The following is a 144,179-nucleotide window of genomic DNA, read 5'->3' as shown; positions in this document are numbered from 1 at the left end:
GTTTTAATGTCTCAGCCGAGAGAGCAGAGGCGACTAAAGACAGGCCAGATACTGCATCCGCCCACCAAGAAATACGTGCTTTATGAATGGTGGCCTCGATGTCCCGCTGCACACGTAAAGGGTTTTATTCATTTCGTGACGTCATATTTTAGGGCTCGAAAAAGACAGCTGTTCCGGAGCTAATATCGGTGAAGCAAATCAGTCAGTTTTAACTCGCGATTTCTCAGTAGCGCGAATATCTTTTAATAAGTCACATTAATTATCTGTTTTAGGAGACATTTCCCTCTGCTTTGACACCTTTTTTAATATGATTTTCTTGATTTTGATGTCTCGTTCACCATAGTTTAATCTTTACCAAACCGTGCTGGCTGTGCGATCAATGGGACAAAAAACTGGAAGTTAACCACCAGAGGAACAACAATGAAAGGATTATTAGATTAAACTGAAATAAAGCATGCCTCATTAGCACATTCTGTCCATAATCAATGCCAACTTTCAAAGTAGTAGCACTATCCTTTCAAAAGTTATTAGATTTGAAAGTGAAGAGTATGGACAAGGTTTTTCAGAAATGAAAAAGGGATTCTAAAGACACACCTAATCACACTATTCTACCAAGAATGTTCGAGATGAACTGCTATTTAAAAAAATACACTTTCCTGCCCGTTTTATGATACCAAATTTTAGCATAATGTAAAAGAAGACCCGCTATTTCAGAAAATATGAAAAAGTCAAGTTCGGCTAGGTTGACCCATTTCACTTATTTTCAGTCCTCACGCAAAATCAGTGTGTGCGACTTTATGTTCGTTTTGAGGTGCACAGTCACATTTATGTAATATGTTTTTATATATAAAAACATATTACATAAAAACATAAATTCTGTCTAATATTGATAATGTCTCAACCCTCTAATTCAATCTCAGATTTCTATATGACACTTCAACAATCCTATTTGTTGTTACTCTATAAATATTTTCCGAGTAAATCTGAAAACAGTGGGGCGAAGTATTGCACTTTTAGTAACACTCATAGAAGAAGATGTGAGTCTCCTGGTACTGTCACAAAGTGTAGGTGAGTCAAAGTATATTCCTGTACATAAATTCATTTTGTTGTATTCTTTCTGACAGGGTTCTACATAGTCCACGTAGCCCTGCAGTTGTGCGAAGAAATCCACGTCTACGGTTTCTGGCCCTTCCCTCTGCGGCTGGACGCGGGGTTCGAGCGGGTACCTTACCATTATTTCGACGACATTCTGCTGAATAAGAAACACGGAATGAGCAGCGAGTTCTCAACCCTCCTACAATACCACGAACTTGGACTCTTACGACTGCACACGGGGAAATGTCGAGGGGGATAGCGACAAGCTGCTGGGGTAACGCCCAGCTGTTAGCTGGTTTTCAGCAAGAACTTGAACATTTATACATAGCCGTATGTTTATAAACAAAGTTTGGGATGAATCAAATGCAATCAGAATGTGCATGATATTATAATAATAATATATAATAAATAATTGAGTGCAGAAATCAAGATCAACATGAAAGGTGTATAAATGTACCAGAGAAATAAGATGAGAACTGAAGAAAAGAATTATATACAGAAGTATACGAAGATTAGGAAAACTGAACAATCAGGTCTCACTCAGTCTTTCAAGATTCAAGATTCAATTTTATTTTTTTCACTTCCATCAAATAAACAAAGAAATTATATACAATGTATATGCACAGGATATTTGTAATAATTGCAGAATGTGATTTAACAAAGTAGGCCTACATATGAAAATGAGTAGCAGATGACACAAAAAAAAAAACACACAATTTTATCTTTGTTGATATGAACATAAGGCGTATAATACAAGTTCACTAAGGATGGGATTGAAATGGAGGGTCCCACTAAGAAGCAAAGCTTGTACGATATGGGACCCTCAGAAAAATACACAATAATACACGATAAAATAATGTGATATCATTGATTGTCCTATAAGGCTTGTAGAGAGATTGTTAAAGAGCTTAGAAGCTGAGTATAAAGCACTGTTTAGACATCAGTCGTACTGAGAAACAATACTAATATGAGCGGCGAGTCAAAGAAATGTGTTGCTGACGAAATTGCACAGTTAAGTGCTGACAGTCATTTGATTGATTGCGTTGTAATCATGATGGGAGTAACGAGGATAACAATGGATCATGATGATGAATATCCTGCAAACTGGAAGCTTTTTGGAGAACGATGTTGTTCAAGGGGCTAAAGCTCTTTGCTGAGGTAAACATAATGAGAAAGTCAAGTCACTGCGAAAACTACTTTACAACGAAAGTGCCCAGAGTCAAACCTCGTCAATAGATCTTTACAGAGTTTATAACTGCGGGAACGAATGATAGAGTAGTAGTTATTGCTCTCCTCCAGTTCAATTGAAATTTATATCCATTTTCGGCGAACAGGGGAGATAACATACATTTCTTTTTCTTCTTTTTTTTATCGACAGAGAAATAACGTAAACAAGACAGCATGAATTGAATAGAGTAAACAACAATAATGAAACTTTATAGTAACAATAGGGAGGATGATTTTGGATCAAAAAATTATTCTGTATACAGTGATTGGCTGAAAGACCTTCACGTGATTATATAGGTTTTTTTTTTTTTTCAGCTATGTCAGAATGCTGGAATGTTGCTAGACACTCCATGATGGCGTACTATTTACAAAATGACGTCCCTTTTATGACGACATTTTCCAAAGAGTGAAATAATACTAAATGTGAAATGATGTCACAAATCAATTGTGACATCACAAAGCAATTGTGACATCGCGCACTGCTTCGTACCGTCACTCTGTGAAATTGAACAATTTCCAACAAAACAACTGTAACATTATTACAAAGCAGCTCTGATATTGTGCCCTGCTTCGTAAGGTCAGTGATGTAGAATTTATCCACAACTTCGCATCAACCACTGTACACAACTTCTCCCCCGACAGATTTTCCTCCTTTTCTTTATTTTTTTTTATATAAAATAAAAAAAATGCCTAATTTCGAGTTTCTGGTTAAAACTATAGGCCTATGTGCCTCCAAAAGTACTATTCACATCGGGGCTGCGCCTCAAGTTGAATAGCACTATTCTGGAGTCACCTCTGCCAACAGTTTAACCCGTAACACTCAAGGCAAAGCATATTTGTGTACTATAAAGTAATTGACCTGAAGTAAACAATATGCATTGTGTGGAAAATGGAGGGACCCACTGAAAAGACTGCCTGTGGAATGTGGGTCCCTCTTGGAAGAAAAAAAAAAAGACGAAAGCAGCCGAGACTATAAAGCAGCAAGACAACAGAACAGACAAGAAAATAAAAAAAAAAGAGACGGAGGCCTCTGGAAGTTTGTCGAAAAATAAGATATAGTGTGACACCTTTGGAAGAGAAGGAAAATAAAGGAATAATTGGGAAATAGGCTTGAAGGCATTCTAATCCTAACCCTAACTGAATTCAGGCAATAGTGGTGATGATAAAGGTTTGATTTGATTTGATTTGATTTGATTTGATTTGATTTGATTTGATTTGATTTATTCTCTGTATGCCTTTTTTTTAATACAATGTACATAAATTTTCTGCAATTTCATTAACATTGTACAAAATTTTCATTTCATTTCAATTTATTTTCATATTTCTCACATGTATCACAATATGAATACGAAAATTATACAAAATATTAATTAGATGTGACTTCATCGGAATGTACAAAAGTTTGTTTTGGTATAAGTACAAGGTTTGTATACATGCGAATTGAACTGAGGTCATATGATGCGAAAAATATGATGGGGCCTGCTTAAAAGCATTGGCTTGAACAGCCGCAGGTCCCGTGATGCAGATTAGGGGAAGTTTAAAATACAGATATTTTTAAGACCATACTATAATAATGAGGGAACCGATTAAAACAAACAAAAAATCCGATTAAAACAAACAATCAAAAAATCCGATCAAATAAGTAAAGTGATACTAAATAGAATACAGAGAGGTCACATGCTGCAACAATATCATAACCTACTACAAGTAAGGACATTGATAACAAAATAACAGTAGTATGACTATTTTCAACAATTATCATCATTGTCATCAATTATCAATTATCAGTGTCATCATTTTAATTATACAATACATCTGTAATATTATATGAGTTACATCTTAATTTGCATACAGAACGACTGCCAAGAATAAGCACACGGCTTGATTGTTTGCAACCGATAACGAAAAGGTGGCAATGCAGATTCCCTTATAGGGAGTAACAAATTAATACGCATATAATATAGGCTAGTCCGATCCTGAGAAATCATTATGAAATCGTTAAAAAAAAGCCCCAAAAAACTTCGATCTCCTTCTAAATGAACATATAGAAGGAGCAGTTTTTATATCGATGATTCATTGAATTCCAGTAATTTGAACCAAAAACGCTCAAAGAAGTTGTAAGTGAAACTCGAGTATAGGATATTTATGGAATGATTGATTTCTTTAAGAACAAAGAATCAAAAATAGAGTGGAGTAAATTGTTATTTCACGTGTTCATAGATCTACTGACAAGTAGATTCACTATGATTTGATAAAGATTCTTAATCCAAAAAAACAAATGAACCATTTCCTCCCCCTTGTGGTTATCATCAACAAGAGAAAAATATATTTTTTTCCAATGGTACTGCACTTGATATATATATATATATATGTATATATGTATATGATAGATAGATAGATAGATAGATAGATAGATATTGGTTTATTTCATCAAAAGGAAGATACATAGCAGCCCAGAGGCTGAATTGCGTGTTCTTGATGTAAATATACAAACGAAACAAAACAATACAATACGATAGTCATTCACATTAAACAATCTATTCAAAACAAATAAGCCTTATTTCATATTCGTTACTACAAATACAATTCTCTTTCAAAATACAATATTCCATCAACAACTGATTACACATAAATCATTACAGCAGAGAAAAAGAAACAATTGATTTAGAGTATGAAAAGACACACACAAAAAAACAACCTGCGGTTGTATGTACACATGTGTATATATAATAACATAACATAATGTGCCCCATCAACAATAATAACAACTCTTACCAAATTTTAAATCAAATATTCAAATACTACATAAATTAACAATATATTTATCTACCTTTTACATTACTATCAACTTACAGTTGGCAACTTTTTTTACCAAAGAAAAAAAAAAGAAAGAAAAGAAAAAAGAGAGAAACTATAAACTATACAAATCTCCTACACTAACCTTTAAATATATAAACTGCTCAAAATTGTCGGGGGTAATCAGCCAAATCAGATATCGTTTTCTCAATAGAAAAAACGACCACAATATCATATGATAAGCATATAAATATCAAAACTCAAATCAAATTCTCAAACTCTTAGAGACCCAGATCTATCCCCAAATTCCTAGCCACAAACTTATAACCAAAAAAACATTATACAATCCATATCTGTTCCCCCCTTATAAAAAATATTACAATCTTAACAACACACAGTCAATGCCTGACAGATGAAATATAAATATCCAAATATCACAGCGCTCACATACCTTTCAAGTATGAAAACTCTAAAAAAAAAAAACTCACACACAAAACAAACATTGATAGGTGATTAAACACTATCATTGCCATCATCGCCAACTTCATCCAAGATGACGACTACAAAAAACACCTACAATTATTTTCGTGCATAATGTACACCTCCCTTGCTCTACTCCAACAATACAAAAATTATTTCACAGATTACTATTTAAAAGTCTTGTAATATATGGAAGAGAGCTGTTGCGGTACCTGCTTGTTCTGCACTTAAATTCACTGAACAAGTTTTTACTACGTAGATTGCGTCCATGTGCTTCCAATCTAGTGGGTGGGAGCCAATCAGCAAATCGTGATCGTGGGCAATTCAACTGAACTGCAAATTTCTGACACAATTTTAGACGGCGTTGACATAACCGTGGTAAATCACAAACAGTCAAAGCATTTGTGTAATTTACAAATGAGGGGCCAAGCATGAGACGACATGCACGTTTTTGTATTTTCTCAATTTCTTCACTTTGTTTCTTTGTCAATCCTGAGTTCCAAACAATGGTGCAGTATTCTAGGACTGGCCTGACGTATGCTGTGTAAACCTTGACTAAGTCCGCTGTAGGCAGGTTAAAGCCCTTCAATATCCTGAGCATGTGGAGTCTCATGTTTGCCTGTTTTAACATTTTTTCAACTTGAGCTGACCATTTAAGGTCATGTTGGATCATAACACCAAGAAGTTTAACTGATTCATGATTGACAAGATTTTCGCCATTTATCTGAACAGGTGAAATAGCAGGTGGATTACGGACAACAGAGACATTCATAGTGATACATTTCCGAGGGTTCAGTTTCATTCCATTTGTCTGGGCCCATTTCACAAGATCATTTATAACAAGCTGAATACGACTATTTGACTCGATGGTCCTACATTCAGCGAGAGTCAAATCGTCCACGTATTTCCAATATGGGATATCTGATTGTTGGCAGGCATCATTAATAACAGCAAGAAATAATATCGGGCCTAGTCGGGTACCCTGAGGAGCGCCTGATTGCACGTCCAACCATGGAGACCTCGCATTACGATAACGGACACACTGAACACGACATGTGAGGAAATTACAGATCCAGGCAACAACGCTTTCGCGTACATTCATGCGAAGTAATTTAGTTATAGCGATATTATGACTTATTCTGTCGAACGCTTTACTGAAATCAGTTGCTACAATGGTTGCCAGGGATCTTGGGTTATCGACATTCTTTTGTATCTCATGTAGTAAACTAACCAGGTGGTGAGCAGTTGACACATGCTTTTGGTTTCCATACTGAGAGGGATCAATAAATGGGAGCATGTCATCCATAGCCCATTTTGTAATGAATTTTTCTGCTATTTTGACAAAGTGATCAGTTAAGGACACGGGTCTCAGATCTTTCACTGACACTGGGGACGATTTGGGGACTGGAACAACCACCGCTTTTTTCCATACATCAGGGATAACTGCCTGCTGGTAAGATGCATTGAAGATATCTGTGAGGGGGACACTCAATTCGTAGGCAAACTCCTTGATCAGTCTCGCCGAAATACCATCGGGCCCGGGAGCTTTATTACTTTTTAGAAGCTTTAGCTCCCGATGGACTTGCCAGGGATGTACAACAGGACAAGGCTTCCTAGCTGGGAGATAAGCTGGTAAGGTTGTGGTGTCAAGTCTTGGGATGTCAGCTGTGACCTCGACGAATGCTTCATTTATTGCCGAAGCCGTAGATGTCAGGTCCGTTGCAGAAATTCCATCTATTCTGATGAGTGGGGTTGTTTTCTGTCTCCCGCTCATAGCCTGGATATGCTGGTGCCAAGAGGAAGGATTGGTCATCTGCATCTTTTTAACTTTGTTTATAAGTGGTCGTGTTTAGCTGTGGCAATGCTTCTCTGTACACGGTTTTCGAAGCCGTCGCCATTCAGCATGGTTTCCTTCTGCGTATGCTATTTGTCTTTGGTTTATCAAATCTTTGATAGCTGGTGTCATCCACACTTTGTCTTTGTTGAACAATGTGACAGTTCGAGCTGGGAAATGCTTGTCGATTAGAGGATTGAGCACTGAATATAGAATGTTACATTTTTCATTCACATCCTCAGCCTGAAACAGATCTGTCCAGTCATAATTGAGCAACCTCCTGCCAAACTGTCTGATATCACTATATAATATATGTATATATATATATATATATATATATAGATAGATTATATACAAGAAAGTTCTTTACAGATGTAGTAATTACCCAAATTATCGATTGTATTTTATCACTTCCTATGTTTTACCAGCAGGACTCTGGTTAAATCTCATATCTTTTAAAGGATATATTTGTTGTTGTTTTATTTACACTTCCATATAACAAACGTACGTTTGTGCAGTGCATTTTATATAAATGCACCGATAAGATGAAATATTGTCAATAACGTGAAAAAAAGAGTGTTTTACAATATAGATATTCGAGATGTTCTGTTTTTCCTGAATGTAAGCGTGATGCGGTTGTGGTGTTGTGGTGACCAATTATATCAATATTATGAAAGGATGTGTATATTTATATGAAACTATGATATGAAATCTACGAAACTTTATCTTTATCTATGAAATCCTATCCTTCCTGCGTGTAATAGATTATGTAGATAGATACGTTTTTCTCATGATAATTCAACTTTCAGCTTGTCCTATGTAACAATGTAATTTCGCTAAATCCGATCCAGTTGTTGAGTACTATATAATAAGCACTGGCTGGTGTGGAAGATTAATATTAAGACTGCAACAATTTTCCTGGAACGCAGCTAATATCTCTGTTCATCAATGACCATAATGTTGAGTTTCATAATACTGAAACAGGTAAAGTCATTTGTTACTGCCGATTTTATAAACTGTTGTTTCTACCTCTTTGTGTCTTAAAATAATGTTTATCCCTTTTGATTGAAATGTTATCTGATTGTCATGATGACCGCATTTAATGCCATGCAAAGAAATAGATATTTTCTCAAAATACCAAATAATTATTCAGTCAAATGAATGAACGTGTATCAAAACTGGTTAAGCGTCATTTTTATCACCTTCAAGTAAGTCCATCATTTAAATAGAGAGACCAAAATCTTTCTGATGGTCCCTCACTGGTTGCATAAGAAAGGAATTTTCGTAGAGTTATGATCAAGATATCCCATATTTTTTTCATTACTGTTTTTTTTTTTTTTAAGCAGGTCTAATCGCATGTATCTCAAATTGACAACAATGGAGTTAATTCATTTTGCAATGAAATTCTTCATTAATTGTACAGGGTTCGAAATTAGCGGTGATGGCCTAATCGGGCAACTAAAATTGAAAAAAAAAAAAAAAAACCTCACTTGTCTTTTTCCTGTTATGTTGAGCCAATGAATTTTCCATCAGGCCTCCGATTTATGGATTCAAAGATTTTATTGCCTCGCCAGAGAGAGAGAGAGAGAGAACAAGGAAAATTATGTCGAATCCTGATGTGTGCGTTATATATATATACATAATAATAATATATATATATATATATATATATGTGAATTAAGAGTTTGTTTACAAAAACCGATAGTCCATTTTTAAAGATTTTGAAGTACGCTTTCTGTCATAAAGTACAAAATAATACCTTTTACATGATATATTGGTCACTACATATAAAGGTACATTTTTGAAGTTATGGTCAAAAGAAGCAAAAATTTTCTTATTCTTCTCTTTATTTTTCTTGACCTTTAATCGCAAATATCTCCATTTGGCAAATATAGACTTATCGGTTTTTGCAAACAAACTCTTCATATATATATATATAATATTTATACATAATTTATATATTATATATATATATACATACAATCAACATGTACGTACTAAACATAATTTATTAGTATTATGGATTATAGAGAAAGAAAGAAAAATCACCAAAATATATTAAAATGGTATGTCATGAAGCATGCATGATAAGCAAACATAAATTTAATATAAAATTGTAGATTACGTTTGAAAAATAACGAAAGACAAACTTGAAAATATTGAAAACTGTATTCTACACATGTCATGTATATTACATAAAAATGTAAATACGTGCTCATATAGATTAGATAAAAGTGTCCTACTTTTTAAGATTCAATTCATAAAATGAGTACATATTGGCAACATTAAAACAATCTCACAATTCAAATACCCTAATGCATGCATGGAAATGTTGCTTTAGATAATGAATTTCTTTATTATAGTCCAATATTATTAGAAAAAATAAATTTAAGCAATATAATAAACGGGTCAGGTTGAATTGTGTGACTAAACTTTAATAGTATTAAAGTGGAGTCAAGGCGATCAATAATCTTTTTCATTCCTCATTTTAAGTTGACAGTAATATATGAATGAAAACAAGCAAAAATACAGGCAAAAGTAGTTTCATACTGTAGAGACGGACAATGAGAAAGTTATGGGATTTTCTGTAAGCACACAATATACTGTCGCAGCAACAAGTTGCCGCAACAATATCATTATTGTGTCGCAGTATAGTGTACATTGATATTTGCGATCATGGCATCGCCTAACCTACGATACACACACAAACACACCAAATCTCCACATAAATGCACAAACAACGGGATACATTGAACTACTTCATTAATTCATTTCCAACGCAAAAATATAGGTCCTATAAACGCTAGTGGCCCTATAAGTGTTCAAAATACCTCATTGAAAATGAAATATAAATGTTCATAATTATGCTTCAGATCGGTACCGCAATATAACATAAACGCAATTCCTTGTGAAGCCATCAAGATGCATGATATTTACTAAAATGTTGAAAATTTGGGTATCGACATTAAAAAGCAGAGCCTGTAATATGCATTCCCCTCAAAACCATTAGCCCTAATTAATAAGGTGCATTATCCTTCCAGAAAAAAAAAAGAAAACCTCCATCGTTGACATTAAAGGGTGTGTACAGTTCTGGTCGAGGTGAGGATTTAGCTTATAACGTTTTGCCGCGAGATAAATTCAGAAACCACTCTATGTGATGTCAAAGAGCATGCTAAGGGGTATCAAAAGTTTATTTGATGAAAATCGGTTTTGAAGTGGCTGAGATATCCAAAAACAAGGTGAAACAAAGAGATCGTAATAAAGTTGTGGCATCTAGTCTTTTATTACTATCATTTTTTTTTTTTGGATATCTCAGCCATTTGAAAACCAATTTTCATCAAATAAACATTGAATCCTTCTTAAAATTACATGCTCTTTCATAAGAGGTTTCTCATTAACTCACTTAGGAATGTAAAAAACATGCAGAGACTCCAACTCTCCCGTTTTCGACTGGAGATCTCCCGCCGAAAACCCATTTTTGCAAAATCTCCCGTTCTCCCGTTTAAGATTTAATTTCTCCCGCCCTGGCTCTGTGTCTCCCGTTGGAAAGGATTTCTTACGTATTGCTATTGTATGTTGAAAAAATAAGCCTTAGATAGCACCAGAGAGCATCTAGAACCCTAGGAACTTTGCACTTCGCACACAGCAACTTGGAGTCTCCCGTTTGCTAGGGGTTTCAGGCGGGAGAATCTCCAGATCAGAAGGTGCTTTGGGTTGGAGTCTCTGAACATGAATCCCCACCTCAACCAGTACTGTACAGCCCCTTTAAACAGTATGCATAGTCCTACTGCGCAATTTACTATTATAGCACAGTCATGTGGATGCGTTACCAAGATCTACCAAGAACTGAAACTGGACTATAAATGAAATAACTGCAGACTGCAGTGTCAATAATGTATCCAGGGCTGCTACCAAAAACGTCATTTTGTCTGCGACGTGAAGATAATGAAGATCGTTTTTGTAATATGTATTTTTACATAAACATACGGGGATGAGTAGGCTTATGCATTACTGTGTATTATTTTTGTAGTGTATAGGCCTAATGGCTACAAATTAAGAGTTTGTTCGCAAAAACCGATGTCCATTTTTGAAGATTTTGAAGTATGATCTCTGTCATAAAGTATACAAAATAATACCTTTCAAAATTTGGTCACGAAGGTATATTATTGAAGTTATGGTCAAAAGAAGCAAAGATTTTCTTATTATTCTCTTTATTTTCCTTTATTTTCCAAATATCTCCACTTGGCAAATATGGACTTATCGGTTTTTGCAAACAAACTCCTCAAAATAAAAATAATATGTCGCATTGACAGTCCCACATTAGTTTGTAATATTTTGTAATATGTTTGAAATGTAACATAACTAGCAAACAATAACTAAATGGATAATGGACTCAACGGACTCTCGTTTATACATAGCTGAACCTCAGCCCTTTATATCAAAGCTAACTTGAAAATCTTTAAAATCCAACACCCAATTACAATGTAGTAAGCCTAATGTATATTGTAGGCCCTTCATAAAATAGGTTTTGTTCACTCATTATCAATTTCTTGATTCCATTATTTGATAATTACAGCGCGGGAATGAGTAACAGTAAATACTGTTATACAACATGTATGAATGCATTTTTTTTTCAGTTCAATTCAATTTACTGAAAGCCAAACATAATCACAGTAGAAAATGAACATGGGCAAAATTTTTTTGAGTCCCCAAGAAGCAGAGCTTGTGAGTGGGGCCCCATTATGAATAAATTTCTCGATCCCAGCTGATGAGCGAAGAGACCTATACAACACATAAACACGTAATTATTTTTTTTTTAATCCAATCACTCCTATTATTTTTGTAGTGTATAATAGTTACAAATTTGGCACAATGAAAGTCCAAAGAATTTTTGTAATATAAGGGCTAGTATGTTTTGAAATCTCACGCAGCAGTCAGTAAACAATAACACTGGATGTAAGGATTGATAAGCGCACTTTTTTAAAAATCCTTGTTTGGAACGGGAACAGGGGGAAAAAAGACAAAGTAAATCTGCTGCCCTCTATTGGTACAGTATTAGAGAGCTAGCTTTGCTTGGAGGCAATACAGTCAAACTCGGATACCTCGAATTCGTCGGGACTGAAGAAAATGGTTCGACGTACGCGAATTTCGAGGTACGCGTACGTCGAATTTTCTTCGACTTATCCAATGTTTATCGATGTTCGACGTTTATCGATGTTCAACATGGTGTCTGTTATAGTGCCTATTGATTATTTGCATGCTTGTCAATTTGAATTGAATCAACTTTTATATGAATGAATTGAGTGAAAATCGGAAATGAAATCAAAATTTCAGAAATAAAGATTTTGGTGGCCCGATCGCGCCACCAAAAAAAAGAAAAAAAAGTCGGATGTTTGCCTTGACTTTTGAAAATGAACAGCGGTAACAATCGGCTACGTAAGATGCTAAAATAAAGGTCAGAGGTTTGCGTTTAATTGTGGAAATGAATGACGGTAATATTCGACTCGGTATGATACTAAAATAAATGTCGGATGTTTGCTCATACGTTTGGAAATGAATAACGATAAGACTCAGCTCCGTATGATGCTAAAACTAATGTTAGATATTTGGTTTTGCGTTCGGAAATGAATAAGGATAACATTCGGCTCCGGAAGACGCTGAAATAAATGTCGAATTTTTGCTATGACGTTCGGAAATGACAAACAATAACATTCAACTCCGAACGATGGTTAAGTAAATGTCGGATGTTTCTTCCTTTCGAAAGTAAATAGCAATAGCATTCGGCTCCGGAAGATGCTAAAATAGATGTCAGATGATCGTTGTTATGTTCGGAAGAAAATAGCAGTAATATTCTGCTCCATCATGTCCATATGATGCTAAAATAACTGTATGATGTTTGCTTTTAAATTCGAAATAAATAACAGTAACATTCAGCTGCGTTTAATGGTAAAATCAATGTTTGATGTTTGCTTTGACGTTCGGAAAAGAATAACAATAATATTCAACTCCTGACAATGATGAAATAAATGCTGGATGTTTGCTTTTACGCTCGAAACTAAATTGCAATAACATTTAGCTCCGGAAGATGCTAAAATAAATGTTGAATGTTTGCTTTGATGTTCTGAAGTGAATAACAATAATATTCAACTCCGTACGCTGATAAAATAAATGCCGGATGTGTGCTTTTACGTTCGAAAGTAAATGTCAATAGCATTCAGCTCAGGAAGATGCTAAAATACATGTCGAATGATTGCTTTTACGTTTGGCATATTTGGAAGTGAACTGCAGTAACATTCTGCCCCATATGATGATAAAAAAATATTGGATATTTGCTACGGTACATTTTCGAAATAAATATCACTAACATTCAGCTATACGTTTCATGGTCCAAAATGTCTGATGTCTGCCTTGACGTTCAAAAATGAAAAACAGTAACATTCGGCTCCGTGCGATGATAAAATAATTGTCAGATGATTCATTTCACTTTCGGAAGTGGACAGCAGTAACATTCGGCTCCGTTCGATAATGAAATAAATGTCGGATGTTTGAAATGAATAACGGTAATATTCTGCTCCGTACGATGCAAAAATAAATAACAGATTGTTGCTTTATCATTTGGAAATGATTAATGGTATTAATCCGCTCAGTTAGATGCTACAACAAATAGCGGATGTTTGCTTTCACGTTTGGAAATGGATTAGGATAGTATTCAGCTCCGTAAGATTCTAAAATGAATGTCGGTAGTTTGCTTTTACATTTAAAAATGAATAACGGTAACTTTCGGCTTTTTACAATGCTAAAACAAATGTCGGATGCTAACAAATGTCAGCAAATCCTCCAATTTTCTCATTTCAAACGTAAGTTTTGACCTCCTCAATATATGGGCATCAACTTTTATAATAATCTCTACACCTATTTGTCAAATCTTTAAACACAGAGTAAGATGATTGAATTTTCTATTCATTTGTTTTAGACATGGGCATCTGTATCACTTCAATAATGCTTAATATTAATTTGTCTATATTTAGTAGGACCGATTTAGTTTTTCTGTTTTTCCTGATTTTTTTTTTGTCACCAGATTTTACTTTCGACCACCTGAAAATAAAAATCAATGATATTGGTGGCCCGATAAAACTTAGTGCGGAGCCCTGTGTATTCTATTCTTCATTGTGATCGGCCTATACTTCCAGATTTTCATAATCGCATTGCTAAAAAAAAAAAAAGTTTCAGTGCTTGCGTTCTCGGGGAAGTAAACTTCGTGAAAGGCAAAAAAAAAATAGTTTAAGAAAAGGCACTACGAGGGAGATTGATGTTTTGACAGTGGAGCGTGATTAATGGCAAAGATATAACTGTCAACGTAAGCAGGTGCGCCCCGACGGTTGGGAAATCTACGCGCACGGTATGACTGTCTCGATCAAAAATCAAAACACAGTGGTTAAAGAAAAGCAAATGATGAGGCAGCGCGTAGTGCTATCGTAAAGCACTCCATTGGCACGGGTGCAATGTGCATACCATGTACGTGTGTTGGTAGGTGTTGGGGATTTTCCTTGTCAGCTGTGTATCGGGTATTTCTTCTTGGGCGCGCGATTGTTCTGGTCTCAGAATATTTACAATCGAGTGTGAAAACATTTGGACATGTCTTCGCTGTCCACGCGCGCTCAATCGGAGATGCTGAGTGATGTTTGCAATTTCGATTCGAGCAACATGCTGGGAAAAACAATAAGTTAATTAAGATCGGGACATTAGATTTCCCTTCGAGGTAACCGAACTTCGAGTTATCTTTTTCGAGCTACGCGAATTTTAATACACGGAAACTCCATAGGAACAATCGGGACTTTCATTTTGCCCCCGAGGTAGGTGATATTCGGCTTATCCGACGTCGAGGTATCCGAGTTTGACTGTAGATTACTTTTTGTAAAGGTCTACATCGTTGAGTCAACTCAAAGATAGACAACTAGGAATTTATCTCTAAAATGCAACACCCAACTACAAGTCATGGCGAAAATCCTGTTATCACGACGAACCACGATTTCAGTCAAGTTGGAGTCACTTTCCTTGGTCATTCCATGGACCAACAGCCGCCGCAATCTGCTCGGAATGCGAGTTCGTCCGCCGCCACGAACCTCGTCAGTGCATACAGCATGTCGCCGATGATGAGTGCCACCGGAACTCCCCGCATGAGCTTTGCTGGGAATATGGTCGGTGCTAACACTTCTGCCGCAGCTGCGGCCCCTCCAACGGCTGGCTTACGACTGCCGCTCTCGATGTCATCTGGCCCTGTCGGTCTGCACGGCTTACCTCCGGGTCCAAGAACTCCAGACGGACAGCCGTTGGTAAATTAATATAGTGATTTTTAATGTGAAAGGAAGTTATTCTGGCAACTTTTTCCGCTGTACTGAAATCTTTGTGTGCCATTTTTCTAATTCTATCATATAGACTCCGATAGAGTTCTATAACCCGTTACGTAGGAGTCCTGACCTAACATTACTCGCCTAAACCTCCAAAATTTACCCTTCTAAAGTTATAATAAATAATTCCATTCAGTAGAAACTTGAAACAGACTTTACTGACAAGTTATGATAATCACTGACATTTGTATGATTTGAAGTCATTGATGCTTCATATCCCATTCCAACATTCAAGAGATGCCTAACGTTAAGTATTAAACTGTCTTTAGAGTGCAGCGGCAGCTACTCTCTGGCTATGAATAGTACCGGTATGATTATGAATTGCTGCAAGGCCAGGCCAAGGGCCAGAGGTTCCAATACTACTAGTTAGTAAACTTACATGTCTGTAGCGAATGCTGTTTGCCAGACAACCATCCAGATTGTTGTGTTTGTTGTTTCAATTTTACTGCTGAATTTTTGCTCTCATTAAATATACAATTTTCCATGTAATAAATGCAGGGCAGTCGTCAGGGAGATGTCATTTAGCACATCACAGCAATAGGAGTCATATGCTAAAATTTTTGCACAGCATCTTTTAAAAAATCATATTCTAAGGATTGTGAATAGACATTGTTATGCTGACAATTTAAGAAGAATTTTGCCAATGAGTCATACAATGTGTATGTACACTGTTCTGTACAGCTGTAGATTTACTGCAAACATACTTAAGAGAAGACAAAGTCTGCAAAAGGTTTGTCCTTGTACTTCAGTCTCGTCAATGAGAGTTCTTATACCATGATGGACGACGACATCTCAAACAATCAGGATATTTCTACCCTGGAAAAAATACAGAAGACTCTTACTAAAATTTCCCCTTTTGGGAAGAAAGAGGAAAAAGGTGAAGAAGTATCTTTGACTTCGGATAAAACGGATTCTTCATCGGGAGGAACAAGCACCCGTACCAGAGCCTCAAGTTCATCAATAAGATCAGTCAAACGATCGCTTGACAAATCGGAGGAAAACACCCGAAAAGGAGGAAGGAAGACAAGTGCAAAGTCAAAAAAACAGGAATCTACAGACTCCAAACAGGATAAGGGAGAATTCACATGTGAGTACTGTAAGAAAAATAACATCAAACTGATGGTAGAATGTGAAGCATGCATGAGATGGGCCTGTTTACAATGTCAGCACGTAACTGATGAAATGTACAGTGTACTGTGCATTTCCCCGAGTCTACACTGGTTCTGTAAAGAATGTGAGTCTAGTGCTGTGGCAGCAGCAAAGCATGCATGTAAGCCTGGTGTCAGCAGAAATGATGCCGGTGATGCTGATGGGGAAATTAAACCCTTATCTACCAGAATTGAGCGCATGATTGCAGATGTGAGGAAAGAGATTGGTGAAATGAAAAATGACATACAATGCATGAAAGATGTTAAATCTTATGCACATGTTGCTAGTGATGCTGGTAGGGGACCATACTCATCTGTTATGGACAAAACCCCACAACAACCTGGATCTGGAGCAATACCTCCTGTTCCTGAGAGTGTCAATGTGATGGAAGAAATCATTGACAGAGATTGACGCAAAAGTAATCTCATCATATATAACCTATCAGAACCTGTGTCAGCCACCTCCCCTGACCGTGAAAAGGAGGATTTCAATGCTGTAAAAGGAATTTTCAATTTCTTGAACATCTCTGGTATCAAAGTGGAAAGGGTGACAAGACTTGGTGGTCGTCATCAGAATAGTAACAAACCAAGAGTTTTACTTGTAAAACTTCAGGATGACCTGCGCAAGGGTGAAATTTTTTCATCTGCTAGGAAACTACGTGACTCCGATAAGTGGCGCAACACTTACATCTCGCCAGACTTGACCAAGATTCAACGAAGAGAACGCAATGATCTATGGAAAGAACTAAAAAGGTGCCGAGATGATCTTGGAGAAACTGATCTTTTCATCAAAAATGGAAAGATTGTGTCAAAGAAACGCACAAAAACAGAACTCAAGCTTGGAGACTTCATTCCACAGTCACGGGATGGGCCCCCCATTGAGAGAAGACAGTCTCGAGACATATGTGATGACGATGTGGTGTCCAGTGATGGCGAAAGCAGTCAAAAGGATGTCACCCCACCCTCAAATGCTGACGGTGGAGGAGCCCCGTCAGGTCTTTGACTACGAAATCTTGGGACTGTGAACAACACAAACGGTCATAGGAAGAAAGGTAATCGTTCTCGTGGTCTTCATGTACTGTACACAAACTGTGATTCATTGATTAATAAGTTCTCAGAACTTGAACTGCTTGTTTCTATACAACGGCCTGACTGTATTGTAATAACTGAAGCCTGTGCTAAAAACTCACTTTTTCCACTTCTTCCTCAATCAGTCAATATTGATGGATATGATATTATTTGCAATCTTGAAAAACCTGGAGTACGTGGAATTATTCTTTACATCAAGCAGTCACTTTCAGCATCGATATCGGAAGTCCTGTTTGCTACAGACTTTACTGAATCTGTGTGGTGTTCTGTAACTTTTTCCAAAGATGTATCAATCCTGATCGGATGCATTTATCGTAGCCCCTCCTCTTCTGACTCAAACAATGAACATCTGTGTAAATTGATAAGAGACATTTCTTCAAGGAAGGAACATCATGTACTTTTAATTGGAGATTTTAATTACCCAGATATTGACTGGTCAAACTGTGGAAAATTTGATGATAATCATCCGGTACAACAGTTTTTGACGGCAACGCAGGATGCTTTCCTCATCCAGCATATCCTTCAGCCAACGAGACATAGAGAAGGCCAGCAAGCAAATGTTCTTGATCTTGTATTTACTGATGACATTGATATAATCAATAATATTGAATACCTTCCGCCACTTGGCAAAAGTGATCACGTCTGTCTTAGAATCGATTTAACTCTTGTGTATGAACATGAAGTGGAGGAGAGACAGTCTACCTTTGATTTCAACAAGGGAAACTATGATAATATGAGACATGATTTTGAAAACCAAAATTGGCCGGAATTATTTGCCAACAAAACATGTGCTGAAGCATGGGAAATAATGGCAGAAAAATTAAAGAAATCAATGGATGACAATATTTCCAGGAAGGTGTTAAAAAAAGACAGGAGAAAGAAAATTTATGTAACACATAGAGTTGTTACACTTTCTAAGAAGAAACAAAGATTATGGAAGAGATATTTGAGCACAAACAGCATCTGGCACTATGTTACGTATGCTCATGAAAGGGATAAATTGCGACAAATGACAAGAGATCTGTGCAGTGATTTTGAGACTCGTATTGCTTCAGAGGTTAAAACAAACCCCAAGGCTTTCTGGAGGTATGTGAACAGTAAGACTAAAAGCAGATCAAAGATCGCAAACCTCTTAAAGCCTGATGGAACTTCAGCCACTTCTGCTCAAGAAAAAGCCAATCTCTTAAACTGCAAGTTCAGTGAAGTCTTCACAGATGAAAATGTAAGATGTTCCTGAAGCATCTAAATCTTATGAGGGTCAAAATATAGATTTTGTACTTTTTACACCAGATGTTGTCAGAAAGAAACTCATAGCCTTGAAGAATTCTAAATCGGCAGGACCGGATCTTTTTCATCCTCGTGTTCTCAAAGAACTTGCGGACCAGATTTGTACTCCATTATCAATCATCTTTTCATTATCACTGGATGAAGGTTTTCTGCCAGATGATTGGAGATGTGCTAATATTACTGCTATATAAAAAGGGCAGCAGGAAAGATCCCAGTAATTATCGACCGATCAGTCTCACTTCAGTGGTGGTGAAAGTTATGGAGTCTATTATTCGAGATGCTGTCGTAAATCATATGAGTCAGAATCATCTTTTTTGTGAGGCTCAACATGGCTTCGTCCCTGGCAGATCATGTACGACTCAGCTTTTATGTCAACTGGAGGACTGGACCAGTTATATAGATCAGGGAGATTCCATTGATGTAATTTATTTGGATTTTAAAAGAGCTTTTGACTCTGTACCTCATAGGCGATTATTACAGAAAGTAGCATCATACGGAATTAGTGGTCATCTTCTTTCTTGGATACAAGCCTTCCTGTCACAAAGAGTGCAGCGAGTCGTGGTGGATGGATGTAATTCCGAGTGGACTAATGTGACAAGCGGCATCCCCCAAGGAAGTGTGCTGGGCCCTACTCTCTTCGTTATGTTTATCAATGACCTGCCGGATGTAATCTCAATTTGCCATGCTCAGTTATATGCTGATGATACCAAACTTTATGCACCAATAACGAGCCAATTTTCCTGCCAGCAACTCCAAGAAGACTTAGATTGTATCTCAAATTGGTCAAGTACTTGGCAGTTACCATTAAACACACAAAAGTGCAAAACCCTCCATCTTGGAAACAATAACCCAAACTGGACATACGTTATGGATGACGGACTGCTAGAAAATGTCACGAATGAAAAAGACTTGGGAGTTATCATTGATGGAGAACTTTCTTTCCGGAAACATATTGCAGCCGCAATACACAAAGCAAACCAGATGCTTGGGCTTATCAAGCGCACTTTCAGTAATGTCAACTCAGAAACATTTATACCATTGTACAAAACTTTGGTGCGCCCCCATCTTGAATATTGTAATGTGTCATGGAGTCCCAGATTTGTAACTGATGACCGTAAGATTGAGGCTTTGCAGCGAAGAGCGACAAAGTTGATCCCTGGTATGAGTTCCTTGCCATATTCAGAGCGACTACGACATCTTAATTTGTTTTCCCTCCATTATCGTCGAGAGAGGGGCGACATGATCCAAGTTTATAAGATTCTCCATGGCATGGATAGATTAAACCCTGAACATTTCTTCAAGAGAGCAGAGTATCAGCATACCCGTGGTCATTCTATGAAACTCTTCAGCACTCGTTGCAGACTTAATCTTAGAAGCAGTTTTTTCAGCAAACGTACCATCAATTCTTGGAATAGTTTACCGGAACAATTGGTCACTGCTTCAAGTTTGAATATCTTCAAAAATGGTATTGACAAATTTTGGGCAAATAAGCAATTCAGTTGTGTCTAACACCCACGCACGCTGCACATAATGTTAAAGTCTACTGTATCGAAGACGTTTTTCGACCGGGAGAATCTACAGGACATCCTCAACTCCCGTACAACGAAGGTGAAAGGTGAAAGGTGAAATTAGATTCTAGTGCTAAATTATACAGTCAAATCATCAAAATATAAGGCAAAGATGGCACCAGAGACCATCTTGAGTCCTAGAGCCCTCAAAACTAGTATGCCAGGTATCTTGAAGACACTACACAAATGTGTTGCACACTCTGGAACAATACTGTCCATTTATGTAAAAAATCAAGATTTATATAGATCTATTCAATGTAACATGCTTGATATTTCAAGTGAAAGTGGATATCTCCTGACTTTGTGATGAATATTATTACATACTTTGTGGTCCATCATAGCATTTCTCATTTTACACTCAGCTGTCCCCCATGGGCCATTCTCCGTTCGGTGGCTTTGCCTACCCGCCGGCCATGACGGCACTGGAGTCCCCCACTAACCTTCTCCAGGCTAGACTCCAGCACTCCCCGGGGTTCCCCTTCCCGCAGCACACAGCCATGCACCCATCTCAGGTCTTCTTCCCGAGGTGAGTTTGTTGAGTAACCAATTACAATATTGTATAACACAATTTGGCAGGATTTCATTGAGCAAAAGCCAATTTAAATCCTTTACTAGCTATTACCTTACGGAGTGGATGGAATGGATTCAACTTTGAGACTAGCTCTTTTTTCTTTCCTAATTTTGTTGTGTGAATGCTAGCAGTCCTGCTAAATTGTTGCTTTATCTTGTGATCATTTCAGTTGCTTCAGCATTTGGTAGTACTAAAAGCCAATATTAGTTATGGCTTGATAGCTTAGGGCCACCAAAATTTATGTTTGGCCACCAAATTTCCAGAAGGTTACCCTTTTGTGGCCTGATCAGGCAGGTAAAATTCTTAATGACAATTTATGTTTCCTTTCTTTTTGGACCATTTCATTCATTTTAGGGCCACCAAAATTTCAGATTCAGTGATTTTAGTGGCCTGAACATAACACCAGTGGAAAAATATTAGTGGCAAGCTCTGCATCATTTTTGTGCTTGTTTCTATGCTTTTTTGTTGGTTATTTGTTCTGTTTTTATATTTTTTTAAACTTTTAGTGCATTTGATGTCCAGGGTAATGGAGTGAGGGGACCCCCAATAGACAAGATGTCCTGGTTGGATGCTGCTGAGGTGGGTATATTATTGTAAACACGAACAAACACACACATACATGTGTATATTCTTTTATGCCGTTTCAGGCAAATAAGCTTCAACGTATCACCCACCTTTAATCAAGATCCTCGCCCCTATTGTAAAAGAGAAATGTCACATTATGAACACTGAATTGCAACATAAAGACAGCATGTCTTGTCCTGTAAAATAGAGTCTTTACTAATTATGTCTGATATCATTCTACCTTTTAATAATGAGATGGAATGTCACAATATCGAGCCCTGCCCTCCCATTTATCTGTTTTGGTCCAGATTGTGCTCGGAGAGGCCCAGGAGCCACTGGCCCTGAAGGACATCAAGCAGCGGATAGTGGCCCAGGGCCTGGTCGGACCCAACGCCCGCTCCAGCCTGGAGACCCTGATGCACAGGGACATCCAGAAGGGCAGCAAGCGCTTCAAGCGGCTGGACGCCCAGCTGGACGTCTTCAGCCTCATGGTGAGTGACGATGGCATATGACCTCTCTGACCCTTGGACACTCTGCAAATTCTAATGTTGATATGTTCACGTACAGATATTTTCATGAATAAGGAGGTCACGGACATTTCGCGAGATGTTGTTTTCGCGATTTGACACTATTACCCTAGCGTATGGCAACATTTTTGCGTGTTATTGAATTTGCGGTCCAACTGTGATTCACAAAATTAGTGAAAATTAAACCGTCGTGAAAATAACACCTTCTAAATGCAGTATATTCTGCCATACTATCAGTCATCTTATAATACAATACACTCCCACTGTAAGAAAGTATTCGGGACTGGCAGTTCTCGCTAATAGAATTATTGATATTCCACTATATCTGAACAGTAAAGTATATAAAGATATATGCAAATGATAACTTTGGGGATCTGAATTTTACCTAATTAAGGGAGAATTTTGTTATACTATGTTTCTTAGAACAGGTATGCACTGTAGTCGCAAAGTTACTTTATTATACCAGCAATACATTGTTTCTGTTTGGCGATAGGTACGTGATTCCATATCAATTGCACATGACTTTGCAGAATTTACTCATTGTTTACATGTAGTCCTCACTCGTCTTCGCCCTGTGGAAAATGCTACCATTTGACATTCATGTTACTTTGAGAGGCATGCCATATTTTATGATTTATTCTATTAAGCATAACCGGTGCTGTCTTTTCCACTGTATGAATGTGAATGGGACTTGAAAGATCTTTGCAAGTGTGTCCTGTTTTCCCATTATTCATTACATGTTTGTGTGATTTGTTTGGGCTCTTCCAGACCCCCGAAGAGCGGAAGGCAGCAAAGAAGTCGAGCAAGAAGTCCTCCTCCTCCTCTGCCGCCTCATCTGCCACCAAGACAACTGCAGCAGCAACTACAACAGCCAAGACGTCCACCACCACGAAGGCTTCAACCACTGCCAAGACCGCCTCGGCAGCCAAGAGCGCTTCATCGTCGACATCATCGTCGAAGTCTGCATCGTCAAAACCGGCCCCCGGCAGCGCAGCTGCGATGCTCCTGGCCAAACGGGAAAAGTTCCGGAGAAAGAGTCAGAACCTTCGGAGACTCATCAAGGCCCTAGTCTTTGTAAGTCATCCTTCGTCCTTATACTAGACAACATCCAAATGCATTCTTGTACATTGTTTTCACAGGGTGTAATGAGCTAGTTCACAGTTACCTCTTTGTACACCACAAAGTAAAACACTTGTGTGCCACATTATTCTGAGACTGCAACGTAATCATGCTTGGGGGACACAGTCTGTATTTCAGATCCATGTAACTTTCTACAGATTTTTGTTATGTTGGACATACAATGAGCAAAATCGTGGAGAAAATGCCAAGCTTTGCTTTGATGTAAATTTTATTACAGGAATATGATTATTTTTCTTTCAAATGACCAGTAGCTAAATTGTTCGAGCACGACTTTTGCTCACAAAACTGTGCCAGAAGCTTAGAATTTACTCACAAATCTGATAGGAAAGACTGGTTGATATTCAATCACCATGTAATGCAAGCTACATTCGACAGGAATGGAATAGCAAGTGAAGCTTTTATTGTACCTCAGCATTTGGCAGTTTATTGATCGGTTTGGGCGGGTTTGAACATTTTTGAGCAAAATATGCGAACTTGCACGACCGCGTCAGGCGTGCGAATTTGGCACATAAAGAGTTTACAGTGGTCTGCAGTGGCCTTGAGAAACACAAGCCTTTTGAAACATGTATTAATATTCAAATTAGGAGAGCAGTTGAAAAAAACAAAGCCAAGCAGAAAGTGGTAACATGTATTGTAAGTGCTGCACGAATGGCTTTTGTCGATTTGGTTGAAAAGAATACCCATCCATCTGCACATACCAATATGCACCTAGGTTCATGCATGAATATCATACCATTGTTTTCATGAAAATCTATCTAGTTTTTCAAACATCTCAGTTAAAAGTCTATTTCAAGAGAAGGTCGGCAATGACTTTTTTTTTCTGCATGTGCTCAAATTGTAACTGAGAACTAGCTTCTGATGTATATATGTATATGTTATATGCCATACATTTGGTGAATTAGTTTCTTGAACTGGAATTTGCAGAGAATTCTGTGGGTAGTTCAATCCGTAACTTAGAACTACAGTGACAGAATGAGAAATAAGTTACATCCTTTTTTTTTGTTAAAGAGAACTGGTTGTGATATCCCACCTTTGACACAAGAATCATTGCATTTCTGTTGGGGGAGCAGCCGTTCTTTGCTAGTATCAGACGACAGGTAAATTCTCAAAAATAACAATGAAATGAAACGTATGGAATAGGCACTGATTATTACGGAGTCTTCATAAACCTTTTTTAAGAACCATTTTATTCTTTCCCAATGTGAAAGGATAAAAAAAAAAGAGATATAAAACATGAGTTCACTCTACAATTATTGGAACTTTTCTGTCTGAAACTTTGTTTGTGTATGGTGAGATTGAGAATTTGCAAGAACTACACCTATGCTCTACTTTGGCCAAAAAAAAAAAGAAAAAAAGAAAAAAAGAAAGGAAGTGACCAGTCATCAACTCCTGAGTAATCCATATTTTGAGAGAAGTATAAGACTAAGCATTTCCTTATCTAGGATGCAAGCCGTATGTAGAAACACCTTTCCCACTGAATGATATCAATGTCAAAGCATTGTAATATCACACTTTTTATGTCAGTGTTTTGGAAAGATATACTTTGCGTATTCATGAGAAATAGCTCATTTGTTACTTACGCCCTTTGCCAGAGTGAAACACTCTATTTGTGGTCATCCTGACCATAACTGTTTTCTTTTCTTGCCGTTACATCTTTGGAGTGCTCTTTTGCCGTTAATACTTTGATCAAACATCAACTATGCTTTTACCAAACATGACTTATTTTTACCGACATCAGGAAAATGCAGCGCTGTGCGACGAAGTTGCCAGAACCGAGGCAAAGCTCCCAAGAGCCCGGGCAGAACGACGATTCCTCCTCCTCCGCCTCCTCCACTACCAAGCCTTGACCGGTCAGTCCATCGTGGAGAGTGACCGGCAGACCGCCAGGAAGGAGGCAGCACTGAAGGAGAAGGAGGCGGAGAAGAAGACGAAAGAGAAGAACGAGAAGGTGGCCAAGAAGGAGAAGGAGAAGGAAAAAGAAAAGGAAAAGAAGAAGGATAAGAATCGACACAAGCACAAGAAAAACAAGAAGGCTGCTAAAGGTGAGTTATTACCTGCGCCAGGGAAGGGGGATGTAAGTGACCATCAACATTGGTTTGTCATTTGCAAAAAAGCTCAAAATGTTGTCAACAGATTTACCCCATTCCATACGGGAACCTGGTGGCCTGCATATTCAGTCTGTGGGCATTTCAGAATTTCAGTCTGGAATGGTTTAAATCAAATTGCAGGAAAAGTCGATAATGACGCAAGGAACAGATGATTAAATGTTCATAGTGATCCAGGAATTTTATGGATTTTTGAAGATTTGTTTAATTCTTTGGCAATTTAAGGTCAATGAACTTGGGACTTCTAGCTGCGCATACTGGAGGTTTACATATGCGCACTAAAGTGCATGCTCTGCTCGGGCAAGGCTCCGCGTAGCTGCAAGCTGATGACGTAAACAAAAGGCTTCTATATGGGGAAGTTGCATGCGTGCTTGGATGAAAATAAGATACTGGCTTGGTGGAGGTCTCCGCTCTCTGAGTGCTTTTCTAGTTAAAACCATAAGTGATGCCAAGTCAAATTGTGATGCACCGAGGTAAAGTAACATTCATATCATGTTATGGCCTTTTCCCTGTAGAGTTGGATCTAAATTTACTTCAGTCACAGTTGTAACATTGCTTATAAATACAAAATCTCCCCCAAATTGTAGTTTATCATTGAATTAGTGGAAGTCAGAGTTTAGCTTGGTGATAGTTCACATTTTCCAACCTTACAGACTTTCTTTAATACAAATATATGCTTATGCAACTTGCCATGACTTGTCTGTTCAATTCGCATGTCCCACTGCACATTAAGTTTGTTGATTAATTATTTTTTCATGTTGAAATTCAATTTTACTTATTGAAAAGTATTATTTAATGGGTTCTTTAGATCAACAAAAATACTTTGAATTCCTTTCTTCTCGATTGGAATGTGTTTATTTTGTCTGTTTTCAATAGTGGAGATGGAATCATGGAATGCCTTGCTCTTTTGTGTAACATTGTTTTTGATGAGGGACAAATTGCCCTTCATGCTACAAAAGGGTTTTGTTTTGTTGGGTTTTTTGTCGATATATGGGGAAACGCAGTTTCTTTCAATGATCTTTCTTTGATACTGGTGTAGTAGACACTTCATGAAGTTCATGTGGCATGAAGAAATGATGAAAGCTGACCTGTGATGGTGCAATATTTGTTTTATAAAAACCCCACAGAGGCTGAGAAGAAACAGGAGATGAATGTGGTGAAGAAGAAGAAACCCAGCAGCAGCCTCAAGAGACACATTCTTCCCATTCCACTGGATGCTGCAGGTGGGCGTCTCATTCTAAACTTGTCACTCATAATCAGAACATTTTATACTAAGGGGGAATCATTTCAGTGTTCAAGCTTGCCATTTAAGGGAAACTTTCACACAAAGATATTCTGGATTTTTCAAAAATTCATTTCTTGAGAAGTTTAAAAAAGCAATTGACCTGGCTCTTCTTAGAAGGCATGGAAGAAAATAATTTCATTATTTTCATTATTTAATCATTTTCTCCAAATACACTTTAGAAACAAGTCATAAGAGGAAAACTTTAGAGACAGGTCATAAGGGGAAAAAAAAACCTGTGAACTTTTTTTGTAGTTTTGTTTACATTATTCTGCTATTTGACATCACAAACAGTCTAGGCTACCATGTGGAATTAAAAGACTCAGAACTTTTCAAAAAGGTGAACTGATTTTCTTAAAATTCCTATGAATTGTTTCATTAATCTTTTTTGATATACGAAATCCATTTACTGTAAAAGTTGATATTTTCACGTGACTAATTTTTTTTCCGCTTGGCCATGTAAACAGTCTTTCGCATGTTTTTAATTCCATGGAATCAAGACATCAAGTACTGGAACATGTGGCGTGCAAAAATATTTGTGTGCTTTTATTTTCACGCTAGCTTCTTGGTTGCGCGAAATTGTGCGAAAATTTCAACACCGCAAAAATTTCCACTTTCATAGTATCAGTTTAGGAAACTTTCGGCTATTAATAATAGGTATTGTGCCTTGTTTCGTGTTAAATTATGCATCTTGGTACATATATGGAGGATTTTTTTTTTTTGAAAATGAGTAAGAAAACCCAAATCGAATCAAATCAAAATCAGTACGCCACACTCATTTACACCCCCCCCCCCCCCCCCCCCAGGTCAGCCAATCTTCCCCATTGTGCTAGGGAGTCTGACGGTGCACAGCCTGGGGGAGGTGTTACCAGAGAAGTCCACTTTCCACTCGGACCGCTACATCTACCCGGCTGGCTTCCACAGCACGCGGGTCTACGGCAGCAGGACGGATCCCCGCAAGCGCTGCGTCTACACCTGCAAGATTCTCAACTCGGACGGCGAAGCCCTGGTGAGCTCTACTGGGCCTTCTTTAACCTGTCAAGTCGTGGTATAAGTTCACTGCAGAAATAATGAATATTTTGTCCTCATCATATTGACAGTTCTGAATATTACCACCTACTGTATATGGTCTTATTTTTGTGTGTAGATACTTTCGTTGATGTGGAGGTCACAGACATTTTTGCGAGGTGTTGTTTTCAGGATTTTGACACCGAGGCTATCATAAGTGCAGTAGTACCTGTCATTTCGGGGGTTTTTCACACTGATTTGTGAAAATTCATGAAAATTAAACCCTTGCAAAAATAACAGCCTATACAGTATCTTATGTCACAGAGAGATTAAAAGACACTGTCCTGGTTAAGTTCATTAAAACTGCAAAAGCAAGTTTGAGAAAAGCTGATTTGAAAGATAAACAGGAGCTTTAATCCTTTGATGTGTGTCACTAATTCTAAGAGTCATTCAAACAGGGAAACCCTGCTATAACATGGTTGCCGGGCCCACTGATAGTCACCTTAATTAATGTTATAATCTGTACCTTGTTTTAAATTTCATTTTTTTTTTTAAATGATCAGCTAAGCGCAGTTAATAAAGAATGGGAACAAATGCAGAATTCACCTTGTTCAAAGCATTATCTTGTTGCAAGCGAGCTTGTTATATCAGGGTCACAATTTCCCTGTAGCTTCAATTCGTTAGATCACTTTCATTTTAATTTTTTTTTTTTTTTTGTCATTTCCTGGGTCCATTAACGAGAAATAATGTGCTGCCTGTACTCTAATTATCATCATATTTCCTACGCTGACAATGTCCACTTTTTCCTGTCAGGAAATTTGCCATCAACATCCTGAAGAATGTTCACAGAGCAATGATTTCTGGTGTCATGCCTTTGCTTACTCAGTTTGAAATAACAGACGACAGCGATCCTCCGGTCACCTTCTCAGCAAACTCCGCGTCAAGATGTCACAAGAAACTACTGCAGGCCATCAACAAAGCATTGTGAGTGTGATGGCTGCATGTCTTTCCACCACTTTCTTGTAAGACTCGCTCACTCTCTCCCCCTCCCCTGTTTTTCTCTCTTTGCTTTTTCTTTGCCAAGTAGCAAAAACCCTTTTTTCCCTGTTGATACAGTAGTTGTACCTTTCTGAGATCTTCCAGTATTCTTTTGAAGCCATGTTGGTTCCACCTCCATTTCTTTCTCCCCTTGTTTTCCTCTTTCTCTTTCCTTCTTGTTTCTGCTCCCTCTCTCTCTCTCTCTCTGTCTATTATTTTTTGTTATACCTGGATACAGCAATCTCTTTTTCTCGAGTGGTAATAGCTTTCTAAGCATATTTTCCAATCTCTTGCAAATACATTAATGCATCACAAATAAAGGAATTTATCTATATACCTATTGTCGACACAATGCATTGAATGCCAGTGACAATTTGTGAAAGTTTCGTGCTGCTAAAAGGCCCATCATCTCCAATTCACAAAAGCTTCATGCCACTATAGTTTCTTGTTTTACAGTGGCTTATCGTCGCTGGGGTGACAAGACCTTGTATCTGCAATTTCGGTGAAAATGACTTTTTGGGAGTAATGGTCAAATAATGGGTTAAGTGATGTCCTGTCCAAATCCCAACTGTCTTACTCCAAAAATGAAGCCACCACGGCATGTCAAAGGAAAGGTTATCCCATTCGCCACAGTGCTTTGGCCGCCATGTTTTTTGGCTCTCCTGAACATTTGACATTTTGTAGATACGAGGTCTTGTCGCCCCAGCGACGTTATGTCTTTTTTTTTTTCTTTGTTTTACTGGATGTTTTTGTTATTGTTGTTGTTCGTCTCCAATCCCATTCTCCAGCGGGGAAGACATCGTGAACGAGTCGCGGGACCGCGCCATGGAGTTCTTCGGCTTCTCGCACCCAACCATCCAGAACCTGATCCAGGGGCTGGTGGGGGCCAGCCGCTGCGCCTCCTACCGCTGGCTGCGCTTTGAGGAATGCAAGCCTGAGGAGCGGGAGAAAATTGCACACTGGTATGAGAGTGACCCCACGGTATGCTTCCAGGCTCTGGCCAAGGCCTACAAAAAGAGAATGGGTGAGTGGTTAAACATTTCTTGGCTGTGTATATTTTTCCTTCACCTTTCCTACTTTTCAAATAGACTTGCATCTACCTGCGTATGTGATGCGTCACCACAAAGGCCATATTATGTCGGGGGAAATAATTTGGGGGGTTTTGGGCAGATGTGAATTTGTCAGATGCTAAGCTTTATATCGATATATAGAATTTGCCCTCCTTCATGACAAGGATTTTTTTTTTCAAGAATTAAAAGTTAGAAAACTGTAAAGGTTACATTGCCAAAGTCAGCTTTATGTGCATTTTGCTACCTTTTATGAGCTGTGACTTCATACAGGTAACATAATGACCCGTGACTTCATACAGGTAACATAATGACCCACTACCACATATATAGGGGAACCAGGTTATAACGAACTGCTTGGGACCACTGAAATTTCCTCGTTATCTTGTTATATCACAGATAAAAGCAGAAAGCAAATACAGTGTGAAGGGAACCGAATGTTACCTGCAAAATTACTTCCTTTTTATGATGTATCACGCTATTTCCATTCTTGTTTTAGGGAAGTTCTGCTGTGTAATGAATTGTGGTTTTCCCCCTGTTTCTGTGTACACTACACCAGTGTTTACCTGTTTATGTCGACTAGGACCTTGTCCACATCGCTTGGGGTTTTCCAAAAACCATGCTGCTCTTCTATTGATTCATTGGTGGTACTCGTATAATGTATTCCTGTCCTTGTGTTCATCAAACAAGCAGATAGCTTGACTAAAAATGCAAAGCCCTCTGTGTACAATCTTTCCTGATTATAAACGGAGAATCTCGCAATGAGATATACAGTACCATTTGTTTTGTGTTCGATCTTTTTCTCTTTCTTTCTCTCTCTCTCTCTCTCACTGTCAATTTTTTGGGGTGATGGGGTAGAGGGGTCTAGGGCAACTACTCCTGGGTAATTACCCAGACCCTCCCCCTGATAATAACCCTTATCCTATTCCTGAATTTAATCAAAATCCTAACCCAAACTCTAACCTTGAAGCTAACCCTAGCCCTAATCTTTACTCTAACCTTATCACTACCATTATTTAGGCGGGGGTAATTGTTCTCAGGGGTATTTGCCCTGATGATGTGCGTGGAAATATTTGATACAGTGCACTCCCTTTATAACGAAATGCTCGGGACCGGCAGTTTTCTTTCGTTATAACGAAATTTCGTTATAACCGAACAAATACAATATATAACGAACACAAGGAACCACGTATATATATCATATTATGTTTGCTGAATACTTGTCATACACTGGAAAGCTATGTGAAATGTGATGGGATATCTGTATTACAATAATAAACGCAAGTTCCCCTCAGAAACTGTGCGTGACACAAGGAGCGAACACACAGTGGTGTGAAGCATTCACCCATGCAGAGACGCTATAAATGCTTGTTCCGCTACGTATTTTCGAAAGCAATTCCCATTTCGTTATAACGAAGCACATTTCTTTTATTTCTCTTTGTCTGTGGCGCTGGGAAAAGACTTCGTTATAACGGAAATTTCGCTATAACCGTGTTCGTTATAAGCGAATTTTGTACCATAGACTTTAATGGTGATAATTTTGGGACCAGAAGATTTACTTCGTTATAACGAAATTTCGTTATAACCGTGTTCGTTGTAACGGGAGTGCACTGTATGTGCTGTAGAATTGTCGGCTAATTCATCTTCAGCAGCACATTTCCAGTGATCAGTCATCTGTATGTTGTCTCCCACAGACGAGAAGCAGAGTGCTGCCACCACGCCTGCCACAGAGGCCCACACATCCTCCTCCTCACCCACTACCTCCACAACTACCACGGCAGCGGCATCATTGTCATCTGTTGCAGCCACCGCTGCTACCAGCAGCCTTCCGTCGACGGCGCCCGTCCACTCCGACAGTCACAATCTGCGATCTCTGCTCACGGCAGCGCCAATCCTGACCCCGACGTCGATGACATCATTGGTTGCCAAGGGACCGATGAGCTAGCATCATCTGACGATCTCCCGCAGAGACACTTACATCTCTGAAGATGCGTTACTTCCTCCCGTAGACAGAACAGTTTTGCATTTTGTGGCATTTTTATCGGATGACGATTTGTCATCTATGTGTAGTTGTGTTTTTAAATGAGCAGCGCTCATGTACTTGTTTGTTTCTAGTTTCAGAAAGTCTTTGCACTTTTTGCTATTTAAAGCAAATTTTGCTTTGGATTTGAAATCCTCTGGAGTTTGTTGTGAGCACAGCATCCTTCCTGTAATCTTCTCTAAAAACTCTCCCCCATCTTGTCCATGGCCTACCTCTCAGGCCAGGACAAGAATGCATGTGACCCTGCATCACAAAACCAACAAAAAGTCGCCAGACATAAATTTTAGTGTAGGGCAGATTGTGTACGTTCTGATTTATCCAGGTAACGATCAATAAGTCCAGATGATTTGATTTAATGTTGTACCTTTATTGTAGGGCAGATTATGAAAGTGCAGACTCTATAACTCAATTCAAATGGAATCTCCTAACCTACCTAAATATTGTAAAGAAAGCTTGCTCTCTGAAAAAGTGTGATGTGAGGAAAGAGGTGCTGAAGTACTGGGTCTATTCAAGCACTAAGTCTTTACAATGAAGGGAGATTATCAGATAAGCTGAAATTGAGTGTGCTGTATTAACATATTCTGCCCATGATTAATGCCAACCTTCAAAGCAGTAGCATTATCCTTTCAAAAGTTATACGAGTTGAAAGTAAAGGGTGTGTATTAAAGATTTTTAGGAAATAAAAAGGAGCCTATTAGATGTACTTAATCACACTATTCTATAAAAAAAGGGGGGGGTTGTACACTAACTGCTGAAAACACACTTTCCCATTCATCTTATAATCCCCAAATTAGAATAATGTAGAAGAATAGCTCTTTCATAAAATGTAAAAAACTCAACATTGACTTTGTTGACCTGCTTCACCTTTTTTGGGTCCTCACATAAAATCAATTGGTGTGACCTTTTGTTGGTTTTGTGATGCAGGGTCACATATATAGAGAGTCGAACAGAAGGGTGACTTGCATTCAGTTCAGTGTTTTCTGCAGTTTATAACAAAAGATGAGTCGAGTTCATCACAGTGAAAAGTCAAGTTCTTTGAGGAGTTTAATATTCATATTTCTACCTCAGCAGTTAAAATTCTGGAGGACAAGTCATCTCATCGTCAAGGTACTCCAAGAACCTCAGGGCATTGTGAGAGGATTTCCCATGTACAAGCAAAAGATCTTTGTTTTGAAACTTGTCCAGAGGCACATCTCATGCTCATCGGGCTATTTCTGTAAGTCAGAATGCAGCAAACTCAAGCAGATGCCTTCCGAACTTGCTTCTCAAAGTCATGTACATGTATGTCCAGTCTTGGTTAGGAAAGACTCTCAACTCACACTTTGAACATTCGAAAGCTCGGAAACATCAGTCACAAACACAATTACTTGGTTTTTTTTTCAAGTTCTAACATCCCATAATTTTTCTTCAACTTTCTTAAAATTCATTCATAATCAATCCAACATCTTTTTTTTTTTGTTGTTGTTGTTATTTGAATTGTATTCAAGATCTTTCCATGTCATATCATAATGATCTTTTTCTAGTCAAATGGGTAGTTCTGTCCATGCCAAGCAATTATAGCTTGTTTTGACCATCTGCACAGATTTCTCTCTTCAGCTTGTGCATACATGTGGACATGTACCTCAGCCTTGTCAAAAAAGCCTGTTAATAAATCACAGTCAGTACTTGACTTCTTTGCAATGTCAAAATGTGTTATGAATCTTTGTCTCACATATTCAGGTTCTATTGAGGTGAATAGGATGCACTTGGAAAGTTGATCGCAAAACAAACATCGTTTAATTTGAGATATTTGCAACTAAGGCTGCTAAAATACAAAGAAAATCAGTATAAAAGTGTGGGATTTTTTAAAATAAAAATTTCAAGAATATTTGTTTTGAAACAAGTAATGTATCACTGGAAATGTCTCGTTTTGCTCTGTATGGTGATGGTCTTACTTTAAAATGTTTGAAAATGGCACTTGACCCGTTTTGCAATCGAACTCTTCACTGTACGCCATTGTAATACCCATGTTGCAGTACCATTGGTTCAAGTTCAGAAGATGAACTCTTTGTGTTTCAAGGTGTAAACTCCCACGTGCCACATCATTCTGTGACTGTAACAGCATAAAGTGCTTTTTGTAAATCTTTTGTTTTTTAAAGCCATATGGATTTTTTATGGAAGTGTTTATGCAAGAAATGTAGAACAGCAAAGTTGGAGAGAAAATTGCAAGCTTTACTAGGTGTGATATAAATTTCACAACTCGGCTATGGCTATTTATCTTTGCTTTATTCAAAACATCACTTTAACAGGCTGCAAATTGGGGCCTCGGTCACAGTTACACATATGGATAGGTAAGGGAGGCATGACTTCCTGAAGACACAATTTGACAGAAAATCAGATTTACTCAAAAAATCCCTATGGAATACTGCTTTTCATTCAACATGCAATGCAAGCGATTTGCAAGTTTCTGATCGGTTTGTGCACAGTTGTGCATTCAAGCAAAGTACGTATGTAAAGATGGCAAGGCACCAACAGGAGTTGGGCACGCGAGTGTGCTGTATACACAGAGTCAAGGACGGACACCAAGACGTACATGTAATTCTGGCTGTAACAGTTCACAAACAACACACATCAGTCGAGCATTCTCCACAGGTTTTTGTGTTTGTTTGTGTGTGTGCATGCATTGTGTTCACATTTGTCTACATGCATACATGTGCATGTAAATATATGGCAATAGGTACAGTGTATAGCATTAGTTTTTGTTTGTGTCTGCATGCGTTTTGTGCTTATTTGTATGTACATACTATGTTCACATGTGGGTAATTCCATGAAGTTGGGGCAGTGTCCATGTAGCATCGTGATATTTGAAAAATACATTTCAGCATAACTCAATATTAATTATGCTATACATTTATTGTTAGTAGGCTTTACATTTGCATTGAGGCCACACATTTTCTTGGAAACTTTGTGCCATTCAGACTCAATTTTGATGAAGTTATTAAACAATATGTAACGGTGTCCTGTAGCATCGTGACGTGTCCATGTAGCATCGTGATATTTTAAAATTTGGTCTTCAGAGACAAATTATGGCAATCAGCTTGACCAAAATTTGATGTAATATGCATATTTACTAGATTAGTCAGGTAGCTAAATATCTCAAATTTCCTGTACAGAGTTTTCATTTTAAAAGAAAATTACAAAATGTATCACGATGCTGTGCGGTGTCCTTTTTTGTTACATTTGGTGGACACCGCGTAGCATAGTGACATTTTTTGTAATTTTCTTGTAAAAGTAAGACTGTTGAATGGAGAGTAAAGATATTTAGCTATCTGACTAATTGAGTAATTATGCATATTATATCAAATTTTTGTCAAGCTAATTGCATTAATTTGTCTTTTAGGACCAGATTTTAACTATCACGATGCTACATGGACACGTCACGATGCTACAGGACACTGTTACATTTTTTAAAAATAACTTCATCAAAATTGAGTCTGAATGGCACAAAATTTCCAAGAAAATGTGTGGCCTCAATGCAAATGTAAAGCCTACTAACAGGTTTCCAACTTTTTTGTGAGGTAAATGAGAGACCTCTTAATATGAAATATGAAAGAACATACAAAGACGAATTCAGATTTTGATTAAAATTGGTTTTGAAGTGGCTGAGATACCCAAAAACAAAGAGGTCCTAATAAAAGGTGCGACCCACCATTAATTAGGACCACTTTGTTTTACTTTGTTGTCGAGCCCACCGGAGGTGCGGAAAGACTAAGGGATCGCCTGCAGCGTCTGTCTGTCGTCCGTCTGTCCGTTCATTCGTAACACTACAAAAACTTGAATAACTCTTTACTGAGACTTTAATTTCAATCAAACTTGGAGGGAAGAGTGGTTATACAAAGTGACACATTTTACCAAACATGAAGGTCACCTCAAGGTCAAAGGTCACAGGCAGGGGTCAACGAACTTTAGGGCCCAATGTTACGTTTTTATGATGCGTTTCGATTTATGGCTCATAACTTTTGATCCATATGTCCATTTGTGACCAAACTTGGCTGGTAAATGTCCCTTGGAGGTTGAAGGTCACAAGGTCAAAGGTCACAGGCGGGGTCAATGAACTTCAGGGAGTTTTAAAACATTAATTTCTTCCATGCGAATGGGCGAGACACATTTTGGCACTTCCCTTGTTTTGGATAAATCAGCTGTTTCAAAACCGATTTTCATCAAATACGTAAACTTTGAATTTCTCTCAGAATTGTATGCTCTTTAATATTCCATAAGTGGTTTCTAATCATCCCACAAAATTCTGAATCCCACTTCAATCAAAACAATACCATCCCTTCAAGCACTAACATAAGTATGTTACATGTATTTTTATGTGCACATGTGTAAGTTTATATGCAGTAGATTTATAGCACGTAGATATTTTCATAACAGTGTATACATACAATAGAGATGGATCTAAAGATGGGCAGATATACATTGTAAAAAAAAAAAAAAAAAAAAAAATTACAACGGGACCCTCCGCATCAATAACTTTTAAAACAGTGAATCAATCTAAATATAGTTGCAGGGAATCAAACTACAGTGTATAACCTATTACCTACATCTTACAGAAAACCGCATCCGATTTGCTTCAACGGTCAAAGAGAAAGGAGGATCAGCAGAGCATGTCAGGAATCCCTTCCCTCCAAGTTCTGCCAATTGTGTTCACATCGCACACTCGCACACTCTTGATTTTCTGTCTTCGTACAAGTGGCTTAATTTCTTTATTTTTCATCATTTCATTAACGTAGTCGAAGCACTATATTTGCATAAAGCCGTTGCTGTACCCTTGCTGGTTCATCTGGATCACTTTCGATTCTTGGAAATGGCTTCCAGGAGTAGTGGCAGAGGCACCAAAAAGAAGGGTAAAAACGCTGAAGACAACAACGTTGTCCTGGCTTCAGACCATGGGCAAACTCTCCCGACACGAAGTGACGATGAAGGTATGGACAGCTCGGCTGGTCACTCAAGCGGCGGTCACTCGGAACCTACAATGGACGATCTCAATGACACTCTACAACAACGCATTGTTAAAGCTCTGTGCACCCCTGCTGTGGTAGAGGTCATAACAAAAGCCGTCACAGAAGCAATCATGGATTCCGTCACTCAACGCGTCTATGAGTCACTCGACCATGACCTCCAGTCAAAGCTGAGAGTACTTCATGACCTTGAACGGACCATAGGCAATCTTGAGCATAAATTGTCCAAAGTCGCAGAAGATCTCAAAGAGCAGGAACTCTACAGCCGTCGCAACTGTTTGAGAATAGTTGGGCTTCCTGAAACCCCGAACGAGGACACCGACGAGATGGTCATCGATCTGGCAAAAGAGAAACTCGGCGTCGAACTCGGCCCCAGTGACATCGACCGGTCCCACCGTCTTCAAGCCAGGCACTCTGAGGGAACACACGGTCCGCACCCCCTCCTCGTCAAATTCACCCGATACACAGCGAGAGACGAAGTCTACCGAGCACGCTGCAAACTGCGCGGTTCGAAGATATTCATCAACGAACACCTCACGAAAGATCGGCAGATCCTGTTCAACAAAGTCCGCAGCAACCGAGGTGTAAGGAAAGCATGGACAAGAGATTTCAAGATCACAGCACTTACCACTGACAACAAAAAGGTGAGAATCAACTCAGAGCGTGACCTGGAAAGACTTTGATACTCAACGTCTGTGTTTCTATCGTGATGATCCATGTAAAAAATGGTAGTTAACTATCCATGCACGTGCTGTAAAACATCTGTGAAGAAAAATCAATCAGCTTTATGCTGTACCATGTGCAACCAGTGGACGCACATTATATGTGCGAGAGTTACTAAGAAACTGTATAACTCTAATGAAAAGTTTACGAATTGGCAATGCCCCAACTGTTTAATGCGAGAACTCCCATTCTATGACGACTCAAATATATGTGAAAATAATGCTGATACTTACCTTTCTTTGAGATCTTCTGATGTAAATAATGAAGATACATTTACTTTCCCGACTTGTAAGGGACTTAAATTGAGTCATCTTAACATCAGAAGCTTAAATAATAAAAAGGAAGCAGTAGAAGTGTTTTTAAAAATGTACCCATATGACATGCTCTCACTGTCTGAAACATGGCTCGACGATAGATCATCTGCTTCATTGTTCGAAATACCAAATTATAATCTTGAAAGAAGCGATAGAAAATCTACTGGTGGTGGAGTGGCTTGCTACATCAAAGAGGGTATCAAATATATTAGGCGATTTGATCTGGAAAATGAGCTCATAGAATGTCTATGGATAGAATTAATACAACCAAACCATTCACCATATCTTATTGGAATATTTTACAGAAGACCAAATGATAGTTCAGATGTTTTGAATGTATTAGAAGAAAGGTTAGAACAAGTGTTCTCTATATCGAATAATGTTATTGTTATGGGAGACTTCAATTGTAATATGTTAACCCACAATATACATTCAAAAAGGATCAATGAACTCTGTAGTCTGTTTCAGATGTCTCAAGTAATAACGTCTCCCACCCGTGTGACTCCGCACAGCAGTACACTTATTGATTTGATTTTAGTTTCTGATTCATGTGGCGACCTACCCTCCGGTGTACAATCAGTGGGACTCAGTGACCATTCTTTGATTTATGTTATTCTTAAAGCCATTACAGCAAAATCATGTCCGAAAGCATGCACATATAGATCATTTAAGACTTTCCAAGAGGAAAGATTTCTTGAAGACCTAAATAGCATTGAATGGAGTGTGTTGTATTCAAAAGATGTTGACCAAATGTGGAATGAATTTAAAAAGTTATTCTTAGATATATGTGATAAGCATGCTCCTTTTGTGAAAGTCAGAAGGAAAGTTAAAGGTGCACCCTGGATTACAAAAGAATATCTACAATTGGCAAAGGAACGTGATTTCCACAAAAACCAGTTTGATAAGCTTTCAACTGCAAAGCGGAAAACTACTCAGTATTGTGAGACTGATGATTCCGAGAGAAACAGACACTGGAATTTATTTAAACATTATAGAAATCAAGCTAATAATTTGAATAAGAAATTGAAGAAAAAGCATTATAATAACATTTTAAATGTATGTAATAATGATATGAGGAAAACTTGGAAAGTGCTGAAGGAATTATTGCCTAACAATGAAAAAGGAAATCAGTTTAGCAATCTCATTGATGGTGAGTTACTGAAAAATGAAAAAGATTTGGCAGATACATTCAATGAAATTTTCAATGAAGTGTGTAATATAAATGATGATGTAGATATTCGTACTGATGAAATGACTCACTGTTCATATATTGATGATGTAACGCATACATGTTTTGAATTTTCTGAAATAGATTCTGAATATGTCAGAAAGGAATTGAAAAATATAGATTCTAGTAAATCTATGGGAATTCTAGGTATGCATCCAAGACTACTGAAATTAGCAGCTGATCACATTTGTAAACCACTGTCTGTTCTGTTTAACAAATCTCTCGCCACAGCGATAATACCAGCTGATTTTAAAACTGCTAAAATTGTTCCTATTTATAAAAGTAAATGTAAAACTGATTTGAATAATTACAGACCAATATCGCTATTGCCTGTTGTAGCCAAGATATTCGAAAAAGCTATCCATAATCAATTGTATACATATTTCATAGATCACTCACTGTTAAATCAATTCCAATCTGGTTTCAGAAAATTCCATTCAACTTCAACAACATTATGTGACATCAACGAATACCTATTAGAAAATCGATGTACTGGTTACTGCACTTGAAGTTTATTTTTGGATTTACGAAAAGCCTTTGACCTGGTCCCACATGATTTTTTTATTCATAAACTTGAAAAATATGGCGTATTTTCCAAAGAACTACAGTGGTTCACAAATTATCTAAACAATAGACAACAGTGTGTTTCTATAAATGGTGTTCTCAGTGAATGCCTAACGGTCAAATCTGGAGTACCCCAGGGTTCAACACTGGGTCCATTGTTGTTTTGTATTTATATAAACGACCTGTGTAATATAGATGTATCATTGAACGTTAAACTGTCTCTTTATGCAGATGATACAGTGATATTTTGTAGAAATAAGAATATCCAGTTATTACAAGAGGAAATGCAACTGCAGCTTGATAAAATTTCTCAGTGGATGAAAGTAAACAAGATGATGTTAAATGTAACGAAGACCAAAGTAATGGTGTTTGGTTCAAGAAAGAAATTGCAAAATTGTAAAATTTCTGTAATGTACGATGGTCAATATATTGAACAGGTAAATGAATTTAAGTATTTAGGAGTTATTCTTGAACCTACTTCAAACTGGTCGAAACATGTTGATGCTATTTGCATTAAAATTGCTCGTGCAATTGGAAGTGTACGAAGAGTGAAATGTTTTCTATCACGTAAAACGATTATCAATTTGTATTACTCATTAGTTTTACCCCACATAGATTATTGTTCCACCAGCTGGGGTTCATGTTCCAAATCACATATTAAGAAATTACAAATAATGCAAAATAGATATATTCGTATGATTTTTAATATAAAGCAACATGAATCTGTATCACTGTATATTCCAACACTACATTGGCAAAATATTGCAGACAGGATAAAATACCAGCATTGTCTCATGGTCTTTAAAATTTTGAACAGGTTTGCACCGCCTTACTTGAATCGCCTGATCACACAGCGACCCGTTTATTATGTAACACGGTATGCTACCAACAGTCCACTGTTTGTTCCTCAGGTTAACACTGAGTACAAAAAACGTAGCTTTTCTTATTATGGTCCAATGCTCTTTAATAAGTTACCCCTTCCCGTCCAGACGCTGAGTTCATTGCCTCTTTTCAAGAAACACTGCCGACCATTGCTACATACTATATGATCTTAGGTTGTGAAGCATGGTAGAAAATAATGTTTGTTTGTCTTTTGCTCATTTGATTATATATTGAGTTGAGTTGATATATGTACCACATGACTATTGTTGTTGTAATACACTGGTACCCCTCTGTACCATTTGTGAATGTACTTGTAAATACTGTATATAATTCGTTTGTTTGTTTGTTTTTGTGTAGGTCACCTTGTGTTTGTTTTTACCTGAAAGTTTATGTATGCATTTGTATCATTGTATACAGGGCTTCCTTGAAAAGCAGGTCTGCTGGCTGTCAGCAGAACTGAACGGAATGTCCCTGTTAAAAGATGTTGTGAATAAATAAATAAATAAATAAACATTATTATTTTATGCGGTTCCAAGAGCATCCAAGTGTTAAAGATGGAAGAAACAGTCCCATGACAATGCTTTGCAATATTCCACGTTTCTCTGTGACCACATAACCAAGTTGAATGGGGTTTCCTGCAAAATGTAGGGAAGACGTTATATTTTTAGACCCTGAAATAGCAGACAGTTATATCATATTAAAAGTTATCAATGGGGAAATCCAATTGTAATTTTTTGGGGGATATACTGTATACATGTTTATGGCACAGTGAATAGATAAATGGAAGGAAGGTAGATAGGTGCATGTACAAACAATTCTGCAATATTCAAAGTCAACTAGGACTCGTTACAAGCTTCTTTGAATGCACCTGGCCAATGTTGGAGTAGACATGATAATTATACTTTATGAGCATCCCCCATATTTTCATCTAAGAACATACAACTGTACATTGTACCTTGACATGGCCACAAGTTCAAAAGTACCAGGGTACATGTAATCCCATTTGACTTCGGCAGAATTTATTGTACATGTACATGCAGTATTAGAGAGGAATGGGGGCACAACATTTTTTAATCACAAGCTGATCACATTCCATTTGTTGTGTCTCACATTCTTCAACTGTAATATAATTCTTTGTTTTTGTTTTTTGTTCTCTCTTTCCCTTTATTCTCTCCTTCCAACAAAAGCGTGTCACATGTACTCGGCACCACCACATGACAAGAATTGATACACCCGGAAGAAGCTTCTTGTACAAAAAAAAAGAACAACAAGAAATCGACTTTAATGACACTGTGCCTGGCATGTACAACGTATCAACAATGCATCATGAAAAATTAATAGCAGTTTTCAGCAGGAACCGGTAGAAAAGTCCAGGTACATGTACATGTACATACCGGCAGAGAGTAACTTTTCATTTCTCCCAACAGTTATGACACAATATCAGTATATTACATCAAATGTAATTTACATACAATACTCCCTACACTGTACATCTAGCGAGTCTTAACTTTTTGTAATCAGGACTACCCAACAATTTCGCGAGTGGTTAAATTCGCGAACGGGGAACATCGTCATGACTGGAGAATGTACGAGTGCACGTCACATCCATGTCAGGATCAGAGTTTATATTTTCATGTGTTGTTAAATTCCAGAATAGCACCCGACTTCATGAAATTTGCGAAAATAAAAACCTTGTAACATATATGGCACATACAGTATTCTTTCACATCTGTATTGGAAGGTCATATGTCTTTCGTGACACAAATACAACGCCAATATGTATTTCAACACAGCTGGCTTGCATAAAAATGCCATCATTTTTCAACAATAATGCTGAAATTCAACATGCATGACTCTGTTGAATCTCGCTGCATGCACTGGAAGTTCTCTATAGGCAAGTTTACTAATGTATTCAAATTCATGCACATTTTCCCCTATTTAAGGCCCAACTAACAAGCTACTCCATTGACATGTACTTGATGCATGTCAAAAACGTGGAATGCATTTTTTTCTTTTTGTTGGTTTTTTTTTTTTTTTTTTTCGTCAGCTGTTGCAAACCTTTGCTAAGCTTTTCATTTGTCTGAGACAAAATCTTTGTCACATACATGTAAGTTTGCAAAAAATTAGACCCAAAGATCAGTTTGTATTTTTCGTCAAGGATATGTTCATGGAGACTACATCTGGCTTCACAGAATTTGGGGAGAACCATCAAGTCAAAAAAATGTTATGAAACTCCTCCAAATGCACACATTTTTTTCTTTTCTTTCTAGCATCAAATTTGAATACAAAGTATATTAAAACCTTTACAGATGGTTATGATGGATTGCCGAGTGTTGAAACGTACCGACATCAAACTTCTAATCCCAGTCAGAGAGGAAACTCTCAAACTCGCAAGCACCTTCACCAGTTTTACGATCGCCACAACTTTGACCACTACTACCGCCAACAACAAAAATCTGATGTACAGTATGCATACAAATTGAGGGGTATCGACTAGTGGTTGCTTGTGGTGACAAGTCTATTTGAAGCCACATACTGCCCTACTTTGGCAAAAGGAAGCAAGTGACAAAAGTGACATTTCTCGTAAAAGAGCAAAATGTGTCTGTCATTTACACTGACGTCAATGGACTAACATGATGTCTAATCTAACATATCTCTTAGTAGGATGAGTGTTTCTGCATGAAATTTGGCCTGGATGAAGAGCTAATAATGTGAATTATGAAAACATCAATAACTCAAATTTGGATAGTATGTCACTTGCTTCCTTTTGCCAAAGTAGGGCAGCATACGATGTAGGTCGGACATGTTCTACAAATCACTTATTGCATTCTTTCTCTAACTGTTGGTGTAAGTACCATGCACAAAGAAAGAAAAAAAAAAAGTTATCTGCATGCTAACCGACTTGGAAACCTTCTGATCACTGATGCATAGGCCCAACAATTAACTCGAATAAAAATCCATAGCGCCAACTAGAAAAACGCTTCAGTCACAGTTCCAACTGTGTGTGCCAATTTTTCCCAGGGCGACTCCTATTCTGACAATTTAAATGAGGACCTCCAACTGAAAACTGTTTTTCACATGAAGCTTGTGTTGCAAGCACCTTCCTGGAACATTTCTGTTTTAAAAGCAACAATACTCATCTTATTTATGATGGGTGCAGTCAAGCAAAGATGCAAGAGATATCCCCTGCTGATTACACGATTACATTTTGCACAGATGAAAAATATTAACTTGATTTTCGCCAACGGCGACTCTTATTCTGACAACTGAAATGAGGACCTCCAATTGAAAACTATTTTACGTGAAGCTTATGTTGCAAGCACCTTCCTGGAACACTTCTATAAAGCAGCAATACTCCTTTTACTTGTGGTGGGTAACAGTCAAGGAAAGGGGTAAGAGATATCCCCTGCTGATTATACATTTTGCAGAGATGTAAAATATCAATTTGATTTATCCTACTTACTAAAATTAGCCATTGGCAGTAGCAGTAAAAAAACCTGAGACAAATGCATTTACTTTCAACGATGCTCCTCCAAACTCTGGAAAAACCTCTCACAACAGAGGAGCTCTACAGATTCCATGTAGTGCTCTTGGAGCATCGCTTGTTTTTTTAAAAAAACAACTATTTGGTCCATGAGGGGCAAGGGTTATCACTGTGCTGTGGCTCAGAATGGGCCAGCCACCTACATGTGTATTGCGTCTGAACACGATTTAAGAGTGATATTCTGAGGGCTTCAATTTCCATCCCTTTGAAGTACCCTTTATTGTTATCTCCAAATCTCCTTTGGTATCCATTAACAGCATACAGGGGAGTCTTGGAATTCAAAACAAGGACCAAACCATGACAATACCTTATTATATCAGCCTTTTCACTATAATAGTCTTGGTACTTACAATGTAAACAAACATATAAATATACATAAATTATACATAGAGAGAGTTGGGACCTGCAAAACCACACAGGTTCTAGGAGGGTTTTGTCATATCTAACCTCTTCATAATGATGTTCAAATGTACTTTTTGTGTGTGCGTGTGTGTGCGTGTGTATTTGGGGTGGGGGGGGGGGGGGGTGGGGAGGGGTCAGATGGAAGACATAACATTCCCCCCAGATAGTAAAAACTTTCATTGCATGCAGTGGTGTCCAAATGCCTCACACGAGGCTCCCTTGTCATTTTATACTGGCCTTAAAAAACAGGATGAATGACCACCGACTCAAAGTCTGCTGACTACAAATGCCACTGACCCTCCCCCCCCCCCCCCTTTGAAAGAGCCATCGGAGCTATGAGTTGTCTCGTCCAATGGAGTGAATGACCTAAAATCTGTTTAATGGATGCACTCCCATTATCATGATCATCATCACCATCACCTATATATCAGCATTACAATCATGATTATCATCATCATCACAGTAATCTCAATCATAATCTTCTTCATGATTACAAAGAAAAAGTAACAGCACCAATAACCAAAAAGGGAGAGAGAGAAAAATACCCTGGCAACTCGTACAGAATTCGTACACGTAGGCTGCTCATGACTTGGCTTATACCGGGAGGGGGGTGGGGGGGGGGGGGGGGGGGTTCCCCTACCATTTTGGTCACATAACGGCAAGTTCTTTGAGATGACCCTTTGCATTTCACATCACAAAAGAGCACAAAACTCAGTTATACCGCGCTTTATACAAGCACCGCGGCAAAAAGTCCATGTGACACTACCAGCAACTCAAAAGGATGCCTCTCAAAAGGGGACAAGGTTTTCCGCTGACGACGTGTCCTTTATAGACTAAACAGAAGATATGGAATTCATGGTCTTGACAGTACTCTTAACAGTTAGTCTTATCACTGACTCTTGACCACTGACCAGTCCTGAGTGGTCATTCACACAAATCTCCTCCATTCTTTGTGCAAAACACCCAGTCGAGTCTGCGTCCCATTTCATTATAAAGAAAAAAAAGATGTTACAATAGCAATTCCTGCGAGAATGGCGACTTCCCACAGCAACAGCCAATCAGGAAGTAGGATTCTTGTTGTTACCTTGACGCTCGCCATGACAGCAAGAGCTGCTATCATAGCAACTTTTAGTGAAATGGAGCCTAGGTGTGTCTTGTAAACTCTCCGACATTAGATAATCACCCTTTCACACACATAGAATCACAAAATGAAGATTTAGCGTTAAACTCCTCATAAGGTGTTACGAAAGTATCAAATACATTCAATATGAATCAATTACTTGCGTACTTGACGAAGCATATTGCATAGCTTGAGCTCACAATACTGGGGAAAACCTTTGGAACTAATCTATTGCTTCTTGTGAAAAGGTAACAATCGCTTTACTCCTATGCTTTCCTTTCACACCATTCAAACTACAACGTCCGAATGCTGGTTCGTCAAAGAATGCTACCTGGTGAGAAACAAAACATTTTCAAGGAAATCCTGTCAAAAGAATACTGAATACCAGAAGGGAGTAAAAGGTAACAAGATAAAATGGCACGCTTGGGAGAGGACAGGGAAAAAAAAAAACAACAAATCAGCGAATATTAAAGTCATTAAGAGGTGAAAAACACGTCAGTAGAACACACAGTGAAAATATCGAAAGACGAGAAAGGAGAAAAACAAAAACAAAAACTGTCAATAAAATCTTGAAAGATGTGCTGTATTAAACTGTTATATTAGAACTTGGAGTATGCCACAAAGAGAAACAAGTGAAAATCATAAGATGAGGCATAGGATAAATAAAATAAATTTAAACAAAATTTTGAGGGAGAGAAGGAGGGGAAATAGGGAAAGTGGGAAGTGAAAATGAGATAGGGCAACAAAAAAATGCAAATTTTTAGCACATGGTTTCGTTCGTAAATATATCCACCTGCAACTTCAATAACAACAATGACACACACTGACACAAAAGATTTAAACATTGGCATGATAAACTCACACACTCAGAAACTATAAAAAATGCAATTTACAACAAAATTTGATGAACTGAGGCCAACAGTACCGTCCAAACGACAGTGTCAAAACAGAACATCTTTGCACGAAGAACTTCCCATCGTCAATCCAAAGGGTTGACTCGATTGTGCACTGGGGACTACTATCAGACACATAAACACATCATTAACTCTCCACATTCACCAAAATTAACTAAAGTCCAACATTAAAATTGAAGACTTCAACATGATGATTTACGGCACACATGCACCACATTTTCTTGCTCTTGGATGCTCGCCATTTGAACCTTGCAACACTCACACTTGCCTTTGGGTGCTACAGTGTTTGTTCCAGTTTTGATACTCAACAATTTAACAAACATTCTCATCAAATACCAAATACATAATACAATGTGACTGAACTGTCAATACTTGCATAATTCTGAATTTTCATGTCAACAGATTAAAAAAATAACAACAAAAGCATCCTTGGCAAGGAACTGAGATATTCTAAACATGGCATTTGTAGTTGATTGTTACGCCATAATTCAGGTTGAATACAAGCATGCAAAATATTATAAATGCCAGTCATTTCGAAGTTTATAACAAGAAGTTTAACATTACTCAATAAGGAAATACGTAATGCAATTCAATATGGATCAACACGTAAAAAACACCTGTCAGAACGCCACATTAAGTTCGAACAACTTGTGTTGCTGGGTCACGAAATTGCTTGAAAAATGCTCATCGATTGCCTATTACAAAATCTGCACCCGTGCAGACAAACACTCAACACATTAAACACAGTGCGCCCTCTATTAACATAAACAAGGAAGTTGGAAGGCTGTTGTCGCCAAAAGAGTACTCGCCAATTATCTCGCGGAAGATGTCTCTTGCAAATTGCACACAATTCATCCCATATGCATATCCCCCTTTTAATACTTTGCGAAAGATTCTGTCATATGAAAGTTGGGGTAACACAACAGAAGTACGCACTAAAATGTACTCCAAGACAGTCAAACACTTACATTGTATACAAACATTTCCATGTTACAAAGTCGACTACCAAGAGAAAACAACCTTGTGTGTCACCGTTCACTGACCACACGCATCTCAGAACTTGAACAAAATAATGCACTCAGCCTTGAATGGAGACTAGAAGTGTGGACACAAGGTTGTCTATCCCTTGGCATACACATTGAGGCTGAATGTAAAATGCCACAGACTTGAACAACAACAACAGTCTAAATTCCTTACCACCTCTTCTTCTGCATGGGAGAAGGCAGACAGTGGAGCAGAAATGGGGGGGGGGGGGGCAATGAAAGTAGAAATTACAGGAGGAGGAGGAGGAGGAGGGAAGGAGAAAGAGGATGTGGATGACGATTCAGATGTGATGGACGGACGCTAGATGCTGCTGGCACTCCTCTTGGCTGACAAAGAGCTTATCGCAAGGTGCACACTCAAAGTTGCCCAAGTGGCCCAGATGCTTGGCCTTCATGTGTATGAGGAGGGCTACTCGGGTGTGGTACCCCATCCCGCACACCTTGCAGGAGACTATCGCCCGGTAGCGGGTCGACCGGGTCCCTCCCGCGTGCCCCCCATCCTCCTCCTCTCTCCTCCTCTCCGCATCATCTGGGCTGGTCCCCTTCCCGGCGTCGGCGTCGTTGCCACCGCCGCTGCTGCTTGAGGTCCGGCGGGACTTCTTCACACACGTAGGGCAGTGGGTTGACAGCTGGATACCAGCTGCCTTGCTGTCTGCTGTCTTTTTGCAAGACGCAACAATGAAGTCCTGCCCGCACAACTCGCACTGGTGAATCAGGAAACGACCTTTGAAGACAAAAGGCACAATGTACTGGCATATCAACTAAGAGCTTAAATTACTTTTGACAAGCGCAAATCTGGAAAGATCTCACACTCGTACAAAGTCAGATACGACTTTTCATTACCTCCTCACAGCTTGCATGAAGAGATGCAAAGTTCTCTTGAAAATCAACTACAAGTGTGAACTTCCTCCACAACATCATGAGCATAAGGGCCATTCTTCAACTGGCAGGCAGCCAGAAGCTGATTTTTAATCCAGTTTCCTGATTCATCAAAATTTGGAGGTTCTCTTCAAAATAGTGAACTTAATATCAGCCTTTGCCATCTCAGCATGACAGGCACTGCCATTAGTAACAGACCACTGACACTTTAAGAGAAAAATGGTCAAGTATCACCTGACACATAAAATTGGCCTCCTTGGTCACATGAACATGCAATGAACATGTCATGGCACATAAAATTCCTCTTCTGCTGTGTTAACGAGACGATCCCTATACCGTTACACAATATATACATTATACAAACATTTTGCCAGTACGATATTGCACATAATGAGTCTTGTATGACAATTTTGACAATTTCCCAAGTGGTTGCATTTGCCATTGAGAACTACCAGGATAGACTACAATAATAAGTATTCTCCCTTCTCAGAAGAACAGTAAATATTTCACACCATGGACATTATATTCCACACCATGGAAATGATATTTTACACCATGGAAATTATATTTTACACCATGGATATGATATTTTACGCTACAGAGATGATATTTTATACCACAGATATATTCTACACGACGGAGATGATACATGTACACCATGGAGATAATATTCCACACCAAGAAGATAATACGTGACCCTGCATCACAAAACCCACAAAAAGTCGCCAAACATGGCTTTTTAGTTGAGGGCAGATTCTTACAGAGCAGACTCTAAGCTTTAAAATGATGTATACATTAATTCAAATGGATTCCCCTAACCTACCTAAATACTGGAAAGAAAGCACACACTCAGGAAAATAGTGAACTGAGAAAGGAGGCTCTGAAGTACAGGGTCTATTCAAGCACTTAATCTTTCACCAAGCCGTGCTAGCTACGTGATGGAAAGGGACAAAACACAGGATGTCAACCACCAGAGCAACAAAAATGAAGGGATTATCAGATTAAGCTGAAATTGAGCATGTTCTATCAACACATTTTGTCCATGATTAATGCCAACTTTCAAAGCAGTAGCATTATCATTTGAACAAGTTATTAGACTTGAAAGTTAAGAGTGTACATAAGGATGTCAGGAAATGAAAAGGGGCCTGTTAACACATACCTGATCATTCTACTCTCCCACAAAAAGGGGTTGTAGAAAAACTGATGAAAACAAAATTTCCCATTCGTGCTATGATCCCAAACTGAAGAATAATGTAGAAGAAAGATAACTCTTTCAGGAAATATGAAAAACTCAAGATTGACCTAGGTGACCCATTTCACCTGTTTGAAATCCTCACACAAAACCAAGGGGTGCGACTTTTTATTTATTTTGTGATGCACGGTCACATATTTTACACCATGGAGGTAATATCTAACACCAAGGAGATAATATCTTACACCAAGGAGATAATATCTTACACCATGGAAATAATATTTTACACCAAGGAGACAATATATACAGCTCATTAGTGTTACAGGAGGAAATTTTGCAAAACTCTGTCTCAACTCACCAACTTCGCAAAAATTAAACCACTTCGAATTACACTGCACACACTGCGTGTGCAGCTCGAGTCAGGTGCGGATACTTTTTTTGTTGCTATCCTGATGGAAATCGCTGAGGGTGGCGCCCAAAACTTTACAAGTAAAATTGAAAAAAAATGAATGATGTTACAAATCTGTCAAATATCGGTCATTTGTGAGAGGACTGACTTTCAAAGCAGTAGCATCATACTTTCAAAAGTTATTAAAGTGAAAAGTGAAGAGTGTGTAAAGGATTTTTAAGAAATGAAAAGGAACCTCTGAAACAAATCCATTTCAACATTCTGCAAAAAAGTGTTCTAAAAAAACTGCTAGAAACATTCGACATTTCCCATTTGTTTTATGATTATAAACTATAAAATAATGTAGAAGAAGAATAGCTCTTTCAGAAATTTGAAAAACTCAAGACTGACTTGATTAAAGACCCATTTCACCTACACGTATTTTGAGTCTTCGGGTAAAATCAGGGTGTGCGACTTTTTCACGGTTTCGTGAAGCACGGCCACATATACCCAGCCATGGGAATAGAATCAGGGAGGTGTGGCAGCTCTGACCCCCCTGGGAGATCTCATCTTCAGCCCCACACTCCTGGCCTGGACCACTCACCACTGATATCCTCTTCTTCCTCCTCCTCCTCCTCCTTCTTCTTCTTCTCCTGATCCTCCTCCTCCTCCTCACCCCTGGAAGGCAGGTCAGTCTCCGCCTCCGTGAAGGTATCGGACGGCTCCATCGATGTCTTGGCTTCGTTTTCTGACTCTGACAGAACAGAGAGATTAACAGAACAAAAAAAAAAAAAAAATCAGTCCTCGAGAAATTGACCCTTACTTCCAACTTCCAATGTATGTGCAAAGAATTGTATATATATATATATATCGTCACTTGGGTGACTGAAGACCTTGTGTCTGCAATTTTGGTGAAAATGACTTTTTTTAATCAGTGGTCAAATAATGGGTTAAGTGATGTCCTGTCCAAATCCCAACTGTCTTACTCCAAAAATGAAGCCACCACGGCATGTCAAAGGAAAGGCTATCCCATTCGCCACAGTGCTTTGGCCGCCATGTTTTTGGCTCTCCTGAACATTTGACATTTTGTAGATACGAGGTCTTGTCGCCCCAGCGACGATGTATATAAAACAAAGAAAATACAGCTGTATACACCAAATATTTCGAGACGTTTTTATTTTCGTGAATTTCGCAAGTTGGGTGCTATTTGCAAATTTAGAAAAATGAAAATCTCAACTATGATCCCGACATGAACGTCACGGGCACGCATATAGTTCTCCATTTAGTACTGTACTCACCAATTGCGAATTTAACCACTTGCGAAATTGCCGGGAAGTCCCGATTCCCAAAAAATTTAACTTGCTATTAAAGTATACGGCCTATACAGCAATTCAAATATATGTGTGATAATATTGATATCATCAAAAATGTTTCATAATGTAATGAGTGCAGTATCATTGAAGAAATTTTACTTTTCTCTATTTGATGACCTCGCTTTAGAAACTTTTAAAAAAGGCATTTATCCATTCTTTACTTCAAACTCTCCATTTGTAAAATAAAGAACACACTTCCGCTCCAACGCAAAGGGAGGAAAAATTTTTAAAGAGGAAAAACAAAATCAATGAAAAATATGAAAGGATGTAATAAGGTACAGAGTAACAAAAAGTTTTGCAATTCTTCTGTTCTTCAGCTCCTGTTCATGAAGTAGAATTTGAAAGTGAACAGAAGTAAAAATGACAGATATAAGATCACATTTTTTTGTTACTAAAATTATATTGATGGCTCACTTACACTTGAATATTCACAATTACATCATAAATACATATTTGGATGACAAGGAAAAATGGTTAACCTAGTGTAAAACAACATTTTGGAAAAGATTCCCCTCAAATAAATCTGAAAAGTTCATCAAAACTTACAGCTCATGAAAAACATGTATTCCCATGTCAGTTTGGGATTGTGCACATGTATTTCATTTCTTCACTCGGGTTGATCCCATAAACCCACATTCATTGCCTAGCCAGCTTTATTGTGCCCATTTTAAAGTTCCTATCCCTAGACAGAGGCATACCTGTAGCAGCCTTTGTGCTGCACTCTCCTCCTGATCCCTGTGCACCATCGCTGCATGCTTTGTCTCCCGGCGCAGTGGCTGATTCATCGACTTGCGCGACACTCTTTGCTGATTTGCCACTCGTCCTACCATACATGTGGTCCCGTTCAATAACACTGTTGCACGCCACGCCCTGTTCAGCCTTGGTAGATTCGGTGGACGGAGAGATTTTCCTCTTCCGTCGCTGCCAGAGTCTCGACTCCCCGTACCCTGTGAGAATCTCATCACTGTCGTAGTACCCATCGTCAAACTGCGACCCGTCTTCGAAGTCCAGATCGATCTTTTTATGCCGCTTCCTCCTCGAGCGTTTGCTCCTGGTCAAGTCCGCATCAGACGACCCACCCTTGGGTTCATCATTAAAGTCCTCCTCCTCAACCTCGTCTTCTCGGTACGACATTACGCTTTGTCCTCTCGCTTGCACAGTCCTTCTGGTGATCTGTCTCCCGCCAGCCCACTCCTCGCTGCTGCCATCGGCAGCCGAGCCCTCCGATTCGCTGCCGCTGCCGCTGCCACTGCTGCTGCCGCCCTCACTGCCGCTCCAGTCATCGTCTTCGGTCTTGCCGGCGGCGTCCGCCTCATTTTCACTGTCTGGGTTCTCCCCATAGATGGAGAAGCGGATCGGTCGGTATCTCCGCCGCCGCCGCACATACGGACTTGAGTTTGCCTCTGGATGTTGACAAAACCGCAAGTGGAAAAAAAAAAGGACATTCTATAGGTAATACATACTTTTTTGCAAAAAGTAAGCATACTGCACATGTATATTTGAATCAAAGGGTACGTTTGAGCGCTCTAAAGCAAACCAAAGCGAACTGAACTACAGCGTACTGTACCGTACCATGCCAATTTTGGAGCATTCGAGCGCTCTGTTGGGAAAGCGTACCTCAGGAGTTATTCTTAAAAAAGTTCAAGCATTTTTGTAGCAAGAATGTCATTCACCTGGTGCTTGAATTACTTACAGCTGTCCCGAACAAAGAGAATGATGTCTTTGCATTGCGACGTATGCGCATGATACGTACATGCTTTAGAGCGAACTTTTGGTACACTTTCGGTAGGCTTTTGGAGCACATCGGAGTGGTCCACTTTTGCCTTGGTACAGTACGGTACAGTACACTTTAGGAGCATTTGCACGCTCCTCTGGCGTGGGTACGGTACGGTACCCTTTAGAAGAGCGCTCGAACGCACCCAATGAAAGAAGTTTATTTTTCATTACAAAATCATATTTTCCTTCCTGCATAAAGAAAAAAACAAAAACAAAGTAAGTAAAAAATGGTAAATGCATACTGGTTTGATGCTCCATAATCAATAGAATTTGGATTAATGTCTACATTGTGTCTGACTTACTATGTACAACATAGTACTATGATCTGTACTTTTCCACAGCACCATCATGGAGTACAAAGAAAGAAAAATGATGATGTAAATCCTTGATTTGGACACCCTCTCTTACACCACATAGGGTCACACAAAACATTACATTTGAGATTAGCTTAAACAGCATATCAGTATGAAGTATCTTTTATGCCCCTGCCCTCTCCCACTCCTTGTTCCAACACTTTTTGATACGGCATTTCTGATGTCAAGCTGGCGGACCGCCCCGCTACGAGAACCATACCTTTAGAGCTATCTCGGCACAGCATACACAGCCACTCGGAATCGGGGGCGCTGGTGACGTCCACGCACTTGAAGTGGTACCACTCGACGGAGCAGTCCTTGCCGTCGCAGGCGATCATGCGGTCCCAAGAGTTGGGCTGGCCGCAGGGACACAGCCCTTCCTCCTCCGCCTCCTTAGCCTTGTTCCTGGTCCCAGCCTCCGCCAGCTTCTTCCTGCGAGCCTCCGCCTCTTTCTTCCTCCGCCGCTTCTCTCGACGCTTCTCGTTCTTCCTACGCAGTACTTCTGCAGCCTCTGCCAAGAGACGGTTTTGGGAGAAAAGTTCATCAAACAAGGGCTAGACTACAGGAACATCGTCCTCAATGTTAGCCAGATTTTGATGGGTTGTAATTTAATCTTTCTAGATTTATGGGACTTGTTTTTACTGGGTGCGTTAAAGTGCTCTCCTAAAGTGAACCCAGCCTTACCGAATCTGTGTCAGAGGAGCGCTCAAATGCTACTACAGAGTATTGCACTTAAAGAGTACCGCAGCCAAAAGTGGACCACTTCCCAATGTGCTCCAAAAGGGTACCAAAAGCATACCAAAAGTTCACATGGAAAGAATGCATGTATCATGCACATACATCATAATGCATCAAGTTCATTCTCTTTGTTTGGGACATCTGTATAAAAGTTGTCTAGATTCTTAGCTCCACTAAACTACAATAGCATAAAAAAATGACAATATTTTTGGACATGAAAGTTATGTACAAGCAATCCCTCATACACAAAATATGAAATGTTCGCTGCTATGTGACTCATACTGAACACTGCAAAATCAGCCATTCTTTTCAGTACAAGGCACTCACATTCCCTGCTCATGAATACTTTTGGAAAAACCAGCAAGACATCTTCCTTGCAAAGCTAAAATAAGCCAATATGGGACCAAGACAATCCCTTCCCCATCCTTTTTTACACAGCAAACCCCACCCAAATGTTTGAAATACCTTCGGAGCAGAACGGACAAAACCACTCGTCTTTCGGCACCTTGGTGACCCCGACACACGTGAAGTGGTACCACTCCACCGTGCACCGCGGGTTGTCGCAGGCGATCATGGCGTCGTAGCTGTTGGCACGGCCGCACGGACAAATCCCAAGCCGTCGCTCCCTCTCAACGACGTTGAAGAAGCAGCCCTGCTCGGCAGCTGTAAGAAGCAAAGCACAGACGAAGCAAAAGTCACACACACCAACACACAAGACATGTATACAAACAAACACACAGGCACACACAAAAGAGAAAGCAAGTGAAAACAAGAAAGAGAAGAAACAAATAATTAACCATCAAACACAGAACTCAGATGCCATCAAAATCCAGTAGCAATTAGTACAGAACTGAGAAATAATTTGGTTACATCTGAACAACCCAGCTTGCTCCTTGATGAAGATCTGCATTCCCCTCCCAAATATCGCTTGAACCTATCGTGCCATTCAGACTCGTTTGGTATACTGTAAAAGTGGATATTTTTCACACGAGTAATTTTTCATGCTCGTCAGGGTATTCTCAGATGAATTTCACAAGTTTTGAATCTCACCAAATCAGGACATTGATTACCGGAACATTTGGCATGCAAAAATTTTCTCATGATTTTATTTTCGCGCTAGCTTCTGGTTGCGCAAGATGCACAAAAATGTCCACTTTTACAATAGACTAGTTGCTCCTGGGAAAAACTTGGGGTTACTTGCAATGCCCTAAGTGATTGCAGGGCGCCCTCTGTCGGCAGTTGGCCAGACTCTCTGTACGTACGGCACTGGTGATAGGCATGGTAAATTTCCTCACACAAGTGATTCCACACTTATGGTGACACTCTTGCTTTGAAAAATGACATACATGTCCAAAGAAAATCAGTTGTACAAGTGCTAATGTTTCCATAAATTGTCTTGGAAAAATCTAGGGGGACTGGGTAATACGTGTACTTGCATGCCACATTGCTACATGGCAATATTGACGAGTAATCTTGTAACACACACCAGATTATGCAATGAAATCTAATGATAACTTTGCCGTGTACATTAGTCACAGTATCAAAAATCATTAAGCAGCATATTTTCTTCACTCTAGAATCAGACTACCATCCTGTAATGTATGATGAACGTCATCTCCGCTTCTTGGCTATCATTCTCTGCCCCCCCCCCCCCCCCCAATTAATGCCATGTATTAACATGATGTTACAGCACAGGAGTACATGTATTCCCAATACCCAAATATTCTTACGGAGTGTTAGATGTGCCAAATATGAACCGTCACTTTGCACCATTCATTCATTCATTCATTCAAGAATATGACACAAAGTGCCTGGTTGATACCATTTACGGACTACTGCTCGAACCACGAGGGGTGGGCCATCATTAGCTAATTCTTATTGTATGGGTGGGTAGGGGGATCACTTCACCGGGATAGCACCGTGCTCTCTGCGATGAATGAATGAAGTGGGATCTTTTATGTGTATGAGTCGGGATCTCTTTATGTGTACGAGTTGTGGCTAACTCACACATGAGACCTCCATTTGCTGTCCTATCAGAGGGACAGAGTGTTTTTGCCTCTTACTAGAGGGGATAGAATGCGTACACACAACATTGCTCAGATAGACTCGGAAATCAAGCAAAATACCCTTTGATCTGGAGGGAGACTTACTACCGAGTGAGCTAAATCACCGCCCTGCTTTGTACTGTGACAAGACTGTAAACTAAAAGTGACATTTTACTCACACGACAAGTAGTGTAGGACAAATGAACAGCAACTGAACGCAAAGTGTGACTAATAATACGGGACATTTTTCTTGTTAACGACAATGAGAAACTGCAGCAACATCCTGGTTTGATCATGGCCTAAAAAGGCATGGAAGGTGGATAAACTACAATGTACGCTGTAGGTGTTGAAACAATTGATTCTTGTTATCACAGTGAAAGTGCACGTGTGCAAAAGTACCACGTACTGTATGTGTACCTTTGTGTATGAGTGTCAATTGAGTGCATGTGTGTGTGTGTGTGTGTGTGCATTAGTCTACACTGTACAGTGTATGTGTACATGCGAGACAAACACTACATATGTATACACAGTCATGATGTGCTCACTGCTGTTTTGCTGCAAAATCTGGTGGAACTACGAAAAGTGCCCTAAGTCGTTTCAGCTTGTAATGCACAAACATACATACCTGACATAAGAGTTTTTGCCTTTCTCATGAACAAATAAACATCAATGGATGATGGCACAGAGAGATTTTGGAGCAATCAAAAGCCTGGAAAACTCCCATTTTGCAACTACCCCCTATCATAATAACAAATATTCAACTGAGTTTGCAAATTTCATCCATATTGGTAGCAATAATGACGATGATGATATTATTTCATTTTATAAGAAAGGATTGCTCTGGTCTAAACTACCTCTAGTGACCACATCCATGTTAGCACTACCCTCTCTGGGTGCCCTGCCTTTTAATAAATTTAACCCTGTCATTTTCTGGTGACCATTTTTATGCCAGAGGAAAGAGAGACATTGTGGGTGTATCAATTGATTGTTAATGGATGTGTGCATTGGGTAGAATTCACACGCAATGTCTGTCTTGTTCTTAGGAATCTAGAGCTTCATCTACATAGTTACAAAGTGCACATTGTACAAACAAGAGCTCTATTAACCTTCCTTGTATGGACTCTTTTACCTTAACAATAATTCCTATCATTTGGCACTTCTGTTTTTTATCAATTTTTGAAGTCATTTTCTGCCAAAACGTGTATTCCATCTGTAAAACCACATATCTTTTAGACTTGTGCAAAATATTATAGAATTATGGAATGCACAGCTACAGAATTCAAATTATGATAATTATTGTTAGTAAAAGAGTGCTAAAAGGTTAAAAAAAAAAATGTACACTGGTCATGATCTGTGAACATCTTTTACAGTGAAGTCGTTTCACACCTAGGTGCATTGGTATCATAAATCAAATCTGAACCAAAACATGTTGATTTGATGAGTGCTAATATTGCCACAGATGAAAATTTAGTACATGAAAGAAACCACTACAAGTCTGAAAATGGTATCGCACAAGTCAACACTGCCGCATTGAAGTTGGTGTAAAGGAGAGAATCAATATTACAGTGTAGTATCAATACAGCAACACTTTGAACACACAATCCCCAAAACATCCCTGGACACCTAAAACACAGAAGAAAACAAGGCAACACTAAATCAAGTTAGTGTGTTAGTATCTCCCCATATGAAAGAAAAAATAATTTCCAATTACAAAAAGGACATCAATACATAAAACAAAAAATTTTTGTTTAGCAAACATATGAAAGAAAAATGAAGTTGGTTCCATTTAAAATTTAATACATAGTGTACATTACATTTACGATCACTTAAGGAATGCAGTTTAGCAGAGATGCCTAAAATTCATGACACTGAAAAAAAAAAAATAATTCATTTTTACTTTCTTCTGACTTGGGTTGCATGGTTTGGTCAAACAGATTTTGCTAAAAATTTGCTAAAAATACTTACAATGAAAGTGCATACACCAAAGTACACTTCAAATACCAAAGTTTGCATGAACTGGCGCAAACGTTTTCACTTTTGGTTAGTTTTGAAAAAAAAAAATGAATAACACTAAAAATGTGGAATACTTTCAATCTTTGACTGTTTGACAACCCACCTGAACTGCGCCCTCTACGGGCAGGGCCGGGACAGTTCTCTGGGCCTCTTTCTGGGAAAGGAATTGAATCAGATCATTTGACATGTTTTGGACAGTGGGCACGCAAAGTTCATATTCACTCATTTTTTTTTTTTTTTTTCTTGGTGTATTCTGGTAAAACTTTGCGCATTTTCGGTGCATTCTTCGAAATAAATCTCTGATTGTAAAGTTACTAGGATACTTAAGGATTAATTAAAGCCAAGTCTAAAATATGGTGAATAATGACTTTATATCTAATCATGATTATTTGAAACACAAACAACCAATCCCAATTAACAGTGTACAAGCTCTGATGGCTGTTCTTGAAAGATTATAAGATGCCCTTTCAGAATATTTACACCCTATGTCAGTACTACCTTAGTGACCAACTGCCAAGACACTTGGCAAAAATAGCTGAAAATAAATGTAAATATCTGTTTAGGCCATCGGTGCAATTAAGCAACACAGGATTTCAACTTGGTGCATATGTACACAACATTGTTGTTGTTTTTATTAATCCCGAAGACACAATGACTATTTGGTTAATCAAATGTAAATCAATTATTAAAATGATTTCAAGCATCATGATAGACAAGTGAATGGGTAAAAAAAAATCAGCAGACACACACAGAGAGATCACAGCAAACACACTATCAAAGTTCAAAGAATCATTTCTAGCTAATGGATGCTATCGAGAATAAATAAGAATGGAATCTACAGGGAGCTTTAAGTGTACTTGGAGGGAAAGGTTCGCAGAAACTAGCAAAGCTAATTCATAAAACAATCCATGTATGTCTGATGAAGTATGTCTCCAGGAAATGTTGAACAATAAATCTAAATCAATAACAATTTTGAAAGGAGCACTAGAAACCATAGTACAACTAAAAGTGGTTAGAATTATCACCGCAACGTGTTGGTATGATGACATACAGAACCAATTGTTATTTCATAATAGTGGTATTCATTACTTTTATTTTATCATTATTATCATTATCATTATAATTATCATCATTGTTATTGTCATTATTATTACCATTATCATTATAATTATCATCATTGTTGTTGTCATTATTATTATTATCATTACTATTATTATTATTATCATTACCACCATTACCATTATCATCATCATTATCAGCTCTTCAGAAACTAGCAGTCCTGAGTTTTGGCAGGTCTTCTCTCCCCATCTGCCTAATTTCATCGAAACATGCTGTTTAGTATCAAAATATCATCACCAACATATATTTCAGACGTTCCGATTTCAACTGCAACCGGTGACGATAAAGTGTTCACTTGCACTGCATCTGATTCGCTTTAAACTTTGCAAACATCTTCAAGTACTCGTCTAGGAAGAGAGACAAGAGGAACTGGAACTGTTGCACAGTGTAGTGTGATATCAAAGTCTGTACCATTTTAAACAGCTTGATGAGCACAGCATACTTTGGTTCAGATTGGACACTCACCCTCACTCCTCCCTCTCCCCTTCTCTTCCCCTCCCCTCCCAATATGACACCATAAACCCAAGGACTGTTCCCTCTAAGACACTGAACTTATCCATCCCCCTCCCCAATTTATCATTGCTTTACCTCCTCACCGAAAGTCAATTTTGGGGGCTACCTACCAGCTCGGTAGAGGTCTTCGCGAGTCTTGTTTATCCTGACGACAGCGTCAATCTTCTCGCACTTGATCTTGAGGAGATTGGAGCAGGGACTGGAGGCGGCTTTCCTTTTCAGCGACGACAAGACTGGAGCAGGGGTGGTAAGAGCAAAAGTGAAGTGACGCCATTTCGAAACTAGCCAATGGGATACTGCCATAGATACTCTTTAGTCTGAAGTGAGACTGTGCCAATCATGTTCTTACAAACACTTTGTCCAAAAAAAAAAATCTTTCATGATATGGTTTTTATACATGTAGCTAAGTACTGTAACTTTATACATGTAGCTATTCAGGAACAGTGAGATTCACAATCAAGTGAAAGTTTGCCTTTAAAGTCCTCATCTTTTCAAGCAAACCATATATACGATTTGGATGTGGCAATCAATGAAGGCAGTTACAACCAAATCAAGTTGTTTGCCTTACATGCAGTCAAACCTTTACTCCATAGAGTGACAACTGTGTCTTGAGAATTTCAGGGAAGTCCATTGTCATATTTCACCAAAGCAACACATATTATTCATCATTACAGCATTCCCTCTTTAGGGCGTGATTTCACGGAGCATGCGAACGATTTGCGAAGGACGCGAATGGCAAAATCCAGCATTCATATTTTAGTCTGCAAAAGATCGCCAAACCAACGTGAGGGATCGAAAGCATCGTCAATTGTTCGCGAATGTCGTTTTTACTTCGGCAAGAATTTCAAAAAAGTTTGAAATTTTTTGTGAACCTTTTCCACACACTTGGTCGTGATTTGCTCGTGAATTGTTCTCGAAAGTGTCTTTAGAGCCTCGTCATTTATATGCACAAGACCTTCACAAGACATGCGCGATGTTCGCAAAATGTTCGTGAAACCCCAAACAGACTCCAAAAATTTAAAGAATGTCTCACGTATGTTACACGAAATCTGAACATCAAACAATTATTAACAACTATAGTAACACAAGAAATTAAAGACTAGCAAAGAGAAAGAATTATTTAATGTTTGATATACAAAAAAAAAATCGCAGAATACACTTAAAATTAATCTAAAGCATGTAAAATTTCATTTGAACTATAGAGATTATGTGTTGGAGGAACTGCAAAAAAAATCAAATGCTTTACTAGTGGAGATAGGTCCTAGGAAAAACAAATGTAGGCAAGCACATGATAGAGAAATGAGAGAAAAAGAAAGGAGAAATAGAGGAAAGAAAAAAAATTCATCTCAAGACAGCTTCCACCTCTCCTTGGGTACATTTTCTATCGTGATTATTGAAAATTTTTCGTTTTTTGCATTTCCGTCACGTGTTCTTCGGGTACGTAACATGCTGTACTTTAGCAATGATACACACGACATTTGCACATATGTTGTGGAAACTTCGCACAAATTGCGCAAGAATAGTTTTCGGCTTCATTGTCGGAACACATTAGGAGAAAAACTTTTCCGAATGTTGGATTTTGTCATTCGCGTCCTTCGCAAATCGTTTGCGTGCTCCGTGAAATCCCACCCTTAGATCAAGACAAACTAGGCAAACACATAAACACATTGATTGGACTACAACCACAGTATCAGTACTTACAATAGTTGAGCCATCTTTCACGCCCCTTGAAACAATATGCCTGAGATAAATGAGATAATGTCTATGTCCCCCCCCCCCCTTCCAACACAGTTTGTTACCATAATAACCGAGTGGTGTCATGTAGAACAATATAGCAGGACTTATGAAATATCTTTACTGCTGATAGCCAACTGTTTAAAAGTTGAGTGAAGATTGTGAGGGAAAAATGTACACATGGCTTCTCATCATTTTCTAAACATATCTCTACCAAGCTTAGACTCCATCATGATCCACAAAAACACACAAGCAATGGTAGATTACAAGATTCTCAGAACTGGCGCCGACAAGGAATTGCATTTTACCTTCCTGGACCTCTTCATTTATGCTCGAGTCTTTGGGGATCTTTGGAATGACATTTTCATCCTTTGGTTTTTCATCATCAACAACAATCAGGTCATCTTCGTCATCTTCTGCTCTTTGGTTGGCCCCTTGCTCGGGTTTAGCACCGGGGGTGTCTCCGTCCACCCTTGGAGAATCTGCACAAGAGGTCTGCCCACTGTTCTTGCACCCTTTGTCAAGGTTATTCACAGGTTTCACAGGTTCTTTTGCTGGCAGTTCACTCGGGCTTTGCGCTGCTGGTGACTGCAGCTTCCGCAAGGGTGGTATGGAGGCGATAGGCTTCTCTGCAGCAGGGTGGGGTGGGGTGAGGATTTGCGGAGACATGGAGCTAAGGAGATGGACTGTCGGTGACTGGGTCTGGGGGCGAGCCGCCGGAGAGCCGTGAGCGGGACTCATGGAAAGTACTTGAGGACTGGACGGTAGAATCACTTGGAGTCGCGCTGCTGGAATCACTTGGGCCACTGGGGAGGCAGCCAGGGGAGGTCGTACGGCCGGGGATGAGGGACGAGGAAGCAGAGCCAAGGGGGGCCTAACCAAAGGGGACCTAGCCAAAGGGGGCCTAGTCAAGGGCGGCCTGGCAAGAGGTGCAGTTGGGCGGGGCGGTGTAGCCACCAGCAGTGGCACGGCTTGAGGAGATGCATTGACTGGAGGGAATGCACTGGCAGGAGGTGGAGTTGTTGTGAGAGATGACGTCAGAGCAAGGGAGACCATAGGTGGCACCGGCACCGGCTCATTTGGAGGAGTGGGCGGCAGGACAGTTCCAAGGCTTGCTTTCGGAGGTGTGCTGACTCCCACAGGAGGGCTGCTCTGCACCTTCTGCACAACTATCATGGAGGAGGACCTTACACCTGGCAGGATGGGTGTCTTCGGCGATGGCGGCGTGGTCACCAGCAGCGGCCGCTTTGGCAGTTGCCCTTCGATGATCACGCCCGCTTTCTTCTCCCCGCTGATGGGGGCCAGCGGGACGACTCTGGGTGGAGTCTTCCCTTCTGGGGGCTTCTGAGTGTTGAGCGGGGTCCTAGAGATTTTGACCTGCTTCGGGGTCGCATCCTTATGGGCCGGCGATCTCTTGCTGTCACTTTTCCTCGCATGAGCAAGTTTGATCACTTTCTCCAGCCTTCCCTGAGACTTCCTCGATTGACTGACAGATTTGGACGAGGAGTTCTCTGGTGACGCTGTGAGTTTGATAACTGTGAGACAGAGAGAAAAAGGTGGTTTTGAGTTTTGAGTTTTACTTTCCACAGTCAATATTCAAGAATATGATTTAAAGAAAGTAACTACCAGATACATCCCCTTATCTTCAATCTCTTCAAATGTCATGGACCTGAGAGATTTTGTGTAAAATCCTACATCTCTCGTGAATCTCTTTTCTGGGTGCTACATGACTTTAATTGGCATTTAAACTGTCTACATTTTCTTTTTTCCTGTATCACATTTAATAGTTGTACATCTTTTCTCTTTTTATTTTGACCTTCTTCTACCGTTTCTACAACTCCACTCAAGATAAGTTTCCTCCTGACATAAAGCTTCCATGAACTCACACAAGCAAATCTTAAAGGATCAAGGCAGCTAAGGAAAAGACAAATGTATACCCTCCATCAACGTTGACATTTGGCTTTGTTTTCATGTTTTCTTTGAAATCGTTCTGATTACTTGTCAATAAGACAATCAAATGCAGACACGAGAACATGTGGAACATGCTCAGTTATTAGTTACACAATGTACTGTAAAAGTGGAAATTTCTGTGGTGTGGCAATTTGTGCACATTTTGCGCAACATGAAACTACGGCAAAAACAAAAGCACACATTTTTTGCTTATTTCATAAAATACTATTTCATATTCTAATTCAGTAGAAGTTAAAACACAAACCAGAATGCGAAACATTACTGAGAAAAAACAAAATAGTACTTGGCATTGATCATTAGTTTCTATACAATTACCAACAACAATATTGCCCTGGAGCCTGAGGAGGTTTATGACTTTTGCGTTATTTACAAAAGTACAGATTGTTTGTCACCGGAAACACTTTCAGAATTTCTCTCTTCCCTGCAAAGTTCGCACACAAGTATAGTCCCACCTGGCAATTCCTCGTCATCTTCGTCTTCCTCCGGCGACTCCTCCTTATCAAATGACAGCTCCTTGAATGCGAAGCTGAAGTGCTCCTCTGGAACAGGGAAAGCACAGAAAAGAGAACTAAGCAAATATTTTCTAATGCTGTACATTCCAAGCAAAACAATAACAGTTAAAATCAAAAACAGGGAGCAGACAAATTGGTCTGAACAGAAGAATATGAAGTATGTGTGTGTGTACCTCACTGTCACACTCATGTATCCTGACTTTACGGGCTCTACTTTACCACGAATCAGAAAGCGTACATTACGGAAACTTCGCAAGGATTTGTGCTGATTTGATTTGAAAAAAAAAAAATCAGCTTTACTCAGTTAACATGCACATTGATTATACTGGTGAACATTTTCACATTGGTTGTTTCCATCCCTAACTCACATTTTATAACTATTTTGCAGCACTAAAGCTGGGTTTTTGTTTCACCTGCGAATGGTATTAAATAATGCCTTTAAGTACAAAATGTACGGAAAACATTTTGTATGTCACTCTGCTATGTGTCACTGAAAGTACATGTAGTTAATGTTTAAAAAAAAATGTATATTGTGCAATGTCAAATTTGTTATCAAAGAGTTAGAAAGGTGAATGGCAGTTGCAAATCGAGTGCACATTTCAGGTTTGAATTATGAGAACTGCCTCGCTGCTAATTTTAGTTACTACATAAATCAGAAGAGACTGTGGGAAGATTTAGATCACATCATAACAAAACGTCATCATGACATGACCACATGAGTGGGACACAGCCCCCCCCCCCCCCCCTTCCCCAGGTGCAATTCAAGGACCCTTTTCAGACCTTTTATTTTTTTCTCTTTTTTTAAAGGACCAGTTGAACATCTTTTAGCATTTAAGACACTGTACAGCTTGGGTTAAATCACACACACACACACACACACACTTATACACAAAATTTATTATCTAAAAAGAAAAAAAAAAGGAAAAATAAAATTCTGCACAGTTAATCATGTGTGGAAATTCAGTGTCAAATATTAAAAGGTGCATATTAATAACACTATTTACAAATAGCAAAGAGGACAAAAACTTTGAAAACACCATTCTTCAGTATATTTTACCAATGTCTGAAAAGAAATATCTGCAATTTCTTTCAAAGAAGTTGATACTTCACTGAGAATAGTGCTGCTTTTTCTTCGTTTTTTTTTTTTTTTTTTTTTGCCGTGTATCTTTTTTATAACCTTATATTCCATTGTCAAATCTTAATGCCCCCAAAAGACACGACACTTCTGATGAATAATAGAGTGCCTTTTTTTTTTTTTTTTTCAAATTGGTGTGGGCAAAAATTGCCTATTTAGAGAGATGGTATAGATTCACAAATAAGGACACACTGAATAATACTAATAGAAAAAGATAGGGAAAAGAAAAAGAAATCAAGAAACATACGTGGAAAACAATTAAACGTGACATCTTGGCCCAACTTCACTGATATTTCAGGCCAGGAATGCCGCAGCTTTGGCCGTCCATTCACTGAAGCCCCATCTATTGAGAAAAGCGTAAGTATTGAGATGATGACGTCAGAACCGTGTTATAATGAAATCATGTATGTATTAGTTCATGAAAAACAGCAAAAACAATAAATACAGAGTCCCTGTTCACATCAAACAATAACATCCACTCGGTGTAAAACAAGAAAGTTCTAATTGACAGATCTGGGGGAAAGAACAGACCCTGTTCACATGGACATTCACAACAGACACTTCTGGGTCCCACTTCATAAAAGATGTTAGGATAGCAACTCTTGCTGGAGTGGCAACTTCCAATAGCAACAGCCAATCATAAAGCTGGATCCTTGTTGTTACCATGCCAACTGACATTCCAGCAAAGAGTTGTTATCACATCAACTTTTTATGAAATGGGTCCTTGGTGTCATCAATTTGGCATCAAACTGTTTTACTTTATGGTTATAGTTGTTGTTGTTCTTCTTGCTGTGTGTGTGTGTGTGTGTGTGTGTGTGTTTGTGTGTTTGTTTTGTCTCGTTAGGAGAGCACATGATGGCAAAGTTTTTACAGAAAGCGGACATACAACAGTGTAGCTTTCACATAGTGCTTTGCCTCGTTTTTGTTCTGCGTTGCTTTAAGAATGGCAATGACTGGATGGGCTGTTACAAATGTAAGTACCCATGGGCAGCTACATTTTGTGGTTTCAGATTTTGTAAAAGCAAGTTATGAATTTCTACAGATAATCTGATTTTGATTTTCTTCTTTTATTACTGGAGGTGGAGAAGCCCAGCTTTACATGAAAGCATTATAAAGATTAATCCCAAATCTGTGTATTCCTATCAATACAGAGCATGATAACTGTCACGAGACCCCAATCTCCTCTCAAACTTACCTCTCTCTATTCTGCAAGTACTGCAAAATAACTTTTGAAAAGGAAGCACATAAGAGGAAAAAAAAATGAAGGCAGTTCTCACATTTACAAAACAAAAATATGTAAGATATGTGACCATGGTTAGAATTACATGTATGGCTTAGCATAAACAAGCAGTTTCTTACTCGATTTGACGTCATCATTTGCACCTGTTTGGGCCAACAATGATGGCTGCGACTTTGTTGATTGGCTGGAGTTTGCTCCCGGCTCGTGGTCATCTACAATGGAAAGAGAAAAGCATCAAGGAAAACAAAATCAGTCTGGTCATACAACAGCCTCAATCTGTTTCACCTGCATTACATAAATTGGCAACAAATTTGTAGCAGCCAAAAGTCCATTTCATACAAATATACTGTAAAACCAGACATTTTTCGGCATGCATGAAATCTGCATGAAATTTTCATGAATTTCGCAAGAAGCCACAATTTGTGAACATTAGATGCATGCAAAAGTTTTTGTCTACTGTTGTGTAATGATACCCAAAATTGTTACTACCCCCTTCCGTTCCACTATAATGACCGGATATATCTCTCTTCACCTCCCGCCAGTCAATGACCTCCAACAATACTCTCCACCTCCAGTGAGTCACCGACCTCCATCATCCCTGAGTATACCACCAGAATGTTAGAGGGATCCCAGTGTTTCTTCACTGTATCAAGCAACATCTATTCCCATTTCTCCATCAATAATGTAAGACCAAGTACAATCAAGCCACAATTTACGACCAGGTTGAGTCAACCCAAGACATCCTGTCCTAGCTACCCCCATTCATTACTTGGAATTGATGTTGAATCTAATCCTCCTATAAAACCCACAGAAATCCTACCTCCATGCCAAGACTAGTCCCACCTTTGTTTCCTGAACAACTTAACCCATTCCATACTAAATTCTGAAACGCCCAAATATTTAATACACAGGCCACCAGGTTCCTGTACGGAACAGGATTAAGTTTTGCCCAATTGAAAACCTTTCTTTAATAACCCGTTGTAAGACTAGTCCCAAGTATCCTCGCGCAGGTGTCTATGGGAAATGCGTGTTATAGCAAAATCAGCCCAGCACCCCCATTCGCCCCATGATTGTATGTTAACCATTTACAGTGTGTATGTACTGTATCATTCAATGTATGAAATTAATTGTACATTGCAAGATGCAAGTGGACTTGGAATTTGATGCTCGAAGTGAAAGGACATACAAAAGACCTCTCAAATAAAATACACCATGAAATACATTCACTGTGTGTCACAAGCTATTTATTCACGATGAATTCAGTCTATGGCTGGAAGGAAATTATTAAAACTTTGCTTGATGAGCTACGTGAAGATGTTCAGTAGTATCTATCTACAACCGTAGGCCTATATCTTGGTTTTATTTCAGCCTCTCCAGCTTCCTGCGCACATCTTTTTTAAAGATTATCTCACCCTGGTTCACCCTTCCTGGCAACCCTCAAATATACAGGTAGGCCAGCCTACAGTGTGTGCATGTCCCTCCCCTTGATGACACTGTCAACCAATCAGATAGGTGGACATTGGTCATGTGATGAATAATCATGCCCTGGTTACTCACCATGACAATGTCTGCACATGCAGAACAAACTGTCACATATAAAGGACCCAACTCAGTAAAGCCTACTTCCCCACACACCATGTGGTATCTACTTAAGGGGAACACAAACCCAAAGAGCAGTGTGGATTGAGTGAAAGCAGCAACATTAGTAGAGCACATCAGTGAAAGTTTGAAGAAAATTGGACAATCATGCAAAAGTTGTGAATTTTTAAAGTTTTGGTGTTGGAACCGCTGGCTGAGGAGACTACTACAGGTTATGACGTATGAGTGGACAACAATATAAAGAAAACATAAAGAAAATTCCACAAAAATTCACTTTTCTAGCATTACAACATGTATGAATGAGCACTTGACTATTAAACCGCTTTCAGAAAGCAGGGGGAATAATTGCTACACAGTACCCTTAACATACAAGTTGTATGTCATTATCAAGTTGATGGAATGTGTAATTTTCATGAAAAATGAATTTTTGTGGAATTTTCTTTATATTTTCTTTATTTGGTTGTCCACTCATACGTCATAACCTCTAGTAGTCTCCTCATCCAGCGGTTCCAACACCAAAACTTTAAAAATTCATAACTTTTGCATCGACTGTCCAATTTTCCTCAAACTTTCACTGATGTGTTCTACTAATATTGCTGCTTTTACTCAATCCACATTGCTCGTTGATTTTGGGTTTTCTTTAAATATGTACTCCCCCATGGGTCAAGCACAGGGTGGTCCACAAGGGGTTTTTGCATGTCGCTGCGACATGCTAAAGCTTTTGCATGTCACTGCGACATGCTAAAGTTTTTGCACGACATCCTTCAAAACGTGCGGATGTTGAAATATGGCATATTCTGGACAGCAGAATGAGTTATTAACAAGGAAAAGTAGAAATTATGCGGTGCGTAACATATGTCCCCGCCGGAAGTAGCATTTTGTAACAAAATGTGCAATATAGGTAAAAAATCAAGGTCAAAGGTCAAAGAAGTCAAAGGTCAAAATTCTGTGTAGAAGTTTTGAAGCCCTCACCTAGTGCCATCACATAAAGCAAATGGAATCGAAATTGGGTTAGAAATGGCGAAGGAGTAGCATTTTGTAGCCAATGTACAATATAGGTCAAAAATCAAGGTCAAAGGTCAAAGAAGACAAAGGTCAAAATTCTGTGTAGAAGTTTTGAAGCCCTCACCTAGTGCTATCACATAAAGCAAACGGAATCGAAATCGGGTTAGAAATGGCGAAGGAGTAGCATTCTGTAGCAAAATGCACAATATAGGTCAAAAATCAAGGTCAAAGGTCAAAGAAATCAAAGGTCAAAATTCTGTGTAGAAGTTTTGAAGCCCTCAACTAGTGCCATCATATAAAGCAAACGGAATTGAAATCGGGTTAAAAATGGCGAAGGAGTAGCATTTCGTAGCAAAATGTACAATATAGGTCAAAAATCAAGGTCAAAGGTCAAAGAAGTCAAAGGTCAAAATTCTGTGTAGAAGTTTTGAAGCCCTCACCTAGTGCCATCACATAAAGCAAACGGAATCGAAATCGGGTTAGAAATGGCGAAGGAGTAGCATTTTGTAGCAAAATGTACAATATAGGTCAAAAAATCAAGGTCAAAGGTCAAAGAAGTCAAAGGTCAAAATTCTGTGTAGAAGTTTTGAAGCCCTCACCTAGTGCCATCACATAAAGCAAACGGAATCAAAATCGGGTTAGAAATGGCGGAGTAGCATTTTGTAGCAAAATGTACAATAAAGGTCAAAGGTCAAGGTCAAAGGTCACGACTGAAATTCTGTGTAGAAGTTTCAAAGCTCCCATGTAGTGCTATCATATAAAGCAAACAGAATCAAAATTGGCTCATAAGTGACAGAGAAGTAGCAAATTGAAGATTTTGATCACACACGGACGCACACACGGACACACGGACGGACGGACGGACACACGGACACACACACGTACGGAGCCCGTTTCATAGTCCCCTGCTCGAACTCGTTCGGCGGGACAAAAACCACAGGGCTGCCAACATTGGAAACTAGTTGAGAGTGAGCAGTCTACCGGCAGCGTTCGCTCGCACTGTGCAAAACGTGAACATTTTATTTTTCGTCTCGCGAAGTCTCGCGTGCAGATTTCGGTGCACGAGATTATGAGAGAAGGCAACAGGCTTTGCGAGATCAATTGCTGATGTCTTTTAGAAGTACACTGCTCGCATTATTTTTAGACAAATATTGAAATAATACCTTACAAAATATGCACATCTTTTTAACAAAAATATTATCAAAACCACAACAATTTATGTGAGGAAGAAAACTGGCTTTCTTTTTTTTTCTGCATTTTGTAAGGTGTCAGACTTTGCTGGATCCTGACCCTTCTACAAATTGGACGGCAACACCAATTGCATCGTTGGAAAGCCAAAACTCTAGCGAACATTTTGATAGCAGTCTCGTTTGGGCTCAAAAATAAAACATTTTCGTTATTTGTCTTCAAAGTGACGGAAATTTTGTGAAACGACGCGGACTCCGAAACCGGCTTTCACTGTTTCTCTACGGTACGTGTCCGTATTACGTCACTTTATCGTTATTTTTTAGTTGTGCGACGCAGTGCCTTCTGTGCGACTGTAGTCCCGTACATAAAGAACCATGGGGGATTATTAAATCTAATACAGCTGTAACTATCTTAGCTTAAAATAAAGTCAGTGTAAAATTTTAGATAACACACTGTCAGTTGTCTATTAAAAGTCTAAACACCGTAGAACGGAAGTTCTACACACTTGTAGATTAGCTGTAAGTGTAACTGGTAACAGTAACCTACAATTTGTAGGTTGCACTCGTAATTCGTGCATGTTTGTTTCTGACTTGCATGAAATATCTATAGGGGTGTAGACTACAGATCTAAGGCTTGTTGAATACAGTCAAAAAAAAAAGTTGTAAATTCAGTAGGTTGTAGCCGATACTCTTGAGTCTTATTAAAAAACCCATCAAGTTTATGTAGGGCTAGGGGGCCTAGTTAAATGTTTAAATTTGTGGAAGTCCGGTAAGATAAAGAATGCAAATGGTAACTTTTAAAAAAGTTTTTGGTCTGTCTGTTTATTTCATACTATTAATCTGCGCATCGCGCATGCCTTTCTTTGAAGTTTGATCTACAGTTGTGCAAGATCTACCCACCCACATGTGATATTTCTTACAGTGCTATAATTATCCATGAATCATGATCAAGCAAAATAAAGTAGTAGTACTAGTACCAAGAGTTATTAATCGTGAATTACATGTGGTTCAATCATAAAAATTGTACGGTCCTTGGCGTAACATTTTCTTAGAGTTAGACCATCGGTATCCGTCTCTTCACTGTGGGATTCTTAATAAATTACTGACATTCATCACTGTCATTGGGACACGTACAGCTGACCATACATGTCCCAATGTAAGATAAGAAGTCTGTCGTGAAGAGACAGATACTGTCGGTCTAACTTTTTTTGGTACCTCACTAAATGATAGTTTCATCCCAATCGCAACAAACAAAAATTGTTTTACGTTAACTTTTACAAAGTGATATATACCACATATAGAAGAAGAAGAAGAAGAAGAACTGAATGTACAACTGTAGTCAAGGCACACGGCTGGGCCTACATGTACAAATGTAGCACATTGATTGACTGTTTTCAGAGTTTATTTTTCATCAAATTAATTTTTGTTTTATTTTCCTGGCTGTACACAGGTTGTGATGTACAAACAGCTGTACACTGTTGTCGCATTGCATCTGTTCAGGCTAATGTGTACATGTAGACCTTGGTTTTCAATTAGGCTAACTACAAGTATGTCCGCGTTAAAAAAATTTAGGGTGTCTACCCGTCAATTCGAAGCTTTAGGCTATCATTGTACATTTATATAACTATTAGAGAATAGATCAGTAACCATGGTAACTGGAATCTATCATACATTGTATTTTGATTGTTTAACATCTTCTTTCTGAATTCCTTGCAGTCAAAATACTGGACATTCAAGGAAAGTTCCTGGCTTCGAACTTCATCATGTAGCACATTCCACTTACTGAGTCGGTTCCCAGAAATGCAGAAACTCCACTGTGGGATAGCTCCTTCAAGCAAAATGACCGAGTAAGTAAATTCATGTTCTGATCTTTCTTTTTTTCCTCCTTTCTTTCTTCTGCAGATTTAAGTCCCTCCTTCAGACTCCAGTTCTGAAGATTCTTGCAGTAGTCTGGGTTGTCATATGAAGATATAATATTTTTAACGCTGTATAGTGTACTACTCCACCTGGGGTTTTCACCCTGATCTTCACAAGTAGTGTTGTTCATCTTTTAATGTCCTATGTACAATTTGTACGCACACTGTATGTAAAAGAAAGTCTATAGTACTGTAAGGAGATGTCCTTAAAAAATGAAATAAAATAATTATACTTTTGTAGGGTTTTGTTTGTTTTTGCATGTCAACATTAATGTCCATAGCTCTTGAAGATGGCTGGTACCATTAGCATAACAGTAGGGAAAGGGGGTGTCAACCCCCCCCCCCCCCCCCCATTTTCCTGAATGATACTCACTAAACAAAAGGGTAATAATTCTGACATTTGTTTTGTGTGTGTGTTGGCGGGTATTGAGCAAAATCCTGTGAGAATTTATCTCTCTCTTTCTGTCTTTTCTGTTTTTCTTTTTCTTTTTCTTTTTCTTTTTTTTTTGGGGAGGGGTCCAATCATTTGCACTGGAATTTAAAACTATGAAATTCATTAAAATCTTTTCCTGAAATATAGAATTTGTTCTTTATCTTTGCTTGTATAGCATTTATAGATTCATTGAAACATTTTTTTTTTTGAAAATATTTTTCTTGAGTTTCTTTGATGTTTAACAGTGCAGTCATGATGTTTATTTTCTTTCCTTTTCTGCATTTCTTTTATAGATGGCTGAAGGTTCACATCTATGGTGTTTCAATGGTACAGAATCTGGAACTGGATCGAAATGATGCACAAGTATTTGTTACCCTGGAGCAAAAAATCTCTTATTTAGTGGAAAAGATTGAACTGTGTGACATTGACACTAGTGGAGGTGATGCAGCACTTTTACGCGTATGTAGGTACAAACAGCCTTTCGTCAAGTGTGCGGAATATTGATAGACATTCTTCTCAGAAGTTATATAACTTAGCACATGAAAAGTACCCAACAACAAAAATCCTTTTGAGTGGAATTCTTGCCAGGTTGGGCTGTGATTGTTTGCACGATAGATACCCGGGTTTACCGGTACATATGATAATACGTTGCAACCAAATTGTTCAACTGCTCTTGCATCAACTTGTGTAAAATTTTACTTTGTTCATTACAGCAAATACAAAGGCTGTTCATGAAAAGGCAACCTTTAGGAAGCGTGAAAGAAGAAACTTAAAACAAAATCACAAACTAACAAACAAACAAAAATGGAAAAAACGTAAGAGTGGCCGGTGAAGAAGGATGGCCCCTCTTCTAAAGCCTCCCGATTTCCAACTCAGCCACCCAACCCCTTCAAGGGGTTTACATCCCGTATGAGTACAACTGTATATTTCATCTGGAGACGGATGCTGATACAGTAACGGAATGTGAGACAGTGAAAGAAAGTATGTGTTTGTTACACTTTTCCTGTTTAAGCCATTGTAAAAATAAACATTCTTGCTTTTAATCATTTGCTATGTTCGAGAAGATTCTATAGGCACCCACAGGTATGCCTGTATAATGTACAAAATATAAGCCAGAAGTCCGTTTCAGTAAAGTTAGATATAATATGTACATGTACAATGCACATTGAGCTTCCTAAAAATGCAATTAACATTATCAAGATTTCATTACAAAAGTTTACCGATTTTGAAAAAATGTTAGTTTTCTAAGTGTTGCATGATTAAGCAAAATGATAAGTGCATACAGTATTTTGGTGCATTGTATTTGCATTTGATTTTTTTTTTTTTCTGAAACAGAAGCAGTTATTGGCACAATGTATGTGATTTTGTTTTCACATATATTATTAAACATAAGTTATGTTGGGATTCATGTGTGCTGTCTCTATGTTATTTTGTGATGATTGGAAGGACTTGCTTCTTGTGTTTTGTATGAGCATGTTTCTTTTGGGGAAAAAAGTGTGTTGCATGTCTCCAATGCAGAATGAGAATATCAGTTTGTATGTTGATAAATTCCCTGAAGACTTCGACCACCTCCACCGCCAGCACTACCTGGTATAGGCTTATCCCTTCATAAACTGTACATGTACCATCAAATGTTATTATTCACAAATGTACATTGTATAATGTGTGACAAGGATGTGATTATATTTTGCCCATTTAAAGCTGTGTATGTTTACTGTCACACATTTTTATTTAAGTATAATCTCAATGAAATGATCTACATAGATTTTTTTTTTCTAATCAGCAGTTGAAATTTAGAAGCCTATTAATAAATAACAACAATTCAACAAGCAATATAACAAAGAATCACAACTATCAAAAAAAGAAGCTTGTCAAAATTCAAGACAAACAAATAATTATAACCAGAATACAGTTCCTATATACATGTGTAATTTGAAGAAAACTTGTTTAATCAACACATTGAATAGCACAGCTATGCTTGTTCAGTATTTTCTCAACTACGGTAGTCGTCATTAACTCGATTACAGGACAATTAGTTACCCTTGTGTGTGTGTGTGTGTGTGTGTGTGTGTGTGTGTGTGTGTGTGTGTGTGTGTGTGATATGCATGCTTCTACCGAATTTGATATGTTGTTTGTTTCTTGTGCAGATGTGTCGGTAAATTCCCTGAAGATGCTAACCATTCCCCCACCGACTCTGCATACCGGTACCATATAACTCATAACAAACGATTCATTCAGAAAAAGTATAAAAGTCTGACAGGGTTTATAACCTGTAAGTTTTATCTTGGCCACTGTTAATTTTTGTGTAGAATCAGATACCCATTTTAACTAGATATATCAAAACAACAATTACATGGCAACACTTGTATCTTGTCAACAAGTCGTGATGTACACGATCACACGACCAAGGCCGAGCTATACAGTAGGTATGGCCCTCTGGTAGTGCAACTGAACAGCACAATTTTCAATATGTGGGACGGATGTAAGTTTTTGTGGACGTGAGTCATTTTCTCTCATTTACGACAGTGATATAAGAAAAAAAAAGACAGAAAATATCATTCTGATAATTGTTACACAAAAAAGCAACAATGAACAGAATTTGAAGCCATTCTAGCGTTTTTGGAGTGCTTCGAGTTGCCCTCGTTCATTCAGCAGAATCGCCATGCCAATGATGTCACAGCGCGGGGTTGTGATTGGCTAACTAAGGTCGTCTGCGACTTCGCCAAGTTTTGAGCATTTTTGGATGTGTACATGGATGCTATTTTGCTGGATCCTGACCCTTCTACAAGCAATGGTTAAAAAATAGTGGTATTTCTGAAAACCTAGATAAATTTCGCTTCGAATGATGTATGATTTTAGTGGGCTCAGAAGCAAATGATATTGAAATATACAGTCCTTTCTCAATTTTTGATCTTGTGATTTTGATCTCACTTTTATCCTCCATTTACTATATTTTTCTGAGTGAGGAAAATTTTTATTTTTACATGTCTAGTACATTTCGTCCTTAAACATAAAGATGCAAAAGAAATCGTTGAAAAGCATTGATTAGTCATGGAGATATCGCAGTTTGAAAAGGGGATGTTTTCTTCGGTTCGAGACGTCATGTGAAGGTCACCGCGACCGCGCTGAAAATAAAATAAGCGTCTTTTCGGAGGCCTGCCGGTTGACTGTGAGACTCCCATAGGCCAATGCTATAATTTAGGAGTCAAAATGAGTGATGAGATCATTAGAAATGCATATAAATGAAATAAAGTTTTAGAGTGAGAAAGGACCAAAATGAGTGAGTCTCACTCTCAGTGAGTGAGAGTTGGCAGCCTGAAATAGTCAGTGTACTGTACTGTAGTACAAGTTCAAGATGTCCTTGTCATTTTTCATAGCATCCCCATTGAGGAGTTTTTCATATCAAAAATATATTCAAAAGGTCTTAGGAGTAAGGACGATATATTAACATTTCAAGAACAATTTAAAATCTGATGTCATAATCAAACATAATAATTTTTCAAATATATTATTGCAGAGTGATCGTGGTGATCAAAGTGTTCAAAATAAGGCTAATACCCATTTCCCGCTGCCCGTCTCGGTGAACCACCGAGAGGTTCCCCGGTGAATTCACCGGGGAACCTCTCGGTGAAAGTTTCAGTCCCGTCGTTTCACACTGCTCTCGGTGAAACTTTCCCCTAGACGGGTTTTCTGCTCGCAACGTGGGTGATCTTATGTACTTGAGTTTGTTGTGCATCTGCGATTTGGTTTTTTCGATCCCATGTTCAGCAAGTTTTCGGAGGAGGGACTCGTACGCGGTGCCAGCGTCAGCCGACGTCCCGCTCAGTTCTTCGTTCACTGCTGCCTCGCTACGTAATTGAAGTAACAATCTCTCTTCGTCTTTGGTCCTCGCTCCAGCCATTTGCAAAATTCCCTCAAATTTCAACAGTACAAAACGTCAAAGGATTTCTCCTGCACACTGTAAACCCAGCACTTGACGCTAAAGCACAAAATACGAAAAAATCAAGCAAGAGGCGGACTGTATCACTATCAGACTTTACTGGAAGAGTTAAGAGCTACATAGACACTAGAGGAAGACGAAGAAGGAGGAAGCATCAAAGCGATCAAGTACATTGTAAACCTATATCAGCTTTGTATACACGGCGTGCTAATTAAACAATACAATGCACAGCACGATGGAAAACAATGCTGTCGCACTGTGAACGCCACATTGCACACGAAACGACATACACGTGTACTATGTAGTGTCGTGTGTATGTTTACAAACATGAATTACTAGTACCCTTTACGTGTGGATTTGGGAGGTCGAGTGCGCGCTAGCTAGCTAGCTGAAAACGTGTGCATGACCAGAAACAAGACATGACCTTTGACATAATCTGCATATTTTCCCCGGTGTTTCACCGAGACAACCTTTCACACTGGGCGCTCTCGGTGAACCACCGGGTGATTTCCCGTTGAACTATCGGTGTTTACCCAGGACGCTTCTCGGGTAAAAATTGCCCAAAATTTCATCGGTGTTTCACCTAGGCTTCCCCTAGGTTTCAACCGAGTGACCTTTCACACTGCGGGGTTCCCCGGGTGCCCCCAGGTGCCCCCGGGGAAGATTTTCTTCAGCGGGAAAGGGGTATAAGATAGCACCAGAGAGCATCTACACTTGTAGAAACCTAGAGCTTCCAGGGCCCTTAAGCGGACACTGGATCCCGGCCACAAGGGAACTCGCGCTTCGCGCTCGTGATGTGCGCTTTGCGCACATACTTTCACGCGCAAGATCACTTTTTTCCCCTGCAACATGCTAAAATCAAGGAGGTACTAGGCGAGCTCGCCTAGTACCTCCTCGCTAAAATCTCAAGTTGTGGACCACTCTGAAGCAGCACTGTTAGTTTGTACTTCTCCACTTGTGTTGACCAATGTCTGAATTCTCTAGCTGACCATCAATTACAAGTGTACACCTGTGATTCCATTTTCCTGTCCAGCTATCCCCAGAGGTGCATATAGTCAAGGATTTTCTGGAAATTCTTTTATATTTCTTGTTTCAAAAAGAGTCTCATATCCATTATATGTTCAGAGTAGAAACACTACATTCATCTGTTGTGACTCATCTGCCTAATATGCAATAGGTCCAATAATTAATATCACGAAAAGTATAATAAAAATTCTCAAGGGTACATGTAGGTTCTAGCAACCATGCTGGTGGGGGTGGGGGATTCTTTCCTAGAATTGTTTTCTTTCTTTCCTAGAAATTTGATAAATGTAGCTTTAAATAACCTGTTGAGGACGGACTGATTTTGCTACAAAACATATTAATAATTGTCACATATTTCCCATAGATACTCGCCCGAGTATATACTCTATACTCAGGTCTCATCCTCGACGGGTTAAACCGAGATTGTAGTATAACTATTAAATGTTTGTCTTGGTTTGAGACATACATTGTAGATGATGGAGGGAGGGAGAGAGAGAGAGCTGGACAGAATGAGGGGGAAGGAGGGGGAGGGGGGGGGGAGAGTAAAGGGGATGGGAGAGGGAAGGGGGAAAGAGGTGGGAGGGGTAAGATGCATAAAAGGGGCAGGTAGGGGTGAGAGGTCCTGACCTCTGCTCCACCATCAGTCACCCAGCCCTCCATCCCATCGGAATGAACCAGAGCATAATGGACTGCTAGTGCTAAGAATGATTACCACACTCCACAGGAATGTTTGGTATACCAGAAGAATAGAACCTGGGAACGTTGTTCTATGGAGCTACAGGTTTCATGAGATGTAGCACCATAGTTGTTCCAAGAGAATTGAGTCATGGAGCAAAGTGGGAAACGATAAATACAAAATCTGTATTGTATCTCTACATTTGTACTACATGTATATACCAATACATACACACACACACACACACACACACCATATCATACCACCAGCATATCCCCCTTGCAAGTACAAAAACATCTTGTAGTAAGGAGTACCAGGTAATTATTCCACTTCCCTAGTCCACACAAATATATTGTACAATGTACCATCACATACGCATACAAGAGCATCCCTTTCTGAACATTAAAGGATAAGTTCACCTTCATAAACGTAAGGATTGAGAGGATGCAGTGCAATATTAGTAGAGCACATTAGTGAAAGTTCGAGGAAAATTGGACAATCGATGCAAAAGTTATGAATTTTTAAAATGTTTGTGTTGGAACTGCTGGATAAGGAGACTACAGTTGTACTAAGGCTTGTGATGTCATATGAGTACAACAGTATAAAGAAAATGTAAAGAAAATTCAACATATTTTCACTTTTTTCGCATAACAAAAGAGCACTTGACTTGCCTCTTTCTAAAGGCAATGGGAATAATATTACCCATAACATATATCAGTAACGAGTCAAGGGAATGTGTTCTTTTTTCAAAAGCATGTGACATCATACACTGCAGTAGTCTTCTCATCCAGCGGTGACTGCACAAAAACTTTAAAAATTCATAACTTTTGATCGGATTGTCCGATTTTCCTCAAACTTTCAATTATGTGTTCTACTAATATTGCTACATTCTCTCAATCCTTAAGTTAATGAAGGTGAACTTGTCCTTTAAATAGTATCCCTACATTGCAACATCAACAAAGTGCAAATATTTTTGCATAGTATTACCATTTATGTATTAAAGGTACGACCCTATAGAAAACTGGTTTCACCTCCCCTACCAATGCCCCCCCCCCCCCCCTCCCAACACACACACACACCTGTAGAGTCATGCCTGTTTCACCATGGAGCTACAATACATTAATACATGCTCCATGGTTTTAACATACCTTGCTGCTGGCAGCCTTGATGAGCACGACCACTCCCTGGCTTATCTTCCGCCCCACTACCTTGGCTCCGCTCATCTTTAAAGGGAACAGAGAAACAATTCAGTTAAAATGTACATAATAACATTAACAATAAAAATATTTTCTTCTTGTTGTTGCTTCCCTGTATTGTTCCTGTAAATCAAGTCACTACTAGGCTTTATCATATCACACACATGCTGCACATGCTTCGAGACCATGACTTCTGTAGCACGGATCACCGAAAAAATGCAAATGTTGCCCACTTTCAGACATTTTCACAGATGTTTTTTTTTTCCTACAGCCAGAGTAGAAGCAAAGCATTTCATAACAGGGACTGTCCAGTACTGGTTGAGGTGGGGATACATGTTTTGAACATTCCGAAGTGAGATAATGAGAAACCTCTTTATGTAATATGAAAGAGCATGTAAGCCTAATTCTAAGAAGGATTCAACATTTATTTGATGAAGTTTAGTTTTCAAATGGCCGAGATATCAAAAAAAGTGATAATAATAAAAGGCGACAGGCCACACCTTTTCTTAGGATCTCTTTGTTTCACCTTGTTTTTTGGATATCTCAGCCATTTCAAAACCGATTTTCATCAAATAAACTTTTGATACCCCTTAGAATTGCATGCTCTTTGACATCTCATTGAGTGGTTTCTGAATATCTTGCAGAACGATGAAAATTGGTAAATCCTCACCTCAACCAGAACTGTACACACCCTTAAGTTCCACAGGCAGTTCACATATAATTTGTAGTTGTCACTAGGTAGGGCAAGACTCCGACAAGCTTTGCCGGTTGTTAAGGGCAACATTTCTGAACAAAGCATGCATGAAATCTGAATATTCAGTGAATACAGACATGATCTAATGTACTGTATAAAGTGGTCTGCTCTACATCACACTGCATATACCATGCAAGGTGAGTATCATGTACATGTAATTATTCCTACTTCCAAGACAAACTTGGTACAGGATATAGAGTACAGAAGTGATGGTGTCACAGTCTTTTGTTATAGCTCAGTTTGGAACCAGGTACGTGCATGAAAACACTCTGGCCAGTTGAGGTTGCTAGGAACTAGTTTCCATAGCAATGAATGGCTATGACATCACACTTTGGTTTTCTACCTGATTATTTCAGACAGTTTGGCACCTGGAGGTTTCACGCAATGACAGCTACCACTCACTGAAGAAAGCAAGTGTAAGCCTACACACTATTTTTCACGGGTGTAGACAAGATGCATTTGCCGTCCTGTATGGCAATAAATTCCATTGTATCAAAAAAGAAAACAAAAAAACAGGGAAGGCTAGAAATTGCAATGTATACAATGAACCAGGCAACTGAAACATGCTCCTCCATACAATGTAGGATGGCCACAGGCATCAGAGTGATTTTTCTGCAGGGGCAAGTTCTGGGTCCACAAGCTTTTGAATAATAAATGTTATTACAATAAACATACAATGCACGATGCTACAGTTTGTATACATTCACTATAATAAATGCACATGAGGTTATCAAACAGTGCAGGGAAGGATTCTACACATCTATGTGCATGATAATCACAACAGAGACTATAAAGATGTTAGCTTTCCCGAAAGGAACTGCTGACTAAAATGCATCGAGTACTGTAATAACTACAATGTATTCACTGACAGTATACCTACAGTACTTAAGAATGGGGAGTGCTCATCAGCGGCCATTAGCAATCACATAAGGATGCATAATATTACGTGGATAATCAGTTATCATTTTCAAGGTTATCAATGTACAGCTGTACTACAGTGTACCGGTATATTGTATGTTACTTCCTATTGTAACACCTTTCGTTTTATCTTTAAGTGGTGCTCTTTGATGCTGTAATATCAGTTACATTGATAACGTTTTGTTTTAGCTCGATAGAAGAGACCACAATGACAGTTCGAAGTATGTACATGTAACCAGTTCCGGGCCCTTTACTTAATTTAAAGGAATGTTCCATGCAAGAATAATATAATTAGGATGGTAACACACTTGTGACAATATTCCAGGCGATGATGGGAGATATAAGATTTACAGATACAGCTGTACATGAATTATAGGTACATTGTAACTCCCTATCAGACGGCCATGTCTTCCCTATAAAAGAGGGAAGCCGAAGGAGATCAACGCAATGTACCAGTAGTCTCTACCTGAAGAGGGTGAAAGAGAGAACTCCTTTCCCAAGCACATGGTCACTTTACGATACTAGAGGGAGGGGCTTAATCTACAGTATTCAAAATAAAGGGATTCGAATTAGAATAAAACAAAGGTGTAGGTTAGTACTGACCACGGTTATTCCATGGGTCACTGACACCAATGATTTACATATTACACGATGGGGAAGAAACATAGTCTTGTAGATGATGGGGAGACAGGTTATCAAGAAATGTTTATGCAGAGAGGGTAGGCTACTGGGAGGTACTGTACAATTGTAGGGGTAGGCTAGTGGGAGGTACAGAAGGCGTGTCTTCATCAGCCCGAAGTTTCAAAATAGCGCGCTATCTTGCGGTTTAATACCAAACTAGTCCGATGCAAAGATAGCGCGCTATCTGTGTAGTGAAGACGCAAATAGCGCGCTATTTGATCGGGAAAATTTCCCCCGAAATCTTGGTCTAGTTAGTGAACTAGAGCGCTAATTCGTGAAATAGCGCGCTATCTCGGGTGCGTCTCCATCAGCCCGAAATTTTCTCGATCCCTCAACGCTTCTGGTTAGCCAGCTGGCTATTGAAAGCGCATGTACAAGCTATAGTGATTGTGTATAGTGCATACATTCACGGCGTATTCAAGGATCACACGTGTGTACTAGGCCTACTGTTGTTGACATCTTTAAAACCAGGGAGGTGATTCCGTGCATGCTAGCTGTTTTTTGTAAACTTCTTTTTCTGGTCCACTCTACCTTAGCTAGAGATTCTTGCAGATTGTGCGTATTTTGGATTTGTTTAAACATTGCAATTCGTTCATTTCATATAAGATGTGTCACTGGACAGAAGAGTAGCGTTATTAATATCCCTTTGGAGAGAATTTGCTGTACTGCTCACCTCCCTGGTTGTAGTATCATACATACGGTGTTGTAGGAGATTTTGAGCGGGAAATCCACTTTCGAACAGCGAGCTAGGCAGAGTAATGATGCAAAGTGCGCATGCGTCAATTTTCGGACTAATTTCCAGAAGTAGGCTGTTCGAGCTGATGAAGACGCACATTCGCTCTATCGGGCTATTTTCTACAGCTGTAAGACTGCAAAATGTCCCGCTAGTTTGAACTTCGGGCTGATGAAGACACGCCTAGTGTAGGGGGTGACCACAGGATGCGATGACCAGTTGGGTAGGACAAAATTCTCAGAATAGCAAAGAAGGAGGACTTTTTCCCCCAAATATGTGGTTGAAGCTTTGTTTTGTTTTTGTTTTGTTTTTTGTTTTTTGTTTTTTCGGCAAAAACATTCTTACTTTTGATACACTGTACACGTGTATATTACACGATCATAACTACAGAGCTACATTGCACAAAATGTACATGGCAATGTGACATGTACGTTGCGTATGTCTTCTGCGTATTTCTTCTGCCTTGTGTAAACAGTGCAAACAAACGAACAAAAAATCAAGAATCCTTGCAATAACCAATCATGTACAGTTGGTAGGCACAGTTTATCACTGAACTCTACAGTACAATGCATGTCCCCCAAAAAAAATTACAATCAGATTTTCACATTGATAATACCCAATATGATTAAATTATCTAAATGTTACTTCAGGGTCTTAAAACATAATACTTTAGCTATATTTTGCAGAAAAACCCATTCGATTTGGTTAAGCGGTAACAGAGAAATGTGGATTATTGTAAAGCATGTCATGAGTCTGATTCTGCCAAGTTTAGCACTTCGATGATCTTGTGTGCGAATACAATACACAGAACTTGGAGGGAAGAGATTCCCGACATCCTCTACAAAATTCCTTATTTCTCTTTGGCCACTGAAGCAAATTATTGTGTTTGTGCACAAGACTATTCTGGTGTATTGTGTTTGTATGTACAGTTTGTAAGTGTGTTATACAAAGATTGTATCATCACATGCTATCATTTCACCATCACTGCTTTGGTCACTCCAAGGAGGTACATGTACTAGGTGAGCTCGCCTAGTACCTCCTTGGTCACTTTATCCTACATATCTTTCTCTCATCCTGACATTCCTTTCTCCAGCCACCACCATGCCTCATTACCTCACATAAGCATCACCACCTGTCTATCTCACTTCCTCTGCCACCCACCCTCTTCATTCCAAGAGTGTAAATCTACTGTATGTATGACAAGTTAAAAGTATGTAATCGCCAAGCTGGCAGAAGTAAACTTCACTTGCCATCAGCCAGTCACAGAGTACAGACGTGTGTCTCACTATAGGCCCGTTCACACACAAGGGAAAAAGTGCGATTTAAAAATCGATTTTCTTATCGCGATCAAAATTTCGAAATTTTTTCCAGTGTGGACAGAAAAATTTCACTAATTACCGCGATCCTTATCGCGATCCAACTCGCACTATTAGTGCGATTTTTCAGAATAATCGCGATTATTTTGCCAAGCGTCGTGTGTGTGAGCGCGATCGAGATTCGGAAATCGGTATTTTTAATCCCATCGTTCGTAGCGCGTGCGAAACTCTATTGGGACTGCGGCGGGGTCAGTCTTCGGTCATGCAAGATTCGCGCATGCGCAGTTTGGCCACTGATCGTTCTTTCCTTGCTGCGAAGTGCGATTTTTCCCTGTGTATGAACGGTCGAAAAAAAAAATCGAAATTTGGATCGCGATTGAAATTTCGATTTTCGTTGTTTGTGAACGGGCCTTATGTTAGGCGTGTCTTCATCAGCCCGAAGTTCAAACTAGCGGGACATTTTGCGGTCTTAGAAAATAGCTCGATAGAGCGAATGTGCGTCTTCATCAGCTCGAACAGCCTACTTCGGGAAATTAGTCCGAAAATTGACGCATGCGCACTTTGCATCATTACTCTGCCTAGCTCGCTGTTCGAAAGTGGATTTCCCGCTCAAAATCTCCGACAACAACGTATGTACGATACTTCAACCAGGGAGGTGAGCAGTACAGCAAATTCTCTCCAAAGGGATATTAATAACGCTACTCTTCTGTCCAGTGACACATCTTATATGAAATGAACGAATTGCAATGTTTAAACAAATCCAAAATACACACAATCTGCAAGAATCTTTAGCTAAGGTAGAGTGGACCAGAAGAAGAAGTTTACAAAAAAACAGCTAGCATGCACGGAATCACCTCCCTGGTTTTAAAGATGTCAACAAAAGTAGGCCTACACCAGTACACACATGTGATCCTTGAATACGCCGTGAGTGTATGCACTATACACAATCGCTATAGCTTGTACATGCGCTTTCAATAGCCAGCTGGCTAACCAGAAGCGTGGAGGGATCAAGAAAATTTCGGGCTGATGGAGACGCACCCGAAATAGCGCGCTCTAGTTCACTAACTATAGACCAAGATTTCGGGGGAAATTTTCCCGATCAAATAGCGCGCTATTTGCGTCTTCACTACACAGATAGCGCGCTATCTTGACATTGGACTAGTTTGGTAACCGCAAGATAGCGCGCTATTTTGAAACTTCGGGCTGATGAAGACACGCCTATTATGTCTCAGTAACGTAACAGTCACAAACACAAAACAAATCGAATGGGGTTTTCTGTATTAAAGATGTGGGCAATGAGTTTCATAGTTTCATACCCTGAATTTGTATTTAGATTGATTCAATATTTTTAAAGATATCATTGCGGAGGGTCCAGTTGTCATTTTTTTTTTTTTTTTTGGGGGGGGGGGACATGCGGTATATTAAAGTAGGCCTACATGTACATTGTACATGTACAAATACGCAGTCAAGAATCTTGACTGTGAACTGTCATCGATGAATGTGCACTTCATGTACTGTACGAGCTGAAATTTTCGCGGTGGTTTTATTTTCGCGAATTTCGCGAATCGCCTTTGAACCGCGAAAATAACAACACGTGAAAATAACAACGCGCAAATAAGTAAGTTCAGTTAGACCCTCGCAACCGCGAAATTAACAACACGCGAAAATGTCCTCAAGTAGCAATTCGCAAAAATATTTGTACGCGAAAATTTCAGCTCGTACAGTATTCGCTGATCGGTGTAGCTAGATGGGATATGTATTCGTGGATTTTGAATGCACCATGATGGTCAGCATACATATGTATGACTTGGGCCACCTACAAATGAATCCCAAAGCTATTGGTCGGGTCTTTAAATTACATAGTCTTTTTTGCTTTTCTTTCTTTTCTTTTTTCTTTTTTGCTACATTTTGGTGCCCCTTGACCTTTCATCCCAGTCATTTCAGGCAACAAATTTCAGCCAACTCAATTCTATCCCTATACCAAATAATATTATACAACAGGACATTGTACTTGCTGTGATAATGGCTGGATGGTGACATGCTGGAGGCATATTATTGCGAGGGAAAACAAAATGATGCACTTTTCATAATACACAGAAAGAGGGGGGGGGGACATCTGATGCATCAAATCGTGACGGTACATTGATGGAAGGCGACTAATTTACAATGTTCACATCAGTGTACTGTACACATGTACCAGCTGCCAAAACCGCAGTGGTAAAAGGTACATGTACATTGTAATTTGTATGCACATTTATAAACACAACATTCTACTCTAGCTACAATGTAGGATTGCACACACACTAACACAGAGGGAGATACGTGTATCCTCGGGGGTAAAACTTTTGGGTGGACCATTAATTTCATACTGGGGGGAGGGGGAACAGTACTATGATAAGAGTGAGGACAGAAGCATTGTACCATGTACATTCGGTAGGTTTCATACCGCACAAAGTCAATCATATCATTTGCAATATTACAAAAGTACATTTTCATATTTCTCAGGGAAAAAATTAATGTGCTCACAGAGTCACAACACGCATCCTCTACATCCACATTTATGTTGTGGTGGTAGCACCATGGCAGTAGGCTTATGAGTCACAACAACAATTAAGGTCCTTACAAGTGTCTATCAATAAATAATAAATATAATTTATTACAGACAAAAGGGCCCATGCATACTGTATAAATATTGATTATTAGTCAATAGCATGCAGGTCACTGACACAAGTTATAGAATGGGTAGCGAGAATCCTGCGATCTCACTGGTTGAGAATGGTGTGTGGATTTTCTACTGGCCATACACTGCCTCACAGTGGCAGTATGTTTAATATCGCGCACTAGTTGTAGCAAGAGTACAGCACACGCACTTGTAACAAAGGTTCATGCACTAAGCAAGCGTTCGCACACTCAGTACAAAATGCCTATTGGCTGAAAATCATGCATCCAGTACTTTAATATTGGATGCATGATTTTGGGGCTTTTGATCATCTATGGCAAGCCAAAAGGAAATGCATCCTGTAAATTTGCCATCGGGTATTAAAACATGATCGCAAAATAGATTTTTGGTAAGAAAATTGCCCCCATTCTATAACACAGATGACGCACCGTATGTGCGTCAGTCGGAATAGTGTGCATGCGGTAATTGTGGAATTAAGCCTATTCAATCCATAGTTATCTTGTGCATACAATTTCGACTGACGAACTCAGACCTGTGCATCATTTGTATACTGTCAATAACAGTTGATGATTCAATTTTCTATAGGAATACAAATAATGTATCATGGCTAGCATGAATTATGCACACACAATGGGTTGTGAATAATACATTGCAGCATTTAATAAAATGGAAACATGCTATATTACATTGTAGGATCTATGCAATGCCAGGCAATATACACATGTTAACATGTACAGTAGGGCCTATGGCCTATGTGCTGTAAAAGTCCAGAATACAAATCTTGATTTTATTCTGCTTTTTTTTTTTTTTTTTCTGGACGATAGGGCCATTCACACTCTCGGTTTCACTGAAATACTGCAAGTTGTCAAACTTCCACTGGTGTTACTTGCTAGGAATATTCCCAATGTGGACACAAAATCAGTGAAAATCCACCACAAGTGTAGCGTAAAATCTCACAAATTTTGCCAATATTTAAGTACGGTATTAAATGTACAATATGTATAGTTTCATATGTACATAATCTGTACATTGTACCCTCCTGTACAAGTTCCTGCAGGGTTGTACACTTGTAAAACTGTAGGCATACAATGTATGCAATGTACAACTTGTATAACGGTAAGACGGGGCAGAAGTAAGGGAGTTGGACATCAGTTGTGCAATGGATGTCAGGGCAGTTTTATTCAAAACCATTTTCAGTTGTTTTTTGTTTGTTTATTTCCTTTTTGTGCATTTCAATGTCATTCTAGAGTCTGGTAGGAGTAAACTGCTGGCACAAGGCACAGAGCATATCTCATTAGGTTTCATGATTAAACCTTGACCCAATCAATTCCCCCCCCCCCCCCCAAAAAAAAAAAAAAAAAAAAAAAAAAAAAAAAAACACCTCCTTTCCTTGCATGTAAAGGCAGGGGAGGGGTTGACAACACAATTAAGCTGAACAATTTTTCGATACTGACTACGGCCTGTAAGGTCTCCAACAAGAACTTAAAAAAAAAAGAAAAAAAAAGTCTTTAAAAATGCTATGGGTATGGGTTTTGTTGAACATCCTTCATAAGACTACATTGTAGATGTGAGATGATCAAGTCATAACATTGAAAAAAATTCCTTTCTTATCATTTAAGCAGATTACACTCAAATTTCAGCCAGCCTGTTGCAGTGATGTCTAGTACCATCTTTTTTATATCAAAGCATGGAGCTACATGTACGTTATGTATCTCCATGATCAAAGCAACTTTCTCTACACTGGAGGACAAACCCTCCTCCAAGTGGTATGACCCTGGCCCAGCTGGAGTAGTCTCCTCTCACCAGACTTTAAAAGTTAGCCATATAAAGTGTATACATGGTAGGCTTTAATACATTTTTGTACACTGTAGATGATACAATTGTATGTAATTTTGGCCTTGAATTATTAAAGCACATGACGGCCACACACCACCCCTGGGCTTTCCTTACCTGATTTCCCCAGTGCCTCTGGCTGAGGTTCAGGTGGTGTTTGTGGTTCAATCTCAGATTCAGCTGCTTCTGGTTGGGTAAGAAATCACCCACACATTTTGGAGGCAATGGTGTTAATTTTACCCCATATGTTTTTGTCACACTACATCTCAGATTATTTCTCACATCATGGTACTGTACAATATGCCTATGTTGTTACACATTGTATACAGTACCTACCAGGCTTTCAATCAAGTGTTGATATAACATTGTACTCTCCTCTTGCTTCAAGCCTGTATTTTTTACTGCCTACGGCTGTGCAGTTTTAAGTACAATCCCTCCCAATAAAAATGGTGAATTCCTATTAATATGCTCATCACAAAATGAAACCTTTACTATTAATAGCCAAATTCTCTCCTGATTTACTAAATTTAAATCCTTAGATAGAACACATAATACAATGTACTACAGTCTCACTCTCCAGTCTCCTAAATGTATGGATCCTTCGTTTCTATAGACTAGTTTATCTTGGCTACTCAGAACACTTAACCACCACATTCCACTGTGCTGACACACTATAAAAGCGAGGCTGCCTCGTGGTCCTGCACAAGATCTTATGACCATGCACATCAGTCCTGGCACTCAAACTTTCCCCTTGACAAATCATGTACCAATTCCTCCTGATACAAACTCTTTACATGGACTAGCTGGTACATTGAATAATATACATGTAATAACACTACATGTACAATACTCTTCTCCCTTCACCTCATGAAAAGTAACCAAAATAACATACAATGTATTCACAAGTTTTGTTTAGGACAAATGTACCCATGCTGATATGTGCTCTTGATTCGTGAAACTAGAGAATTCCAAACAGTAAAATCTTACACTTTATTTGTATAGCGCAAAAGTGAAAATTTGATCAAAATTGGAGAAAACTTTTGGGAAGTTTGACATACAGTGTACGTGACAATTCGCTAATTCCTGCAAAATAGTTCCTGTACAGTTGACATAAATAATATAGGCCTATGCAGATGAGTGAGCTGATGATATATCTTTAGATCACCTTTAATTTTCCATTGACATTTTTATCAACAAAAAATAGACCAAAATTCAAATATTCTGGAACATGTATAGGGTTCGGCATGTAGGCCTATATACAAATGTACATAGGACCCTAAGCATAAAACATTATGCCATTTCTGGCGGACTACCTTTAATATGAAATACAAAAAAAAAAAAAAAAAAATTATCAGTCAGATATATCAGGATTTGAGACAGGGGCATAATTGCATTCAATGAAAAAAAAAAAGAGAGGAAATTTCATGACTTTGTGTAAGTAGGGGCCTATACAGTGCAGCACACTGTGAGGGGGTAACATCATCAATTCACTCTTTATACAATAAATCATGCACACTTTTCAAGAACTGCTGGTTGCCCAAATTAGCAAAACTTCACAATTTCAATTTCATACAATGTAACTTCCTTAATTTTCATCCGATTTTGATCATACTTTCACTATTGTGCTTTGGGGATTTCACTCTTTCAGTTACATTGTAGATTAACTTTTATTTGTTCTGACTACATCCTCTTTCAACAAGCTATTTGAACATACAATGTACTTCAACAAAAATGTAATACCTTTGTATGTGACAATATCTCCTACAGCCTCTTTCTCTCTCTCTCTCTCTCTCTCTCTCTCCTACACACATACAATGTACACATTGCAACTAAAAAGAAACAGAGGGATCACTTTACTTAGAAGAACAAAAATGTACATTCACCAAGAAAAAAAGAGGAAACTAATAGAATCACATTGAAATGTCAACAAGAATTTAGGAATGTCTGCTATATTGAAATTTGTTAATTTTCTTTTTTTAATCAAAGACTTACATGTATATCAGTCTTTATCTACTACTTACATGTACAAACACAAATCTGAGAGTAAATGTACCATTGCATGTCTCTTGTAGAATCATGAAAAAAAAAGTTCAAAAAATAGAGTTTTTCAAAAATTACTGATAAAAACAAAAAAGACAAAACACCCCCCCCCCCAAAAAAAAAAAAAAAAATATCATATTCTAACTTTAAGGGTCAACCAAGATTACTCCACAGCCTGAGCTTTTCATAACTACTAGAGCTGGGATCTACAGAGAACTAGTAAACATTTGTGACATCAAAAAATAAATCATAATGCAACATTGGGGTATGGACATAGAACTCACCCAAGATGGTCAGAGTACTGTATTATATTGAATGTTAATACCTGGACGTGCCAGATTTCAATTTTCACACTGATAGATTGCAAAGTGTGACAGGGGTCAGAGGGTTTTGTAGCCCATTAGCAGCCCGTATCTTGAACAGTTTCTTTTTGAATATGAGGAATGTCGGTGATCAGATGACCGTGGCAAAATCGTTGGACTCACCTAGCAGATCTACCCAGTCGGAGAGGTCCAGAAGGCTCTCACAAATCACCGGACGGACATCAGGACTGGCGCAGTCTGACGTCGATGAGTCTTCCATCCCGACACCATGCAGTCATCGTAGTCGGCTTCAGAGCTGCACTTGCCGCATACCTTGGATTTAGTGGGTTGTCACTGGAGTGGAAGAGAGCACTAGACCATTTTTAATGGTATCAAAATATGATGAATATACAGTATGGCAGAACTGTATACAGTGTACAATTGTACTTCCAATTTGAACAGGTGTCCTGAAATAACTGTCCATTACGATAAAGTTGTTGTAATGCCTTCTTGTTGTGATGTATTGCAGTTGCAGTACTATAAAACACAATATTTTTGCGGCATGAAATTTTCGCGAACTGGAGCCAACGGCCTTTATCACGGCACAAAATTTTCACGAGTTGCCTCTGACATTCAATGCACAGAGTGTAGACAAGAACTTTCAAGTGCAGTTTAATTTCACGAATCTTGGCTCAAGCAAAATTTTGCAAAATTAAAATGCCTGCCAACATTCCTCGTTTTACAGTACATACCTTGTGCTCTAGTGTAGGGAACACTATTAAAAGAGAAATGAAGGCCGGGCATTGCATTTGGTGGCGGTTGGGAGAATGGGTGTTCTTTCAAAATGGGATCTTAAATGTCAGTTTACACAGTTTACAGTCAGTGACTGACAGATGTTTTGATTCGATGTCTGGGTTTGGTAATAGGTGTTTTGACTTTGGATGTTTGTCAGATGGGATTTGTAAGATTTGTAAGATTTTATTGACTCTATCGACCCCCTCTCGGGGTATGAGAGTACAAACATATTTTACAATATCTCCTATATATATGAATACAAAAATATAAGTGATAATGTACATGTATGTGTGAAAATAACAGATATATGGGAATGGAGGTCTAGAGAATGGCTAAACAATGGAATGAGAGTTCAGCAGAAATGCAGTACCTGGTATGTACAATTGTACATCTTGTTTATCAGCAGGTAGGGTGAGGATGAAAATACATTGTATGTTGGTCAGAAAGATACCAAGGCTCACACTTGTCTGGTGGCCTGTTCGGGCTATTAAAATCTTTAAATCAAGAATTTTAGTGGCCTGAAAAAGAAGAATTATGGCCCACACTGAAAGTAAAAGTTACAATCCTTTTTTAATCAATCTTCCATTTTTTTTTTCACTTTCACTGAAAGGGACACAAAGACTACAATACTGAATACTAATCAGTATTCACTATGGTTACATCATTACTTCTTTGTCATTGCAATACCTACCAGCATATTCACTTCTTTTCTTATTTAGGTTAGAATACAGTCCACCATGTGGTGCATTTTTGTACCGGTACTGATTGACTGGTCTGCTCCACTATGCATACAGTGCAATCATACTGTACGTACAATGTAAAAGACACTATATATACTTTCTACCTCAAAAACAATGTGTAACTTATTAAAGACCTGTACTGTTTATCATAGGGAACAGTGATTTAAACAACAACAACAAAAATGTTAGAGATATCACATTTGATGCATGTGTAGGTCAGTTGTATCGCAAAACACCCTGTACCATATAAAATTTTCAATAAATCCGTTTGGTGGAGTTTTTATGAAATTTAGAATCTACCCATTTGTCTTTTTTTACACTGACACGGGACAGCTCTCCAAGCCAAACATAATATTAGCCTAAGATGGCTATGGGGAGGGATTACATGAAGCCAGACTTACCGTGGAATATCGATGTCTGTCCTATTCTTGCATTTTGGCTGAGCTTTTTAGAGTAAACGTGCTTGTGGTTTAATGTTTAAAAGATCATGTTGGGCGCTAGTGTACCTTCGCACAGCCTGTTTGTGAAATGACCTCCAAACATGCACAAACTGGTTATAAATATTCTACTGCCTTGAATATCAGCATCTGAGTGAGATTCAAGTCCAGGAGAAAAGGAATTTTCATGGTTTTGACACTTTTACACTTGTCGGGATATGTTGATCGGAGCTACTTTTGCTCTGCAATAACTGTATTGCGCAGGAGCAGACAACGCAGCGCAGCATGGCACGGTGTACAAAAAATATGTTCATGGCAGCGAGTGCTGCAATTGATCTGAATACGTACTGTACACTGTAGCTATCTCACAGTGATCACAGCAAGTTCTTCTATGGTATCTTTAAAAAGATAATACTTTTTCTGCCTTTTTCTCAGCTTATACCAAATCACGGTATCGATTAATGAGTTTGTTCGTGTTGTGTGCGTATGTGTGTGTGTGTGCAGGTGTGTGTGTGCGTGCGATGCATACGTTGTGCATTGTACATGTGTGAGGTTGTGTGTGTGTGTGTGTGCATGAAAGAAAATTCTGAAAAATGTGGTTATAAGGCAAAGGTGAAATAATATAATAGGCTAGGAAAAGGCAGAAAAGGAAATGCAAGAAAATCTGGGGAAAAAATGAAACAAAAGGTTGACAAAATAGAGAGTTCACTAAAAGATAATGGAAGGAAAGAAAGAAGATAAACTTGCATTATACAGGAAAGCAAGGGAGAGATGGATATGTTTGAAAAGAAAAGAGGAAAGCAAAGAAAAATATAGCTTGAAAACAGAAAAGCACTAGGTAGATGAAATGAGAGATGAATCAAAACTGGATAAAAGCAAAGATGATCAGAAAGGAAAGAAAGAATCATATAGGTTGAAAAGGAAATGAAGAAAAGGATTCATTTATAGAATGACACAAGAAAACGATATTGGAGAGGATGGAAAGGAATGACCCTTGTAGTTTGAGGGAAAAACAACCCATGAAGGAAACAAAAAAAAAAAACAATTAGACAAAAACCGTAGAAAAAGTAGTATAGATATAAGTAGGAAATTGAGAAAGTTACAATGTAGATAAAAGGAAAACTACGAAATAAAGAAATGACTGATAGGAGGAAAGAAAATGAAGATATAGATCTAGATTCTACTTGAAAATAAAAGAAAAGATAGAAAACGATTATGAGTGGCTGGCTGCACACTTGTGTGCGCACTCAACCGCTTTGCAATTGATGCTACAAGTACAACCGCTAATGCAAGACTTGGCTTTTCAATGAAGCTTTTCATGAAGCCACTGAAAAAGCAGCTGTGTCGCTACACTATACAAATGTAATCAACCCTTAACAGAATAACACTCCTCTTAGCATGCGATGAACGTTTTCGTACTGTGCTTGTGCAAGCGGCAGGCCTAGGCTATATAAAATTTACAGAGCAGTTTTCTAGCAATCAAGATTTTCCGGTAATCATGTAGAAATGCACACCATGCACACCTACCATTTCCTTCCTTAATTTGTCAATGAAAATTTCTTGTGGCTATCAGAAATGTCAAGATGGACCATATCTGACGGTTTCATGAAATTTCATAGTCAATTACAGAAGAAAAGTAGCTAATTTTGACTCGAAAGTACGCCGATCGACGCTGTCTCAGCGTAGCATGATGGATGATCGATTATGTGAAAGAGCGATATAACGAGAATAATCGATCGTTGTAGTCTGTAATACAGCCGCTTGTTTGGTGTTTAACCACAATAATTACGTCGGCTCGACAGTATAATGTGGAAAAAAGAAAGTGATCTTGATGCGTCTGTTTTTTTTTTTTCGTTTTAGTTAATTTTCTCCTGCATGTGACTGTATATCTGTCAACATTTTTCGCTGACTAAATGATGGACGGATAATATGTGTACAAAACAGTAAAAGATATATGAAAAAATGGGAATTATCCATCATGAATATTGCACAATAAAATGGATTTCTACAAAACAAAAGCAAATACTGGGTTGCTGTTTTTGTATACATAATAAAAAAAATGAAATGGAAAAATAAATACTATCATAAAAACAATTACTTTCTACTGTAAGTTGAACTTATCAATCGAAAACATATTACCATTTCAATTTCAATATTCTGTTTCTTTTTAGGTAAAATGAGCACTTTATGAGAAGTCCAGAATAGTAATACATGATTGTATAACATACACTTTTTGTAATACTATTCTCATTAATTTATTAAATTCGGTATAATGAAAATTACTAGAAACAAATCCCCTTTGAATTCAACTTCCTTCTCATCTTCTTTTCTCTCTCTTTCTCTCTCCCTAATAGCCCAACCTTTTTCTTCCACTTTTCCTTCAACCACATTCTATTCCCTTCAATACTATTCAAATTAAATAATTTAATCTAAATTATTATCAACTTTTTTCATGATAAAATCAATACTTGCCATAATTTTTAAAGAAAGGATCGATGTCTTAATCCTGGTATGAATAATCGTATCAATAATTTGAACAGTGGTAATCATGATAGTGGCAATGAAAACAAAGAACTATCACAATAGCTCACTTGAGCCTTCGACCAGGGAGGTGGTCCCACGCCTCCCTGCTTCGACTCGGTGAGCTAACAATAAGAAAAAAAAATACGAAAAAGAAAGTAGGGCCTTAGGGCTACACGTATTGCACGAGTCGAGTTCGATATTGTTAGTAAGCGGCTAATTAGAGACTACCAGAATCGATTATAATCGTTGACATCGTTCTCTGCGAAATCGGTGCACTAGTAATACGTCGGAGACTATGGTCGCGACCGACGTACTTTTCAACTCCGATTTCTCATTTTTCTTACCTTTTCGGCCTTCTAATTCCATGAAAACTCTTTGATATGGTTCAATTTAGCATCTCCAATAGCTGCACAAAATTTGATTGACAAACAGCGAAGCGAACGGTAGGTGTGCATTTCTACACGATTACCGATTTTCCAACCATTTTCCGATAGATCTACTTGAAAAGCTGTATAAATACTTTTTTAAGTGTTAAAACTTAACATGCTAGATCTAGAACAATGGACACTCAGATGCAAGTATTTCAGTTTACTGAATAACAAGGCAAGGGTGAGTTTGTGCATGTTTGGTTTGGAGGTCAATTGACAAACAGGTGTGCTGAAAGTACACTAGCGCCGGATGTTGTTTTTCCTCTAAGTTTAAATCATGGTGATACTTGATAGCAAAAGTTACATTTGTACATAACCGTGATAACATCATAGACAGATTGGCAGTACTAAAAACGGTTCCACCAAGAACTTGCTTACTTGAAACTTACTGTCTGTCACATAGCAGTTGGCTCGGTGTAATTATTTTTAAATAACTGTAATAATACTATAGCACATTGTCTCACCAATTGTCTTTCGCGAGTTCAGTCGCCACCGACCGTCGAACGTTTCCACATCAGGAGAAGAAGGGTCTTGCGCTGGCTTTTCACACCTTCACAAACTCTAAATTCTACAAGCTTTCTCGTACTAGAAACGAACAAGTAGAAAATCCCCTCTACCCCCGAAATACTCGATTGTATTACTCCGGTGTGTAATGAAAAGATGCTTCTATGTCGCGTTAGTATCACGAATTAATTCCAACCGAGAGTTGAGTGTTCGGAGGCTCGCTGCAACGCTTTGTTGTACTTGTCTCCACTATACAAGGGACAGACTGCATAGAGTGCTAGTGCTAGCATGCTATGGCCTATGCTAGTGCTACATACACTGTTCAATCACATTGGTTTCATTATGCAGCGCCAGCCTTACAAGTGTATACTTCGTCGAGCGTGCCACCTCATTTAGCTCGTTCTCTCGCCAGGTGGAGCATGCTAGCAAACTCATCTAGAGCTGCATCTCTCGCAGCAGTTCTCGGGATCGCGCCATCACTCGGCTTGACGCGTATAGTCAGCGAAAAAAGATAATACGCGAGTACTGAGTAATATTATTGTAAATTATACTTTATTATTGTATAAAAGGGGTACAAGGACCTTTTTCGAAAAGAGTTACGATTGATCTTACCCTCGGTCCACTCTTGAGCGTAAAAATTAGATAGGTGAATCGAGCTTCACGTGAATTCAGTTTTGAGTGAAAGCCTTGTTTCATACAGAGACTCACGCCTGGTTTCAAGAAAAATCATGCGTAACTTTCAGTAGATTGATCGTAACTTGCGCTCAGTAGCAAAGTTGTACATGAAACGCAATTTGCGATTGATCGCAACTTACGCTCAATCTTTATGAAACAGGTCCCTGAACTAGAGCTCATCACTTCGCGCGAGCTCACAGCGCGCGAGATTTGCTGATAGTAAAACACACTGTTAATTCACTGTTCACTACGATTGATAAAAATAATATGGTCTTGAGTTAACTATCTTAGGCCTATACTAATATCTTTTCACGATTCATGATTGAAACTGACGACAGTGGTCTTTTATTTTATGTGTAAAGCAACCCCACATAATTCTGCTGAAAAATTTAAGGCGTTAAATACAAACAGAGAAACAACAATTGGGGTGCGGGGCTATTATTAAAGCTGCGAATTATAAGAGGTAGGGCCCTATTTTCTCAATTTTAATCATCATGTATACTGGAAAGCAAAGGAAGAAACATGGGCACAGTGTAGTACAGTGTCGGTGTCACTTGAGGAGCACCTGTATGCCATGGGTGCATGGATCTCGGGTGAGATGCAGGGCCGGCGGAGCGTTTTCAAAAGTGGGGAAGGGGGGGGGGGGGGGCGGGAGGGGGCACTTCCGGGTTACATGAACTAACAAGCTAAAAAAAAAAAAAAAAAAAGTCGTCTTCAGCTCATCTTTCTCCTTCCACTTCCGAGTTTCTTCAGCTGACAAAGAAAAAAAAAAGAAAAAAAAGAAAGGGTCTTCAGCGGAAAAACATAACCATACCGCGCTCACACTTCAAAATCTCTCTCTAGATATCTATTTCTTTTTAGTGCCACTTACGTACTCCCGGGTTAAAAAAGTGGGGGCCCAAAGTGATGACACCTTATGTATTCCTTTACGGTGCACAAAAAGTGGGGGCCGAGCCACCCTGCCCCCCGTTCCGCCGGCCATGAGATGGGGCCGCTGAACGGGGGAGGGGCAAGGACTATTCGAAAAGATATAGATTAAAATATCCCGTACTTTATTTTATTTTCTTTTTTTTCAGCAGCTTTAATCACAAATATCTCAACTTAGGCCTAACAAGAATGGAATTTGCTCGTTTTATGATAAAACTCTTCAAATATTTATCACTTTTTCCATCTCGCAAAGCCACTGGCAAGGGTATCATGAGACCTACACTGCAAAAGCATATATAGGTGTTAAATTTAATATACCACGGGTGTTAAATCTAACACCGATCAAAAAATAGAGGACCACACCCACAGGTGTAGAAAGTATGTTGTGATGGTGTTGAAAAGTGTTCACCTGGCACTTTATGATGGTGTTGATTTGACACTGCAGCTGGTGATACTTTTGACACTGCTATGCATGTGCTGCGGTGTTAGTTAATTCAACAATGGCACCGCATGGCGTTGATTTGATAATGCTGGTATTAATATCAATGGTATAACACCCGCCCAGCTTCAATAGGAGACCACACCAACTGGTGTTACTGTGGTGTACATGTGTTCACACCTTTTTTCCAAGAATCAAGTGCTTTATCGGAAAATTCTTGATCGTCTTGTTGAAGTTCAAAATCAACAAGAAAAACAGTAACTAAGAAACTATTCAAAAAACAATTCTGTATTTTGAAATGACACCCGGAGGTGTTAATCTAACACCACAATTAGGCCTAATGAGCACCGAAAATTTAACACCAGCTCGGTGTTTCATACACCGGACTTTTTGCAGTGTACCGACTTTTTTTCTAATATAAGACACGCCTAGGCGGTTACTCTCAGTCTTCATCGTCTTCCCAGCTTTGACAGTACAATCTGTACCATAGCGATGAGCTGCATCATGGTTCATTTTTTTTTTTTTTTTTTGCAATAATTATAATCTATGACTGCGGGCCCAGAAGAGGAAATAAGAACAAGAAAAAGAACACAAAAACAGGAAGGGATGAACATGATTATGATGGTGATGTCGGAGATGGTATAGGGTGTCATCATTTCCTTCCTTTACTTTCCTCATCCTTAAATGAAAAACAGGAGGGAAAAACACAAACACTGATTGTACCATACACCAATAGGCCATACTGGTAGGTCCTACGACATGTGGATAAAGTGAATGCAACAATTTTAGTTGAATCATGAGAGTCTGAGGAAAATCAGACAATCTGTCCCAAACTTATGAATTTGTAAATTATCTGCGCAGTCACTGCTGGATGAGAAGACTACTGCAGTGTATGATGTCACATGCGTAGAACGATATAAGGAAAATGTAAAGAGAATTTCACAAAATTTATTTTTTTGAAAAAATTGCACATTATTTATTTTCCTCGACTTGTCATGGATGTATGTTAAGGGTAATATTATTCCCCTTGCCTTCTAAAAGAGGCAAGTGAAGTGTTCTTTTATTATGCGAGAAAAGTGAAAATATGTTGACTGCTGGATGAGAAGACTACTGCAGTGTATGATGTCACATGCGTAACGATATAAAGGAAAATATAAAGAGAATTTCACAAAATTTTATTTTTAGAAAAAAAATGCACATTTCCTCCGCTTGTCATGGATGTATGTTAAGGGTAATGTTGTTCCCCCTTCCTTCTGATAGAGGCAAGTGAAGTGTTCTTTTATCATGCGAGGAAAGTGAAAATATTTTATGTTGATTTTTCTTCATCTTTTCTTTACATTGTTGTACACATGTGACGTCACAAGCTGTAGTACACTGTAGTCTTCTCATCCAGCGGTGACTCAGCAGAAACTTAAAAAATTCATAACTTTTGAACAGATTGTGCGATTTTCCTCAAACTCTCACTGATGTGTTCTACTAATATTGCTGCATTTATGAAGGTGGACTTGTCCTTTAATTCTATTGGTCCATTTTATCTATGATGAGTGCACTGTATCAAAAGGGCAAAAGGATAATTGCGTGAAGCAGCACGTCAGAATACAACTCACATCGCGGTTTTCTCAACCACATCAATGAACGGATTACATAACTATTCCGCTTCGGGTGATAGATTTTGTCACAAATTTCCGAAACTTGCAAATTTCATTAATGAAGAGTTTCATTGCAAAATGATCTGAGCGCCATGTTTAAAAAAAAAAACAGTGAATTTTTTATGTCCATCGTCAGATTAGAGCAAAATAAGAATTGAGCTTTCCGGTGATACCTCATACTTAAGGAATGGAGTATTCTAGAAGTCGCGATTAAAGATATCCCATATTATTTTCCTTCTTCTTTAGCAGCTTTAATCACAAATATCTCAACTTAACAAGAATGGAGTTAGCTCGTTTTGCTATAAAACTCTTTTTCTTTGATACAACCATGTACGCACATTTCGCTTGGCGTGCTTGTAATCCAAAGAGATTTTTCTCCTCCCCACCACTAGAGGGCGGACTCTACAATGGAGTCAGTGATTTCATGGGGGCCGCCATAGCTCACTTAACAATGGCGGACTTTGCGTACTATGTATACATTTCTACAGCGCGTATTACGCGAACTTCTGAACTTTTACGCGAGTACGCACTTGATTTTGGCTGCTCCTCGGTTGCTCGTTTGCTAGCGTGTTAGCACGAGGGGTGAGCCTACCGTTGTACCTCCTCGTTGTCATCCAATGCTCCCCTTGCGCTCACAAAACAATAGTACAGGGCGTATGAAGACTCCGCACTCTAGCAGTCACTGGGGAAAATCTCTTTGTTGTAATCTTAGTGCAGATCAAAGAGATTTTTCTTCTCCCCACCACTAGAGGGCGGACTCTACAATGGAGTCAAACAATGGCGGACTTTGCGTACTATGTATACATTTCTACAGCGCGTATTACGCGAACTTATGAACTTTTACGCGAGTACGCACTTGATTTTGGCTGCTCCTCGGTTGCTCGTTTGCTAGCGTGTTAGCACGAGGGGTGAGCCTACCGTTGTACCGCCTCGTTGTCATCCAATGCTCCCCTTGCGCTCACAAAACAATAGTACAGGGCGTATGAAGACTCCGCACTCTAGCAGTCACTGGGGAAAATCTCTTTGGTGCAGATTAACAACACTTTTCAAAATACACCAGTCGTTTCTTCAAGTTTGCAGATTTGGTGGTAGGATCTATTGTCAACATAAAATAATAAATCTGGTAAAGAAATGTTTTCTTCTATCATGCCAATAGAATAGTAAAAAACAAACAGCAAGTAAGAACAGGTGAAATCGGCCAACAATGCAAATTCGCGTAATTGATATCATAGTTATAAATAAGCGACTTCTATCAAGTCTAGATAGGGTCTGTGTGATTGATGTCAAAGGTCAAATATTTCCCTGACGATCGTTGACGCTCTCTTGACTGTCGGTTCTTCGTGACGAAATTTCAGGTAAAATAGTGAACAAAATCTGTTGTTTCATGCGTTAAGGAATAATCACGTCATTATCCTGTAGTTATATGTGGTACACTCAAGATGGAAAGGTATTGCGGTATGTGATGGCGAATTTTTGGGAATTCTGGCATGATTTACGCGATGATCGCGGTAACAACAGAAATTGTCTGTGTCGTGCCAGTACAGAAGTTGCAATGCATGGGACTAAGTAAGGTTGCAACCTTGCCATCAGATCCACTTCAACGATCAACTTCTCAAGCAATGTAACCTACATTATGTTACAGTCTGTTTCACTCTGAATTATTTTAAAATTATCTACATCGTAAAATGACAAGAACATGCACTTGACATTAAAGCAGCACATTGCTTTGTAATTTGTATTGTAGGAACCTAAACCGATCTTCACCATGTTCACACGATTTTGTCTTTCTAAAAAAAAAAAAAAAGAGTGAATTGTGACTTTCTCTGTGCTGACTCTGAACCTGTTTTTGGTGGTTTATAATTGTTTATAGGGGGAATGTTAAAAATTGTTGATGATGATTGATGATGTTCATTGATGAGGAATGATTATATATTTATGGAGTGAAAGTTGATCTTGATGTTGATATTTCGTGCATCTTATTCTTAATTTTCATTTGGCATTGCATTGCATCCCATAGTGGGTCACAGTGAGAAATTTTGTTGAAGATCGACAAGATTGTACATTTTTGTACATTTGTTGACATGATTGGCAATACCACGCTGATACAGCGCAGCGTGTTGTCTGTTGTCGAAACTTGCATCATTCTTTCTCATCTCAGCCGAGTTCTTGAAAGGGCAGATGAATGATGTGCAGTTACTGTACATGTAACATTTTAATCTAAAATTTATAGAAAACCTTGTCACTCTTTCATCTGAGCCTTGACGTGTACGTCTGTTTGTAGAGAATTTTGAAAAGTTATTGTTCGTAGTCATATAGACTCATAAACCCCTCAAAGTGGCATGGAGAGACCTCAGCTCAGCAATAGCAAATCTTAACAAAAGAGGGGGGGGGGGGACTAATATGTTTGTGTGTAATGTATGTTTCAGAATACACATTAGTATTTAACTATGATCCATGAGGCCCAAAGTCAAAGATCATCTTTCATTCATTGTTACTTCAAATCAAGAGCTTTTGGAGAACCTAGAGTATTCAAAGACCTCCAACAAGCAGCAGACACAGCCTGCTGAAAATCACCCTATTTTCCAAAGGAGCCTTTCTCCCTGTTTGAGCTTTCTGCATGATGCTGCACCTCGAGTGTGAATACAGTGCATGTATGCACAGCACAAATATGCGCTGCGCAGCTTTAACTCTCTTGTTTGTTGACCCTATTTGCCGATGATAATGTTTCAAAAAGAATTTTCAAAAATGAATGAATTCCTGGATCCATACGGTGGTCCAAATCACTACCAAAATATAATCTTCTGTTTCAGATGTCATCATCAACTTTATGCATCTACACCTCCTGTACACAATTTTTTGAGCTATTTTGCAATTACAGACAAACAAACAAACACCGCTGCCCCCCACGGAAGAAAGCAGTAACTGCATAGCTGCTGAGCTGAGATAAATGCGATTTTGTGTTTTTTGCAGATTCTTTAAAAACACAGAAACATTCAAAAATAATTTTGTGGTATGATTATGCACCATACCTAGTTGTCTAACAATACCTAGGAAAATATGATGTTTCCGTTATTTTTTAAATGTTATTTAGGAAAATGCAGTTACTGCGGTGGCTCACCCTTGATTCTGAGTAGTTTCCCCACGGAAAAAAGCAGTAACTGCAGACGGCCAGGAGTCTGCTGTTTTCCCCATGGAAAAAAGCAGTAACTGCACATGTCACATGACCATAGGAGGAGAATTGTTACCACCACCAGGTTATAAAGTTCTTCTACTTTCTGGTTAGTCTAGATCTATAAGATCTAGGACCTATCGCTAGACCTAGACTAGGTCTTGTCGATTGAATGGCATTCTGTGTAAAAATAAGGTAGACACCTATGTACCCTAATTGAACTCTGGAGTGCCCGGCCTGGCCCCTGACACATCATGACATGACCCTGGACTAGACAATAAAGTCAAGTCTCTTCGTCTTAGATCCTAGTCGAACTCTGACGTTACACTTAAGCTAGACTACAGATCTATGCCCAATGTTAGTGCTAGACCTAGGTCTATTACGTTAGATTAGGCCTACTGACATTTTGTCTAACACTAAACAGTTAACAATAGATTAGAATCTAGATCTACTCTGTAACGTTAGATCTGGTAGGTTCCTAGACCTATTTTAAACTTTAGGGCCTACATCTAACATTAGACTAATGTTAGTGCATTAATACTAGTGCTCATCTCCCTTCAATATATTTTCAGCTCACCTAGATTTTCTGGTTCTGGCCAAAGCCATGGCTACCATGACTTTTCCTCTGCAATTCATGATAGATTTACAGGCATGCCTGGACCGCAGAAACTGTGTGACAGCATGGTTAGCACTGGCATGATCACTCAGACTGTACCAGACCTGCAATACTGTGCATGCAAGTGATGAGTGTGATGTGATGCAATGTTTAGCTAGTTACTGTATGTTGCAGAATTTATGCGCATACATGCAGCTGCTGCACGCGTATTCTGCACTCTGAGCGCGCTGAGTCTGCCAGGTTTGCTAGTCTCCAGAAAGAAGCTTTTTCTACAACTTGTCATATGATTCCCTGCGGGCAGAGTCAAGTTACTGGTGAAACAATCTTTTTATATCTACTCTCCTAAATTATGGGAGAAACTGCTGTTTACATTGTTTAAACAAAAATTAGTAGAAAAAATAAATGGTATTAGGGAAAAAAATATGCAGGAAGGACTATACAGAGTCTGAATGATAAAGACTAAATTGTTAGTTACTGCTTTCTTCCGTGGGCTTTGTTAGTTACTGCTTTTTTCCGTGGGGAAACTTGCAAAGTTGAATCAACTGGATGCAGTTACTGCTTTTTGCAAAAGTGAAAAATTGTATTTTTGGTCACTTTCATTTTTCTTTTTGCAAAACTGACCTATTAACATTGGAAAGCATTGGGTAAACTATTCATTTTTGCAAAAAAGTAGACATTCATAAAAATGTCAGTTACTGCTTTTTTCCGTGGGGGGGCAGACCGGCAAACATAACCTTGATGGGGGTAACTAAAGACTTGTGTAGTGTCTAGTCAACATGAAATGAGAATATATGCTAGTTTCTTTATTTAACCCCAGTTTTATTTGTGTGTATGTGTGTGTTGGCCTTAATGAATTTATTGAATGAGGTTACTTGATACTAAGAGTAAAGATATTGCTTGGAGTTATACCCTGTAACCTTCAGTACTTGAAGTTGAGGTTGTCGCACAACTTTTTCAGTTTTGTTTTTGTTTTGTTTTGTTTTTTACTCCTAACTTGCAATGCCACATGTTTTCAAAATAATTTTGAAATGTATTTCTCTTAAGATTCTATTGTGAAAGAATAATTGCAACCTCACATTTCTTTTACTTGAATTCTTTATTTTTCAGGAGCAGTCGATGCAAACTTGTACATCACGCTGCAGTGCCATGAAGCAAACGAGTGGACCTTCTTCATGACAAGAGTTGTTCGAGAGCCAGAGTCAGCGAAGGAATCATTCGTCTTGTCGGTGTAGTCTCAAGAGAAGGCTGTATTTGATGTCGAATGCCATGTTCCACCCCTCAGTGTTCGAGTGATTCAGTTTCCTCAACAACTGCTTTGCATGTACGATAATATGGGACAATATTTTCGTAGTGAGAAGATTGGTGATTAATTTGAAGCTTGACATTGGTTACTGCTTTTCAACGGTCAAACACACACGCACATACACACACACAAGGTACAAATCTTTGATTTTGTGGAGAGCCTTGGAGTGAGGATAAATAGGCAAGATGGGAGACGACAAAGGAAGAGAGGAGGGAACGGAAGTAGGCCCCGGCCAGATGTACCAGTACTTCATTGTCATGGAGGACCTTCTGGATAAACTAAAGGTGAGTGAATAACAGGTTTCTCTTTTACACCTTTTCCTCATGTAGCCATACACTGTACACCGTTTATATTTCTATGGGAAGAGTAAAACCTAAAAGGCAGGTTCTTTTACTTGTGTTGATTGAAGGTCAACTGTCAGTTGTGTGAAAATGTTCATCTCCAAACCATGGTGGTGTAGATTTTAGAAACTGTTTCAGATGAATTTTCTGCCTCGGTTACCAATTCCTGTCCTGTCACAGGACATTTTGCACAAGCATATTGAGACATACAATGTATGCATTATTGTATTGTGAGCATTTACAGTTCATTGTAGAAACCATCAAATAATGTGAGCCATCTACAGGCTGTACCTCTTAATAAGTCATGCTAATTTTAGTACAAACAACAATGGTGTTATACAGATTTGCATAATTCCTCTTTTCTCTGCCTCCTCCTCTTCTCTTTATTATTATTGTTATTATTGTTATTATTATTATTATTATTATTGTTACTATTATTATTATCATCATCATCATTATCATTTTTGTTGCGTATGACATGATGTTACTGATTGATGACATATTTTGTTTAATTGTTAGATTATAACTTGTTACCAGAGGTGAACCACGAGGGGCCCAGTGTTGTTCACTCATTCTCATTCTCTCTCTGTATCAACGAAGCATGCAATCAGTCATGCCTCCTAATCTCAGTCTTTTTTATACTGCCATTCTTTTCTCACAGCTCCTGAATTACGAGGAGGAGTTCCTGAAGGAGCTCGGCTTCAAGCCACTCTCAAGACACTACTTTGCCATCGCCACCAATCCCGGGGAGCAGTTCTACATGTTCACCTCCCTCTCCGCCTGGCTGATAAGTCAAAGCGGGAGGCAGTTCGACAGACCTCAAGAGGTACTCTATTCCCTCATTCTTTACCCGTTGAAGACCGTCCAGAGTATACTCGGGCAGATGTCTATTGGAAATGCATGTTGTAGCAATATCAGTCGGTCCTCAGCATGTTAACAACCTCAGTCAACTCTGCCAAAGTCAACTTTGCCAAAACAGACTTTGGTATATTTTTGCTTTAGCTCAATTTGGTATTTCGCCTTGGTGCTACTTGAATGAAGTAACGGACCATAGTCGAAAATTTGATTAAAGTTTTGATGCACTACAATTTTGACTCATATGACCTTGACCATATATCAGTCTTATTCTTACTTTCATAACCAGTGGACTCCTGTTACATGTATAACAAAATCCTCGGGACAGGCAGTTTTCTTTCATTATATCGAAATTTCATTATAACCGAACAAATAAACTGTAAAAAAAAAAACATAGAGCCGATAATTTTGTGACCTGGATTTTTATTTCGTTGTAACCAGAATTTTGTTATGACCGTGTATGTTATAACGGGAGTGCACTGTAAAGTCCAAAGGTCAATTCCACGGAAAGGTTGCATATTATGAAAATCAAACTATAGAGTATAGATGATTAATGAAGCTTAATTAGATGATCTGGTATTGTTTACTCAAAACAACCTTTCACAACGGATATTTTGATACCTCATTTGTGAACATCAGTGAACTTGGAGTGGAGTTATGTCCGAAAAACCTTCATTTTTCATGAAAATTGCCAATTTTTGCAGAATTTATATATCATTTCTGATACACTATTATGACCATAATACAGCATGTGTAATTCTCAGATGGCTTATTTTCTGAATGTTCTTTGGTCATAGATTGGTTTTATGATGTTCTAGAACTTGTTCCAGCATCAGTATATATTATTCTCTCAATCTCAAAATGTGGTAGTTGATAGCGTCCCATAAGTCACGTTTTTGTGTCCCATCAGTCACACTGGTTTTCCCTATCCTGCTACTGTACCAATGAGTAGATATTCATACCACTTGGCTCAGGGTAAGCACCAACCCTTTGCTACATTCAGGAAAGAAAATATCTTTCCAGAGACTCTGTGTGTAAGAATATTTCAGAACTTACTTTCCCATGTGAAAAACGGTGGACCTCAAATGTCCCATAAGTCACGACAGCAATTTTTCGTTGCTTACGTAATGCAATGATACTTTTCAAACTAAGTATGGTGTTTACATAAACTGTGATATGATGGATCTAACCATGAACTGAGAACAATGCATTTGATGCAACTATTTTCTCAAAATACTGGTTTGAAATTGCTGAAAATTGTCATTTTGTCCCATAAGTCACAATGGAATTGACCCAAAGTCAAATGTGTGCACAGAGTCAAGCTAAGAATTCTATGAAGCTTCCACTTTACACCCGTATGCAATTGACTTTCTCAGTATTGATGTGGAAAAAAAGTAACTGACTTCACTCTGGGAGATGTGTTCATGAAGACACCCACCCTGCAAACAAAGAAGGCTCTCTTTCAAACCTGAAATATGTCAGAAAGTTATACGTAGATTTCATCATTCTTGTTACTTTCTAGTAGAAAATCTATTGTGACAGTGCAAAACCCCAATGACAGTTTGGGGGTGATTTTCTTTTATCTTACTGTTCTAAGAACCTGTGTCGATGGATATAGATGCATTCTCTAAGAGGTGGCTTTATCTTTCACCACATTACAGTAGAAGCTTGCATCATTAGATCTTTCTAGAATTTTCCACAAATTACTGTAAAAGTGGAAATTTTCGCGGTGTTGAAATTTTCGCGCATTTCGCGCAACCAGAAACTAGCGCGAAAATAAAAACACGCGAATATTTTTGCTTGCCATACATTCCTGTGCGTGATGTCTTGATTCCGCGGAATTAAAAACACGCGAAACTCTTCTGACCCGGCCTAGCGCGAAAAATTAGTCGCGCGAAAATATCCACTTTTACAGTAGTCATAAATGTACCTTGCATACTTGCCAACTAGTAAGATTTTATCAGATTCAGTAAGATTTTTTACGTTAAAAATAGCAAAATCAGATTTTCTGTCAGAGAAATCAGATTTTTTAAAAATATTTAGATATACCTTTCATGTGTATTTTCTGAAGATTTGACCGAAGGTAAGATTTTTAACTTCAGTTTGCATATGAAATAAGATTTTTGCAATCCACGAGTAAGATATTTCATCTTGAAATGTTGGCAGGTATGACCTTGAGTACTTCAGAAGCATTACATTCAAATAGTGATGCTAAGCAAAAGTAGCATGAGTACAATGCTGCAGGGCCCAGTTTGAAGTGGTCAGAAAGAAAAGATTGTGTCACTGGTTAGATAACATATTTCTCTGCAATTACAACACTGATGTTTGAACTGCTCCGTTATTCACAAAATATCGTGTTTGATTGAAGCTCATACACAATGTGGTACAGCAGTATGATTTAAAAAAAAAAAGAGAGTGGATCTAACTGTGTGACAAACAACTGAAAGCCGATGTTTTATTACATCACACTTGTGGTTTTCCTTGTCCACTTAGTACGATGACCCCAATGCAACCATCGCCAACATCCTGACCGAGGTTCGCCACTTGGGGGCAGCAACCGACTTCCCGCCAAACAAACTCAAGACTGGGCATGGGGAGTACTGCATCTACGTCCTGGACAAGTTGGCTGATGAGGCTCTCAAGAAATCAAGCTTTAAGTGGGGAAAGTAAGGCGCCCTCTCTTGTCTCAAAAGAAGCTACATTTGTAGCAATCATTAACACAAAACTGAAAAGAAAAATAATGAGATATCCAGGCTTTGTATAATCAGGAAGAATTCAGAAAATTTAAACTGTTCAACCCTTAACTCTTTATGTACCATAGTTTAAACTCCCTGTGTGCCACATTATTCTGAGACAGCAACCTGGTTATTCTTCGGGAAAACATTCTGTTTGGGTTTTTTTTTTCAAATCTGTGTAACTTTTTATAGATTTTTGTTACCCTGGACATGTAATGAGCAAAGTTGTAGAGAGAATGGCAAGCTTTGCTTTGTTATAAATTGTATAAAACAAATCTATTATTGTTTTTCTTTCAAATAACCAGTATCTACTAACATTTGATATTATAGAGGCACAACTTTTGCATACGTGTACATAACAGTGACAGAAACTTAGAATTGACTTGCAAATCCGGTCGGGAACACCGCTTTATAGTCAATCACCACATGAAATGCAACCTACATTAGACAGGAATGAAATTGCAAGAAACACTCTCATCGTACTGGGGCATTTGGCGATTTATCAGTCAGTTTGGGTGGATTTGTGCGTTTGAGCAGAATATGTGAACTTGGCACGCCGTCGACTGAGTCAGGCATGTGAACGTGGCACATAAAGCGGTAATGCCTTTTGTTCACTGATTGGCACATCCAATGGAGTGCACAGATATTTTGAAGCTAAATGCCAACGAGGAGAGAAATTATTTAATCCCCTCTAATCCTTACTGGGTCACCATTGTCTTCCTGTTTTACTTTGGCATGTTGCCTCACCTCAATGAACTTGCTAACTCACCGTTAAGATTGGTCAAGTTTTGAGTGGTTAGCTGAAAGCTGCTGAAAACATCTGGGCAAGTTATAGCCAAGTACCTGAGCACATTAGGGGTTAAGCAACAATGTCATTTTAATTGCTACATTGAAGCACATTAGGCTTCTACCCATCATAGTTGTGTCTGATATGTTAGAAACAGACTGGAAATTTACTGTGAATACCAGCAGTGCTTGACGGGGGAATCTCATTTTAACCCTAAAAGGGCTGGGGGGGGGGGCAGAATCCGCCCCCCCCCCCCTTGACGTTTCGCGCTATAATTCTGTAACGCGAGAAGGCCTCATCGCGAGGCTTCTTGACTTTCTTCGTTCAAGTCTCGCGCAACTTTTGAGACCAAATTTGCAACGTCCGCGCATACTTTTGCGAAGCCACGCCCATTTTTGTAACGGAATGTCGCTCCAAAACGGGCACAATTTTGTGATTTTGTGTACATTTCCTATGGAAAACAGTGCTCTGTCATGAAAGGCATAAAAACCTGATTATTTTTACAATTAATCACTTTCATTTATTAATTTTGTGCTAATTATGGTAGAAAAGTGGTCAGTGACAATTTCCAATGAAAAAACAAAGAAAAAGCAAAAGTTGAAAAACAGAGAAATACATAAGAAATTCTGAAAACAATAAAATACATAAGAATTGAAATGAGTTTTGGAAGTTTTTGTGATGTACAATTGTTGAATATGCTAAAACAGATTTACAGATCAAAAATTAGACTCTCAATGCTTTTAATTAAGGTAAAATATCACCTTGAGCTTAATTTGCATAATTAATTAATTAAAATTAGAAATTGATTGTTTCAAAAAATCTTATGACACAATCTTGTAGATTATGACGCGGGTCTCACGCATGCAAAATTTCATCGCGATCGCACCACCGATGGCCGAGATCTCGGGGGGGGGGGGGGGGGGGGGGGGGGGGGGGGCGGAATCCCCCCCCCCCCTTGAGCTTAATTTGCATAATTAATTAATTAAAATTAGAAATTGATTGTTTCAAAAAATCTTATGACACAATCTTGTAGATTATGACGCGGGTCTCACGCATGCAAAATTTCATCGCGATCGCACCACCGATGGCCGAGATCTCGGGGGGGGGGGGGGGGGGGGGCGGTATCCCCCCCCCCCCCCGGGCCAAAAAACCCGGCCCCTTTAGGGTTAATGAGGACCTATAGTAACAACCATAGCAATGGATCTTGTTACATCAGGTTTCTCACTTTATCAGGATACAAAAAAAAAAAGAAATATAAAGAGTTAGGACCTGCAGTTATGAACCAGGAAGAATAAAGTGTTGTAGTCAGTCAGTGCCTAAGTATAGTCTTGCATCTTTCCAGACCCATGTATCCCGAGGAAGAGACGGAGGAGGAGTCCACCATGGACGGTGATGTAGAGCTCACCCTGGACAAGGTGGAGGATGAAATTGCTGTAAGTCTTGAACAGAGACTAATCAGACTTGTTAGGTTGTTAGGCAGGCATAAATATTCACAATTGAATGACACATGCCTTAAAAATTAAGATAACAACAACGACAAAGTTGGGATGCCAATCCAAAATAGGAGGCTGATCCAAATGAAAACAGCTGTTATAAGAGTTGGTAACAATGTTTCTGGTGTACATATTAACTATGGAAAATGGAACTTTGGAAAATTACATAAAATTTAACAACAACAGTGATTGCAAGGCAAACATAATAATCCCCCTGCCAGTGCATTCTAATTACTTATATACGTGGTTGAAGTGGTTGTGAGCTTTCAGTTGTGCATGAATGTGAACAGTGTTCTTTTTTTTTCTTCTTCTTCTTCTTTTTTCCATGGCAGTCTTTCGACAAAAAGAGAGAGAGAGAGAGAGAGATATGCAGTTTGTGCCCGAATATTCTCTTTACAACTTGAACGATGCTAGCAAATTCATTGTGTATTTCATAGATATTCATCATTTTGTTTTTGTTTTTGTTTTTGTTTTTTGTTTGTTTGTTTTTTGTTTGTTTGTTTTTTTTTTAATGCAGGAGGAAGACATTGAGGAGGAGGAAGAGAGTTTCCTGGATCTGGAAGGACTGAGGAATTTACAATCAAATAAGGTAAGAGGGTCCTGGGACCTGTTTCATAAAGATTGAGGGTAAGTTGCAGTCGATCGCAAATTGTGTTTCATAAACAACTTTGAAAGTGATTATACCCAGTCTACTGAAAGTTGCTCCTGATTTTTCTTGAAATCAAGCGGAAGTGTCTTTATGAAATGGTCCTTGTGCTCAATACTGAACTTTTGCTCGATTCAACAAGTTACGCTCAATAAATCAAGTATAAGATCTGCTAAACAGTGTTTTTCATTCAAACTTGCCAAACTTCAAACCATTTAAGGTTGGAGAGGTAGATATCAACTTAGAAAGTGCAATATTGAAACTATTTCTCCCCCGTTTATCTCATTGTGCCTAACGAGCCAAGATCTTATAATTAGAATGTTCCAAATTTATCACAGCAGCCTCAAAGTGTTGTGAAAGATTGAGAAGGGTACTTTAGAAACCTAACACCAACCTCTACATTGAATAAAGCACACACATGCAGACCCACGCACAGATACAAACAATGCATCTGATTGTTGCATATACTGTTTCAGCAAGTCACAATGTTTTGGAAGGGAAACTGACAATTATATGCACATGTATTGTCATTAACAAAAGTGTGAAGGGTTAAATATAGAAGAAAATGGTCAGGTAATGCTACAATAAGATTTATCAAAGTGTTACAGCAAATGCATTCTTCACAGGGACTAGGTGTTCAAATTGTATGATTATTTTTCATATTCTCCATCAGTGCAACTTCAACTTCCAGCTCACCACTGCCCTTTTGACTGTCATTATTTGCCTCCCTTACACTCTCCCTTTGCTATTTCCCTCCCCCAGTCTCCTCTTTTTCAGGTCATCTTTAATAGTCGTTTCAAAGACTACATACACATGGTGTTACTGCAAACGTCTCTTCCTTTATTTCTAGTCATGTTCATTTACTTTCCAAATGTTTGTTAATCCGAAAATGGAAAGATGGTGCGTACTAACAAACTTTCAGAATTATGAACCTTATGTCATTTTCGGATTAACAAACCTTTAAAATAACAAACCTCTGGAATAAAGAACCGTATTTCATTTTCGGATTCACAATCTTTTGGAATAATGATCCTTCTTTCATTTTCGGATGTACAAACCTTTAGAATAACAAACCTCTGGAATAAAGAACCCTATTTCATTTTTGGATTCACAATCTTTTAGAATAATGAACCTTATTTCACTTTTAGATTAATGAACCTTCAGAATAACAAAACTTTCGAGGATATCAAACTATGGGAATAACGAACCTTATTTCATTTATGTATTAAAGAGCATTCTGAATAACAAACTATAACCCTTTTTTTATGTGTCTTTGCTGTTCTTGTCCAGGAGGCGGCCGAGAGCTCGCGACCGGAGGAGATCATGGAGGCTACGGTGGACGCCAGCGAGTGGAAGCTGGAGGTGGAGCGGGTCACTCCCTCGCTCAAAGTTCACATCCGCACCGACAACAAGGACTGGCGCACCCACGTGGACCAGATGCACACACACAAGGACGGCATTGAGACCGCCCTCTCAGAAACAAAGGTATGTCACTGTGCATACGCATGTTCTCTTAGCTCTTTGTGTGCTACAATGTAAGCACCCTGTGTGTCCCATTAGTTTGAGATCGCAGCATGTGAATGCTCTTGGAAAACATTCTGTTTTTTCAAAAAAATGGAATTTCTAATAGAAGCATTTATACTAGAAATTTGGTACAGAAAGTTTGCAGACAAGATTGCAAGCTTTGATGTGATGAAAATCTGTGACAAAGCCACAGCACTGATGCTTTTGGTGTACAGTGGCATATGGCAATTTATAGAGCGTAGTTTCACGTTTGAGCATACTGTGTGAAGTGGGCAAGCTGTCGACTGACTCAGAGGTGCAATCGTCTAAGTGTTTTTTTCTTCATTTTAGCTTGGTCATAATTTACTGATGGGATTGTTCTTTTCTCGCTTGTTAGTGTTATGCTGTATGACCTTAAAGCACTTACACATTATGCAGCATGAATAGGTTTACCCTGGTAATGGTTTTAAGCAGAGAGCAAAAAGGAATACATAAAAGATCACAATAGTGAAGGGTTAGAAGCAGTGTTTTCCAACCATTCATTGACTTTTGGGTCATGAAGAACAGGTCATGGAGTCATGCAGACATTCGTAGAAGTTGCTATAAGTTTATTAGAAACGGCATACATAAGAAGTGAACGCAAACCAAAAATGAACACACACTTCACTTTTTATGTTTGTCATTTTGCTTCTGACAAAGATTCTGCTGGGATCAAAAGCTCAGGCTCTCTTTGACTCTCTCTTTTTTCTCCACTAACTTGTTATTACTGGATGTGTAGTTTTAGCAACTACTTTTTTTTTTTTAAAGATATTATTCAGAGGGGTAAAGGTTCAGGTGTGAGTATTTTTTTTTCCTGCTTAAGTTTTTTAACAGTACAATTCAGCGAAAGAACTTTGTTTAGTGATTAAAAAGTGAAGACTAGCATCTTTAATGCTCTGGAGCAGGAAAGCTTTTTTTTACAATTCTTTTGTTTCTTGGATAACCAATCCATCTTCTCATATCCCTCTTCTTAATTCATCCTCTTGTACCTGCTCTCCTCGCCCCTCCCCCCCCCCCCCCCCCATGCCACCTTTCACCCACCCACCTTCCAGGGCCACCTTGATAAACTCCACAAGGAAATCACCAGGACGCTGGAGAAGATTGGCAGCCGAGAGAAGTACATCAACAACCAGCTGGAGCACCTCCTACAGGAGTTCCGCAGCACCCAGGATGGCCTGGCAGAGGTGAGATGGTGCCCCCCTCCTGAGTGTGTGGCTCCTCCAGACTGAATGAAACATATCTGACTTTGCTTTTTTTTTTTTTTTTTTTTTGCTTATAAAGAAAAACAGCAAACATGATTCATTCTATCAAGTTTCTAACAACATATTCCTATGTAAGAGAAACGTCACTTTGACTCTCATAATAAGCACCAAACATAATAATGTAGTTTGTATGGGGGATTATAAATTCGTGATTTAGTGAATGGATCCTTGTTCACATCTTCTAAGACTGCCGATAAGAGTTGGATACAGCAATTACTCAAATTGACATACTCCTAAAAAGTATTCAATTTCTCCTCAATAGTGCAAGGAGATGAGTATTAATGTGGTTGAAATTCGGTATGACAACAGAATGAGATTCGAGAGATTTGAGATTCTACGTCTGTGTGTACTGATAGGTGGAAATCAGATATCAGTGATTATCCTGTACACAATTCTTTAAGGGTATTCCCAAATAAACATGTATATCTGAATTGTACCATCCTTCCCATTACAATGTATCCCCATGCTACCAGGTCTCTAATGTGGCAATGTCTTCATTAAGAAACAGAAACACACATTCTGACACTCTTTACAAAACTAGATGTTCTCTTGATGTGAGACCATCTGCTGTGAAGAACATCTAAGTTGTGAGACAATCTTAAGCAGAGGGATGAAGGTTGAGGTGTAAATCTTCTTCAAATTTTCTCCCCTTCAAACGAATTTTGTAAGATCGCAGCTGCTGATCTGTAATTTAACAAACATGTTGGCAAAATGAACCACAGGACTTGAACCTGTCATCTACTGCTTTTTGGGCAGCAACACTACCAGCAGGCTATCCCTGGTTGCAAGCAGTGACACAATGAACTTGGAACAAATACCCAAGCTCCGAAATTCCGACATTGCTGTGTTAAGTAGTCCAAGGTGGAAAAAAATTTAAGAAAATCCATGTCTCAACATTTAAATTGTTGTAAAAAGCTGGATGAAATCCATAGAAAAGTTCACAGCATCCACTCACTATCCTCTCCCTTGCCCCGTGTCTCGTCTCTGGGCGTGGTGCAGGTGAAGGAGCAGTACCGTCAGGCCAGTGGAGGGGTGACGGAGCGGACCAGGCAGCTGGCGGAGATCACCGAGGAGCTGGAGCGCATCAAGCAGGAGATGGAGGAGAGGGGGTCCAGCATGACGGACGGATGTGAGTCATGTTGTCATGGAGACCACAAGTGGTCTTATTTCTTGCAAACCACAGTAGAAGTTTATTTTTGTCTTTGTTTTTGTTTATTCAGAAGCGGGATTGAGGAGTGAAAGGGGCTGGTTAAAATTTAGTGGACAAATTTTGACATTGCTGCCAATAAAAGTGTGTTAGTCATATGAAACCTTGGCTATCACATGACACATTGATTTGATTTTTTTTTTTTTTTTTTTGCTATGTTATTGCATTAATGAAGATAATGTTGATACAGTGTAATCGTTCATCATTTTGTTATCATTGGTGTCATCATCGTCATTTTCATCACTGGTATCGTTATTAGTGAAAGTAGTAGTAGTAGAAGTAGCAGTAGAAGTAGCAGTGGCAGTAGTAGCAATAGTTCTCTTTAAGTAATAATACTACTGCACATGTCCGTACTAGTTTAAAAAGTAGTAGTCAACAAGGAGACTGACACCTCTTGAGATGTTGATAAGGTTGTTTTAACACTCATTCTCTTGTATTGTTTATGTCCTTCTCTCCCTTTCTCCCTCTCTCTCTTGTCAATCCCTCTTTTTCTCAACCCGTCTCCCGGGCCTGGCTGGGCGTGGTCATCCTCTCAGCTCCCCTGGTGAAGATCAAGCAGTCATTGCAGCGACTCAAGAACGAGGTCATCCAGATGGACGTGAGGATAGGGGTGGTGGAGCAGTCCCTGCTGCAGGCCAAGCTCAAGGACAAGACCAACATGCAGCGCGACATGAACAAGCCCGTTTCCAACGGCAACGACTACGACTACTGAGATGTGAAACCCTCTGTTGGCCCAAATTCAGCATCAAACATTTTATATGACCAATGGGACATACTTTTATACGTTTCTCAGCCCGCTAGGACATGTTGAGGCCCATCTCATCTCCAGATGTAAATCACCATAACTACCGTGACAGCAGTCTGCACCCGTGGGATCCAGGTGCGTCTTTGATTCAGGTTGCTATGAAGATCGGGGAACTTGTCCACCTCTAAGCTGACAGCGTCACACCTTGCAGATAATAGACCATTCCAAAGTTAACTTGTATATCAAATTCTCACCAATCTGCCTAAGACTGTGCATCTTATATTTATAAAAATGCGGCATGTACTGGTATGTAAACAAAACGGCAGATTGTGAACCCATTTTCAAGTATCTATAGTCATACATCCAGTGCAAAACTTAACCTGAAGAAATTTACCAATGCATGGTCATGCACAAATTCTCCGGAAGATTATTCCTGACTTTTGTTACCATCTTACCCTACATGTGGCAGGGCAAACAATTTTTTGGAAGTATATTGATGTGGCCACTTTCTTAGCGATGATATTCTTACCACACTATCAGTCAATCAGGGCAGTATTTCATGAAACTTGTCAGTTATCAACAACTGTATTAATGTGCTGAAATTGTTACATCTGATTGGCTGAGAGCAAATTTGTTACTGAAAATCACTGGCAAAACACTTGATAAAATGCCTCCCAGATCATACAAATTCTGACAGCCTTCTCATCACTGTGAAAATGGAAATTTTCGCACGACCAAAAACTTGTTCTTATCCTGCCAAGCATGAAGAATTGCTTGCGCAAAAAAATATCCAGTTTTACAGTATTGCACTAAGTGACTCACAAACCTAAATCCTTCGTCGTCAAAACTGACTGAATGTGAGAATACAGGTGTTGATTGTATGGTTATCACAAACCAAATTCTTTTAGAGGTTGACAAAGAATGTACATTATCATTTCCTGTTTAACAGCCAAAAGGAGCTTATTTGCAGCAACCATCACTGTCTTCACTTCAGAAGCTGAAAGGCATTAATTGCTTGAACAGTTTTTAATGCCATTTTGCTTGTTATCTGACTTTGAGCAAATCAAGGGTGACAAATCATGCTGTAGATTCAAGCAAAGATCGTCGACCGTTATTTCTTGCAGCACATGAATCAATCTCTGTCCCTGCCAGGGATGCAGCAGTATAGTAGTCCCATGCTGACAATTTAAAATCAGCTCTTTCAGATTTTGATGGATTACTGTTATGAAGGATTCACTGGAAATTTGTATAAATAGTGTTGTTTCAGAGTAAACAGCACACTTGGAGGAAGTGAGCACACATTTTAATTGTGATATTGTTCAAAGTAATGCTTTTGCATCATCAATCTACCAGCATTTGCTATTTCAGTGAAACTCTCAGGCTGTGAGTAGTTGCTTACTCAACTTAATAACAATAGCATATAATTTCTACATTATCACAAGTTTTTTACTTCACAAGTGAAATATTGAAATAAGCGTGGACTATTAATCATTTGCAATCTTAACCTGTTGAAGACTAGTCCCGAGTAAACTCTGGCAGGTGTCTGTGGAAAATTAGTGTTATAGCATGATCAGCTCATCTTCAACAGGTTAAAGGTCAGTTTGACACCAGGGCCCGCATTTTATCAAAAGATATAATCGATTATAAATTCCCTTTCCACACAGGCTGCCATAGACTTACCATAGAAATCAACTTTAAAATCAATTACAGTAAAATTCTTTATAAAAAGGGGCCCAGGGGTGATGAGAGTTGGATATTATCGTTGCATTGACACAATGTGTGCATTACTGTCTTAGGGGATCTGTATACTGCAGATAGTGTCATTTCCTTTACTTGTTAGCACTTGTTAATTGCTGATGAATAGAGATTATCTAATCCCCCTAATCCCCTAATCCCCTAATCCCCCTAATCCCTGTTATGTCACCGTGGCCTCCAGTGGGACCATAGCACATTGCTACACCTGAGTAGGCTTCAAGTTGCTTTTAAACTAGGTTAAGTTTGGCTGGCTTAGTCATTACTAAATGGATTACTGACTGGATAACTGAATGCTGGTGGAAAAACTTGGCAAGTTAATGCCTGGGCACATAAAGGGTGGAGTAGTGATGTCATCATTGTACAGTGCATTCCTGTCGTAACGAATTTGGTTATAACAAGATTCTTGTCACAGCAAAGTTTAAATTGAGGCCCGCAAATCATCGTCTATATATCTTCATATGCTTCACTGTTCAGTTGCATCAAAATTTCTATATATCGATAGAAAACTGCTGGTCCTGAGAAGTGCGTTCTAATGGGAGTCACCTGTAATTGTCATATTATTGTAGCACATTTGGGCTTCTACCTGTTTCACTGCGTCTGGTCCGTTCAAAACAGATCAGAAATTTACTATTGATTATACCCGTATTTCATTATAACAAGGATCTGTTAAAAGCCAGAACAAGAACGGTGGACTCCCGTTATAACAAAGTCCTCGGGACCCGCGGTTTTCTTTCGTTATATCGAAATTTCGTTATAACCGAACAAATAAACAATAAAAAAAAAAACCGATAAGTTTGCTACCTGGATTTTTATTTCATTGTAACCAGAACTTTTTTATAACCATGTTCGTTATAACGGGAATGCACTGTACCTTGTTATATAATTTTTCTCACTCTCTCAGGGTACAAAAAACAGGAAAATAGGAACACTTACACATTTGTAGGACCTGCACAATCACCTTGTTATAATCGTGTGTGTTATATCTGACCATTTTATGAGGTTCAACTGTACAATGCACTCCCCTTGTATCAAACGTGGTTATACAATTTTAACAAAATTTTGGATACAACGAAGTAAAATTCATGTTCCACAATTATAATCTATAAATCTTTATATACTTTCTTTGTTGGGCTACGACTGAATCTAGATGTAATGCAAGAAAACTGCTGATCCCAAGGACTTTGTTATGATGGGAGTTTCCTGTATTCCAGTAAATAAGATATCCTTTTTTAATCATGACATAATTCAGGCTTGAAACGGTAGGTTGAACCCATCATAAACTCTAACACATGGCAATTCCCCAAAGATTGGGTCAGGCTAGAGACCCACTTCCCATTGGTTTTCAGGTCAAAGTTACTATTCCTTGAAAGGAGTGGGCAAAGTATATACATATGCATGTATTTGTTTGCAGGAAGTCAAATAGCTGAGCACAGAGTTGTGCATACCTTCGTAAATTAGCATATATGTACATAGAAATGTGTTCAAAGTGTGAATAAAATGATAGTCTTCTTCAAGATGCTTTGTTTGAAATAGAGTCATCCCTTTGTCTGATCCTGGTGTGTGTGGAGCTTAATCAATATATCGTGTCACTACACTTTCAGGCCCTGAATAGAAAGGAACAAAAAAAAAAAAAAAAAAAAAAAAAACCACTCATACATTTTTGTCCTTGAATAAAAGCCACTCATACGTTTTTGTCCTTGAATATCAGAATATCGCATCAAACTTGTTTTCTTGAATAGATAGAAAAAGTGAGATGTTACATACTATCTGCTTTTGTGTAGAAAAAAAAAAAAAACCACTTATCTCCTGCCCTTGAATAGAAGCAAAAATCACATCCTTTCTGCGTTTGAATAGAAAATAAAAAAAAAAAAAATTTTTCATTATACTAATTAATTATGCTAATATATGCCGAAAATCATACATTTTGCTCTAAATCAGAAAGTAAAGCTCCTAGAATCCTAATTTTCGGTGATAACATTCTTTGTAGCATTCCTAACAATGTATTTGAAGAAAAAAAAAATCCGGTATAATGTATAATAAAGGTTGTGCAGCGTTGTAACGGTATGCGCGATTTTCGCGAAAATGGTGTCAAAAGATGCAGAGACTCCAACTCTCCCGCCGAAACCCCATTTTTGCAAAATCTCCCGTTCTCCCGCTGGAGATTAAATTTCTCCCGCCCTGGCTCTGTGTCGCCCGCTTGAAATTATTTCTTACTTAATTCCACCGTATGTTGAAAAATAAGCCTTAGATAGCAGGAGAGAGCATCTAGAACCCTAGAGCTTCCAGGCTCTTAAGCGGACCCTGGACCACGGCCACAAGGAAATTCGCGCTTCGCGCACATCAAGTTTGAGTCTCCCGTTTGCTAGGGGTTTCAGGCGGGAGAATCTCCAGATCAGAAGGTGCTTGGGGTTGGAGTCTCTGAAGATGCGCGAGACTTTGAAGTAAAAAGTCAGCGAACGGCGCGGTCAAAAAATTTCGCGTGGCGGAATAGTCGCGAAAAAAGTCGGGGGGGGGGTGATTCAACCCCCCCCCCCCCCCGTCCTTTTTAGGGTTAGAGGGGGAGGTTTGTTTTGTTTTGTTTTGTTTTGTTTTGTTTTGTTTTGTTTTGTTTTGTTTTGTTTTGTTTTAGAGGAGTAGCAACGTCTGTGTAGAAAACAAGACAAAAACGGGTGTAATGACTGCACGGCTAAGCAGGGAGTTCGGGGTGGCGTACAATTGTATATTGTGCAATTTGTTTATCGCTATGTATGGTTGAGGGGTCTAGATCTCGCGCACGTAAATTTGAAATGCTCTTATAATAGAAGTTATTCTAAAATCGTACCTGAATTTCTCAATGAATATCACGAAAAAGCAGAAAAATCACCTCCCAGAATCTCCTGATGATACGATGACGGAGTAGTGCGCTGTCGCCGTTTGTATGTCGGACTTTCTTTTATGCGTTCAATTTCTCGGGGTATGTAAAGATCGCGCAGCTGCCCTCTGTAGTTTCATGCGTGAAAGTGTCTGCCCCTCTGCGGCTGTAACGTGCTCCGGCTTTCGTAGAATATTTTTTCACTTGATATTAAATTTGTCCCTGTTATAAGCAACAGCAGTTTTACCTAACTTGTGTATATTATTGTTATTATTATTATTATATGTGTTATTATTATTATCATTATTATTATTATTATTGTTATTATTATTATCATCATTATTACTATTATCACCACCACCATCATCGATCATCATAATCATCATCATCATTATCATTTTCATTATTATTATTATCACTTCCACCACCATCATCATTTTATCATTCTTATTATCATTATTTCTATCATTGATATTTTCATAATCGTTAATGATTTTCATTTATAAAGTTTTCTTACAATATTTCTAATCACTTTAACCAATAATATACACGTAATATAAAATGGAAAAAAGTAAAATATGAACATATACTTTGTGTGTGTGTGTGTGTGTGTGTGTTTGTGTGTGTGCTTACCCATTCGTCACCCTCTCATTTTCGTCACCCATTTGTCACACTCTCATCTAATTTGTTTTCTTCATATTATGGCCCTCCCCTGTCACAAATATATCACAAGTTAGCGCAAGAAATCACAAGCAAATTCAAATTGAAATCACACTTCAACTTCGATAGACTGAAATATTTATTCCTTTGTAATATTATAATCGTTGTGTTAAAATTTGACTTAAAACAACATTTATTAACAGTATTTCAGCGTAGCTGGCAGCATACATTGTTCTTGTGTATGATGACGTCACGTGGTAAACGATCGATCGAACAAATTACGAATTCTATCGACTACGAACGAGACAAGCGAGACGACACGTCTAGGCTACAACATCCTTAGAACAGATTTTAAGGGAAGGTAGGTTTGCACAAGGTAAAAAATTGGAAATTTAGTGGAAAATTCGTTGGAAATCAAAATTTCTTACCTGCTTCCTTCTCATGTTGAGCGGTAAGTCAGGTATGTTTATTCCATGGGCGTATCGGCAAATTTTGCGCTTAGTCCTACGCGTAATATCGCTTGCTATACGCAGTTACGCTATGCGCGATCATTAAGTCCCTGCGCGAGACCTAGTACCCTCACTATATCTATAGTCTAACTGCCCTTGGTCAGACTTTTTCTAACACTTCCAAATCGTAGCAACTGCAGTTACCGTTTGAAGGCTGCGGAGGTGTACAGCGTAGACATGCCAGGATTGAGGGGGATGAGGTTAACACATTCTGTACCAGGGATACTACTGGGATAGTCCTATCAATACAATAATCATATGTTATGTGGTTTTTTTGTACCGTTTCTGAAAGTAGTACACAAAGGGTTAAATTGGTACGCTATTACTGGCCCTGCATGAAGCATAGATAAAAAAAAAATCTCTGTCACCTTCTCCTGTGATATCACCTGTAAACTTTATACCGTTCCCGACGATTGCCAGTCACTGAGAAGCGAACCGGAAGGAGCCGGCATCGCATCACTTACCCCTATTGCGGCGTTGGATGTGTGGAGCGGACCATCTCACTGGGTTTGCACCTTTTTGGATCACCCACTCTTCCACCTCCATTGTAAATCATATCCGCGAAGGACAAAGTAGTTTGCCTCTTACAGAGAGAAAAGAGTATGGTCACACCAGAGCCAACACTAATTGCAAGGCAGAGACATACTATTAACTGAGTAATCTTGCCGTCCCCAGTTAAAAACAAACAAAGAAAAACAAAACAAAACACAAAAATTAAATAAAAAGAACATAAGTGTGTATAAACAACAACAACAACAACAACAGCAAATATACAGTACTCTTATTGTTCTAGCAGCCACCTTTTTGTTGACCATGTATACCTTAACTGGATTACATTAATTTCTAATATTTCTTATGTAACAGCATGAATATGACACTTTTTATGGGGGTGTAACTTTGTATCGTTTCATTCATTCTTTCATCGTCTCGTTCTTCGAGAAATGCTGAATAAGGTACATCACTTTCACTCCAGCAAAAACAAATTGAGTGAAATAAAGATAAATAAACGCATTATAATAAAAATTGGTGATAAGTTTTTCAAATAAATCGAGATGAATCCCCCCCCCCCCCATTACAAGTATAAGTAAAAGAAAATGCTATTTTGGATTACTAGTATTGCATCACAACGTTGAGCCTGGCAGGAGGGTTGCACGTCGTATACTTAATATAGCAGCGGCGAAAATTGGAAATTCCACTCAGCGCTATTGTCCCATTTCCTCCGCAGGCATTATTCTTCCAGAAAAAAAAAATTAAAAAAAATAAAGAAACTCATGACTTCAATTCATGGAACTGCACAAAGTTGTTGTTGTTTTTTTTATCTGTATGCTGCTCTGTTAACGTTAAATCGTAGTGCAGCACTTTTATTCATCATACAACGTCATGTTGGCCTCAAAAGGATTGATTCTGTACGTTGTATTGTCCGGCTTTTCAGCCGAAAAGCATGTTCAATACGTATACAGGCTCTGTTGGAAAAACAAAAAAAAAAAAGATGTTATAAGCCAGTCAGATTACTCCACGCGGGGAGTTGTTTGTGATGCATATGGCACTAAATGGATTGGATTCTGTCTGCTATATTGTCACGTTTTTCCTGTTGGAAACTGATCTGTGGTGCCCGTTTGCTCTGTAAAAACATTTGAAAAGACTACATCCACGTCGCTCAGTCCGTCCCTTAAAAATCTTACGCAAATGTGTGCGTGTGTGTGTGTGTGTGTGTGTGTGTCTGTGTCTGTGTCTGTGTCTGTGTGTGCGTTTTGTCCATGTGTGTATGTCGGTATGTTCTAGCGATCATATTTGGTTGAAAAAGCTCAGGGGATATAGGCCTGTTATGACGGCACATTTATCTTTTATTACTATTAGCAAGGGCCCTCTGGTAGGGCAGTGACAACCTCTGTGAATAAAGAAGATCATATTATTATTATTATTTTTATTATTATTATTATTATTATTATTATTATTATTATTATTATTATTATTATTATTATTATTGTTATTATTATTATTATTATTGTTATTATTATTATTACCATCTTCTTCTTCTTCTTCTTTTTCTTCATTTTTATACCGATTATATCTAGTAGAAAACAACCTTGGGCGCAATCTTGAAATCAGAGCAATAAATCGACAGAAGTTTGATTTCTTGCAAAGATACTTCAGAAGGTGATTGAAAATTTGAATGTCAGCAAGTTATTTGACATGACTTCACACGAGGGACATGGAAATCAATCCATTTCTGTTTATAGGACCGTTTAATGCTCGCCGATAATGCATCATTTATAGCGTGAATGGAGATATAAATTGACTATATTTTTCCTTGGGTCACGCCGACGAACTATTTTCCCAGTTTTTTTTTCTTTTTCTCGAGTATTTGAATTGTTTTGCGTGCTCTTCTTTATCACTAATAACGATCTTCTGTTGACCGTTTATGAAATTAATAATCAATACATCTTGAGACAGAATGTGGAATTCGCGACACTTTGCGCATATTAAGGTCGCGCTGTCAGATACGGTATACGATATGACATAATATATCATCTGTACATACATATTACGCCGTGTTATTGTCACAGTCAGAATCTGGGCCCCGTTTCATAAAACTTGTTATCAGTGACAAGTTGTCGTAGTTGTTATAAGCTACTGAAATCCTTGCATCAATTGGCTAAGAGCAAATTTGTCACAGAAATGTGGCAGTTGTCACTGATAACAGGTTTTCTGAAATGGGACCCAGATCTCACTACTTTCTAGAAGAAAGGCCTACCGTAGCAATAAAATTATTCTACGTGATTTACAAACAGGTGAACTGTATATTATGTATATAATATATATATATATATATATATATATATATAGAGAGAGAGAGAGAGAGAGAGAGAGAGAGAGAGAGAGAGAGAGAGAGATACATGTATATATATATATATATATATATATATATATATATATATATATATGTATATATATATATATATAATTCATTATTCCTTGAAAACAAACCAGGGCCCTGTTTCATAAAGCTGTTCGCAAAGTTACGAACAACTTACGAGTGACTGGTGATCAGTTCTGATGTGCTATACTTATCAGAATTTCCATAATTCAGCACAAGTACTGATCACCAGTCTCTCGTAAGTTGTTCGTAACTTTACGAACAGCTTTATGAAACACCCCCCAGGCCCGTTTCATAAAACTTGTCATCAGTGACAAGTTGTCATAGATGTGACAAGCTACTGAAATCCTTGCATCTGATTGGCTGAGAGCAAATTTGTCATAGAAATGTGGCAGTTGTCACTGATGACAAGTTTTATGAAACGGGCCCCCTGGTGTGGCTTGTGGCTTTCCTGGGATACTAGTAAGAGGCACCCTAAAAACAAATATCGGGAAAGGAAACACTTTGTTCGAAATGTTCGTAACACGGTAACACGGTTGCAATATAATTATTGTTATGGCTTAATTTTGTTATTGTTCTCTCAGTATCAACACTTGAGAAAGGGCGGCGAGACGCTCGAAAATTTGTGTGAAGAAATAAACCGTTGGTGAATACAGCATGAACTTTGTTGCAGCTTTGTTACTTATATATATATATATATATATAATTACATATATAGATTTTTTTCTCTCTAATTTATATATATATATATATATATATATATATATATATATATATATATATATATATATATATATATATATATAATGAGAGAGGAGGAGGAAGGGGATACAGGACTCGACATAAGCGGCTCAGTGGCCCTGGGCAACTTAGAAATGGTGTCGGGCTACCAAATTTATCTTTTGGCAAGATGTTTGATGGCTCGAATCACCAGTCAAACAGGTTAGTGTCCAGTCCTGATACCTATATTTACATATATATTATATTTCTATGTATATCATAAGTATATTACAATAGTGCGATCTTTTACATTGCATTGGATAACAACAAAAAAGCAAAGAAGAGAGAGAGAGAGAGAAAGATGACCAATAAAAAATGGGGATGAAATTACACATAAAAGGGCACTTCCTCTAAAACTAGATGAAACGTATATAAACGTATTCAAGTTTCGATTCACAAATTATTATGGAGGCACTATACTGTGCCAAAAACAATCCTGATGAGTGTGTGTGTGTGTGTGTGTGTGTGTGTGTGTGTGTGTGCGTGTGTGTGTGTGTGTGTGTGTGTGTGTGTGTGTGTGTGTGTGTGTGTGTGTGTGTGTATGTGTATTGGGAGAAACCTGCAGAATCGTTCTCGCTTCGGTGGATTTAATACTCCAGTGAGTTGAGAAAATTATCCTACTTCTATTGATTTTTCGTTTAGCTGCATAGTATTCTAAAGTGAAAGAGCAATAAATGTTTAGAATCCCACGACTCTTGCCGCCCTTGCAAATTTCGGAGAATTCTGTAATGAACGCAGACTTAAACACCACATCTCACACGTAGGCATTACATGTATATTAAGAGGTATTTCTCATGCCGTCTTAACGTTATTAAATTCCATCAATTATTTAGTAGTAGGAGTATTAAAAAATTGAAGAATTTGTCCAGATTTTGTAAGATAATTATGGCGAAGTGTGACTAGAATCATTTTTTTATTTTCAAGTAACTGGTTGTATTTTTTTTAGTAGTGCCAAAACTGTTAAGTGTGTCAGTTGACACAGTGTGCTCTATTTGTTGTTAAATCTTGCCGATATTATATTATTTATGTGTTGTGACTGCCAAAGATGTAATCCTTTTTATTGTGTGTTTCATAGTCATTGTATTTCTTCCATGCTCCGGGAGGGACCGTTTTAAGAAATAAAATTCATCGTCACTGTCACCCTGCATGCTCTCTCAAGCTCAGCGCTTTCTAGGAAGTCACTAATCCCGCGGATCTAGGAACGGGCACGTTCACCACATCAAAATTCAGTAAACAAGTCTAAATCACGCTACAATCACCCCATGTTGTTACAAACACTCGAGTCAGGAGTGTATAATATAGGTAGGATGTCATGCGGCGGAATGCGAGAAGTCTTGTTCGCTTGTTCTGCGTCTTGATCCGGCCTTGCGCACACCTGTCCGTGACGTCATGTTTGTCAGCCACATGACAAGGTGAAAGTGATTTCATTCTCGACGACTTACTGCAAATTAACCGCCATCGATAAATGAACTGAATATTAACCCACGCTAGAGAGGCCACGTCGAAAGACTTCCCAAAGGAAGAAATTTCTTAGCACAAGGTTACCCTTCTCTACCCCTTTGCCCATACTCACACTCCCCCCCCCCAAAAAAAAAAAAAAAAAAAAAAAAAAAAAAAACTGACATTACGATTGGATGGATGTGTGAAACTGAATGGCGTTATTTTTATCAAATTACTGCTTCGTCTTTAAACGCTTTGCGACAATAATATTGAAGGATGTGCGCAATTACATTCTTACGAAAATCCGCTGATAAAGAAACCCGGGGAAAAAAAAAGCCGGCCTGACTTCAGATCAAATGGAACGATACGAACTGAAATTATCGTTAAGCACACACAAAGAATAAAATACACCCCTCTCGAAAAAAAAACAAACAACAGAAAAACAAAACGATATTCTGTGCAAAGTGAAATTCAATGAAAAATGAATAAATTTCAATTTGAGAGAAAGAGAGGAGCGTTACAACAAGAGCCTTATTTTTTTTTTCTTGGTCACCTGTACTGTTTTGTTGTTGTTATTGCTTTTCTTTGGATTTTCGTCTTGTTTTTGTCATTGTTTATGGTTTGTTCGTTTGTTTGTTTTGCTTTGCTTTGCTTTGCTTTGTTTTCCGTTGCGTTTATGTTGTTTTCCTGTTTTTGTTATTGTTGTTGCTGGTTTGTTTGTTTTGTTGTTTGTTTGTTTGTTTGTTTTTTGTTTGTTTTTTTGCTTTAAATGTGGTATCATGGACAAACCATAGCGTCGGTAAACCAGAAGTACGACAACAGCACTAGTACCGCTGCATAATGTAGATCTAATCTAAAGGCTCTCCCCGTCATTCAAATCCAAGTTATAATCTTATTTTGGTAATAAGTGGGTTAATAACATCCCACAACCACTTCAGGCGTCTCCATGGATGCTTCTCCGGATTTTCTCGTCAAAGCACTGCTTTTCGGACAAGCACTGATCAGAGACGGCTAGCAAAGATTTACCTGTCAAAGAATGTGGAGCAGGGCTTCGTTGCCATGACAACAAAGATTGATAGAGCGCCAAAACTTTCGTGGAGATGTAAGAGGCGTCCATCGTAACCACACTCGACAAATCAGCGGAAAACACCCATTGATCAGACGACATCGTCTTTGTGTAAAATACGGTCATGTCACCAGAGCTAAAAAAAAAGAGAGAAAAAAATACGAGAAAAAAAAAGAAGGAAGATGGCAAGATAGGAGAGATAGAACATTTTTGTGGCTTTTCGTCGCTGAGCAGAGAAAGTCTTACAAGTCCATTAGCTGATTTCATAATAATGGCCGAACTAGGTCTGTTTCACAGAGTTCGACTCCGATATATCTCGATCTATTATGTAGGAAACGAAGTATCGCCGAACGCATTATAGTCAGATCTGCAGACTTGGTTTATCGACTTTGACTTGACGAGGATCCAGGCAATGTGAGAATTTACTGTAGGTCTGTTTGCAGTATCTAATTTAGATTTAACTTTTTCATACATAATTATCGTTGTGTTATTACTCACTACAGTGTATAAAGGTGGAACGATTTGCTTCTAGGCGATGTGCGTCAGTTTGTTAAAACGAATAATATTATGTTTTTACGCCGGAATATTGTCGGCAAATTTGTGCCTGCATGGTCAAATTTTCTCAAGAGTCATCTTGAAACATATCTGTCCAGTACAATAGGAATTTGATTATCTGAGAGGCATTTCATGAAGCGTTTTGTCGGATATTTCTTAACATACCTTCCTGCAGCCAATCAGATGAAAGGATTTCAGTAGCTTATAACCGTTTGTTAGAAAAAAAAAAAAGCTTCATGAAATGCCCACATGTTCTGTCAAAATAATTGGGGTCGAAAATGATATTTAACCTAAAATAAGTGTATCATCGCCAAATCATGGATACCTTGACAGGGAAGCTTATTTCAGAACTTACATTAATAACTCATGATAGAGAGACCAGCCTTATGGTTGTGGTGTTTGATAGTTTGCATGGTAAATGAGGGACAGAGGTTTGTGTTAAAGCTATGTGTATGTAATTCTTGAAATGACCACTTTTGGGCGAAAAAAAGACCATATAGAAAGAGGAGAGTGTAGGAAGGAAGCAACACAGGGAGAGTGTGAGAAAAGCATATCAGTAGCGACGGTCGAAGACTCGCGTGACCAATGTTGTCTCCATGTGCTGTTTGAATCTTGACATCTTTTTTTTTTTTTAACGAGGAGAATGTTTGTTCACATTTTTTTAACGAGGAGATTTTGTTCATTTCGTAACACTGATTTCCCTCATGTGTACTAGTGCGACGTGCCTTCGCTTCAAATCTATAAAAAGTAGAAGAGTCGACGTCATATGGCCCATGCTCTAAGAGAGATTGGCAAAAAAAGAAAGAGAACTTGATATTTGTAGAGAGGAATCAAAAGACGATCGTGTAACACGCGTCTCAGATATCACGCTCTCTTTTAGTATTATGTACTAGGCTAACCAAACGGATGCCACATACAACGGACACGTGGGAACAAATACGAACAACTGGATATTCACAGTGGGCATACTTTCATATCTTCTGGAATTTCAGGTGACATGACATGAGCTATAGTATACTAACACACCACTTCTTTGAAAAATATATGGAAGACCAGCTTGGAAAAGCTGAATATGGGCTATCTTCTCAGATGAAAAATGAACAAACAAACAGTACTCTCTAAAAAATAAAAAATAAAAAACAAAACCGAGTGAAAATGTTCACTCTTGAAGGAGTAAATAACCGAAAAGAGTGAATTCAGAGTGAAATTGGAGTGAACTTTGAGTGAAAATGTTCATTTTCACTCCAAATTCACTCCAATTTCACTCTGAATTCACTCTTTTTTGCATTCACTCCTTCAAGAGTGTATATATATATATCGCATTCCCGGCTCGCCGCAGAATAAAATGATAAGGGTCTGTAATATAAAACTACAGTCTATGAGATGATGCAAACTAGTCCCAAATAATTCTTATTAACCTACATTGCAATTGTAGTTCACTTTTCCTCGAAAGAGGGGATGATCTTTTCGTCGTATGATGTAGTAATGCACGAAAATGATGATAATAACGATACCTCGTGATGGAGCTCATCCTTGGTTGCCACAGTGATTGCTATCTTGCCACATACTCAAGTTTCTGTGTGGCATCTATGTGGTAAATAGGTCTTGGTTGTATGCATGAGAATGAGAAAACAATCAAGAAAATAAGAGTTTGTTGCGTCGCTCCAGAGGAGTTTTCTAGGATGAGAAGAGGAGCGAAAGATGACAGGTATTTTTTTTATTATTATGGCGGTAAATTGGTGAAAGTGCAAACGTGCAAATGTTCCTTTAGAACCCTCTATCGTTATCATAAGTATCATCTGCATTAAAAGCTAGATTTTGGTGAAAATGAGTGCATTGTAGCAAGTCTCTTGTTTTACCATTTATAGTTCATTTATGCAATCATTTCTTTTTGTAAAGTATAAATAAATCACATGGCTTCGGCAAAAATAGAAACATTATCCTAAAAAGAACAATGTTCCCTACAAATCTTTGTCCTCACGTCATCTGCATACGAAACTCTATTTTGGTTAACATTAATGCTGTATTGGAGCAAATCTCTCGAGTTAGTTTAGTTACCATCAACTTTTTTTTTCTACAGTATACTAGTACGTAAATCACACAAAAAATGTAGCTTATGCAGAAATTGAAACATAGCTCAAAAAATTATTCAACTGGAATTGGCATTGAACTGGCATTGGTACACAAATAGAAAAAACTTACAGAACCAAAGACATTAAATGCAATCATGCAAATAATGTCAAGGTGCAATATACAAAGATAATAATAATCTAAGAAACTATATGATTGCAATCATGCAAATAATGTCTACGTAAAATATACAAAAATAAGAACATAATTTGTTCATAATATGTTCATAATGTAAATATATCAAAATAATAAGTTCAGGATATGTTATGGACTTTCCCTGTATGATATTTGATAGCAAAGGGAAAGTTACTTTGTATTAAAACAGATAAATCAGAGAAGTAGAGCAGTGAAAATTTAGGGGATAAAATCAGACACACAGAAAGAGACTGACAGCCCTGTGTGACGTAATTGAGCAGCTCTCTATTTCTTTTTTCATACAAACTATAATTTTCATTTTTTCTCTAATATTTTTGTACAGAGAGAACTTATATATTGCTGAGGCGGACATGCAAATCTTATTACTCTTATCATAACTAACTATACCAAGGACAGATCTGAATAAAATTCTCTCGTGAGAAATATGAAACTCACTGTGGTTTGTGCGTATGTGTTTTGTGTGTGTATGCGTGTCTTTTTTTATGAACGGCTCGTTTGACAGTGAACGAGGCTCCTTGTAAACATAAAAAGTATATTTATCATACAGTTTCGTCACATTGCTTGTTCGTTGTGATAATGTTAGCGATGTGTAAGCGTATAGAAATTACAAACAAACAAAATATTCGTTATCAGTCGTAATATAAAGAGCAATATTGACAGCGCAAACATTTTTGGGGAATAATAAAAAATGATTATAACAGTATTGTATAGAGCAAAAACGAAAGTTAAGCCGTACAATGGCAGCATCGTTTATAGGCTCGGGAGAAAACTTCTGTAAATATTTGTTTTGTCATTGATACCCGCGTCCTTCAATTTTCGTTGATATGCAGTGAAATTAAAAAAAAAAAAAAAAAAAAAAAACTAACTGATCCTCTTGAAGCTTTCCCATTACCGTTCTTGGAAAAAAGAAATTTCCCAAATGTCGTCTGACAATGGAAAGTTTGTCGACCTAAAGGGAGAAAGGCAGGCACGCGGGGAGGGTAGCAAGTGAGGCATTGGGAGTCGCACATGGATGAACTTGTCTTCCTGCCTTATGTTTTATTTAATGGATATAACAACAATGTCTCTATTGTTTCCCCAACATCGACACTCTATAAAGGACAGACCAAAGGACTTTTTGTTAAATATGAAACACGCTACAAATAAAACAAGAAAAATTGTTCTGTTAAAAGTCTAAGTGACCACCAATAGACTTGCTACCTAACAATGCCTAACCCTGATGAGCCTTGCCTACCAACTCTGAGGACAGATTTTTCAAAGGCTTTTCCTGTAATCTCTCTCTCTCTCCTTCATATATAATATTTTCATCAATGTTTGTGTGTGTGTGTGTGTGTGTGTGTATGTGTGTGTGTGCGTGTGTGTGTGTGTGTGTGTGTGAGTGTGTGTGTTGTGAGATGATGACTTCATCACCTTGTCACATATCACATTGCGTTAAAACAGGAAGATCTTCCAAATGCTATAATGTTATAATTTCGTATTCTTTTTTTTTATTAAACGGATATAACCATTATAGTGACTCATTTATTTTTATTACTTATTCATACAAAAGTCAACTTGAATAATACGTGGTATACTGCTCTACTTCCACGTTTCAACCAGTAATTAAGGCAGGCGCGCATTTATATCCCTTCAGTGGATGGAGTTACGTCAACATAAACGCCACCCCTCCCCCTGTTTTTGTTTTGTTTTTGTTTTGTTTTTTGCTGCTGCTGCTGTTGTTAATGTTTTATTTCATTCATTTCATTTATTTCATTGTCATTTTTCTTTCAACAAAACATAACACAAAGTAAATCAAAAATTCAATTATCAATACATTAATACAATCAAATCAATACATTACAAAGCATGACAATCAATGGTAATCAACAAACTTATAAAGATATGCACACATACTGGAATTACAAAGTTACGTTTAAAGGGTTAAAAAAAAAGAGAACTGAGAGGTCCACTAAAAAGCATTGCTTGTAGATTATGGACCACTCTAAAATATCTTCAAAAAAAAATTATTATAATTACAAGTACATAATACATAATACAGAAAATAAGAAAAAATGAAACAAACAACACAGACACAACAACATGACATGACTAAACTGAAGGGGATACGATGGAAAGGAATAGAGCCAAAACAAAATCAAAGGAAAAAAGGAAAGAAAGAAAGAGACAGAGAGAATGTTTTAGTTGTTGTTGTTTATGATGATGATCTTGTAGCTCCACACCACTTACTTGTGCACCTGAGAGCCTAAACTGTTTAATGGCTTTTGTGGTATGTTGCAAGTGGTTGGAAATGTATATGCAGTGAAGAATGGGGAACATCCAGTAAGGACCCAGTGTCACATTCCACTTGACATTTCTGTTGTATATAATATATATGTATATGTATATGTATATATACATACATATATATATATATATATATATATATATATATATATACATATATATATATATATAAATACATACATACATATATATATATATCCGTTTGGTATATATCTGTCGGGAATATGTAGTTTGTTGAGGTACAGGTACGCCTTAACAGGAGCAGACGTACACCCTTTTGTGTATGTCTGCTTCGGAAACGGATTTTAATCTAACATCACATCACATCCTGGTCGCTGATGAAGGATGCGATGACTAACCTGCTTGGTGTCTTGTTTCTATAGCATGCGCTTTCCTCGCCAGGATAAAGCGTTTTATACATGCCATTTATGGTTTTTATCACAATCACTCTGGATCCAGCATTTTAGGGAGATATTGTGTAGATAAGCAATATCAGCAGTAAAGCATGCAATTGAATGTAATTTGATATAGCTGAAAACGTCAAGGTAGTAACATTGAACATGATTATCATGTCTCCCTAAATCTGTATCTTATACCTTTTTGTCCATGAGTCTTTTCAATAGGGACAGGCAAACTATCAATGTGATGCACAAAATACTCGAGTAGACTTTTCAATTTGTTTTCATGTCGCCCCAGAGAATAGGTAAACAGTTTCTCTCATATAATTCGCTTCTTCGCATTATTCTTCTAGTTGGTAATGACGGTCGAGGAACGAGAGATATGACGAAGGCATGTTCGTGATCACATGAATCACGATAGTTGATCGCTCATGAAAAGAAACATCCATATTTTCACTCGAGTGCAATATTGCCTTCAGTATGGAGATAGGTCATCTTTCTATTTATGTGTTGTGACAGCTACCTCTTATGATGTCAAAAAGCAAACACGCAATGTCATTACAGCTTGAAACAAATAAAAAAGAAAATGGGAAAAGTGGTACAAAAAATATTAGTACAAAATATGATTGACAAAATTCACACAAACATCTTCGCGAGCGAGCGCGCGCGCACACACACACACACACATACAGACACACAATGCCGTGTGATTCTGTTTTGCGTAGACTTACTGAATTGTAAACTGAAGAAGGAAAAAAAACGAGAGCCTTTCAGGGGAAAAGAGCTGAAGTTATCTAAGCTTATGATATATATATATATATTTTTTTTGATTGAGTCATTTCTTTATTCAAGAAAATGTTTATACATAACCAGGTCAATTATCTCTTTAGATAATTGCAGGTACACATTGAACATACAACACATATAACATCCTTGGGATTAATGCGCCAGTATCAACAATAATATTTTAACACTAACAATCATTATAACATTTATATCAATTCTTCAGAATATATACATATATATATATATATATATATATATATATATATCGGACGTTTATAGAAACTTCACACTCCGGACGGACCAATAATCGGTCAATGTTCTACTCTTTTTTTCTGATATATATATGTATATATATATATATATATATATCAGACATATATATATATATATATATATATAAATAAATAAGATATATATATTTATATATATATATATATATATATATATATATATATATATATATATATATAATATATATATGAACAATATAGGACTAAGGGTGATGGTTGTCAAAATACACACACATACAAACACACGCATACAGACACACACACACACACACACACACACACACACCCACAATGAATTGAAGCTTCTTTTTTTCCTTTAAATAGGGATATTGTAACTTTATGTATTTCATAAGCATTTAGGGTGTTTTTCTTGTGTGTGTGTGTGTGAGGGGGTCTTTCTACTACATAAATTCCAAGATAAATCGTGGGTAAGTGTATGTGGTCGTATGGATGTATATACCACACATTATTATGTCATGTGACTGTTCAGTCGGAGAAAGGGCACTGTGATGTTTTGAGACTGAAATCATTTCATATCTACGAAAGATCGGTATAGTCGAGTATTCCTACTGACAAGGGCAAAGCAGAATATAGAGGGGTGAAAATAATGTGCTTTCGCTCAGGACATGTCGTTGAGCAGACAGAATCATTCCGCCCCAAATATTGATCCACTTTCTCTATTACGAATACTTAACATGAACCTTTCATTGGCAGTCTGATAATCCGTTTCTAAGAGTACTGACGTTAAACATGTTTACCCGCTGCTGACAATTAGTCGGGTTTTTTTTTTTTCAATTCAATGGGTTATTTATTTCCATCATCAAAAAGAAAAGAAAAGAAAAAGTTGACATAATCCAAAGTGATACATTTTTTTTTCATTTCTATTACACTCGTCTGATAAAGGATTTTTTTCAATACAATATAAAGAATATACACGAATGATGTAAAACAGAAACAATGCACTTTGCCATGGCAACAAAAATAGTAAATAATCACAATGATGGAAAACAGTGTTCCACTAAAAAAAAGTCAAGCTTGTAAGACGTGGAACACTGGAACAAAACAACGACAGCACCAATTTGTTATACCAACAAAACATATTCATTTTAAATTCTTCTATAACGTAAATGGTCTAGGCCGATTCTTAATAACCCCAAAACTGCGACCAAGTCACGTCCCACCGTGTTTGTTTAATACATAATGTTTTAAGCATATTCTTTTTGAGTGAATTGCATTTTTGACAATGTCTGGTGATCGCAACCTTGCTTCACACAATACAATACATGCACAATGCGCGGACGCCTTGCGTACAATGTGTTACAACAACTATGGCATTACCGTGATTGGTCATTACAGGCGCGGTGGAGCACTCCAATTTGCATCTCATTATCGCCCCGTTCTATTTGAATTTCCAACGGGCATCCACGGCTGCCCGAAACTGTGTGCATGAAAAAGTCAAATCTTTACCTTCTCCTTGTGCCGCTATGCGTGCCGCTAGTAAACTCAAACTTCCCACACTATCTAAGTTTTTAAAAACCTTCCTTTTGATGAAAAAAATTATGAAATTTGCTGCACTAGAACTTGAGATATTAAAGCGTTTTGAAAATCACCTCTCGCAAAACATGCTCTCTGTTTTTTTCCGACTGGACTATGGCCGGGCTCCAATGTGTCCGAAATTGGCAACATAAGTTTATCAGGCCTCAATCCATTTATGGTGAAAGTTTTCGCTTGGTTCCACCTGTACTTTTTGAGAAATCAACTTGTTTCTACAGGGTTTGAAATAGAAAATTGTAGTCAGCGAAACAATTGAAAATGACGTCATTTCTTTTCCCGTAATATTGGGCATGCGTGGTACAGTACGTGAGATTCAGGATTTCGTGCTCATTGTTGGTTTGCATGTGACGCAGTCAATTTTGCTGAGTGTCGCACGGCGGTGACTGCTCAGAGCGTGTTAACCCGCTAGCTGTGACTGCTGAGCTGCTGCCGCGCACGTTGCATGCAGCAAAGCGTTGTGTGTGCTGTGACATGCAACGCTACAGTCACGCGATTATACATACATGGGACCGACCTGTACGCTTTGCGTTCGTGTCATTTTTGATATCACCTTCTGTTTTTTTCCGACACAACCATGGCCGGGAATATTACGGTATGACATTTAAAACGCAAGCAGATAAATACGTTTCGGTGTACTTTGTTCGAATGGCGCTGTGGTTCCGCAATCACACTTCGTGAATTTTAGGATGATTTTCGAGGCATATTTTTGGTAATTTTGCTCGCCAGGTTTTCGCTAAAATTTCACATTTTATCATTGTCAAATCCTTTAATATGTTATATGTGCATATTCGGACATGTTTTCAAATTCAAACGAACTCAATTTTAATCCGAAAATAGGTTTCCTTAAATTGTTATTAGCTTGAGAAGTTGTTTACTTTTTCTCAACTACGCGAGTACATGTTGTTTACTTTATGCAAATGAGTCTCGGCTGCCGATGGATTTCTGCGAGATAATTGGGGTGCTCCACCGCGCCTGATTAGTGTATCAATAGATTCATGATGATATTGCCGACACAATATGGATGATGGCTTTGAAATGTAGACTGTGCACCCTGTAAAACCAAGGTTTCAGCTATTGTGTGATGTCACAGTTCGAACTCTTTTTCTATGTTGTATAGGATACGAAGCAAGTATAGGACCTTTAGGCCCTATGTCTCGAGATGTATTTTTCTTCTTCTTCTGATTAAGTCTGCCTCCTTCAATAGGCTGAAGATTCTTGCAGACTGTGCTATTTACATTATAATACAGTTTATAACAAATTTGAAGAAAATAAGTAGCCACTGTGATGAACCGTGAATCGGTTACGGAATGATCCCGCAGATGGTACTGAAACAATTTCTGACGACAGGGAATTCCAGTTCCTTACAGTTCTTGGAAAGAACGAATGGCGATACGATTCAGTTCTCGAGTATGGTACCTGATAGGAATGTTGTTGTTGTTGTTGTTGTTGTTGTTGTTGTTGTTTTTTAATGAAAGCAATACAAACATTGCTTATCATGCATGCTTGTAGAGAATATATCCATACGGATGTGCAGTCGCATGGATGCTGAGACAAACTTCATGCATTTGTGACTTAATTGATCATGAAGAGTAGGCCTATCGTCTGCAGGCAGGCAGGAGTGACATGTCATAATCTAACGATGGCATTTCCGTGCCTAAGTCGGTCCCTCAGAAGCGCCGCGGCTGGCCAGAGTATCTTTTTGCCGCTCGGCACTCCAGCTGCAAAACTTGTGAAGCAGAAAGGAGAAAGAATTCCGGATGCATCGTTTTTTGTTTGTTTGTTTGTTTGTTTGTTTGTTGTTGTTTTGTTTTATGGCTGACCTTATCTCGGTCTGCCACAGTTTGTGCAGTTGTCGTCCCCCATCCATCAAACTCTTTGTTTGTACGATTTTATCTTTCATTGAGAATACAGGACATTTGAATTTTTTGTTGTTGTTTTTGTTGTTGTTTTTTGTTTGTTTGTTGTTTTTTTTTTTTTGCTTGCTTTGAGTGTTTGGTTTTGTTTGGTTTTTGTTCTTAGGATTTTTGGTGTTTTTTTTTTTTTTTTTTTTTTTTTCCTCTCTGAGGGCAGGTCACTTCCGTAGCGTCTCACGCTCTGGCTGCTCAGTCTTTCCTCGAAATCCCAGCTTCTGATCTTCGCAAGTGAAAAAACACTAAAGAAATACGAAAAAAAAAATGTTCTTTCATGCAAGTGAGTTGCATTGCTACGTTGTCTCTTTACTCAACTTATTCTTGTTTTGTTTGGTTGGTTCTGATATTTTCCTTCTTTACAGACATGTAGGTTCCTACACGTGCACTTATAGATTGCTTGACGAAACACATTTCTTCCGCCTTAGGGACGCACTTTTTCTCTCACTATACAAATTCGATGTGAACCAGTGATGCTAGCTCCTATGGAGAGGTATAAGCCGCTTACGCATATCATAGCTCCTACATACACGACATTGAATAGAATACTTGTGGCAATTCCCTACAGACGATGTAATAGCAACGTCAGTTTATGCCACAATTTATGATATTCACATTGACGTATTATATATGCCGAATGAGTTACTTAACAGTGTGAAAGCATGACTATTAATAGACAGGAATTTGAATCTATTGCTTCATGTTAGTTTACCGGATGACCTAACACGAATGATGTTGCATCTTTCGTGTTGTTTCCAAATTGGGTTGAGTTTTTTTTTTTTTTTTTTTTTAATTAGGCCTACATATCTTTTCAGACATCTCTGTATGTAGGATGGTTCATTTAGTGGAGTCTAAGAATAACCTTGGCGCCAATCTTAGGAGGACGATGCGATCTAAAACGTTCCATGCCTAAGAAATAGGAACAGATCTAGAAAAGCACAGCATACTACGTGTCTCTTCAGACCGAGATACCTTTGTAACTCACACGTTTCGTTCAATTTCAAGACGGCCACCCTTTCTCGTTGTACGACCTACCGGATAGTATAGGAAAGATATGACAAGATTCATACCATATTATGCTCTCAGACCTTATTATGCCCAGATTTAGGGTTGGGACGACATGGCTGTTCAATTTTCGAAGTCTCAGTTCTGCTCCTAAGTAAATCCCCTTTCATCGCTTTCTTCTCTTCTTCCACCTATTTTGCCTCTTGTAATTCTTCTGGACACTCTGTACTCCTTGTCAACGCTTTTCTTCTTCTCCACTGTCCCAATATGCAGTTGCTTTTTCTATTCATATCAATTCAAAAGTTTATTTATTTCCATAAAAATACATGATACAAAGTGTTACATGTGTATATTCGACTCTCATCCAGTTGGGAAGGACAGATCATTGAACACAATGTAGAATATGAAATAGTCTTCTTCTTTTTTTTTTCTTAGTCACTATTTCCGTTTCTGTCATCATCATCAGCTAAATAGCAGCAGCAACAACAACACCTTTATCTTCATTGTTCAACATGACGACCTTATAATCACTGCGTGGTCGCCACTATCCCCACGAACACGATCATTGCTATCATAAGAGATTAACGGGACCATGTTCATTATCATCATCATTACTTTGTGGTATCTTCATCGTTGTATTATCCACGATCACAATTTCTTCGGTGATCGCCACTATCCCCACAAGCATAACATTTAACATACATAACGATCATTGCTATTATAAGAGATTAACAGATCCATGTTCATTATCATCATAATTATCTTCATCACCATCGTTTATCCACGATCATAATCTGTTGGGCGATCACTATCTCAATTTAACATAACAATCATTGCTATCATAGGAGATTAACGGAACCATGTTCATCATCATTATCATCATCATCTTCATCATCATTATCACAACATTTTCATGATAATCGTAATATCTACCACCATCTTCATCTTATTCCAATTCTGATTTTATTCAATTAAAGATAGGGACTGCATCATGATCACATCAGACATTATTGATTTTTATTCATTAGTGACATTCGTCAGGTTGAATTCCGCAGATGACCAGCCAATCGATGTATTGATTTCCTTGGTCGCCCAACATGAACTTATCATGGAAATACCATGCAGAAAACAGATGGCAACCATTCTTTCTTTTTGTACCGTGGTGTGTGTGAAGTGGGTGTGCGGTGTGTGTGTGTTTGCCTTTTCCCTATCGATTAGCAGTTCATGTGTGCGTATTTATATATAAACGTGTCTGTGTGCCAGCGTGTACAAGTGTGTGTGTGGTGTGTGTGTGTGTGTGTGCGTGCGTGTGTGTGTATGTGTTTGTGTGTGCTTGAAGTAATGTATTTCTGCTTCACCTTCGCCCACCATCGTCATCGCGCCAAAGGTTGCCAAGCATGCTGTGTGGAGGGCAAATGCATGGGTTAAAAAAGTCAACACACCATCACCGGAGGCGCCATTCGCCCAAGCGCGGGAAAATCCTCTTCTCACCTGTCAGTCATGATCGTCTGCCGGACGCACACCCGACTGACTTCTGCCATTAGCAACCCATTTGTATACACTGTGTCAACGCAATTTTAATTTGACACTCGTGACAGAGATAGGATTAACCGTTACGGCGTCCAAAGCACGGATGCCGACAGACACTTAACTCATCGTATCCATTCCACTTGAAAGATAAATCCTCATCATTGAGTTGCAACCAGAGATCGGATTTCATCTTCACTGCTTTAAGCTGCCATCCCTCTTCGAATGATTGGAATACTGCCTGCTTTCTGTTTCAAAAAGACTTTCGTAAAGAACAAAAGTCTCTAGCACGAAGATGAATCCGTGCTCATACAGTGTGCTATATAAAATTATCTCCTCAGAAAAAAGGAAAACAATATGATCAGATTCTATGACACACTGAACGCGGGAAGTGTATGTTTAGACCGCACTGAACGTTGAACCACAATTATTTATATATTATGTGAGATGCAACTCTCTTAAATGCTCAAGAAACGAGTGAAAATGCGCCCATTCGGAATTCATACGAGTAATTTCATCGCGGAGAATTACATGACTACAATACAGCTCTCATCTAACTACTGAGGTAAGTCCTGTCATGGTATAGCAACTTTGAGTAATGTGAAAGCATGTGAGATATGGGGACAGTATAGTTTTTTGTTTGTTTGTTTGTCTGTTTGCACTTATTTATCTTTTCGAAACAAAAATAGAATATATTGTTGCAAAGAATATGAATCAAACATAACTAGATTAGAAAGAAACAAAAGAAACATTCATGGTTGCATAAATAGTAAAAGGTAGTTACACATTTTATTTTGTTTAAACAAGTAAGCAGGAGACCGTAAGAACAAGCATAGATAGTTTGACTGGGCTGGAGGCCTCATGGGAAATTTATGTCAGGTGTATGCCTCTCTCAAAAGTTAGATCTCTGCAATTAGTATGCTGTGGGGAAAAAACAAACAAACAAGATGTAAGGTAGTGTTGCAATACAAGGTTGTGACGGGTGAGAAAAGAAGTAAGAAGTGATTCTTGTTTTCGGTATTCCTGTATCTTAACTATGGTGAACATTAAGCAGCCTATAGTAATCCTTATGCAATGGCGTTTACAATTACTCTATGATCATTAATAATGCAGTACTTTAGAGTCAAACTATACCATCGAGGGTTACAGCTCGTTATTCCGAATGTTCGTTATTCCGAAGGCTCTTCAGTCCGAAGATTCGTTATTCCGAAGGTTCGTTTTTCCGAATTTCATTTCACAAATATTCCGATAACGAACCTTCGGAATAACGCCACAAGAATGTTCGGATTAACGAACCCTTTTTCATTTTCGGATTAACGAACCTCTAGGTATAGGGAATTTGTGTGTTTCGGATAACGAACCTTCGGAATAACGAACAGCACCCATCATCGAGTGCCCCCGCTAGATAACGTATAATCATCATTAACGCAATTTGCATGTTTACTACATGAAACTCTTCAAATGCCACTTCCCTTTACGCTGAAAATTTGACTTTGATTGTCGCTATCTCACATTCTTTGCTCACACTATATGTCCTTCTTGCGCCAAAATGTTTCATATTTCAGTGATGTCCATCTTCAGTATGGCACGTCGCTAATGTTGTATTTTATATAAACGATGATGTCCGCTTTTACAGTAATATCTTTTGGAGACGCTTTCAGAATCGAATTCAATGAACGAAGTCGTGCCGTTTGAACATTAATGGTCAAAGTGTACATCATGGCAGTTGTTAAAGGGGATGGCTAGTAACCGATCAGTGGGAATCAGTGGGAATGCTGGGGATGATTGTTCCAATTCTTGTGGGATTCATTTAAAAGAGTACATTATCTACTGTTGTGTGAAGTATATTATTTGCTTCAGAACGGTCTCATATTCAAGTAATGTGCAGATTAATGCCCAGTCACTGACCAGGCACGCTAACCTGGAAACATTAAACTGCACATTACTTGAATATGAGACCATTCTGAAGCAAATAATTTTTACACAACAATATATAATGTACTCTTAAATGAATCCCACAAGGATTGCAACAATCATCCCTCAGCATTCCCACTGATTCCCACTGATCGGTTACTAGCCACCCCCTTTGATTGGGAGCACACCACGAATTGATATTTGGATATGTTCAATTGTTGATAGCGGATGATGCAAATAATGGTTGACAAGTGAATGTGTTCATCTTCCAATGAATGCATTGACAACTACGATTTGATTATTTAATCCCATTTGAGCGGCAACGTAAAGTTGGAGGACGAATCTGTTAACATTGTAATTGTCACAGTTTAATCATTATTGTATTGTATTGGGGGATCACGAATAACAGTGCAGACGAATCACGAGAAGGGTGGAAATGTCATTATTGAAGAGAAAATTTTTTAAAAAGAAGCTTTTTCTGGTTTGGGGATGAATGAAATGATATTACTTTTTGATAATGGACAGATATTTCTCCCAAAAAATTCATTTCCAATAGGATTATGCATGGCAAACCTTGATGCGCCACGAGCAGGATAAAATTAGAGCTAGCGACTGACATCCCATTGCTTCGAGGTACCAAGTTCGTACCAAATCCGAGTCGAATCTTCGTGTTTTGAGAAGTAAAAAAAAAATAC

At 38.5% G+C, this 144,179-nt stretch overlaps 5 protein-coding genes across 5 annotated transcripts in view; 3 read left to right on the top strand and 2 right to left on the bottom strand.

The window, feature by feature from the left end:
- LOC140229642 (uncharacterized) overlaps positions 1 to 1,354 on the top strand; it is a 46,953-nt gene extending 45,599 nt beyond the window's left edge. The window contains exon 8 of the mRNA XM_072309886.1: positions 1,125 to 1,354. Coding sequence (XP_072165987.1) covers positions 1,125 to 1,354 — 230 coding nt within the window. The remainder of the gene's footprint in view (positions 1 to 1,124) is intronic.
- Positions 1,355 to 15,386: 14,032 nt separating this feature from the next.
- LOC140230014 (uncharacterized) lies at positions 15,387 to 35,150 on the top strand. Its single transcript, XM_072310221.1, has 11 exons — positions 15,387 to 15,765; positions 21,295 to 21,458; positions 22,010 to 22,082; positions 22,376 to 22,558; positions 23,363 to 23,668; positions 25,473 to 25,776; positions 26,967 to 27,062; positions 27,928 to 28,130; positions 29,016 to 29,113; positions 29,956 to 30,191; positions 31,929 to 35,150. The coding sequence occupies exons 1-11, from the start codon at positions 15,406 to 15,408 to the stop codon at positions 32,177 to 32,179; spliced, it is 2,274 nt and encodes a 757-aa protein (XP_072166322.1). The 5' UTR covers positions 15,387 to 15,405; the 3' UTR covers positions 32,180 to 35,150.
- A 13,140-nt stretch (positions 35,151 to 48,290) lies between these two features.
- LOC140229641 (uncharacterized) lies at positions 48,291 to 64,088 on the bottom strand. Its single transcript, XM_072309885.1, has 9 exons — positions 64,070 to 64,088; positions 62,441 to 63,667; positions 60,509 to 60,631; positions 58,870 to 58,920; positions 55,174 to 55,371; positions 54,191 to 54,481; positions 52,540 to 53,244; positions 51,073 to 51,222; positions 48,291 to 48,733 (listed from the first exon to the last, which is right to left on the bottom strand). Exons 1-9 carry the CDS (start codon positions 64,086 to 64,088, stop codon positions 48,291 to 48,293), a joined length of 3,207 nt encoding a protein of 1,068 aa, XP_072165986.1.
- Positions 64,089 to 67,071: 2,983 nt separating this feature from the next.
- LOC140229640 (uncharacterized) lies at positions 67,072 to 91,571 on the bottom strand. The gene is made up of 3 exons (XM_072309884.1): positions 91,406 to 91,571; positions 79,918 to 79,992; positions 67,072 to 67,202 (listed from the first exon to the last, which is right to left on the bottom strand). The coding sequence occupies exons 1-3, from the start codon at positions 91,500 to 91,502 to the stop codon at positions 67,072 to 67,074; spliced, it is 303 nt and encodes a 100-aa protein (XP_072165985.1). The 5' UTR covers positions 91,503 to 91,571.
- A 13,662-nt stretch (positions 91,572 to 105,233) lies between these two features.
- LOC140230013 (intraflagellar transport protein 57 homolog) lies at positions 105,234 to 117,085 on the top strand. The gene is made up of 9 exons (XM_072310220.1): positions 105,234 to 105,711; positions 106,430 to 106,594; positions 109,117 to 109,289; positions 111,488 to 111,578; positions 112,156 to 112,227; positions 113,575 to 113,769; positions 114,879 to 115,010; positions 116,088 to 116,217; positions 116,832 to 117,085. The coding sequence occupies exons 1-9, from the start codon at positions 105,613 to 105,615 to the stop codon at positions 117,005 to 117,007; spliced, it is 1,233 nt and encodes a 410-aa protein (XP_072166321.1). The 5' UTR covers positions 105,234 to 105,612; the 3' UTR covers positions 117,008 to 117,085.
- Positions 117,086 to 144,179: the final 27,094 nt, after the last annotated feature.

This window comes from Diadema setosum, chromosome 6 (genome assembly GCF_964275005.1).
Source record: "Diadema setosum chromosome 6, eeDiaSeto1, whole genome shotgun sequence".
In the NCBI taxonomy this organism is placed as follows: Eukaryota; Metazoa; Echinodermata; class Echinoidea; order Diadematoida; family Diadematidae; genus Diadema; species Diadema setosum.
The sequence above is the reverse complement of the archived record's forward strand: the minus strand, read 5'-3'. Positions and strand labels throughout refer to the sequence as shown.

Bases quoted from the DNA above. Each gene is read 5' to 3' on its own strand.
- LOC140229641 (XM_072309885.1), bottom strand. The intron at 60,632-62,440 runs GTAAAATGCAAT...CCCCTGCTCCAG, and splicing joins AAATGAAGAGGTCCAGGAAG to TCTTGTCGTCGCTGAAAAGG. The intron at 58,921-60,508 runs GTAGGTAGCCCC...TTCCTTTCCCAG, and splicing joins CGAAGACCTCTACCGAGCTG to AAAGAGGCCCAGAGAACTGT.
- LOC140230013 (XM_072310220.1), top strand. From the start codon at position 105,613: ATGGGAGACGACAAAGGAAGAGAGGAGGGAACGGAAGTAGGCCCCGGC. The intron at 105,712-106,429 runs GTGAGTGAATAA...CTTTTCTCACAG, and splicing joins ACCTTCTGGATAAACTAAAG to CTCCTGAATTACGAGGAGGA. The intron at 112,228-113,574 runs GTAAGAGGGTCC...GTTCTTGTCCAG, and splicing joins GGAATTTACAATCAAATAAG to GAGGCGGCCGAGAGCTCGCG.
- LOC140229640 (XM_072309884.1), bottom strand. From the start codon at position 91,502: ATGGAAGACTCATCGACGTCAGACTGCGCCAGTCCTGATGTCCGTCCG. The intron at 79,993-91,405 runs GTGAGTCCAACG...TTCCCTTTAAAG, and splicing joins CGACTGGGTAGATCTGCTAG to ATGAGCGGAGCCAAGGTAGT. The intron at 67,203-79,917 runs GTATGTTAAAAC...TTTCCATTGTAG, and splicing joins TCAAGGCTGCCAGCAGCAAG to ATGACCACGAGCCGGGAGCA.
- LOC140230014 (XM_072310221.1), top strand. From the start codon at position 15,406: ATGCAACACCCAACTACAAGTCATGGCGAAAATCCTGTTATCACGACG. The intron at 21,459-22,009 runs GTGAGTTTGTTG...TTAAACTTTTAG, and splicing joins TCTCAGGTCTTCTTCCCGAG to TGCATTTGATGTCCAGGGTA. The intron at 23,669-25,472 runs GTAAGTCATCCT...TACCGACATCAG, and splicing joins TCATCAAGGCCCTAGTCTTT to GAAAATGCAGCGCTGTGCGA.